This window comes from Pteronotus mesoamericanus, unplaced genomic scaffold, assembly GCF_021234165.1.
Source record: "Pteronotus mesoamericanus isolate MK-2021 breed Mesoamerican mustached bat unplaced genomic scaffold, CSHL_Meso_final contig_116, whole genome shotgun sequence".
Taxonomy (NCBI): Eukaryota; Metazoa; Chordata; class Mammalia; order Chiroptera; family Mormoopidae; genus Pteronotus; species Pteronotus mesoamericanus.
The window spans coordinates 9,694,661-9,825,601 of record NW_026555027.1 but is presented as its reverse complement, the minus strand read 5'-3'; the positions used below and the strand labels follow the sequence as shown (position 1 = coordinate 9,825,601).

General features: G+C 53.5%; 12 protein-coding genes across 13 annotated transcripts; 5 read left to right on the top strand and 7 right to left on the bottom strand.

Moving 5' to 3' along the window:
* The first annotated feature begins 21,560 nt into the window (after window positions 1-21,560).
* TSPEAR (thrombospondin type laminin G domain and EAR repeats) lies at window positions 21,561-126,582 on the top strand. Its single transcript, XM_054578919.1, has 12 exons — window positions 21,561-21,677; window positions 77,428-77,648; window positions 103,380-103,618; window positions 106,145-106,235; window positions 107,507-107,660; window positions 108,702-108,833; window positions 109,464-109,690; window positions 111,236-111,422; window positions 112,564-112,793; window positions 122,733-122,920; window positions 123,528-123,629; window positions 126,429-126,582. Exons 1-12 carry the CDS (start codon window positions 21,593-21,595, stop codon window positions 126,580-126,582), a joined length of 2,010 nt encoding a protein of 669 aa, XP_054434894.1. The 5' UTR covers window positions 21,561-21,592.
* Window positions 29,396-30,236, bottom strand: LOC129075015 (keratin-associated protein 10-7-like). Its single transcript, XM_054578981.1, has 2 exons — window positions 29,832-30,236; window positions 29,396-29,716 (listed from the first exon to the last, which is right to left on the bottom strand). The coding sequence occupies exons 1-2, from the start codon at window positions 30,234-30,236 to the stop codon at window positions 29,396-29,398; spliced, it is 726 nt and encodes a 241-aa protein (XP_054434956.1).
* LOC129074995 (keratin-associated protein 10-7-like) lies at window positions 34,423-35,217 on the bottom strand. The gene has a single exon (XM_054578932.1). It carries the CDS (start codon window positions 35,215-35,217, stop codon window positions 34,423-34,425), a length of 795 nt encoding a protein of 264 aa, XP_054434907.1.
* On the bottom strand, window positions 38,702-39,136 carry LOC129075085 (keratin-associated protein 12-2-like). The gene has a single exon (XM_054579055.1). It carries the CDS (start codon window positions 39,134-39,136, stop codon window positions 38,702-38,704), a length of 435 nt encoding a protein of 144 aa, XP_054435030.1.
* On the bottom strand, window positions 43,541-44,275 carry LOC129075000 (keratin-associated protein 10-12-like). 2 transcript variants are annotated; one of them, XM_054578945.1, is made up of 2 exons: window positions 44,021-44,275; window positions 43,541-43,990 (listed from the first exon to the last, which is right to left on the bottom strand). In XM_054578945.1, the coding sequence occupies exons 1-2, from the start codon at window positions 44,273-44,275 to the stop codon at window positions 43,541-43,543; spliced, it is 705 nt and encodes a 234-aa protein (XP_054434920.1). The 2 variants fall into 2 exon arrangements, with proteins under 2 accessions (XP_054434920.1, XP_054434929.1); XM_054578954.1 differs by having other exon boundaries at window positions 43,541-44,049; window positions 44,125-44,275.
* Window positions 50,501-51,326, bottom strand: LOC129075023 (keratin-associated protein 10-3-like). The gene is made up of 2 exons (XM_054578993.1): window positions 51,095-51,326; window positions 50,501-50,964 (listed from the first exon to the last, which is right to left on the bottom strand). Exons 1-2 carry the CDS (start codon window positions 51,324-51,326, stop codon window positions 50,501-50,503), a joined length of 696 nt encoding a protein of 231 aa, XP_054434968.1.
* Window positions 56,530-57,180, bottom strand: LOC129075054 (keratin-associated protein 10-3-like). The gene has a single exon (XM_054579020.1). The coding sequence runs from the start codon at window positions 57,178-57,180 to the stop codon at window positions 56,530-56,532; it is 651 nt and encodes a 216-aa protein (XP_054434995.1).
* On the top strand, window positions 61,132-61,797 carry LOC129075045 (keratin-associated protein 4-12-like). Its single transcript, XM_054579010.1, has one exon. The coding sequence runs from the start codon at window positions 61,132-61,134 to the stop codon at window positions 61,795-61,797; it is 666 nt and encodes a 221-aa protein (XP_054434985.1).
* Window positions 68,276-68,986, bottom strand: LOC129075009 (keratin-associated protein 10-7-like). Its single transcript, XM_054578969.1, has one exon. It carries the CDS (start codon window positions 68,984-68,986, stop codon window positions 68,276-68,278), a length of 711 nt encoding a protein of 236 aa, XP_054434944.1.
* LOC129075033 (keratin-associated protein 10-3-like) lies at window positions 85,353-86,024 on the top strand. Its single transcript, XM_054578999.1, has one exon. It carries the CDS (start codon window positions 85,353-85,355, stop codon window positions 86,022-86,024), a length of 672 nt encoding a protein of 223 aa, XP_054434974.1.
* LOC129075074 (keratin-associated protein 10-6-like) lies at window positions 92,793-93,512 on the top strand. Its single transcript, XM_054579044.1, has 2 exons — window positions 92,793-92,940; window positions 93,046-93,512. The coding sequence occupies exons 1-2, from the start codon at window positions 92,793-92,795 to the stop codon at window positions 93,510-93,512; spliced, it is 615 nt and encodes a 204-aa protein (XP_054435019.1).
* LOC129075064 (keratin-associated protein 10-8-like) lies at window positions 100,399-101,034 on the top strand. Its single transcript, XM_054579032.1, has one exon. The coding sequence runs from the start codon at window positions 100,399-100,401 to the stop codon at window positions 101,032-101,034; it is 636 nt and encodes a 211-aa protein (XP_054435007.1).
* Window positions 126,583-130,941: the final 4,359 nt, after the last annotated feature.

Below are 130,941 nucleotides of genomic sequence, written 5' to 3'. Positions count from 1 at the left end.
ATTTTTTTTAGTTCTGAAGTTGGGTCTTTCTAATGCTTCCTATTTCTCTGCTCAGAACTGTTTTCACTCTGTTCCAGTGTGTTCTCCTCACTTCGTGAGGGGTTCTTGCAAAAACCGCCTTAGAGTCTGGTAATTCTAACATCTGCCTCTTCTTGTGATTGGCATCTATTCGTTGTCTTTTCCCTTGGGAATTGTTGTTTTTTTGTTTTTTTTTTTAATGTATGTTGGGTTTTGTTTTGTTTTTGTTTTTTACTTTGTTAGGACATTTTGATTTTCCTACAGGCCCCGAGTTTGTGTTTATTTCTCTTTATGCTCCTTTTTCTCTCTTCCTCAAGTTTGTTAATATCTATTACTGTTTTTTTCTAGTAAATCCCATTCCGTGAAATATTCACTTCGGCTATTCCAGAACTGAGAAGTATGATTCGCATTTCTTACAGTTTCTCTCTACCTGCTGAGACTCTCTCCTCCTATCAGCCCTCTGCTTTCCCTGGAGCCTGTTTGCCACACCTGCTTTGCAGTGCCGAGTCCCATGTGTGTGCTGTCCCGGGCTGTTCCTTTGACTCCCTTGTTCCCACGGGTCCTTTTCTCCTCCTCCCTACATCTCCACTGAACTTGGCTGCTGAGGGGCCACAAACTCTGGGTTCCTCTCTGCCTCTGAGAAGCGCTGAGTTTCGATCTAATTGGCCCTGAGTTTGTGTCAGTTCCGTTTGACGCTTTGTGGGGCTGGCTCTGAGGCGTGTCCTAGGTGTTACCCAGGCTCTGCCACTCCGCCAACTCTGCAGGCAGCCCTGTCCCCGGGCTGCTGTCAGGGCTTTACGTTGGGCTTTGTGCGGGGTGGGTGTCTTGCACGGGCCTTACTTAAGGATGTTGCCGCCACTATAAGGCGTGGCCTTCCCGATGTCCCATGCACGGTCTTCCTGGCGTCTCGGTGGATGCCAGGAGGCTGAGCGAGGGCTGAGGTGCTCCCTCCATGCTACTGGGCTGGCGCCACCCAACTTCACAGCATCTGCGCCCACAGCATCTGCGCCCACAGCAGCTCCTCTGGCAATGCCCACATGCTCACACGGGTACGCGCCAGACAGTCCTCAGCCCAGGACTTGGGGGCCATGGACCTGGGGGCCCTGTCTCCGTACAGCGTCTCTCCGGTGCCGCCCCTGCGCAGTCGGCCCTGCGCTCTACTGGCCACGCTCTACCTGGAGCCCGGCTCGGCACCGTGGGGGAAACCGTGCTCGGGGAGGCGTCTGTGGCTCCCGCAGCCTGCTGCCCGCTTCCCCGGGGTCGCAGTGTCGCACGAGTCCTCCCCCGCCGCCCGGAGGCAGGCCTGTGTGTTCTGTCCAGGGTGTTGTTGGTCTGGGGCAAAAGTGCTGCTCAGGGCCAGTTGCCGTGGTGGCTGCGGTGGGACTGAGGGGACCAGCACCTGTGCTTCACATTGGTCCTCCTGTTACAGCCAACACGTGCTGCTTTTATAATTGGAATAACATAAAGATAAAACGTCGGCGAAGCGGGCACTCGCCCCTGCAGGTAGGTGCTGTCTGACTGGGTTTACAAAGGCTATTCGCTGGTCCTCCGAGGAGGTAATGAGGTGAAGCGAAGAAATTCGGTCATTCATCCTCCAGGCCACTGCAGTGACAAGTCCTGTTTGGGGAGGGGACATGGAAACAAGAGCAGTTTGTTTGATGCCAGGGCTTCACCCTCCACAGACAACCTTTGCGGTGGCTTCCTCCCACCTTTGGCTTTAGACCCGCCTCTATGAATCGCTCCCTGTGTGGGCTTCACACAGGCTTGTCAGGCCCAGCCCAAGCCGCGTGAGCTGGAGCCCTGACACGCGTGGCCGCCGTGCGGGGGTGCCTGGCCGGACCGGACCAGGGCTTGTGGTCAGTGGACTTTGGGCAAGAGAGTGTCTGCTGTCTATGGGGCAAGCCCTGCTGGGAGGCACAGTTCCTCGGGAGCGGGGCAGGGTTTCCGGCTGCACCTCTGACATGGTGTTTGAGGGAGAGAACAGAGTTCACAGGGCCGCCACAGGAGGTGAGGCACGGAAGAGCTTAGAGGGAGTGCCAGCGTGGCCGGTGCTCTCTGACAGTGGCTGTGCTAGCCACGCGCCCCTTGGAGCTCCTCTCTGGGGGCCAGGCCCCTCAAGTCTGTGGCCAGTGGGGAGCCAGACAGTTCTGCGGCACCTGTGAGCCGAGTGATGGCTGAGCCGTGGGTGGCCCGGAGGGCTCCGGCTGAGGCAGGGGATGGCGGGGCTGGAGTCTCAGTTGGGGGAGCCAGTGAGGGTGCCGGGGCGGCCAGGGACGCAGCAGCTGCTCTGGGATGAGGGTGGAGCTCAGGGAAAAGCAGGGGCTTCAGAGCCCAGACCAGTGGGGCTGGGGCTTGGGGGCCAGGAGGTGCGGTGGGAGGCACTGGCAGGCTTTCCCTTCCCGGGTTTCCAGAGTGGCCTTCTGGAAAGTTCAGTTGTGCTGTTAAGGGACAAGGAGACCAGGCAGAAGGGTCTGGGGTGAGAACCCAGCTGCAGCGACAGGGCACAGGGGCCCCTGGTGACATGTGGGGAGGGCTCCCCAGGTCTCCAGGTCTCCGTGTGCGGGCTCCTCAGGTGAAGGGCTGCAAAGACGCATGGCCAGGGGAGGGGACGGGGCTGCAGGGCTAGGCAAGCCGACAAACTGCCCTGTGTACACATTTGTGTCTAAGTGTCCAAAAACCCACGGGGGCCACCAGTTTGCGTGCTGGACAGTGACGCAGGAGGTTCTCTCCAGAGGGAGGCCCCAGGCCCCTCCTGAGCAGGGCAGAGCCCCATGCTGCCAGGCTGGCACGCGGTCCATCAGATAACAGCGGCGGGGCTTGTGGACCGGCTTCAAGTATCTTCATGTACCCTTGGGAGAATGGTTAAAAAGTAATTAACCTAAATTTAGCCCGATTGTCGTTGAGAATTTAGTCACATGAGTCATCGGTGACTGCCAGCCTGCACATGCTTGCTTCCAGGTGAGTGACCCTGGGGCAGACAGCTGCCCACCGCCAGGAGCTCAGGCCTGCGGCTTCAGACAGGGCGACCCGGACCTTTTCACACACCCACTGACTTCTTGTCAAACCCTAGGTGGCAAAGCAGGCCACCAGGCGGCTGTCACACCCAGGCCGCCTTGGCGGATGTGACTGTGTCTCTGTCCTGGGCTTCTGGTGTGCCACCAGAGAGCAGAGCCCCATGGATTTGTCTGGGCGCTGGTCCCCTCTGTGCAGCTGATGGCCGAGGGGGTCACACTCCAGGAGGGCGTCCTCTGGCACAGGGCCCCAGCATCTCAGGATCCAGCCCGGTGGCCCCCCGGGCTGCCACAGATGTCTCGGACACGCACGTGGCGCTGTGGGGATCCCGGATGGGACACGCTTCTCCTGGCCAGGATGGGCCTGGCTCACACTGCACAGATGCCTCCAGAACTCAGGGCTGAGGGAGGCCGACTCCCTGCTTTTCTACCGTCCAGGTGGTCTGCAGGGTCTGCCCCGCACTGAACCGCTCCTCCCTCCACATGCTCCCTGCCAGCCCATCCCCCGCCACCACCCAGCCACAGAGGCTCAGAGCAACCATACGAGGGGGGACACTGCTCATGGAAACAGCAAGACCCAAGCTAACAACCTGTGAAGTAAAGCAGGTTCTGTCTCCATCTGCTCAAAGACGTATAAAGCTGGTGTTTCCATCATCAACAAAGTACAAACACATCCTGAGTTCAGCTGCTGTTGCGCGGGTCAGGCGCTCTGTGGATGGGCTGGCACACTGCGTGGGTAATAAAATATGGACACATCATTCGCACATGTGACATGCATATCCCATTAAATTTATATTCTTGATTTTATTTTAACAAAATCACTAATTAAGATGCTCAAGATTTTCAATAAATTAGTACTTATAACAGTGTTGGTCTAAAATATTTTTTAAGACTGTACTTTTATTTAAAGTGTACAAAATTTGAATGCATTTCCATAAAGTATATACATTAAAGTTAAATGTGAAAATAATAAGCTGAAAGTATTTTTCAGTGTTCTCAAAAAGTTATTTGCTTCTAAAGTATTCAAAGGTATATATTAAAATGCAAAGTATAATTGATAACTAATAATGTGCCAAGTAAAAATAATGAATATACAATGTAAATCCAAGATATTAAAATTAGGCTCTTTAAAAATTAATTCTTTTGAAAACGCAATTAAATCTTATTGAAGAGGCTTTAAAGAAATGATCTGCGATCTGAATGTTCATGTGAAGTCATGTGTCAGGCATGCCTGCCCAGACCTCTATCTATAGGGTGATTCATTGTGTGGAATATTCCTGGGTGACAATAGCAACCTGCAAATCTTGCACTAGCACCTGAGGACCCGAGGCCACCAATTAGGACATGAAGAGGAGCAGGACAGCCTTGGTTGTGCACGGCTTTGCTGCCAGGAGCTGACAAGTTAGTTCACTAGTGTCTTCTCTCACCTACTCCCTTCCTCCTCCCATCTCAGGACACGGCTGAGATCCCAGCTGGGCCGAGTTGGTGCCAAGAACCCCCGCCTTCATGCTTCAGTAAGTACGTCGTTCGGTGTTTGTGACCTGCAGGCACCTGAAAAGTGGCCCCGGGCAGGCAGCCTGGCCTGGACGGGCTGCGCGGAGCTCCCACGTCTGCTCTTCCGCGATGCAAGCCACTTCGCTCACGCAGCCCACTGGCCAGAAGCAGTCACTCACAGGGCCTGGGGAGGAGGTAGGGTGCCCTCCCCAGGCCTGGAGGGATCAGGGAACGGTGGTGTCCACACAGCTTCCCTGCACACATCTCAGATCAGGGTCTACCTCTCCGCCTCCCCTCACCTGGCCCACCTCCCTCCTCCTGGGAACTGTGGGCTCACCTGAGAGTTGTGCTATCCTCTGGGTAGGGACCAGCAGCCAAGGTTTCGCTCAGTTATATTTTTTAAATTTATTGTTTCCTTTTAAATTTTGCAAACACGCATAATAAATATGGCTGTGCAAACCACCTCCACGTCCTCGTCTCCTGCCCAGAATTTGAATGTGGGTATTGGGTCGAAGGGCCCATGAAGAGCATGCCTGCCCCTGAGGATGCAGCCAGGGGTCCTGCTGGGACTGGAGTGTCTTGCTTCCTTGGTGCCCTCTCTGGTGGGCCCCCGTCCCTGAGGGGACCCTGCCGGTGCATGGGAGTGGCTTCTTCTGTGTCTGGGACTTTCAGAAAATAAAAACGATTTCGCACCATTTCAAACGCAGTGAGCATGGGTGTGTACAGTGTGTGTCTGAAGTCTGCTAGTCTGCCGCTGACATCTGCTGTTTCTGCTGCCTCTTGTTCTCATTCCTCCCTGGGCCCAGTTCATTTTGACCTTGAGCCCATCGTTGGCTGGAGGTGTGTTCCTCCAGGGGGAGTCTGCCTTTGCTTCTGCCGGGTGCAGGGACACCACTTGTCACAGACCTCTTCAAACTGCCTGCACAGCCCGAGGTCTGGGTTGGTTTGTTTCGGTTCTGATCACCCAATGATGGGATGAGGCTGCACACCTGCTGGGCTTGCTATGCCTCCAGGGTGGGTCTCCAGCTCTGCTCAGAGCCAGCGCCACTTTCCTGGACACCCCTCAGGTGTAGCCCTTTGGGGGCCCCAGCTTAAGATCTGTGAGACGCCCCATCTCAGGAGCCCTGGGACCCACCTTCTGTCCCATGAGCCGCGTCTGGCGGGAAACTGAAGCCCAAATGCACAGGTGCAGCCGGTGCCCTTAGCAATAGGCTGGTTTCGCCGTGGGGTTCTTGCCTCCTCCCCACCCGAACCTTGGCTGCCCTGGGTAGGTGTTTTTCATACCTCACCCAGTGTGGCTCTCGTTTCAGTGTTTAGGGGCTTCGCGCTGCGGTGGCGGCACCCAGCCGGCCGGGTTCCCATGACAGTCCGCGTGCGACCCCACTCCTTCGAGTCTCTGACTGACACCTTACTGTCTCACGGGTTCCTCTCTCTGTTGTCTTCATGTGCTGGGCGTTTTATTTGATACTTTATTTGTAAAAATGATTTGAGGCCCAGGATGATGCTATTTTCTTCTAGATAGGATTGTAAATTGCATCTGCTGGCCACGTACCAGAAGTAGCCTTTGGGGACTGTAATTTCTGAGCCGCTGTGGCCCAGAGAAGGCTGGAAGGCTGGCCATGGGCTTTGTGGGCCGCCCTGTTTCTAAGGCCGGCCCTTCTGGGGTAGACCCAGCCTCCTGTCTTCAGAGCTTTCAGGGTCTCCCAGCTGCCTCCCCCAGGCTGACCAGTGCCCCCAGAGCAGAGTGGCTCCAAGTGCCAGGCCCCTCTCTCTGCTCTGTCCCCTCTCAATCTGGGCCTTGTTCGCGCTGAATGGCTCATCCCCTCTTGGTTGCCATTGATGAGGCGTAAAGAACACTTTCCTGGCCCTGTGAGGGGTCCTCAGCCCCGGGGGCTGGTCTGCACTGTACAGGGCCTGACGGGGCATCTTCACATCGGCTCCTCCTGGGCACAGTGTCCTCACGGGTTCGCTCCTGCCCGAGGGCTCTCCGAACAGCTGCCCTGTGGCTGTGAGCTGACCTCTGAGAAGCTGCAGCGATGAAAACTCGCCCTAAGCCAACTCGTCCTGAGGTCGGACCGCAGTGTCCCCATCATGGGCCTTGCTAGGCAGCCTGGGAGCCGGTTAAGAGCTTGGCTTGGGAACTGGATAGACTTGGGTTTGGTCCTGGATCTGTCTCAAAAGAGCCTGGTGCTTAGGGGGCGCGTGATTCAATAGAACCCACTATTGTTATTATTATTGTTATCGTTGTGGCTGCTTTTACCATTGCTGCCCACGGCGTCCTCGAGGAGTCCTCAAGGGCTCAGGGGCTTTGACGGTAAAAGACCCTGTCTGCGAAGCTGTCTTCCAAGCGCTGTTTTCCCCCAGATGACTACATGGTGACAGGCCTGCCTGACCAGAGACAGTGGCCCAGGGGCCGAGGCCTCTGGGCAGCACCGACGGTGAAGGGTGCGCGCTCCACGGGGAGCTCTTCTTTCCTCTTTTATGGGCACAGACACGTGTTGAGACGAGTCGTGAGCCGACTCATTAGTGATGGTGCCGACGACGTCGCTCCCGGTGCTTTACCCTCCAAACTGGGAGTCATGGTCGGAATGCGTCCAGCTTCCTCCCCTTCAGCCACCTGGAGATGCGATCACTCACTGTCTGCTAGATCCTATCTTCCCATTCAAACCCACGGGTCTGCCCCCAGCGCTCAGTCCCTGACTCACAGCCTCGGATTTCGCGAGGCTGTTGTCCTTACTGGTTAAATGGCCACACACACATACATGCACACACACATCCACACATACATGTGCGTGCATGCATGCACCCATGCACACGGGGAGGCCTATGAACGGGGGCCTCCCCGCGGGAGGCTGGACAGGGAGCAGCCCAGCCATAGGCCTCACGGGCAGCGTGTAGAGCTTGGCTGTTACTCCACAGGTAGCAGGGCCATTGGAGATCTAAGGAGCCTCGTGTCTGGAGTGGCATTTTTAAACAGCCCCTCCTGCTGGTGGGGGACAACATGGGGAGGCGGGTGTGGGAACCGGGGGTCATTTGGAGGTTGTGGCAGGTGGCTGGGGCGCCCTAGGGAGACGGAAAAAGTGGATGCACTTGAGATCAGACTCAGAGCAGGGTGGGCAGGGAGTGTCCATGGGTCAGAGGACAGAGGAACGGGGGCTAAGGCTGGCTGGCTGGAGCCACCAGGTGGGCAGTGGGGTGGTCGGGAGGACTTTGGGGACAGGGGACAGACTGCACAGTGTGATCTGTGTGATGTTGGGAGGACACACTTATGTGGGCCCCGTGACCCCGCCCTCATTTTGGCCCCCAACTACCTCCCCAACTACCCCGCCCCCAGCTACCTTCTGGGAATTGTCTCTTCATAGCAGGCAGTTGGTTAGGACATGGAGGGTGTAAACCAGGCCGTCGGCCATCGGGGCTGTACCTCCTGGGATTTGAGCCCTGACCCGAGGTCCCGGGGACGACACCCAGAGCACGTCGCCCTCTTGGGATGGATGTCCTGGTGGCTCTGTGACTGGAGCCTCCCACCCAACTCAGTCCACCAGCGGCTGGTTTTGTTCTTTGCGACCCGAGGAGCCCAGTGCTGGCGCCTCTAAAACGTTCACCCCAACAGGTGCATGACACACGTGTCCTGAGCTCCAAGGATGACGTCAGGTTAGGGGAGCAAATCCAGGTGAGGGAACGCACGGAATGTGTGAAGTCAGGGCGGGAAATGGTTGGAGCTTAAATGGGATATTCCTGTGTTTAATGCTCACCTGTAAGCGGCTCTGAAGTGTTTTAAGTTCTGTGGGTATGTTCTCTGCACCGTGCGTCCTTCCCTGTCCCCAAGGCCTGACACCAGTGGGAAGAATGGCCCCAACCTGGTTGTTTTCCCGCGGGGAAGAGCATTTGGTCACCCCTGTTTGCTCCTCACACTCCCACACTCAAGGTCCTCGCCCCAACGTGCTCTACGGTCTCCTTTGTCTGGCGAGCGTGCACGTGGCGTTTCATGCGCCTTTTACACCACGCCACCCAGCCATGGTGGGGTGAGGACCTAGCCTCCTCTACAAACCCCCTCAGCATTGGAGCAGGAAGCCAGCCGGCCAGCATGGCGCACGCTGCCTCCTGAGCCGCAGGATCCAAGCAGAGGCTCAGCATTGCGCAGATCGAGCACAGAGCACGGAGGACACATGGCTCTGAGTCATGGCTGATTCACGGTCACATCCTGGGTGGAAACAGAATGGGCTAAAGCTGGGCCAGGCAGTTTGATGCTCGGAGCCACACAGGCTCCCGGTGAGGCCTCTGGGTTGTGTAGTTGGGAAGTGCTGCCCCGGCCCTGCCGCGCCAGACAGGGCTCTGGCACCAGGGGGCTGCTGGGGTCCGGCGGGGCTGTAGCAAGGCCTCGGGGCTCTCAGGGAGCCCCGGATCCACAGCAGGCTGGCTGTCCTCCCCAGGCATCACCAGCCCATCCGGAAGGCCTCGGCGGGGTCAGTGCAGACGAGGTCAGGCTGGAGCAGGTGCAGATGCAGGCGCAGAGAGCCGTCGCGTGACAACGGAGGCAGAGGTTGGGGCGATGCCAGCACAGGCCAGGGAACACCAAGGATGCCGGCAGCCCCGGGAGCTGGAAGAGGCGGGGGGGATCTTCCCCAGGCCCGGGGGGCAGGGGCCATGGCTTCGGCCACACCTGCATCTCTAGCTTCTGTCTTCTAGACTGTGAGAGGGTGGATTTATCTTCTTTTAGGCCCTCACGTTTGTGTTCAATTTTTCTGGCCGCCCCAGGAAACGAATACACCTGTCATCTCAGGTCTGGTCCCAGGCTATCTGGCCAGCACCTCTCCCCCCGTGGTGCCCATCCTGAAGGTGGTGCCCCCAGGGGCCTGTAGGGGATGAGGACGCTGTGATTTCTGAGAGCACACAACACATGATACATCCGGCTGTGAGACGACAGTCAAGTCACCCCTCTCATCACGGCCCATGATCCCGACTTCAGCTTTGCAGGCGCTGAACCAGCTAACGGCCGAGCGGAGGTGTCTCAAGTGGGGAAGTCCTCTCTCCAGGTTCTGCGGTGCTGTCGGTCCTGGCTCAGAGCCAAAAGGCACAGCCCAGTTTTCCTGCCTCCAGCGTCCGCTTGCCATCAGAGGGCAGGGCCTCCCCTCAGTAAATGCGCCAGGGGCAGTGGGGGCCCGGCGTGGGCGTGTCTCAGCCGGGCTGGCTGGGCAGGAGGTGCGGGGCCCCCGATGCCCTGAGCAGCAGGCCAGGGCCCCGACTTGGAGTCCTCTGACCCAGAGCACCCTGTCAGGCTGTACCCTAAGGCCCCATCTTACAGATTACATCAGCGGCGGTCGCCAGTGGGCCTCACTCGGGGCTCACTGTGTCCTACTGAGAGTTCCTGGGCCCTATTTCCACGAGCACTTCTCTGCCGTCCTGGAGTGTTAAGTCTTCCTTGCTGAGGAGTCAGAGAAGGAACCACAGCTCTGGCCCCTCTGGGACCAGGAAGCCCGCACTGCGCCCTGCACGGGGTGGCCGAGATAGTGAAGCCCCTGCCTGTTCCTTCCCTGTCCCTCTGCTGTCCCTGCTGCCCCTGCTGCTCCAAGGTGGCGGTCCCCTCCACCCCCTGCAGCCTTTCTGCTTAGGAGGGGCCTCTTTGGCCCGATGGTGACCTAGTTGGCTCCTGAGTGCCAGCTTCTGGGGTTGGAGCCTCAAGACTCCAGGACCCTCTCCCAGCACTGCGCAGACAGGCCGGGAGCAGGTGAGAGAGGCCGGACCTGCAGGGAGGCCTCCGACTTTGGATACAGAGGAGGCTCAGGGGGAAGCCGGAAAAGGGAGAGAAATTGGAGGGATGGGTGGGAGAGGGTGGGGCTGGGGGCGTGAGGCTCAAAAGTCCGCAGGGTTGTGTGGCCACTGTCCACACTCCGGCCACCTTCCTTGCCACTCCACCACGCCTGGGGAAGTCCTAGGTTAAACCTGTGTCCAAGAGGCCTGGACTGTGTCCTGCCCCTGACGTGTGGGTTGGAAACTATCACAGGAGACAAGAAATCCACATGGAGAGAGGCCTCCCAGTGCCAGGCAGAGAGAAACAGACTACACCCTGCCCAGGGGAGGGGTGGATGGTGTACCGCTTTCTGCTTCTGGGTCTCCAGGATGAAAGGTGTGAGTTTCCAGGAGCTGCGTGCATCTGAAAGTATCCGCTACCCTTTGTACTGATGGAATCAGCCCGTTCCGTTTTGGTGATTACTGTCTCCAGGCCCCTGGACAGGGTTGGGCAAAGACCCTCCCATAGGGTGCCCAGGTGACCTGCTTTGTACCAACTCAGGGAGGCAGGGAGACAGATGCCACTGGTGTTCCCATCATAGGACCAGGAAACGGAATCTCAGCAAAGGGACTTGCCCTCCCACCCCTGGACAGTGTTCCCCAGTCCAGAGGCCTGGCCTCAGGCAGAGAGCCGCAGGGCACAGCAAGGAGGCCAGTTTTAGGCCGAGTGGGCACTGCCCCTTGCATGCAATGCCCAGTCTCCCTCAGTGGAGGTGGAAGCGGGGGATCTGGGCTGCAGGGAGCATCTGCTTGACTCTGACCAGGGAGAGGGACACATGGGGGCCCTGGGTGGCTCAAGCTGCTGCGCCAGCTCTGCTTGGCCACACGGGAGGCACTGGGCCTCTCCCGCCCTGGCGGGCTTCCCCTTCCCCAATTCCCCGAGGAAAGGGGCACATTCTGGTCCTGCATGGGGGCCGGAGCTGTTTACAAGGCAGCCTCAGTGCTCATGTTGACGTGTGTTATCAGATGTACCGTCAGCGAAGAAGACATGGCAGAGCGGAGTGTGTGCCTCTGTTCTGACCACGTGTATATCATATAACATAGGATTCTTGCTGCAATACACCAAGATGCTAAGCGACTGCCCCTGAGAGTAAGATTACAGATAATTTTCATTTCCTTCTTTTTGTCATCAGTACCTGACTAGGTTTCAACAATGAACCTCTTTCAACTTGTGTAATAAGAAAAATAAAGTTATTTTTAAAAGCCCGTGTATGTCTAGGTGAGGTCATTTATTTGCAGGCTGTAATAGAGCAGGACCGTCCTAGACTCCTGCGAAGGCTTCCCAGCTGACAGCGCCCTTTACATCTGTCAGCGGGGACTGAAGCTGTTAATGCTCAATGGCCTTTCTGTCATTGTTGTTTTAACAAATTACACAAATGAGACATGAGCACATTCTGGTTGAACCACACAGAAGTTGTATCACTGGCACGGGCAGAGCCTGTGCTTTGAACTCACTGTGATTCCGGGGTTCTAGCTGACAAAATAGCAGCCATTCCCCCCACAACACATTTCTCGGACTGGACTCAGCCTCCTGCGATGGGGGAGGGGTGTGCTTAACGCGGGGTCCCCGTGCTCACGCCTCCGCACCCCCGACCAAGGACCTCACTCAGCGAAGACAGCTGTTTAGTTATCATGTTGCCTTTTTATTCCTGACTCCGAGGAAAGGGCTAATACCACGATATGCTTTTATGTATTTACTTTTGTCTTAAGCTAATAATGACGTAACCTCTCTCTGCTACGATGATGGCTTTTATGGGCTGAGTTGTGTCCCCAGAATTCATACGTTGAAGCCCTGACCCCCAGTACCTCAGAGTGTGACTGTATTTGGAGAGGGCGTCTTCAGGGAGGCGATTAAGGTAAAAGGGGGTCTTTTGGGTAGGCCCTGCTCCACCGTGACTGGCGTCCTTATAAGAAGATATTAGGACACAGACACAAGGAGGGACAGCCCCGGGAGGACCCGGAGAGGATGGCTGTTTGCCAGAGACACTGTTTTACGTGTGCCCCCGAGCCCTCCTTGCTACTGTGGCTTCTGGTGGCACGTCGTCTTCGCCAAGGCCCCTGGCCCTCCGGGCCTCTCTGTCCTCCACTGTCTCCTGCTTCTCTCCTCCCTCCTCTGCCAGGGGTTCGGCTCTTTCCGTCCCAAGGCTTTCTACTCTGCCCGCACCGCCTGAGAAAGGCACAGGGCAGTTCCCCCGCCCACAGGCCGCAGACGAGCGAGCCGGGGGCTGGCTCTAGGCTCTCCTGACACCATCTCCACATCTGACCTCTCTCCCTGCTGGGCTTGCGCGTCACAGCGCCGCGCTGGTGCCCCTCCCCCAGCCCCCACCGTCACCCGCAAGCAGCCCAGGGCCTAGTGTACAGCTCGCATGGAGTGAGCGCCCACGAATGGTTATTGAGTACAGAAACGACCTGGGATTTCAGAAGTTAGCAGCAGCGACTTGAATTCCCATGAGGCATCTCTTTCTTTTGGGAAACCCATGGAGCCTTGTGACAGGAAGGCCTCCGTCACCTGTCAACTCCTGCGGCCTAAGTGCTGTGCTTTGGCTCCACTGAGCATCCAGGCACCGGCATCGTGTTCACTGAAACCCTCCTGGACGCCAGGGGCTGAGGAACCAAGGCTTGGGGACAGGAGCTCGCAGTCTGTGTCAGGGTGGCTGGCGAGGCTGGAGGGGAAGGTGTGGAAAGGCTCAGGGCAAAGTCTCCCCGGGGTGGGGGGAGCCCAGGGGGCAGCTGCCCTTCCCGTAGGACATGGAGCTGGAGCATTTCTCCACATGCGATCAGGGCGGCCCTGGTCCCAGCTGGAACCCCGGGGGGGTTCTTGTGCGCCGGCCTTTGATTACCACTCTCCTAGAGCAGTCTTTGAGAAGATGGCATAAATGGTCCTTAGAGGGAAGGCGCTGCAGGGCTGAGGAGGGAGGGGGCACCCTAGGATGAGGGCCATGGAGAGGAGGAGGGGACAGACCACTCAAACGGCTGCAGTGGCCATGGAATGGAACAGGGACATGGCCTCATCCACGGCGCCAGGGGGTGGTACAGCACCGGGCAGGTACGTGGGCCTGGCGGGGAAGGAGCAGGTGGGGCAGTCGGTGGGTCTCCCACTTCCCATGGAAGTGAGGCGCCTCCACTGTGGGAGGAGTGAGAACAAAGTCATCGGGGAGGGAGCGTGAGCCTCTGATCATGGGTGTCCCACCAGTCCGCTGGTGGGCGTGTAGCAGGCGGGGCTGCGAGGTCTGCAGGTGAGTCCAGGAAAGAGGCCGCTGGGGGATGGAGTTGGGGTAACAACAGCGAGACTGTGCATTCACTCTGACCCTGACGGCCCCCGAGGCCGGCTCTGTCCTGGCCTCCTATCTCACTGCTCCAGCCATTAGGTCACCCAAGCCCAGGAAGAAGATGCCACCACAGGAAATCATCACGCAGGACTAAGGAAGTCCACAAGTGCCCCCAAACGACATCTCTGGTGAAGCTAAGAGCTTGTGCGGACTGACTGAAGGGCTTTGCTGTCACTGGCTGCCACCTAACTTTTTAAATTGAACACACGGGTGCCTTGGTTACAGCATTCGAACATCTTGTGTCCTTGGAAAATGTGGTTTAAAAAAATGTCTTAAGCCCTGGCTGGTGTGGCTCAGTGGATTGAGCGCCTGCGAGCAGAAGGGTCACCGGTTTAATTCTCACTCAGAGCACATGCCTAGTTTGCGCACCAGGTCCCCAGTAGGGGGCATGCGAGAGGCAACCATACATTGATGTTTCCCTCTCTTTCTCCCTCCCTTCTCCTATCCCTAAAAATATATAAATAAAATCTTAAAAAGAACAAAAATGCCTTAAGATAACAAGGATAGACACCAACGCTGGGACCAAAACACTCTGATTTGGGGCTAGTCTTGGGGGCCAACTGGCCGGTACGCAAGTGGCCGGTGGGGGTGGCCACCGTCACTCCCACGCTTCCTTCTCCCCCTGCGCCGCCGTGTCAGAAGGCATTCGAAGCCAGTGTGTCCCCCTTCCGGGTCTCAAGGTCCCTGTGGCAGGGAGGGTGTGGCCTCTGCTCCTCAGGACCCTTCCTCCGCAGGCGCCCAGGATGCGCCTGAGCGGTGAGGCCGTGCGTTCTGCCTGCGACGCACGACTGGGGAGCAAACCCACCCTGGCCCCGCCTGTGAGGGAGGGCAGGCCACGCGTGTCTCTGACCTGCTTTAGGGTGCTCCAGGGAGCGCCGGCAAGGAGCAGACGTGTCTGGTCCATCCCCCCAAAGCCTGGCCTCCTCCTGGTATCCCCAAGTCTGCAGGGACCAGGCGGAGGGCGGGCGGCCTGCGGGGGTCCCAGGTGCAGGGCGGAGGTTCGCCCCGCTCCCGCTCCCGGACACTGGGTGATTCACATCAAACACTGGGCACCTTTGTTCCTGCCGGCTGTGCGTGCGCACGCGGGGCTTTGTTGCTCCTCGGCAGCGCAGGCCCTGTGGTGCCCGGCGGCCTCCCTAATTACAGCCCTGCCCGCACCCGCCCCCCGCGCCTTTGAAGTGGGTGCCGCTGCCCGCCGGCCTCGCACCCTGGTAATTGCAGCTTCCCTCCAGGCCGCCTGCCGGTTGCTAAGTTCCCCTGGGTCTTTTCAGCAGGTTGTTGGGGAAATTACAATGCAGCTCCGAGCACAAGGTAAAACCTATGCTTTTATCGGCGTTAGATTAATGTAGGTTAAGCTGTAAAGAATTTTAAGAACATGCTTTGTGTGGTAAGGATAGGTTTTGCCTGGAGGTGCCCCACGCACGCTGAAAATGACAGGCTAGGTAAGCCAGGGACAGGAAGCAGCCTGGTGGCCTCAGTGCGAGGTTGAGGCAGTGCCATTTGTCCCCACAGAGCAGGCGAGCCTGGGAGCCCTCTTCCTGCCTTCGGAGCACAGGGGCCGGGTGAAGAGCGCAAGGTAGAGCCTCTCCGCTTCGCCGCTTGTGCAGCTGCTCCCTTTCAATAACCAGCGAATAAGACAGCTTGAGTGACGAAACTGTGGTTTTTGGTATTTGAAGTAACCTAAAAGCCAGTTACGGGAGAAAATGCAGGTAACATTTCCTCCGAGCCCCTTACCCCCACCCCTGCCATTTAGCACTCTTTGAGAGAACCCCAGGAGTGCGCCCTCAGAGACGACTCCTCCAGCAATAAACGCGCTTTTAGAAGCGATTAGTTGGGGTTGGGGCAGAGGGTTTTGGTGTTCAGAAAAGTAACACTCAGAAATGCAGCGTGCCTTCCTCTGGTCATGCCTCTGGCGCCGAGTTGCCAGCCTTGATTGTGGAAGGGACGCTTCCTTCAGCCTGTTCCACACCAGCTCCTGGCGCACCTGAGACCCACGGTGAGCAAACCTGGCTGAGCCCAGAGCGTTCAGAGGAAAACTCCCAGGACGACCTCGCATCTCAAACGTGACACAGCTCACTGAGCCCTCGCACAGGGCTGGCCGGGGTGGAGTCCGAACGAAGGTCCCTTAGCCGCTGTGGGAGGCTATTACAGGGCAGAGTGGTGCAGAAAACAGTAAACAAAGCCTCATGCCTGTCATCACCGCCTCGGGGAAAGAGGGGCCTATTTAAAAGTGATCCCACTGTCGGGACCTGCGTACAAGAGCCACGTTGAAATTCCCAGAACAGTGGTTTCCAGACTTCAGTTTTTAATCTAGGGGAATCTTTCCCCCCTTAAAGTGACATGAGTAGGACTCCAATTTACAGGGACTATAAAACTGGCAGAGAGGCCAGCATCCCCTGCCGAAGAGCTTCTGCTCTCGGCCCAGCTTCCTCCTCCTCTTCCTCCTCCTCTGCTGCCCTCTGTACTTCCCTCCCTGCCCTGCGGTGTGCCCTGGTAGGTAACTTACGAAGAACTGCCTTTGCTATAGTAGTCAGGGCTCTACAGAGACATAGAACCAATAGGAGTTACAGCTATATATGGATGAATCTATATATTTCTTATCTATCTATCAATCAGTCATCTGTCTGTATCAGGAGAGATGGATGAAGGAATTGATTGGCCCACGTGACTGTGCGGGCTAGCAAGCCCATGGCGTCCAAAGTCTGCAGGGTAGGCTGGCAGGCTGGAGACCCAGGGCGGAGGTGGTACGGCAGTTCAGTGTGAATGCAGGCTTCCTCCCTCCTGGAAGGAAGCTTTCTTTTTCTGAAGGCCTTCACCTGATGGGCTGCAGCGCACTCACATTATAGGCAAAGGCAAGGAAACCCTGGAATTGATCCCACCTCATGAACACTTGAATTCTAGGTCAGCACTGGGATCTCTACTCCGTTCCTACCAGTCCTTCTGTGAAGTTCCTCTTCCAAAGCCGAAGGATTCAGGTTATTTTCTTAGTTTCCCAAACTGAACGTCATTTTCTTCATTTTGCTGCTCCCGATGCAGCAAATAGGGTTCCTTGTGAATCACCGTCTCTGGCAGCCCGAGCGCCCTAACAATGCCAGCGCTCCCCGGACCGCTGTGCGGAGGCCTCTTCCTCTTTTCCTGTAGCATGTGTACGGCTCAGGCTTTGTCCGTCTTTATCTTTTACCACCATGTTTACTTCAGGGAGCAAGTCAGTTTTTGCAACTTTGAGTGCTTCGCCCTGGTTAGAGAAAGCACTGACGTTGAGCTATGAGACAGAGATGCATTTTTTGTAATGATGTGAAAGAAAAAGGCACCACTGCTGAAGTAGCAAAACACATTCAACATACGTCTAGAAATAAAAGAACTTTTGGAAAAGGGGAATGTTCCATACCAACCAGGAAAACAATAACTCAGGAGCATGTAGGGATCACAAACATGCACCCAACACAGGGCATCAGGATTTATGGTGCAGCACTAGGTAGGAATACGGAAAAACGGAACAGCACAAAGCGCGCAGGAACCCCCGCATTCACACACTGAGAATGTAATATATCAGTAAACATATACGATATTTACAGGAATAGCTTTCCAGAAAACGTGAAGAACCTCCATAGTCAAAGCTCTAAAATTTTTTGATGAACTTAATTCAAGATTGGAATAAACAGAGAGAGATTCATATCTCCTGAGTGGGAAGATGTCATATCATAAAAATGTCCATTATTCTGAAATTGACCTACAAATTTATGCCATTCCAATCAGCATTCCTGTATCTTTTTTTATTGTTTGTTTTATTTTGGTTTTGTACATGAAGGTGAGAACCAGTCATTTTTTAAAGTTCATATGGAACAGAAAATATGTGAGCACTGCTAATGCACTTGTGAAAGGGAACCCTAATGCATATAAACACTCCCCATAATGAGCATTCGCGAGGTAGCATGCTGGCCAAGGAAGGAGACAGGGTTTTAAAACGGAGGTTAATGGACTGGATCCCAGTGTATGCAGGAGCCTAATCTACCATGAACGTGACATTCCGAGGTGGCGGCAAAGGAGAGGAATTTAATAAATGGTGCATAACAGCTTCTGGACACAGAGTTCCACTTACTGCATTGCCAGTATCACACTCACACTCCAGATGGAACAAAGAGCTAAACACAAACATACAACATGACAGCAGGGACATTTTAAAATTGTGTTTTAAGATGCATAAATCTTAAGGAAAATGTTACAGACTAAATAAAAGGTTAAAACACCTGGCAAAAGACAAAAAATCTAAAAGCATTCTTTAAAAACAAACAAACAAACCAAAGCATCAAAAGAGAAGTGATAGGAGATATTTGCGGCAACCGTTCAGCAGACAAAGGATTAACCATCCGACCATCCAAAGAAGAACTCTTCTGGTGATAACAGAAACGAACTCTTACTCTCGTTCTATGACCTCGCCAGACCTCTCTCATTAGATTGCAACCGGTGTCTCCTGGAGACTCTGGGCCTCACGTGTGCCCGCCAGGTGTCAGTGACTGACGGACAACACTGGGCGCCCGCGGGGAGCCCACCCGGGAGCAGGCCCAGGAGCAGCGAGCCCAGGGAGGTGGCCACTGAGCGCTGTCCAAGCCTGCCCACTAATCCCGTCTGCCTAAACCCGTGGTCACATGCCACGTGCATTCTTTATTCCCCAGTATTTCACATAAGTGACAGATTAGCTTAATAGAACTCCAAACTGGGAGGTTGCGTGGTGTTCGCATCTTATTTCTGTAACACGGAGTTGACATTTCAAGTTTCTCCTTTACCTGTCTACCTCATTTTCCTGGGGAGAGCTTTGTTCCCTGGTTGGGATATATTGAACAGCCCCCGAGGGGATGGGGACACACCGCGGGCAGCCTTTGGCTGCACAGCGATGCTCTCGGGGTTACTGTTGCAATGCAAGGAAGGCTGCCTGTGGTGCACGGCCGTCCAACCTGCGTGAATGACCGCGTCTCAGCAGAGTGACTGTAGCCCCCTCTCTCGGAGAGCAGACAGAGGGGAGTGACAAAGGTCTGCAGCAGAGGCAAACGGGCTGTGTTGGGGGGAAATACTTGGGTGGTTCTCTATTTACTCATTTGGAGGCAACTGGTGGACCAGGATGGGCTGGCCTTCTGGCCTGGTTTCCAGGGCTGGTTGAGGCTGTGTCTGGTTCCCAATAGGACATTAAGCCAGCCTGCTTCCTGCAAGTGACACCCAATGACAGAAGGTCTGGGCAGGTTCTGAACAGTCATGGAAGTAGCTCTGGTCTGTGACACTGTGGCAGGGCCACCCTCTGCCCTTTACATCTGGGCTGGTCTAGTGGGTTCCTGGGACACTTCTCCATGACCTTAGTGTGTGTGACTTGGGGAAAGTGATTTCAGCGTGGAGAAAATGGGGCAGAAAATGTGAAGCAGGTTTTTTGTTGCTGGTGCCTCAGAACCCTCCTCGCGTGGGTGTGCTGGCATGTCCCCAGGGAGGGGACCTGGAGGAATCCCACACCCCAGGCTCCTGTTCTCACTGCACATTGCAGAGCGCACATGCTGGGGACGTGTCTGCAGAAATGCTGCTTTATGTAAATTTACTTATGTAAATTGCATCACTTAATTTGCAGGCCCTTCCTCCATGCGGGTCCCCACCGGCCATGTTTCACATGTAGGAAATCAGCATTCAGAGCATTTCTGTGACTTGTCTGGGATGATGAGGGGCCCAGTCTAGAGAAAGCAATTCTGAGTTTTTCTCTGCGTTCAGGCACGTATTTTTGTGGTTTTAAATATGAACAAGATCCCACTAATTACCCCGATTGTCATCAAGAGCATTACCAGCATTACTGGGTCGGATGTAACAGAAGGAAACCTTTCCTGGAAGGGTTCAAGGCAACAAAATTCTGCTGCTTCAGATCTGGTTGTTAAAAGATGGCACATGATCTCATTTTTGATCAACCAATTCAAGGACAGTGAGAGGCTTGGGATCAGAGGTAAGGGGTCATATGGCCAGGTTAACAGGAGTCACAGTGACACAGCCTGGGGTTGTGGTTTGCAGAAGTGACATCTACCATCCTGTGGGAAGTCCCCTGCCCCCTCCCCACCACCTGCTTCTGCCTCACCCGGGGCTACCGTGACCCACAGAGTTCTCATTAATTGGGAAAGAAAAGAGGAAAGCTCGATTTATCCAATTTAAACGGCTGTCTTTGCCCCAGATAACGGGTCTTTCGCGATGTGGGGGGCTGTGTCTTTCCTTTTATCAGGTAATGATTACGATAAATTACACTGGGTGTGTGACGTTTCACAGCTCCTATGATCCCGTGTGGTCAGAAAGCCTCTGTCCCACATGGAGTGCCGAGCTGGGCATGGGCTGGCAGGGGGCCTGCGGCGGAGGGGAGGAAGGCCCAGCACAGGGGCGCACCTGGTGCTGGAATTGGGGTCCTGTGTAATACGAGCCACTTCCAGGGTTTCTTCATATGACCCCAAATAAGTGAGACTGCATGCCCAGGACAAAACCGTCTCTTAGTATCTGTTGGGGATACACACACACACACACACACACACACACCTATCATTTATCTATTTCTCTATCATCTATCTATTGAGAGAGAGACAGACAGACAGAGCCAGAGCCAGAGAATCTTTCCAGGCACAGAGGTAGTTTTACGGAAAGAGCCTCTGACACACTCCCTCCCTCCTTGTCTCTGTCTGTGTCTCTGTCTCTGTCTCTGTCTCCCTCCCTGTCTCTGTCTGTCTCAGTCTCCACCTCCCGCCAGCTGCAGCCCCAGGGCGTATGCTCCTCACAAACACCTGTGTCCCGCGCAGCCTCTGCCGAGACCCGGAGCTGGGCTGCCCCAGGAGAGCTTGGGGCTCACAGCTACAACACTGTCCTTTGGAGATGGGCAGCTTAGGGGTTGCAGACAGGGGTCCTGCCACCCCAGGTCGGGGTGGGATGCCAGGGGTCTCCTACAAGGGCACAACCCCCTGGCCGACTGCTGGGAGCTCTCTCGCAGCCTGTCCCTGGGCGCCGTTAGGCGGGGCGGGCAGGCAGGGGATTTAAACAGAATAGTCACACTTAATGGCTGTCTGCCTGGAGCAGCACTTCACGTCAACTGCGGTTTCGAGATGTCAAACTGGAGTGACCTTGGGCCTTGAAGATGTGAACCACCCGCTGCACACGCACGTGCTCACTCCCCTCCCCCGGGCGACTCTTCCCTCTGCTCATTAGCTGTTCCCTTGAAGGACTGACTTCCCTCCGGAGGGAAATTCCTGAAACCCAACAGTTGACAAACCCACACACCCTCCGGAGGGCCAGGCACCAGATAAAAGTGGGACGTCCACTGCCTAGAGCAGGACCTGCCGCTGCCACCAGGGGACCCAGCAGAGCGTGGGGACCTGCCGCTGGGACCCCAGGAGAGCGTGGGGACCTGTCACCTGGACCCCAGCAGGGGGAACCTGCAGCCCGGAGTCCAGCTAGCACCCTCGGGGACCTGCTCCCAAGCCCTCCCCAGCTGGTGGCCGAGCTCAGTCCTAAAAGGTTTCCAGCGTAGAGTCTACACGCGAGGAAAACAGGTTCTCTGAGTTTTTCTGGTTTGCTCTCAGCTCTCCGCTGGACGATCTATTTCTGTCTTTCCTTTGGGAAAAACGCGCTTTGCCAATGACTAATCGAGGCCCATGCAGAGATGTTATCAGCTGTCACCTGCACAGCAGGACCCGAGCCCATGCGGAAATGAGGAGATAGACAGGCAGGCGGCTGCAGCCTCGACCTGCCAGCACCACCTGCCTCCCCGGCAGAGCTGCTAGGAGCTGGCTGCCGCTAGGGCCACCTCTGTCCCTGCCGCGGGCCCTGGGCATGTGGCCATCCCAGTGACTGCCGGGGCTCCCCCCTGGACGGCTGACCCAGGTGTCTGAGGAGCAGCTGCCTCCCCTCGGGCCAAGTGTGAGCCCTGGATGGAGCTTGGGACCCAGACCCCTCATGTCTGTCCTGCTGACGCTGTGTGTCGTGCTCCTGCCCCTGGCGACTCCAGGCCGCGGTGGCCGGCGGTGGGAGCCGTGCACAGGTAAGGGGCTGCTGCCCTGGGAGCCGGAAGGGGTGTTGCTGTGTACTAAATGCTGCTTTCCAGTGCGAGTCCTCGGTGCCCTGGGACAGCTAGGGGTGGGACAGGCAGGAGTGGAGAAGATGAAAGGGAACAGGGAGGCGATCGCAATAGAAACCTGGTCTTTAAATGCTAACAGGGTGGGGACTCCGTTCAAAGAGTTAAGCAGCTGCCATCTGAGGCCCTTCGCATGTATTTACCTGCTTGGCCTCCTGGGGATAAAGGCCGTACACCTGCTTTAGGAATGAAGTCCGTGCAGGAGGCAGAGGACCCCAGGTCTGCACTCAGCAAAGCGCGGGGCCACCCCGCAGCCTGGCAGCTGTGTCCCAGGAGAAGTGACAAAGATGGAAACAGCCCCAAACACACCTTTTGGGGTGGCCTGCAGCGGCGGGGCGGGGGGGGGAGCTCCACGGGCCGGCTCACCGGGGCGACGGGTGCAGGGTGTGTGAAGCAGGAGGGCGGACTACGTACCCTCCTTTGCAGAAAGGCTGAGTGGACTCGCTAATGCCCGTGACCTCGCCACACCGTTCCGCATTTCTTACCAAGAGATTTTATTTACCAAACCCTACATTAAAAAGCAGAGTAACAGGGAAATGAGGCCTGGTAGCTAGAAACCCGGTTGCTGGACGGGGAGAGCATGGTATGGGCACATGTGGCCTCAGTGACCGTGGCAGTGTGGGCGCCACAGGGAGGCAGGGGGACGGTTTGCCATGCGCTTCTGGCTTTATTTACAAATTACTCATCCTTGGTTTCCTGGAACCAGCTGAATCCCCTCTATGTCATGGCTCTTTGCTCTGATGGCACTTGGTGCCCAATGATGTGACCAGGAGATGCCCGATGATGAGCCAAGTTGGCACACTGATGGCAGGGGCAGGGGTGTCCGTTAGAGTCCCCAGCCCCCGCCCCTGATCAGCCAGGGCCCCTCGGGTGGGAGGTGAGCAGCCCATGGGTGCCGGGGAGGCCGCGCTGTGGGGTGTGGGGAAGGTCTGAGCCCCTCCCGGGCTCCTGGGTCGCCTGCCCCTGTCCCTGTGGCTGTCTTGGGACACGAGATTTGCAAACCACCCAGGAGCCAGGCCAACCTGTCAGAAATCCCCTGGCTTCAGGTGACTGAAGGCTGCACGCCCTCCCCGGCACAGAGACCAGCCCTTGGGGACCCCGGGCAGCCCGGGAGCCCGTGCCGTCCCGAGTTCGCAGCAGTGTCCCTGCCGGTGGGGGATGAGTCACTGACATGTATCTTCACGTTCCCTTCAGCGCTGGGAACAGAATCAACCTGCATAATAATAATAAAGGTTATTTATAAAGCCGCCCCCTCTCCCCTGAAGGTACATTGCAAATAGTTAAAAGATGACCCAGTTCTAAATACCACAAACGAGGGAGGAAAGATAAAAGTCACATAAATAATATTGAACTACATTTGGAATACTCCCAAGACACTTGCATAAGGGCCAGCCAGGATTTCGGAGAGTTAAAAACACGACTTTGATTGCATTCAGTTTTGCAAAATGCCGTAGGGTTGTGTGTGTGTGTGTGTGTGTGTGTAGAAGCTGGACTTCACTTTCCTTTGGGCCTTGTTCAGGTTCTGTCGTTGCGTGCGTGCGTGTGTGTGTGTGTGTGTGTGTGTGTGTGAGAAACGCTGGGGCCTCGTCCGTGACACCTGATAGTTGAAGTCCCGGCTCCCAAACATGTGTCCACGTTGGAGCAGTGGCTGGTGGCTGACGTGCAGGTCACAGGGCAGCGGTGAAGGCTTCAGGTGTGCCCCTGTCTCAGGAGGGCACTGTGCTGGGGACAAGGCTGCTTTGCTCGCCACCACCGTGCTATCCCTCTGCCCTGGGTCAGGTTGCAGTTAAGTTCGCTGTAAGGCTGCGGGGGGCTTTTGGGCTAGGATTTTCAGGGATCCCTACCCAGGGGGCAGCAGAGGGGAGAGAAACTGCGCCCTAGAAAGCCTGGGTGGAGGCCGGAGGCTGGAGTGGCCTGGGAGCTGGGAGAACAGGGGACACTGGGTCAGTGGGACTTGGCATCGGTGTGGTTTCAGGTTCAGCGTCCAGGGGGCATAGGAAGGAGCAGTCCAGGAGGCCCGGGGAGCAGGGAGGGAGGGCCTTGCCTGGACAGGAAGCCGGCCACTTCAGCTGGCTTTCATAAGGAAGCAGGAGCGGTGTCCTGGACAGCTAAAGCGGCGTGGCGTCTGGGCGGGGGACAGGCGGGGGTCTTTGGGAAACCATGGCCAGGACCACGCAGGTGTGCGGACTGACCAGCTGCTCCCCAGCTGATGGACACACTGTCCAGCAGCAGGTCCCCAAGGCCCTTCTCAGGTGAGCTCATGGCTACAGGACACCTCCTACAGGAAGATGATGTGGCTGGGACCCTCTGCTGAGCGATGGGGCCTGGGGACTGGCTGGCTCCTCTGCCCCGTGCATGCGTCTCATGATCCAGTGTGAGTCTCAGCCAAGCTGGAGGTGGCCCAGCAGGGGGTCAGCCTGCGGAGGCTACCAGGGGGCCGGCGGGCAGTGCAGCCCCTGGGCCAGTCCCAGGGCCGGAGGGTGGAAGGGGCTCAGGGTGTGCGTGGGGCGTGTGCTGTGCATGTGTAGAGGCTGGACTTCACGTTCCTTTGGGTCTGCTAAGATCCCCGTGGCTCCTATAAGAAGCCCTTGATTCCAGCTGCATGATGTGTGTGCGGTGTCCTGCGGGGAGACACCTGGGTGGGGTGTTCTAGAGAGGGGCTCTCCATCAGGGAATGAACAGCGGCTGTGGGCGGGGGCAGGGTGGCGCTGGTGGAAGGTCCCTGTTGTCCGGACTGGGCAGAGTCAAGGCAGAGAATACTGTGGGAGTCACAGTGGAGACAGCTGGACACAATGCGCTGGGATCACTGACGGGCTCAGGGCGTCGGGGCAGAGGGAAGGGGTGAAGTGGGGGCTTGGAGGGGGTAGGATGTCAGGAGAACCGTGTCCGGCCGTCTGCATGGTGTCTACGAGTGTCATCTGTCACCTGGAAATAGTCAGAGGTGGGTCCTCACCCAGGACTCAGAGCCTAATCCACATGACACCCCCCACTCACCCTCCTTCCCTTCTCTGTTGGCTCAGTACCCTGGCAAGGAAGGCGCTGTGCCCGCTTGGGATGCCGCAGCCCGTAGTGCGTCCCTGCGCTGGGAGTCTGCACCTCCGTCTGGTCAGATCGTATCTCTGCAGAGCAAGGAGCTGTGAGAATCTCCGGTGGGGACGGGGGGAATCTTCAGTGGGAGCAGGAGCTCCACGGGCCAAGGCTTTCAGCAGGTGCGGGGGACCCCAGGGTGGGCCTAGTGCAGAAGTCCGCGAAGTGGTGAGACCTGGGGTCCCCTGCATCCCTTTGCTGGAGAAAGTACCCAGGAAATGCTGGGGAACAGCTTTGCACTTTAAAGCCAGCTGGGGTGTGGAGGCCCCAGAGGCGGACCAAGGGGAGGCAGGGGGCATCTGGCCTCCATTGCACCTGGGGCAGTAAGGGGTGAAGTCGAATTCTTTCACGGACTTTGTCCCTGGACTTCTTTAATGCGAGTGCTGCGGTCGGTCATTGGTGCTTCGGTGCTTCTGCGCGCAATTGGCATAATAACCGGTGTGAGTTCTGGGGAATCCCGGCGCTAAACCCAGGCCCCAGAGACCGGTTCCTGGGAGACGCCCCCTGCTGGTGGTTCACGCTTTTGCTTTTAAGGAGCCCATTGCTTCTGTTCCCTGGTCAGCAGCCCTTTGTTCACTCTGAGCGGGAGCGCGCTAGCCCGGGGAATCCGGGTAGCCAGCCCTGGGCCGGGCTGGGCCGGGCCGCGCCGGGCCGCGCCGTTCCACACCAGCCCCAGGCCGGCACTGGGAAGTCCCGTAGGCCGTGGGGAAGACGGGGCTGCCGCTTTACCTGCTTGACACTTCGGCACAGCTGGGGAGTGGTCGGCAATTGGGCACAGACGGTCCCAACGCTTGTAGTGCTGAGACTTTTCACTTATGTCACTTTTAGCAAAAGATCACACGAGACATCAAATGAATGACACCCCCCCCCCCCATCAGTACAGGCTCAGCGACCTGCTACTCTGGAGCACTCTGGAGGAGACCCCTGCACACCCCTCACCCTTGTCTCTGCAAATACAAGTCTGAGGGACCACCCATCCCGATCACCCCCTCCCCAGCACAGAAAAGGCCACGCCCTAAACCAGGGCACACTATCACCCTGACACCTGTTTTCCTTTAAAAAAGTTCTCAGCTTATAGGACAGGTTTTATTATTTTGCCTCCCTCTCCGCATAGAAATCAGGAAACAAAGAATATTCATTTTTATAATGGAAGCTTGAATACTTTGCTCTTTGAGTAAATCATGATTTCCAGGTAGCCTTTTTCCGCAGTAAAGGCGCATGATTCCAGGTCGGGACTGCTTTCCTGCTGGACACCCCCCACCCCGCAACCCTGCCCCAGTTCCGGGTCCCCCCACCCGCTGCCCCATCCTCCCAGGTGGATTCTGAGCCCGCGGCTTAGAGAGCTCCGCGTTGAGGCGGGAGGCACCCACCTCTCCTCCCCTCCTGGGAGTCTGGGGGCGGGGAAAAGGGGCGGAGGTCCTCGGCTATCGCCCTCTGCGTCCCAACCACGCCTCTGCGCTTGCAGGAGCACCCTGAACGCAGACTCAGGCCCGGGGCTGGGGGCTCACTGAACCTCTGCGCGACACCCTTCACCCCGCAGCCGAGTCCACGCGGACGCCACGTGCCCCGCGCCCAGCTCCGCTTGGGAAGCGGGGAGAGGGGCATCGGACGTTAAAGACACTCCCTTCCCTCGCAGCTACTGGGGTTGGGACCCCGTCTGTTCACGCTTCATTTTTCATCCCACCCCCAGGTCCGGGCTTGGTGCTGCCGGGGCCCAGGTACCTCTGCCCCGGGGTGAAGATCTTGCCGGGTCTCAGGCGAATCCAATCTAACGAGCATCTCCGGTACTTACCTGCCAATGGGGTGGGGCGAGGGAGAAGAAATGCCAACCTTGCTGCCAAGGTGACTCCAGGGTCGGCTTGCAGCCCGGGAGTCCCCTCCACCCCCGCTCAGGCCGCAGGCGAAGGGAGGGGGCCGGGAGGGGCCGCCTGGGAGGCGACTGCTGCCATTTCTGGGCGGGAGAGGGGTGGGGTGGGGTGGGGTGGTGGCGGCCCGGCCCGGCCCCGCCTTAGGGTCTGCTGGCTGGGCCGGGTCGGCGCGGAGCCCTGGGGACGCGGAGGCGTCCTGCTACGTGGAGGGAAAGGCGTCGTGTGCGCGCGTGCATGTGCACGCACGAGCGCCGCAGAGAAAATCCCGGAGGTATCCGCCCAGGTGATAAAATTTGTGCCGTGTTCTTCCTTCCACGGTTTGCATGGAACCCTGCCGCAGGTCTCGCGCGTGGAGGTGGTCGCCGCTCCACAGACCCACCTGGCACGGTGTGCGCGCTGGCAGCCAGGCTCAGGCGCAGCCTGCGGAGACGCTCTCGCTGCTCAGGGGGGCGCTCGGGAACCGTGCGCTGGGTAACGAGCTTTCCCGGGAAGCCTGCGGGTCACACCCCGCGCCCCGGGGGTTGAGGCTGGGGTTAGGGCAACCCAGGGGCGAGTCATCAGTGTTGGTGACAGGCCGCTGAGGTGTCCCAGCAGCACAGCACTGTCTGGTGGCTCGCCTGGCTGCTTCTGGTTAAACCAGGGCGCTCTTGGCCAGGGTGACTTGCCCGACGCCACTGGGCTCCATCCGAGGTCGGAGGGATGGAATTCGGGGCCTTGAACTTATTTGGGAAACACTGAGTCTTTGTGCCCTGACGCTAACCCAGAGGTAGCAGCCCTGCAGCCATGTCCGGGGTGCGGTGTGTTGGCAACACCTGGGACTGTGGCCAGCATCCTTGAGCCTCATGGCAGATTTGCGGGGACATCTGTCCCCCACCCAAGCGAGGCCGCCTTTCCTTCTGTTGGTTAATACCTACATGAAAAGGGCACCTCACAACATCATTTGTTTAAAAAAAAAATTGGTAACTATTTTCTCACAATTGTCTCCCCTGGAAATCTAGAGTATTACATTTTATGCATTTAAATAAATACTGTCTTCGAGGAGGGGCCTATGGGTTCACCATCCACCCAGACCCATAAACGTTTGGGGTCCCCAGTTCACTGGTCTTTGGGGGGTGCAGGTGAAGTTGTCCAGAGGGAGACCACTAAAGGCTTAGGGGAGGCTACAGGGGACAGATATCCAGGGGATTTTCTGGCTCTGTAACATCTGGGAGAATTGATTTCTCACACACCCTTTCATAGTGGGGTCCCCAGAAAGAGGGACAGGGTACCCCAGGAGAATTGTGGGGGAGGGGCAGGGTCCCCAGGGGAAGGAGCCCCAGGATGTGGAAGGACTGTGGGTGCTAATCTGTAGGAATTCACACCACCCAAATCTAGTTCCACGGACAGTTTCCCTGAGGACCCCCCTTTAGTGAGGGCAGTTCTGGAAGAGCCAGGCTAGTCCGGGTGGTCTGGACCAGGTTTTCTGGGGGACATTTCATGAGGGTCAGGTGATCTCTTAAACCTGCTCCAAGGGTGGGTCACTCATGGTCGATCCACCTCCCTTTGAAGAGTGTCTTGCTGGATTTCATGGCTTCCTGGGGGGAGGGGGTGTCATGGCAATAGCAGGGAAGGATCAAGAGCGAGGAGGTGGCACTAGATGGAGTATGGAGTAGGGGGACTTCTGTCCAGGAGTGGGGGATGGGCTTGGGAAGTCTGGAAAATGCGGAGGCTCCATCCAGGCTGGCAATAAAGGGAAACCCTCCAAAGGCAGCAAGCCTGGGTCCCCGAGCGTGGGCGCTTGAAGTCACCTACCCCCTGCCCTTTGCCCTCTGCCCTCTGCCCTCTGCTCTCTGCCCCACCCAGGCGAGAACTGGAGCCAGGGTTCTGCCCGCCCTCAGCCTGTGCAGGCCCAGACGCGACACTGGAATAAAGTGAGGAGGTTCAAAGGGGAGATGGAGGGACACACTCCATCTGTAGAAACCCTCTGTGCCAGCTGTGCCCCAGGAATGCCCTGCTCCAGCTGCCTCCTGGCCCAGAAGCCAGCACAGGCCCAGCCCCCAGTGTCCTCGGACTGACCCCGGAGAGCCGGGCCCGGGACAACAGAACCCTTTCTTTCACCAAGCGCCTGCTGGCCAGGTGGCTGTTGGCCACTTGAATCCCAGATGTGCAGCACAACCGCCCCAGAGCTGCCCAGAGGCGCAGACACAGGAGCGGGGGTCAAGGACTGCCCTGGGCGGGCCTCAAGTCAGCACTGGGAAAGTTGCCAACATGTGACTTGTGTAAAGATGCAAGAGCCAGGGTGATGTTGGCCCAGAGGGCTGGAGAAAACCTACAGCTAGGCTCAGAGAGAGGACATCAGGGCCAGGACAGCCAGTTTATTCAATCAGCTCAAGACGCGTGTATGAGGAGGGGAGGGCAAACAGCACGTCGTCATGGGGGTCGAGACAGGCTATGAGAGAAGGGCCAGGGGCCATGTCTGTCAGAAACAACCTGGAGACCCCCCAGTAATAAGGGAGGGCTGTCTAGGCTTTATCTGGGCCTGATGTGGGGGCTGCAGATAGGCTCAGTCTGGTTGTTGGGGTCCGAGGTCAGTGAGTGTTCATGCTAGGACTTGTACCAAGGTACGTGCTGGGTAAAATACTGAAGGCCGTGTGAGGAGGGTGGGGGCTGGCCCTGGCGGGACGTGCCTTGTCAGCAGCAGGCCTTCTGGGCTGAGGCGGGGACGCAGCAGGCCGGGCGGGAGCACGCACGGCGGCAGAGCAGGGACACGCAGGAGGCCGGGCGGCAGCAGCTGGGCTGGCAGCAGGAGGGGCCACAGCAGGAGGAGACGGGCACGCAGCAGGCGGGTCTGCACACGGGGCGGCAGATGAGGGACACGCAGGAGGAGGGCCTGCAGCAGGCCGAGGGGCAGGGGGTGGGCTGGCAGCACGAGGAGGCGGCCCCAGAGCAGACGGGCACACAGCACGCGGGCCTGCAGCAGACGGGCGTGCAGCACATGGGCGTGCAGCAGGCCTGCTGGCAGGGGGAGGAGGTGCAGCAGGAGGGCAGGCAGGAGCTGGCGCAGGCTGACTGGCAGGGGCTGGGCCCACAGGCCACCTGACAGCAGGGGTCTGGACACGCAGCTCACTGGGGTGCAGACCAAGGTCTGGCAGGAGGCTGGTGCGCAGCAGCTGGGGACACAGCAGGTGAACGGGCAGCAGCTGGGGGCACAGCAGGTGGACGGGCAGCAGCTGGGGACACAGCAGGTGGACGGGCAGCAGCTGGGAGCACAGCAGGTGGACGGGCAGCAGCTGGGGACACAGCAGGAGGACGGGCAGCAGCTGGGGACACAGCAGGTGGACGGGCAGCAGCTGGGAGCACAGCAGGTGGGCGGGCAGCAGCTGGGAGCACAGCAGGAGGGCTCACAGCAGCTCTCTGGACAGTCGTCCACCTGCCAAGGGGTGTCAGTGCAAGAGTCACTGGAGCGGGGCAGGCAGACGCGGCTGCCGTAGCTCAGGTCGCTGGAACAGACGGACAGGGTGGAGGTGGCCATGGCGGGGCAGTGGATTTTGAAGAGGGTGTGAGTGTGTGTGAGTGTGAGTGTGAGTGTGTGAGGTTCTGGGGCTGTCAGCCTTTATACCCCTCCTCTGTGTTGTGCGTTGCCCCAGCAGGCGGCCCACACGCCCTCCCTTCCTTGTTGGTGTTTGGAGTCCGTTTCTGCGGAACCCTCATTAGAGCTGGTTTATTTTCCCAGGAGGTGCTGCCCAGCTCGTAAATGTCTTGCCTGCATGTTGGGGCTGGGTGGCCAGTCCTGACCAAGTCTACTGAGTGGGCAGAGAGACGGGCTTGGGGCAGAGCTGAGGCAGGGGGACAGAGGGTGGGCCGCTGGGTGCTCGTTGCAGGGACCTGGCAATGGGGGAAGGTAACTTGGATTTTGGGTTCCAGGAAAGGGTCCTCACGTGGGTCTCTGTCTCTGGGGCCTGTGGTCCCCTTTCTTTTGCATTGTCACCAAGTTCCTGCAGATGATGGGGGACAGAGGTCAAAATACCGGGCCGTTCTGCCTGTGGTTGGGGCTCCTGTCGCTGCCCCAGTCTGTGGCCTGACGGACGGGCGCAGCCTGGGGATGAGCGGCTCAGTGCTGCCCTTTCTCCCGATGGCGTCCCTGGGTGGCGGGGCTGTGCCATGGGCAGGGGCAGGGCAGTCCTGTGCCCAGCTGAACAGCAGCCACCAAGCTGCGGCACGACTCCTCTGAAACCTCTGGCTCGCAAGGCGCCTGTGGTGCGCGTCAGGAAGGCAGGCGCAGGGCAGCCTGCGCAGGGGAGCGGGTTAGCGCAGCTCCTGAGAAGGCTGAGGGTTCATTATTTTATTACTATTGTTATTATTCTGTTGTTTTTGTCTCAATGACATTTTAAACCAGAACACTCATACTTAGAAAGTATGAGAGCCATATTTATCATACGAAGTTTATCATATACAGCAGGTCCTCGAATAACGATCTCTCTCATTATAACGCTGATGAGAGGTTGTAGGGCCTTACCTCTTGCTTGTATCAGAGCCTGCGGTCAAGCTGCCTTTGTTATCTGTCCTGTCACTTGAGGGTGCAGAATCTTTCGACAGCACTAAGTGAAGACTGACCGTACATTTGACTTTGTGTCTCAGGGCGGCTGTAACAATTGATCATACACGTGATGGTTTAAAACAACCGAAATTAACCCTCCCGGGCTCTGGAGGCCACAAGACTAAGAGCAGTTTCCTGAGCTGTGACCCAGGTGTGGCAGGGCCCCCAGGAGGCTCCGGGGTGACCTTCCCACCTCTTCCTGCTTCTGGGGCTCCAGGTTCTGACCCTCGGCCGTGACCCCGGCCTTGGAAGCTCTGCGTCTGTGGCGAGGTGTCTGTGTCCTGTCCGTGTGAGAAAGTGGAGTCTCAGCCTCCCCGCAAAGGCCACTCGTGGGGCCACTCAGGGCCCACCTGGCTGACCCACAGCCGTCTCCCGTCTTGAGGTTCTTGATTGATTTAGTTATTTATTTATTAAAGGTTTTATTTATTTTTAGAGAGAGGGGAAGGGAGTGAGAAAAGGAGGGAGGAAAACATCATTGTGTGGTTGCCTCTTGCGCACCCCACACTGGGGACCTGGCCTGCACCTCAGGCGTGTGCCCTGACTGGGAATTGAACCGTCAACCCTTTGATTCGTAGGCCGGCACTCGATCCACTGAGCCATACCAGCCAGGGTTCGAGATTCTTGATTTAATCAGCAGCCTGCAGTCAGTCTGCAGGGTCCTTTCCCTCACACAGGTTTGGGGTTGGGACAAGGCTGTCTTGGGGACATTATTTGGCCCCCTGCATCATCCCTGGCAAACACGCCGTGTTTTACCTGCCCCACATGGTCTCTCTCCTACTCCACTCAGCCCCGACTCTCACTGCCTGATTAGATGTGTTCGGCAGGTCACTGTGGGCCCTTGTTTCCTCTTCGACAAGATGGGGGTGGGTCATAGTGGACTCAGGCCATTGTGTGATTTAAACATGTTCCGTGCCTGAAATTTACTAGGTCGTTCACAAAGCCACTGGTTTCACCAAGATTTCATTGGCCACATGGCAGCATCGTGCTTAGCAAGGCCACCTGGATTTATACTAAGCCTAGGAGAGCCACGATGTGTTTAGCCGGATGGTTACCTGCTGCCGGTTCGGCACGTGGGTCTGGCCAGAACACGCGCAGCAGGGAGCTGAGGCTTCAGACCCAATGGCGAGTTCGCACTGCCTAGCTCTCTGGTAAGATTTAAAGCACTGATTTCCTGGATTTCTAGAGTGTTCTGGTGAAACGGGAGGCCTTGTCCAGTGCGTGCCAGCGCTTCTTTCACAAGCGGCCACTTACTGGGGTAACCTTATAAGCTGTTGCCTGCGAGATGGCTTTGGGCAAAAGGAGAGCTTCAGGCAGCCTGTTCTCTCAGCTGCTCTCACGCACTTAACCTCCACCCTAGCACTTCACGCTCAGAACTTCAGGTGAGGACAGGGCCACGAGGACAGGCAAATGGCTCTGCCCGGTCAAGAGCGTCCAATGCCCCCAGGGCCGCTCATCTCCGCCGCCGGCAGCTCCCCTTCTGCTCAGGCTGTGGCTGTGACAATGCAGAACCCTAGATGGCAGTTTCTCCCAAACCTATCGGATTCCCCATCATCTTCCTCCCCAATCAGCATCTTCTACTGGACAAAAGGCACAGTTTCTTTCCAAAATGCATTCTGTAAAAGGACGTGCACGTGCCACTGGGAGCTCTCAGAACAGCGACCTCTGCTAGGAAGGTCTCACCCCATGAACTTGCCTTGGGCTCTCGGGGCTGGGACCCAGGGCCCTGTCCTAGGCTGCCCGGAGTCATTTAGCGGGCAGGGAAACAGTGATGAGTGGCAGGGACAGACCCCAGAGACTGACTGGAAGTACCACGGGCTCAGCGGCAGGACCGGGGGGCTGGGAGGTGGGGGCGGAGTCCAGGGGGCCCGGGCAGGAGAGGCAAGTTTGGAGGAAGGTCCTGTCTGGAGGGGTAAATGGCCTGAATCCAGGAGAAACTCTGGGGACATATCAGGAGAGAGAGCCAAAGTCCCCACACCATAGTGACGCAGAAGGCAACGGGTGCTGGCAAGTCAGAGAGTGAAGGAGCAGGAGAGGCACGTCCTGGAGCTGAGAGCCAAGCTCTGTGGAGACAGACAGGTGACAGGAGAAGGGATGGGAGTGCAACTGATCTCCGCTGCGATCCGGGAAGGTCAGCAGCATGGCGGGGGGCGGGGGGGGGGAAGGATGTCGTGGTGGAGGGGTGAGCAGGGGAGAAATGGGGCCGCCCAGAGCTATTAGGCAGCTCCCCTCTGGAGGGGTGCAGGCAGAGCTGAGAGGGAGGACAGCTGGGTTTCATTTGTCACTGTTACATGAGAGAAGACTTCGGGACACATGTGACCCCAGCGGAATGCTCCCGAGAGAGGGCTTAGGAGCCAGAGGAAGCAGGTGGCCAGGAGGGCTTGGCAGCCAAGTGCAGGTGCTTGTCCAACCCCAGTGCCCTGGGCGTGGGCAGAGGGGCTGCTGCATCTGCCCGTCCCCTCTCCTTGGGGGAGATGCTGAACCCCATGTCCTCCCAGCCCCCTTTGCCAGGAGGCCTTCCTCCAAGGGGACCTCTCAGGGGGATGTCCTGGGCAGCGTGGTAACTGTGCCCGGGACTGGCCATGGCTAGGTCCCTGAGGATCCACCACCGGGCAGGCTCCTGGGAAGGGGGCTGCCCATACTGAGGCCCCCACTCCTGGGACTGGCCCAGATCCTGCGGGATGGGAGCCAGGGGCTGTTCAGCATCGGCAGGGACCCTGAGGGAGGGCCCGCGCAGCAGGGGGTCAGCAGGGCAGCCAGGGCACTGGGCCCGGCCTCTGTGAGGACTGGCTGGCAATCCAACTAGAAATGGCCGAAAGAGAACCAATCCCATTGAGGTTAAATGCAGGTGACTTTATTAGTTTTCCAAGTAGCCTCTGAGGAGGTGAGACCACTGAGACTTGCCTTGTGGACATGGTCCCCAACCTGACCACTGGGCCGCCAGGCAGAGTGCACCATGGGCTTGGGCAGGACCATCCTGAGTTTGATGGAACTTCCTCCTGGGCTGAGAGCAGGAGGGGTTGTCAGGGCATCTCAGGACTTCCTAAGAGTAAAACCCTAAAGGCGGCTGTGAAGCCAGCAGTGCCCCATGGTGTCTGGCTGGCCCTGGGGAGGGCACGCCCAGTCAGCAGCAGGACTTCTGGGCTGAGGCAGGGACGCAGCAGGTTGGGCGGGAGCACACACGGCGGCAGAGCAGGGACATGCAGGAGGCCGGGCGGCAGCAGCTGGGCTGGCAGCAGGAGGGGCCACAGCAGGAGGAGACGGGCACGCAGCAGGCGGGTCTGCACACGGGGCGGCAGATGAGGGACACGCAGGAGGAGGGCCTGCAGCAGGCCGAGGGGCAGGGGGTGGGCTGGCAGCACGAGGAGGCGGCCCCAGAGCAGACGGGCACACAGCACGCGGGCCTGCAGCAGACGGGCGTGCAGCACATGGGCGTGCAGCAGGCCTGCTGGCAGGGGGAGGAGGTGCAGCAGGAGGGCTGGCAGCAGGAGGGCAGGCAGGAGCTGGCGCAGGCTGACTGGCAGGGGCTGGGCCCACAGGCCACCTGGCAGCAGGGGCTGGACACGCAGCTCACTGGGGTGCAGACGAGGGTCTGGCAGGAGGCTGGTGCACAGCAGCTGGGGACACAGCAGGTGGACGGGCAGCAGCTAGGGACACAGCAGGAGGGCTGACAGCAGCTGGGGGCACAGCAGGTGGAGGGGCAGCAGCTGGGAACACAGCAGGAGGGCTGGCAGCAGCTGGGGACACAGCAGGAGGGCTGGCAGCAGCTGGGGGCGCAGCAGGAGGGCTCACAGCAGCTCTCTGGACAGTCGTCCACCTGCCAGGGGGCGTCGGTGCAAGAGTCACTGGAACCGGGCAGGCAGACGCGGCTGCCGTAGCTCAGGTTACTGGAGCAGACGGACAGGGTGGAGGCGGCCATGGCGGGGCGGTGGGGCTGGAGGTGAGCTGGGAGGAGAGTATGGGTGTGTGAGTGTGGATGTGAGGTTGTGAGAGCTGCTGAGGGTGGCTGGGCTTATATACAGCTCAGGGGCGTGTGTTTCCCATCATCACGAGGGCACGGGAGAGCCTGTTTCCTTGTTGTTGTTGGAGCAGGCCCCTGAGGACGCTTGCCATGGACCCACGGAAGGCAGCTCAACTTACTAAAGCCCTGAGAGGTCGGAGCTCAGGGCCCACGGAACTGGGGAGCAGGGAGGCATCAATAGCTGGGCCAGACCTGGTCACGGACACAGGAGGGCCAGCCATCCTGACAGCCCCACTCTGAGCACCTTTCTGGGGCTTCTTACTCTTATTTCTCCTATTTCTCAATACTCAGTTGAATCATAAGCATATTTTGTCCTTCTTTTTTATATCCTCTTTTTTAGGATGTAATTCTCTCCAGAATCCATAAACCAATGAATAGTTTGGGAGCTATGTTTATTTTTATTGTATTAGCAAACACTTAAATAATAGCTCTTGCTATGCCAGCAACTGTTCTGAGCAACTTAATGTATATTAACTCTGCAACCGTCACAATAGCCTTGTGAAGTAGGAGTTGTTGTTATTCCCACTTTATAGATGGGGAGACTGAGCCACAGCTAAGAACTTGCACCAAAACCACACCAGCAAGCAGAAGAGCCCAGATCGGAGCCCAGGTGGGCCTGTGTTCTTACCCAGAGAGCAGAGAGGAAAGACACGAGAAGTCTGAATTCCGTGGGAGAGGGGGGATAAATTGAAGTTGGGTTAGAAACTATGGAATGAGGGACATGCGGAAGTGTACAGTGGGTGCTCTGAGAAAGGAGCGTCTATGGAAAGTGAGAAAACGAACGTTCATTTACCTGCAGGAAGGAAAGGGGATGATGTGAGGGTGAAGGGAAGCCACCGTCCACAAGGGTTGTCTAGGAGGCTGGGAGGTTTCTTTTGGGAGGCAAGTTTTTAAAGGCATGAACAAAGACAAGTCTATCAACAGTAATTGAAAAATAAAAATTAAAAAAAAGAACAAAGACATTCTACACACAGGGGTGTCCAACCCTCGGTCCTCAGGCCACGTGCGGCTCAACACAAGATTGTAAATTTACTTAACATATTATGATTTTTTTGGTGTGTGATTACATGTCACAATGTATTTAATGTGTGGCCCAAGACAACGCTGCTTCTTCCCATGTGGCCCAGGGGCACCGAAAGGCTGGACACCCCTGTCACAGCCTTCTTTATTGAGAACTCTGTGGACCTCGGCCAGAAGGGGACTAAAGTAAAGGGGGGCTGCTTGGCTAGACCCAAAGAGTCAGAGGGAACCTGACGCTCCCAGGTGATGGGAGAGGCGAGGGCGGGCGGGGTGAGATGGCTCTCTGAAGCAGGAAGCCCAGATCCACAGGTTTGCCAATGATGGCGGTGTGAACATCCCCATCGTGGCTGATTCCAAGCTGTCAGCAGTAACAGCTGGCTTGCAGAAGTCCTGGCTGCGGCACAGCTGGCTTTCATAAGCTGCATGAGCTGGCACGCCCAGGGGCCAGGGACGTGGAGAAGAAAGGGGTCTCAGGTGATGAGGGTCCTGGCCACCCTGAGGGCGTCTGAGCCAAGTTGGGGCCTGGCACATGGGAGGCCCCTGGTATGTGGCCTTAGCATAATGTCCTCAAGGCTCATGAATCAGAACTTCTTGTATTTTCATGATTGTGTAATAGTCCATTGTATGGATGTACCCATTGTGTTTATCCATTCATCCGGTTATTTACACCTCTTGGGTACTGTGAATAAGGCTGCAAACAAGATTTGAGCCTCCCTTTTAGTTCTATTGGATATATTCTTAGGAGAGGAATTTCTGGGTCATGCGGTAATTCTATGTTTAACTTTTTGAGGAACTACCAACAACGTTTCCACAGTGGCTGCACCATTTTATTTTCCCACTGGAAATTTTTGAGGGTTTCAGTCCCTCTTCAACACTTGTTAGTGTCTTTCTTTTTTTTAAAAAAAAATTGTAGCCATTCTAAGAAGTATGAAATGGTATCTCATTGTGGTTTTGATTTGCATTTTCTTAGTGACTAACGTTGTCGAGCTCTTTTTCACACACTTTTTGGCCATTTGTGTATCTTTGTTGGAGAAATGTCTATTTGAGCCCTTTGCCCATTTTCCAGTTCAGGCGTTTGTCTTTTTGATGTTGAGTTGTAGGGGTTCTTTATATATTCTGGATATTAAACTCTTATAATACACATGATTTGCAAATATTTTCTCCTGTTCTCTATATTGTCTTTTCCCTTTTTTTTTGATAATGTCCTTTGAGTCACAAAAGTTTTAAATTTTGAGGAAGTCCATTTTTTTCTTTTGCTGTTCTTGCTTTTAGTGTCAAATCAAAGAATCCGAGGTTATGAAGCATTTCCCCTATGTTTTCTTCTAAGACGTCTTTGGTTTATCTCTTACATTCTAGCTGTTGATCCATCCTGAGTTCATTCTTACGTATGAGATGAGGCAGGCGATCCAACTACATTCTTTTTGCCCGTGGAAATCTCGCTTTCCAAGTATCTCTTGTTGAAAAGATGATTTTTAGCCCATTAAATGGTCTTGAAACCCTTGTCAAAAATCAATTGACCATAAACATATAGGTTTATTTCTGGTATCTCAATTCTATTCCATTAGTCTCATAGAAACTTTTGTTTTTCATCTAGTTAAAATTTTTCCTTGACAGAAGTAAAGATTTAAATGTACATATACCATGAGCATAACTTTTTTTAGGCAATGAATTGACGTTTCCTCATAAATTTAGAAATCCTTTGCCAGCACCTTGTTTAGGGCAAGAACTGAGGAGGGGCCGTGATCTCGCCCTGCCCTCAGTTTCCAGCTGCCCCTGGGGCCTGGCACATGGAGGGGTCCCCTGTGCACGTCCGCCTTTCCCCAGTGGAGAGGGGTGTTGTGCACGTAGCGGTGGTGCTGGCCGGGCTGAGTCGGGGGCAGGAGGGCTCGCTGTCATCCTGGCCCGGTGTCGTCAGCCTGGAGCAGCCCTGGGCCCCGGGGCTCGGAGGGCGAGGCTTTCTCACACTCCCTGCCAGTCCCACCGGGGCAGCCCGACTCCGCTTTGCGTGTGTGGGGGTCACTGTGAGTCTCCAGCCGCCCTGTTGTCAGGATCCCTCAGGGTACCAGGGACCCTGGGGCCAGGCCTGTTTTCCGTCCTCCACTCAGCCGAAGGGTGGGAAAGGTCGCATGGGATCCAGGTCACCCTGCCACACTCCCGTCCCGGAGTTCAGGGGCTTCATTGAACACGTTTTTCATCTGCTACGCGTACAAACTGGAGGCCCGCTGAGGACTCAGGGTGGGAGAGGGGCAGGTGTGGCCCCTTCCGCAGGGGGAGCAGCTGGGTAGGAGGCTCGCGATCAGCAGCAGGAAGGGGTGCCCTGGGAGACGGGTCTGCAGACCAGGGTGGGGCAGGAGGGCTGGACTCACCCAGAGGGCTGGCCGGAGGAGGCCACGCACACGGCGGGCTTGCAGTTCACAGGCGGGCACACGGAAGAATGGCAAGAGGGCGCCATGCACACAGTGGGTTTGCAGCTCACGGGCACGCAGCAGGTGATCTGGCCGCTCACAGGCACATACACAGCTGGCTTGCAGTTCACGGGCGGGCACGCGGAGGACTGGCAGGAGGGGGCCGTGCACATGATGGGCTTGCAGCTCACAGTCAGGCACACGGAGGACTGGCAAGAGGGCGCCATGCACACAGTGGGTTTGCAGCTCACGGGCACGCAGCAGGTGATCTGGCCGCTCACAGGCACATACACAGCTGGCTTGCAGCTCACGGGCAGGCACACGGAGGACTGGCAGGGGCTGGGCGAGCAGCAGCCAGCCTGGCAGCCAGCGGAGCAGCTGGTGTGGCACATGCTGCCGTGGGCCTGGCCGGTGTGGGAGTGGAGGGCGGCGGTGACTGCACGGCCCTTCCCTGGCGGCCTTTCTCCCCGGGCCGCGGCCGTCCCGGCACGACTGTTGCTCCCCACGGCTGTGTGCGCGTTTCCCCAGCATCCGCCTTCCTGGGACGCGCTGCCCTGTGTTAGGCCCCCGTGTGTAAGCTTGGCTTTGAGGCCCGGCTCCCCTTCTGTAAACAGGGTGATCTGGTTTGACGACATGGGCCTCGCAGGGTTTCCCCAGGCCACTGTCGCACACAGAGCACCTCTGGCTCGTCTCAGGGTGCTGCTATGTCCTCTCAGTCGTTTCTGTCTCGTGCCATCAACGAAGACCTGAGGCAATAATGTAGGCTGGACTTGTATTCAGCGCGGGAAACGTTAAAGCAGGAGCCTGCAAACCGAAGTCTGCCGTAGGGATCTGGCCTGCGGCCCATTTGTTAATGGATATCTCACCGGCAGCAGCCTCGCCTGTCTCTGCAGATGCCTAGGGCTGCATGTACACGAGCTCGCTGAGAACTTGTGGGAGGGACAGTGTGACAGCGAAACCTGAAGTGCTTGTTTATGCAACAAATGGTATATTCCGTGTGCCGGCCCTGGAGACGTGCTGGCCCCGTGAGCCTTCCAGGGAGATGAATAAATGAGTGACTGGAAGAATTAATGCACGACATCATTCCAGGGAGGGCTGGGTCCCAGGTAGAGAGTGAGGGGGTGCTGGGGGGTGGCTGGGGGCCTCCAGGGAGCAGCTGCCGAGCTGCACTGGGTGATGTGCAGGGTCAGGGCCGGTGTCCCAGGCAGGGGCTCCACAGGGTGTGGGGACCCTGCTGCAGAAGCGGGGGGCAATCCCACCACCTGGGGTGCTGGGGCACAGGCGCAGATGGGCAGATCCAGGCCATGCCACCCGAGCTGGTAGAACACAAGAGAGTTGGGGCACTTGACACGTCAGTAGGAATTATCCAATCTGAAGGAGAGGGGAAAGGAACTGAGAAGAATAAAGAGGGCCCCTGAGACAACATCAAAAAGACGGACATCCAAGTACCTTTAACCCAAGAAGAGGAAGAGAATCACATTGAAACATAAGATTATCTTGGAGAAATATGGACGAAATTCCCAAATTTGATTGAACTAATTCTAACTTACGGGGGGAAGACCCTCCGAACCCCAAGGCCCCAGCATAGTTGGGCATAATGGTAAAGACCACGGATTCCAGAGGGAAACCGAGCAGCTGCGTTCACCTGCCTTCCTCCTGCTGTGGCAGGACGTGCACATGTCACCCGTCCCGGAATGGGGGCAGGATCGATAAGCAATCAATTGTGAGACAGTCCATGCAAAACACTTAGCACAGCCCCTGGCACCAAGCTAGATCTGTTACTGTTTTGCAGTGTCGTGGCCCTTGCACACCCCACAAGGAGCCCCATAGCATGGCTTTTGTAGTTTGGGAAGATCTTCTGGATCATTGAGTTTCCAAATCAAAATGGGGGACCCCCAGTGCAGTGAGCATGAGTGTGCTGTGGGGACAGAGGACAGGGTGTTTAATACTGGGGAGGACCTTGAAAATCATGATGGATCCATCCCTTGTCCCCAGCTGATAGCTCTTCACCATTCGACTTGGGCTTTGGTTCCAGAAATCACAAGACCACTGGGTCACAGTGATCTCCAACCAAAAAGGAGCTTCCTGCACTGAGTCACTTCAACCAGGAGGAGACCCATGGAAAGGGAAGAGGAGGAAAACCCAGCCAGGTGGCCACAAGGAGGGCGCATGTGGCTCGTTTGCTGGGACGCTGTGGCCTGGTGAAAAGGCAGCCTGCGCACAGAGCCCGCAGACCAGCCCGTTCGCTGCACTGGCCCCACTCCAGGCCCACACCGCCATGTGCCGCACTAGCTGCTCCATGGGCCCCAAGGGCTGTGCCCCGCCCGCTGGCCTCCCGGGGCAATGGGAGGTGGTGCCGGCCTGTGCACAGCTCAGCCGCCTCTTGCCAGCCAGCCTGCAGCTGCCCGTTCCTATGTTGCCCAGCAGCCTATAGCCAGGCCTCGCCCTGCAGCCTAGTCTGCTGCGTGCCCAGCCCCTGCTGGGCGCCCGGGCGGCCTGTTGCATGCCTGCAAGCTGCAGTCCCATTGCGTGCGCGGCTCCCTCCTGCCAGCCTTCTGGACGCCGCAGGCATTTCTGCCTCGCCCTCATCTGCGGACCAGTCCCCTGCAGCACACCTTCCTGATGCTGAGCTGGTGACATCCAGGACCCCTCCTCGTAGGGTCAGGAGCAGCTGGTTTGTATGGTCTCCTATGAGGCCGCCCAGACGTCAATGTCAGACCTCTGGATCTGACTAGACCACCTTGCGGCAAGGCCGTTTGATCCCAGCCAGCCAGGCTGAGGGGCTTGTCTCCAGTGCCCCTGGCTGGGCCTGGTTTGTCCCATACTGTCAGGTGCCAACATCCAGGCCCTGCAGCCACCAGCATCCAGGCCTAATAAATATCAGCGTACGATGCTTCCCCAACTGCAGCAACCTCTCTACTTCAGAATCTTTCTCTAAATGGCTCCTCTGGAAGTGGTTTCCTGAGGATTCTGGAAAGTTCCTTCTACAGAGAGGGCCCAGGTTACCATAGCTGTGCCCAGGACTGACGACTGAAAGGCCACCTCTGAGGTGACAGGCATGCTCCTAGTGCCCAGCCACATGGGACTTCCTTCGTCCCATGTCATTCCTTGAATTTACAAGGTCAGTTCTTAGCCTGCTGTGGGTGGGGCAGAGGGTTAATCACTACCTTTCTGATGGTCTCCAGCTCCCACTCTAACGAAAGTCAAAACTGCACGCGCCATTGGGAAGTGTGGCTCCTCCTTCTCCCAGTTGGCGGGAGAGAGCTTGGGGGCAGCTTCTGTCTCCCCCAATGCCCTACTCCCACAACCTCTGGACATGTTCCTTACAGGCAAAGAGGCTTTGAGGGTGGGGGTGAATTAAGGATTTTGCAGTGGGAGATGATCCTGGGTCAACCAGAGTCCCGATGTCATCCCAGGGACCTATGAGGGGCACAGCGGGGACTGGGCTGCAGAAGAAAAGGCCCCAGGAAGACGGGAGCAAGACACTAGGCTGCCGGTGTGGAGCATGCAAATGTGGAATGAGGTGGGGACTTCTAGAAGCTGAAAGGGACAAGGGGCAGATCCTGTCCCAGAGCCTCCCGAAGGGTCCAACCCTGCCCACACCTCGATTTCAGCCCATGGAGACCCAGGCCACGTTCTGGCCTCCGCAGCTGTGAGACAATACATTTGTGTTGTTTTAGCCACTGCATTCGTGGGCATTTGTGCTGGCCACAGGACAGATCCAACCTTTCTGTTGCACAGTTTCCGACGTCCACTCTTCCTCCATGATGCTGCTGACCACAGCGTGACCGTCAGGGACGGGAGAGGCGCAGGGGAGGAGGAGGCAGCGTCCGCAGCAGGTTGCAGCTGGTTCCCCGCTCTGCTGCGGGGGCTTTGAGCCCCTGCTTCCTCTGCGGGGCCCTCTTGCGGGGCCCTCTGCCCCATGCCCACTAGCCAGGGGAGGAGGTCCCGTTCCAGGTGGCCCACTCCCTTCTCAGGTGCTGGGCAGCAGGGCTCCTTTGCCTGGGTCTGTCCTGCTTGGCCTGAGCCCACCTCATCCCCGTCCCCAAGGGTCCCTCTGGAGAGTGGTGGCTCTCAGGCAGCACTGCCCTTAGTCCTCTGACCCACGGAGCATCCAGCACAGACTCTGGCCCTGTTGGTCCTCCCTGCAGGGGACACTGTCACACGCATCCTGACCAACAGAGCTTCTGCTGCTCCTCGACTCACCCCGAACCTGGATGGGCAAGGGGCCGGGTGTGGGCAAGACCCACGTCCCCTTGGGGTCCCTGCCTCCGGCACCTGCGCCCGCTTCCTTGGAGGGCTGTCCACTGCGGGGAGGGTGGGCCACTGGGGTCGGGAAGGGAGACGAGTATGCAGATGGCATCGCTCTCAGATCTTGTTGCTCGGCTGCTCTGACCTCGGATTTGAGAACACGTCTTTATGGTCTGGCTTCCGCCACATGGAGCACCCACAGCCCAGGTTGGAGTCTCAGGAGCTCAGGGGAAGAAGGGAAACCAAACACACATTTCCTGGCACAAGCATTTTATTGATTATAGCAATTAGCCATCATCACATAGAAAGCAAGCAGCCAGCCCTGGAGAGGAGGGTCCAGGGGTCTGCACTCCACCCCAGTGAGGGATTTGTGGGTCCTCTTTTCTCAAAAAGGTGCAGGTGGCATGTTTAATCTGCACTAGGCAGCACCTGTGTGTCCGCCGATGGGAGAGGGGAGGTCCAGGCATGAGCAGAGGGGCCGCAGGGGCTCCGGGGAGAGGAGGACTGTGCTCAGGAGCGGGGGCAGCAGCTCAGGGTCAAGCTGGTCAGCAGCAGGATGTCTGGGCCGAGGCTGGGACGCAGCAGGCCGGGCGGGAGCAGGTGGGGCGGCAGATGAGGGACACGCAGGAGGCCGGGCGGCAGCAGCTGGGCTGGCAGCAGGAGGGGCCACAGCAGGAGGAGACGGGCACGCAGCAGGCGGGTCTGCACACGGGGCGGCAGATGAGGGACACGCAGGAGGAGGGCCTGCAGCAGGCCGAGGGGCAGGGGGTGGGCTGGCAGCACGAGGAGGCGGCCCCAGAGCAGACGGGCACACAGCACGCGGGCCTGCAGCAGACGGGCGTGCAGCACACGGGCCTGCAGCAGATGGGCGTGCAGCAAGCGGGCACACAGCAGGCCTGCTGGCAGGGGGAGGAGGTGCAGCAGGAGGGCTGGCAGCAGGAGGGCAGGCAGGAGCTGGCGCAGGCTGACTGGCAGGGGCTGGGCCCACAGGCCACCTGGCAGCAGGGGCTGGACACGCAGCTCACTGGGGTGCAGACCAGGGTCTGGCAGGAGGCTGGTGCGCAGCAGCTGGGGACACAGCAGGAGGGCTGGCAGCAGCTGGGGGCGCAGCAGGTGGAGGGGCAGCAGCTGGGGGCGCAGCAGGAGGGCTCACAGCAGCTCTCTGGACAGTCGTCCACCTGCCAGGGGGCGTCGGTGCAAGAGTCACTGGAACCGGGCAGGCAGACGCGGCTGCCGTAGCTCATGCCGCTGGAGCGGACGGACAGGGTGGAGGCGGCCATGGCGGGCAGCGGGGCTGGAGGAGGGTGTGAGGGTGTGAGTGTGTGTGAGTGTGTGTGTGAGGTGCCTGGGCTGTCTGTCGCCTTTTATACCCTCCCTGGCTCGTGTTGTCCCACTGAGCGGCTCCCCACGCCTTCCCTTCCTTGTTGGTGCTGGAGCCTCTTGCAGGAGAGGCCTCATTAGTGCCGGTTTATTTCCTGCAATTAGTTTTACTCAGTGCACTTGTGAGTATGTTGCAGGATGTTTCCCATCTCTCCTTGTTTGGCTCCAGAAAACTTATGGAAAATATCTGAGGCAAGTTTTTGCTGAGTTGATATTAAGCTGTGACTACTCCCCAGCGATGAATTCTCATTCCATCTCTCCTGCGTTTGTAGGGGTTTAATGTTTTTTATGCATGTAAGCATTTTAAAATATAAGTATCCAATGAAACTTGCTCATCTTATAAAATATATTTGTAAACAGGATTGGGTCACAGAAAGCTTCTGTTCCGGCCTTTGTAAGGGGTGTCAGCGTCCTGGGAACTAGTTCTTCCTCTTTTCTCTTCTTTTCCCCCATAACACACTCAGATGCCTCCCTTTGCCAGACTGCAAGCTGTACTCTGTTGTTGTTTTTTCCCCCATTTTCATTTTGCCATGGTAAAAGATCAAAGGCTTTTTCATACATGTTGGTGGGTTTTACATTCGAAGATTCCTTCTATGTCTGGAAATACATTGAGTTACCTTCACACTCATTATGATAGTTTGACCGGGTAGAGAATTCAGGTTTGTTTGTTTGTTTGTTTTTAATCCTCATCCGAGGACTTTTTATTTTTTTTCCATTTCTTTTAGAGAGTGGGAAGGGAGGAAGGGAGGGAGAGAAACATCAATTGGTTGCCTTCTCATACACGCCCAACTGGGGATCAAACATGCAACCTGAGTATGTGCCCTGATCAGAAATCAAACCTGGGACCCTTTGGTTTATGGGAGGATGCTCCAACCAACTGAGCCACTCTAGCCAGCGTGAGAATTCAGGTTTTAAGTAACAGTTTCCTCAAAACAGCAAAGACATATTTGCATTTTCTCATGGTGTCCAGTGTTCCTGTTGAGAGTGAAGATGTCATTTGTTATTTCTTTATAGTTTGTTTGCCTACTTATTTATTTATTTAACTCTCCAAGAGCATTTGCCCCTCTTTCCTTCCTTCTTCTACAACGTTGTGTTTTGGTTTCTAGGCTTGTGTGTTGCTTTATGTTCTGCAGTTAGAGCTCGTTGAGCCTTTCGATGTGAGGGCCCATCCCAGGTCCTGCTTACACTTTCATACTATTTAAAAATGAGTCCGTCTTTCCAGGTCTCTGCTTTTGTGACTCCTATTAGACATCAGATCTTCTGGAACTTGTCTACATAGGTCTCAGTTTTTCTCTCATTTTCCTTTCGATTATCATTTGCTTTCCTCTCTAGGAGATTTTTTCTTGATTTTATCTTTCAGACTACAGTTCGGTCTTTCATTTCTTGCCTTTCATTGGGCTTTTGCATTGACTTTCCTCTTAATTTTTAAAAATCTTTTAAAAAATTTTTCAATTAAAGTCAACAGACATTACTATATTAGTTTCAGGTGTACACCCCAGTAATTAGACATTACGTAACTTACTAAGTGGTCATCCTGATAAATCTTGTTCCCCTAACTTTTATTTTTCAAACATGGATTATTTACTTTTCGAAAGCAGCTTGGTTTCGTCCCATGGTGTGAATGAGGTACCTCCCCGTAACTCTGACGGTGTCAGCGTGCGTTCATACAAGCTTTCCATCATTTCCTAAGCGATCTGTCTCACTGGACGTCAGATAAGGCTGTTCCTTGGTGTCAGGCACCTGATTTTCGGCATAAAAGACCAAGCAATTTTATTCTCATGCACTGGGGTCAGTTCCATTTACACTAACCTGTTTCCCTCTGCTTCTCTTTTTCACAAACATATAAAGAGTCCTGGTGAACCCTCTCCTTGTCGTTATGCTGTTTTGATCTTGTCTTTCTCATAACCTTGGAATATCCTTCAAGGGGTTCTGAGGGGCTGTGTGAGAACCACTTGCCACCTCCACTTTGCAGAGCAGAAGGAGCTCGTGCTGCTTTAGGGAAATGATGGAAATGTTAACGACAACTGCAGGGCTCTGTGGCTTCAGGGGGCTTTACTCTTAGACATGAGCCCCAACAGCCCGAGTGCTTTCCAAAGGCAACCGACGTGTATGTGACAACCCACTTTTATAGACACAAAAATGCTGCCAGAAGGAAAGTGTCCTGTGAAAGAGGGCCATGATCAGCAGGAAACCTGAGACCCCAGGGTCTGACGTTTCTCTCTTGGCCACAGGGGGCTCTGCTTCGTCACTCCCCCCACGCCCTTGCTCCTACCCTGGGCAGCCTTGGGTTGTGTGGGTGGGAGTGGGGAGGGAATGTGGGCTCGAGCCTAGGGGCATGTGGGAAGGCTGACGCTGGCTTCTGGGATGAGTATAATGGTTTCCTCTACTATGCCCCCAGCTGTCCCAGGGTCCAGCTTAATCACATGGGTGTTAGCACTCTCTGCATCTTCCGTTTCTCGCCTGTGACCCATGCCTTTCATGTAGCTCCCTTTTCTGTGGCTGTGGACCCCCTGTGTCATTGGCCAAGGTGTCTTCCCACTGCCACTGCTCGAAGCGCAGCTCTTCAAGGGGCCGAGCTGACCTGGGGTCAGTCCCGGTGGCCCTCACGGGGTCGGCTTTCTAGATCAGGCAGCCTTTGGTAGGGGCTGGCAGGGCAGGTTCAGCAAAAGAGCAAATGATCAATTGATTTTTGAAAACAGAAAAAAGTCTCTGGGCATCTGAATGAGAGCTGCAGCGTTGGTTCACTGGCCCTGGCTGGGCCGTGGCTGGGGAGGCGCTAGAGGGGAGAGAGTGGAGGACTGCGGGGCAGAAGCCGCCCCCACGCACGTTTCCTTGCCCCCACCCAAGTGCGTGCTTCCCTTTCCTCCCGCTCCTGTATCAGTGAGGGCGGACCACGAAGGCCCTTGTGTCTTGCTCCTGGAGCTGGTGGCAGCGCCACCCGGGGCTCACGGCTCAGCGGGTGTTTCTGTTGCTGCAGAGTTCTCACTGTGTTCTCGAAGCTTCTCTGTGTTCCTGGTTTTCCCAGAGTTTTGCTTTGGGCTTTTATGCAAAGACTGAGGTGAATCCTCTGTGTGTGTGTGTGTGTGTGTGTGTGTGGTGTGTTAACGTATAATGAGTTCTGATGGCTTTCCTGCTTCCATTTATTTATATCATTTCTAACTTGCATTCTGGGATATACTCTACTTGATAATGACTTATTATTCTTTTCATGTAGTTTCCTGTTGAATCTGTTAACATTTTAGTTAGAATCTCCTACTTTATATTCTTAAATGAGTTTGGTCCACAGTCAGGTTCTCTTTTTTCCCCCCGTCTTTCTCTCGTTGCTGGTTTGGTATGTCAACTGATGGTCGTTGGTGCCAATTCAGTGCCAATAAGAATCCCCAGTCTGGGGTACAGTGAAGACGGAGACTTTCTTCAGGGCAAACAGCTCAGTTGTGACACAGCGGGGCTGTGGGCGGCCCCGGGGCCAGGCCTGTGTCCAGCTGGACAGCTCTGCTCTGGTCCTCGGTGGCCCGCTCCACTCTGCTCCTGTGAGAGGCATCAGGGTTTTGCCAGCCTTACGAGGTGAACCCAGAACACTTCTGGCTCATTTTAAGCTCTGGAATGTTGTAAATATCACAAGAAAAAACTGTGTTGAAGGCGGATGGTCTACACCTTTAAAACTTTCCAAGTCTGTGCCTTTGAAATTTAGATCTTTACACTTAGTTTCAACATTTTCTTCAGATACCCTTGCATTAAAAATTTTATTTTGTTAATGTAGGTAATTTACATTTTTTTTAGAACATGGTATATTTTGCTTATATTTTCAAATTGGAAATGGAACAAGGTTTTGATTTTTTAAAAAACAGATTTACTAAGACAGAACCTGCATGCCATAAAGTTCACCCACTTAATGTGCACAACCCATGGCTTTTAGTGTATTTAGGGAGCTGTGCAACCATCACCGTTATTTAATTTTAGAGCTTCCCCCACAGCCCCCAGACCTAGTAGCCATCATTCCCCTTTTTCTCCTCCACTCAGCTTCTGGCAACGGCTAATCCAGTTTCTACCTCTGTGGATTCTCCTACTCTGGACATTCCTCATAAACGGAATCAGCACGTGGCCTTTCCTGCCTGGCTTCTGTCGCTCAGCACGATGTCCTCAGGGTTCACCCCCGGTGTAGTGTGTCCGAACGACACTCCTTTTCACGGCCGAGTAATATTCCAGCATGTGGCCAGACCACGTTCGAGTTGTTCCCACTTTGTGGTTATCGTGAACAGTGCGGCTATGAACATTGGCGTATGAGTTTTTGGTTGGCACTGGTTTTCGATTCTAACTACTAGATGCCTAGAAGTGGACTAGTTGGGTCATATTGTGACTCTGAGTCTAGCATTTTGAGGAACTTTCCCAAAGTGGCTGCATCTAGAATTGAGGTTCTGAGGAAGCAGAAGAAGACCCCTGCTGGGGCATTCACCGAGGACACAGCTGAGACGTCTTGTGAGAAGTGGTCCCAGGAAACCAAGGCAGGCTGGGTCCTGTCTGTACCTGTGACGACAGTGCACAGAGGTGGCAAGACCAAGTGCAGGGGGTCAGGGAGTGAGCCCTGGGCCCCGCACCACTGTCCGCTCCGACCCCAGGTGGCAGAGGGCGCAGAGAGCAGGCGACCAGGACCACTGTGTGCTGAAGCCCCAGGACGAAGATTTCGGCCCCAGCAGCCTCCCTAGAACCACAGCAAGAAGACCCACATTTCTGTCCTGGGTGCCCTCATTTTGTCCCTTTGCAGGGACCTGGCTTTGCTTCCAGGAAGGTGGACAAGTCTGTGTCGGTTTGGTATCTGCCCCTGCTGCCTATCCTGGGGATTCTGCTTCAGGGGGAGGTGGCCGTTGTGGCCTCAGCAAGCACAGTGGGCGGGGACCGGGGCCAGAGGGGCTGGATGCGGGTCTCCCCTGCTGTCCCTGCCTGGTGACGCGGCTCATTGCATGGGCCGGTTTACAGGGGCAGGGCGAGGCTGAGGATCTTGGATGGGCACAGCTGCCTGGCAGAGGGAGTGTCTGAGCACAGACCAGAGGCAGAGGCAGATGCCAAGGGGCTGCCCAGAAGAGGCCTGGGGACCCTGGGAGTGTGGGACGGATGGGTGAGCGCACCGGCGTGAGGCACAGACACCGGGGGGCCACGTACAGTAAGAGTGGGATGGGGCTTGGGGAGCAAGGGGGCGTGAGGGTGACAGACAGGGATGCGAGCCCAGGAACGGGGTTTGGGAGGCAGCTGGGAGCTCCGCAAATCTCTAGGGGAGGCTGCACGGGGCTGGCTCCTCAGTCAGTGGGTACTGTTAACCTTGCTGCATCTTTATCGCCACCAGCCATGCCTGAGAAAAGGCCAGGAAGAGCCCAAGGCTGCTGGGTGTCATTCCTGGACGGGGCTCTCCTCTCATGTCTCACTGGGGTGGGGGCGCGGGGTGAGCTGGAGGAAGGCCGCCTTGCCAGGCCGCCCAGGCGTGCGCTGCAGGCCTCGGGCCGGCCTAGGGGCGGGGGGGGGGGGACCAGGTGGGTGAGGCCCCCCGGGGGTGGGGCCTGGCACAGACACGGTGCCTGCATCTGGGGACGGCCACTGCTGTGAAGGCAAGGGTGGCTCAGGGGCCCATGGCTGCTGCCATGGGGTGGCAGAGGTGACCACAGTGTCCCACAGCCCCTGGCCTTGGTTCCAGAGACAGCTTTACAGACAGAGACCTGGGGGCTGTGTGCTGGGATTGGGGTCCCACATAACTGTAGAGGGGGCTGGCTTGTAGGGTTCACAGAGGCCAGCGCCTGGTGCACCTCATCACTGTCCCCATTGTCCACAAACAGAAAGTCAGAGTGAAACAGATGGCTTTATTAGGACTCAAAGGTGACATTACTGCCTGGGGTGGGACCAGGCCTGCTGGGGCAAGAGGACTCACACAGGGGCCCACAGGGCAGGGGTGGAGCTAGGGTGGGGCATCTGGTCGCCAGCAAGAGGAAGGATTTGGTGGGTATCGAGGGGCCCTGAAGGAGGGGCCAGGTGAGAAGAAGCCTGTCCTGTCCGTTGATGTTGTGAAAGCCAGAGGGGTGCATCAGGCTGGGAAGTCAGCCTACTACTGGGAAAGGGTCCTGGAGGAGGCTTAGAAAGAGTCAGCAGCAGGACTTCTGGGCTGAGGCAGGGACGCAGCAGGCCGGGCGGGAGCACGCACGGCGGCAGAGCAGGGACACGCAGGAGGCCGGGCGGCAGCAGCTGGGCTGGCAGCAGGAGGGGCCACAGCAGGAGGAGACGGGCACACAGCAGGCGGGTCTGCACACGGGGCGGCAGATGAGGGACACGCAGGAGGAGGGCCTGCAGCAGGCCGAGGGGCAGGCGGTGGGCTGGCAGCACGAGGAGGCGGCCCCAGAGCAGACGGGCACACAGCACGCGGGCCTGCAGCAGACGGGCGTGCAGCACACGGGCGTGCAGCAGGCCTGCTGGCAGGGGGAGGAGGTGCAGCAGGAGGGCAGGCAGGAGCTGGCGCAGGCTGACTGGCAGGGGCTGGGCCCACAGGCCACCTGGCAGCAGGGGCTGGACACGCAGCTCACTGGGGTGCAGACGAGGGTTTGGCAGGAGGCTGGTGCACAGCAGCTGGGGACACAGCAGGAGGGCTGGCAGCAGCTGGGGAAGGGGGTGACAGCAGCTGGGGGCACAGAGGTGGATGGGGAGAGGGGCGCAGCAGGTGGATGGGCAGCAGCTGGGGACACAGCAGGAGGGCTGGCAGCAGCTGGGGGCGCAGCAGGTGGATGGGCAGCAGCTGGGGACACAGCAGGAGGGCTGGCAGCAGCTGGGGGCGCAGCAGGAGGGCTCACAGCAGCTCTCTGGACAGTCATCCACCTGCCAGGAGGAGCTGGTACAAGAGTCACTGGAACCAGGCAGGCAGACGCGGCTGCCATAGCTCAGGTCGCTGGAGCAGACGGACAGGGTGGAGGCGGCCATGGCGGGGCGGTGGGGCTGGAGGTGAGCTGGGAGGAGTGTGTGAGTGTGTGAGTGTGTGTGCGTGTGTGTGTGAGATGCTGGGGCTGCGCAGCTTTTATACCCTCCCGTGTGTGCATGTTGCCCAAGCAGAGGCCCACACGCCCTCCCTTCCTTGTTGGTGTTTGCACTGTGAACACCTTTATTATGGCCAGCCCTGTTGTCATGAGACGTTCTTGGTCATCTCATAAATTTTAGGTTGTCCTGGGCAGGGCTGGCTGTCCCTGGCCTGAGTCTGACACCTGCAGGGACACCTGGAAGGAAGCCGCTGCTTCTCTTTGGCTGACCCTGTAGCTCCCACCTGGCGAGTCGTGTGCCAGGGCACCAGGTGACATCTTGTCCTATGAGGACACACACTGTGTGGGCCAGCTTCTTTGTGCAGGCCCTCACCTGGGCTGGCAGCCTGGCCTGAGATTGTTAAAGAAGTAGATGGAGGCATCTGTTCTGGAGAAAGTCAACATGAGGACAGGCCCTTCCTGGGTGGGCTCTGTGACCTTCTATGACATTGGCTGAGGCCTGCGAGGGCAATGAGGCTGAGGACAGGCCAGGGCCTCCCCTCCCCAGGAAGGAGAGGAAGGCTTGCAGCTCATCTGGCTCCCTGGAGTGTTGGGAGGACCAGATTCAGGGCCTGACTTTTGGGTCCTAAAGCACATTCCTGAAGCCCTTGCATGCATGGTCGGTTGTCCTGGGAGAGCAAGTCTGGGTCAGGACCTGGGGGCGTGGTGGGGCGGGGTGAACATGGAGGAGGGGGCATTGATGAGGCTGGAGCAGAGAGGCTGGGGGACAACTGGTTATTGATGTAACTTCAGCCACAACTCAAAGGGAACCTTTATTGGATACAAATTGAGGATACTGAGCTTCTGGAAAATATTTGCCACATGCACGATACATGGAAGTTTAGTATGAACATTAAAAAGTTCTTACAACTAAAACAGAGTACAATACAAAAGAATCAAAGAAAAAATTCAAATCATTCGAATGTTCAATAACCATGGGCATATCTATTCGATCTCGATAACAATTGAAGTCTCTCAGATGAAAGCGCAGGTGTCCCACCTGTAAGATCGGCCGTGATTGACAGCGCGGACCTCGGCCAGGGCTGCTGAGTGTGGGGGCCTCGCTCTCGGCCGCCCTTAGAGGCAGCTGCCGTGCGTGTGTGGCGACACACGATATGGTAGTTACCATTCCCACCGCTTTGAAGTGTGTCCTCCGTGGCATTTAGTACAGTCACAGTGGGGTGCCATGTTGACCCCTCTCTAGTTCCAGAACATTCTCACCACTACAGAGGAAATCCTGTACCAGTAAGCAGTCCCTTCCTGTGCCTGTCAGTCGCCGCTCTGCTTTCTGTCTCTATGGATTTGCCCATTCTGCATACTTCCTCTTAAAGAAATCACACCATATGTGTCCTTTGGTGCCTGGCTCATTTCAGTGAGCATAAAGTATTCAAGGTTCATCGCATTGTAGCTCGTGTCAGCACTTTGTTCCTTTTTATGGGTCAGTAATACTCCATTGTGTGGATGGACCACATTTTGTTTATCCCTTCATCCAACAGTTGATGGAGATTTGAGTTGTTTCTACCTTTTGGCTGATATGAATAATGCTGCTATGAACATTTTTTGCATAGGTTTTTGTTTGAATACCTCTTTTCAATTCTCTTGGGTATACACATAGTAGTGGAATTGCTGAGTCATAGGGTAACTCTGTGTTTAACTTTTGAGGAACTGCAAGTTCTGCAGTGGCTGTACAATTTAATGTTATCAACAGCAATGTATGATGGTTCCATTTCTTCATATGCTTGCCAATGTTTGTTATTTACTTATTTTTTTAATTATAGCCACCTTAGTGGGTATGAAGTGACATCACGTTGAAATTTTGATACGTAGTTTCCAAACAACCAATGATATTGGTTCAACCAATGATCTTTTCATGTACTGGTGGCCATTTGTATATTTTCTTTGAAGAAATAGCCATTTTAATTACTTGTTTTTTGTTGTTGATTTGTGGGAGTCATTTATGTATGATGTATACTAGACCATTATCAGAATTATAATTTGCAAGTATTTCTTCCATTCTGTGGGTTGTCTTTTCACTTTCTAGATACTGTCCCTTAATACACAAAACTTTAAAATCTTGATGAAGTCCAACTTACTTATTTTTTAAATTATATTTTATTGATTATGCTATCACTGTTGTTCTGATTTTCCCCCTTTGCCTCCCTCCACCCAGCACCCCCGACTCCCTCAGGCAGTCCCCTGACCATTGTTCGACGTCCTTGGGCCATGCGTTTAAGTTCTTTGGCTCCATTTCCTACACGGTATTTTACATCCCCATGGCTATTCTGCAGCTACCTATTTGTATGTCTTCATTCCCTCACCTCTTCATGCATTCCTCCCACTCCCCCTCCCATCTGGAACCATCAAAACACTCTATGTATATCCATGATTCTGTTCTTACTGTTTGCTTAGTTTGTTTTTTAAATTCAATTGTTGATAGATAAGTACTTTTGCCATTTTATTGTTTATAGTTTTATCTTCTTTTTCTTAAATAAGTCCATTTAAATTTTCATATAATAATGATTAGGTGATGATGAACTCCTTTAGTTTTTTTTCTTGTCTGAGATGCTCTCTATCTGCCCTTCCATTATAAATGATAGCTTTGCTGGGTAGAGCAATCTTGGCTGTAGGTCCCTGCTTTTCATGGCTTTGAATATTTCCTGCCAATCCCTTCTAGCCTGCAAAGTGTCTTTTGAGAAATCAGCTGATCATCTTATGGGAACTCCCCTGTAGGTAACTAACTTCTTTTTTCTCTCTGCTTTTAAGATTCTCTCTTATCTTTAAACTTTGGCATTTTAATTATGTGTCTTGGTGTGGTCCTCTCTGCATCCATCTTGTTTGGGACTCTCTGTGCTTCCTGGACTTACATGTCTATTTCCTTCACCAACTTAGGGAAGTTTTCTTTCATTATTTTTGGCAATATCATCACCAAACTTTTTTATAGACAGGCCCAGGGGGCCGACCTTGGGGGCCAGGGAAGATGTAGCACTGCCTTCCCCACCAGTGCAGCTCAGGGGTACAGCTTTGATTTTTTGGGGTGCAAACTTTGGCAGCATGGAAGAGGGGGATAGTGTCTGACAAACCCAGATTCAGGGTGAGCAAAGAATGTTGCCACTAAGCCTCCTTCCAAGCCAAAAGCTGAAAGTGTGTTAGTTTTTATATATGGTATAAAGTAGGGTTTGTCTTCATTCTTTTGCTCATAAATATGAAGTACCATTTGTTGAAGAAACTACTCTTTCTTCATTAAATGGTCTTTATACTCCTGTTAAAAATCAATTGACGATATACTTATGGGTTTATTTCTGGACTCTCAATTTTATTCCATTGATCTATATGTCTATCCTTATGCCAGTAGCTCTGTTTTGATTACTGTAGCTTTGTTGTAAGTTTTACTTCTTTCTAACTTGAATATCTTGTCTTTTCTTGCTCATCCTGTCGAGAACTTCCAGTGCAGCGTTGAGTAGAAGCAGTAAAAGGGGCCATCCTTGTTTTGTTCTTTGCCTTCCCGGATGAGTAAAGCTGCTCACTGAACATTTGAACATCTTTTCCATTTGCTTGTTTTTGTAAAATAGCATTATTTGTATTTCTTCTGGATTTGTAGAAAATTATTATGTATTATGAGCACGAGTTTTTTGTTGTATATGTGCAATGGCATGCTGGTAAATGTTTAATAACTGGACGCCTGTGAAACAAAGCAAAAAGCCCTGATTTGTGGTGTTTGCCAGTTCCCACGGTGCAACTACTCTCCCATGAGTTCAGGTGCAGCATGATGTACCTCAACACCAGCCTGGGAAGTGAGGGGCCCAGTCAGCTCTCAGGAGCTCAGCACAGCACTGGGGGTATGTGCATTGCAAATCTCTCATTTAAGTCTGGGGCTTGTGTTTTTCATCCTCTTGTTTGTTTTCCTTTAAAAAGTCAACGTTATTTAGGTGTGGTTTACATACTGTGAAATGTACCTGTTCACACTCTAGGCCCTGTTTATTATGATCAGACTTGACATTTTTGGGGAGGAGTCAGGGACACCAGGCGCAGCCAGCATTCAGAGCCCGACCTAGTGGATCACGCAGGACGCGCTTAACTGCTCAGCGAAGAGCGTGACAGCATGTGTCAGATGGCTTCCTGGGAGCTTGTCAGAGGCCGAGCCCAGAGTTCTTATTGGGGCTGGTCACGTGGCATCTCTGCCCGGCATGTCCTCGAATTCCAGACTCCCAGAGGGAGAGCAGGGGACAGCACAGCCACCGTGGCTGAACCGCGGTTTAGCCCAGCGAGGTACTCGCTTCACACGGGCCGGGAGGCCTCCCGAAGTCCACGTTCCCCGGGGCCGGCCCAGGCCCAGGCTTGCAAGCAGGCCTAAAGATGTCCCCCCAGGCCTGCTGTGCTAACTCCTCCCTGAACGGGCCCTTTTGATCCAGGGACACCAAAGAGAGTCTGAGTCACCCCCGAAGGGTGGCCCCTTCCCAGGGCAGGCACTGCTGTCAGATTATTCAGCCTTTGTGTCCAGAAAGTGTGTCCATCTCTTGGACATACTTATGGCCAGAGTGATGGGGGACTTCCTGGCCACCACTGAAGGGGCAGGAACATGGTGGCCCAGGGGAATGACCCGGGACCAGCCTTACCTGGGGGATGTCAGGTAGGGGTCATTGTTGTAAATAACAGAAATGAATGCTGGTTAAATGCATCAGGAAAGGAATTTATTGGCAGGGATGGACAGCACGCAGCTGGGAGCGGGGCTGGGGGCCGGATAAAGACACCAGCAGAAGATGCAGTGCCGGCGCCGGGGCCGCACAAGGCCGAGGGGGTGAGGAGAGACCAGCTTCTCTCCCTTCACTCCACCCAAGGCTCCAAGGCCTGGGAGAGTCCAGCTGGCCTCCCTGGGGTCACTGCCAGCCTGGGCTGGGTGGCAGGGCACGTGGATTGGGGGCAAGTCCGTACATGGAGAAATGGGAGAGCTGTTCCCAGAGGGAGAAATGCACAGCAGTGGCCAGATGACCATAGACGCACAGTGCAGGGACCTATGAAGGGCACTTGACAGCTGCCTTGGCTCTCAGTAGAGAATCCTGAGGGTGCAGATGGCAGTGAGCTTTTGAGGTCTGGGGCGCCTCTAAGAAGATCACTCAGCAGCAGGACTTCTGGGCCGAGGCAGGGACACAGCAGGAAGGGCGGGGGCACGCGGGGCGGCATATGAGGGACACGCAGGAGGCCGGGCGGCAGCAGCTGGGCTGGCAGCAGGAGGGGCCACAGCAGGAGGAGATGGGCACGCAGCAGGCGGGTCTGCACACGGGGCGGCAGATGAGGGACACGCAGGAGGAGGGCCTGCAACAGGCCGAGGAGCAGGGGGTGGGCAGGCAGCACGAGGAGGCGGCCCCAGAGCAGACGGGCACACAGCACGCGGGCCTGCAGCAGACGGGCGTGCAGCACATGGGCCTGCAGCAGACGGGCGTGCAGCACATGGGCCTATAGCAGACGGGCGTGCAGCAGGCCGGCTGGCAGGGGGAGGAGGTGCAGCAGGAGGGCTGGCAGCAGCTGGGGACACAGCAGGTGGACAGGCAGCAGCTGGGGGCGCAGCAGGAGGGCTGGCAGCAGCTGGGGACACAGCAGGTGGACAGGCAGCAGCTGGGGGCGCAGCAGGAGGGCTCACAGCAGCTCTCTGGACAGTCGTCCACCTGCCAGGAGGAGCTGGTACAAGAGTCACTGGAACCAGGCAGGCAGGTGCAGCTGTCATAGCTCAGGTCGCTGGAGCAGACAGACAGGGTGGAGGCGGCCATGGTGGGGCGGCGGGGCTGAGGCGAGCTGGGAGCGGGGTGTGAGTGTGTGTGAGTGAGTGAGTGTGTGAGGTGCCCAGGCTGTCAGCTTTTATACCCTGTGTGGCTTGTGCTTCTCCACAGGATGCTCATACACCTTCTTCCTTGTTTATGTTTGGGCCACAGAGAACTCTCATTAGTGCCGGTTTTGTGTTTTTGTTCTGAGATGTTGCTGAGCTATGAAGCTCTTGTGTGTCGTGTGGTCTGTTGATTCGTCCATTCTAAGCTGCCTTTGGGTCATAATGCTGAGGTAGAAAGTCATGTGTGTCAGCAAATAGCCTGACCCGGGGTCTGAGTTGGCTCCGCGAGAGAACCATCTCTCCAAATCCAACCGCCCTTTTGTTGACACCCAGGAAGGGTCCTGTGAACACCTGGGGACTCTGTTGTTGGGGGTGCCATGGCTTCCCAAGTGCCTGGCTGGAGAAGCCCGGGCCAAAGAGGGCATGGGGCTGGAACATTTCTGACTGTGGTTCCCCAACGCGCCCTCTGGTGCAGGGACTCCCCTGGCGCAGGTGCTGAATGGGTAAAGGCGGATGGTCTGGCAGTGGCGCTGCCATGTCCCTGGGTGAGCAGTGCACACCCCGGTGACCCACCCGACCACTCAGTGAGGCGCAGACCCTGCGCCTGTCCGCAACCTTCCCACGCTTTCCTCATTTATCCAACACTGAAATCCATGCATATGACCCAGAGGTCCCTGTCCACCCCCTGCAGAAAGCACAGCCACCACAGCGAGGCCTCTGCATGGAAAATGAGGACTGCTTGTGGTTCCTGGTTTGGTTTGGTTTTGTTTTTTTATTGTTAACAGAAAAATAAAATGCACAACAATGTTAACAGTAAGGATGAGAAGGGTAGATGGAGTTCAAGTTTTCTGGGTCTTAGTGTTGCTCTGAAAGGGGTAAGAATACCGATCTACGCCTGAGTGACAGAGAGGGCGCGCCGTAGTCCCGAGGCCACCACAGAAAGTTTCGTACATACGATGGATAATTAATCATGAAGAGAAAAGGGAAAGGAATCATAAAAATACTAGATTAACCCAAAGTAGTCAGGAAATAATTAAAAAGAACATTCTGGGACACATAGAAAACATATAGCCAGAGAATAGATATAATATTGTAGGTATGTGTGATGCTCACAAAAGGCTGGAAGTAAAACCGTGGACAAGAACACACCATGCAAGCACCAAGTTTGAAAGGCTGGTGTGGCTTGTTACTACCAAGTAAAGTAGATCCTAAAGCACGAAGCGGTACTTGAGATCAAGACATTTTATAAACCAAAAAGGGTCAATCCACCAGGAGGCTATAACCATTTCACATGTGTATGTACCTAATTATATAGCCTAAAGCAGAGAAATCAAAAACTGACAGAACTAGAAGTAGAAATAGAGAAAGATAAAATCAGAGTTGGGGACATTAATACACCTCTCTCAATAACTGAAGGAAAAGGAGACAAAAATAATCTTGAAGAGTGGGAAGGGCTATTTTAAGTTTGGAATAAAACATGGGCGCCCCATGTGTTGTGTGGCCCTTGCCGCCCAAGTGTGGCCAGGACCCGTGACATGCTTTAGGCACCAAGAATACAGCAAAGGCGATGGGATGTGTGTGTTTACATTACAAGATTGCAGCGCTGGTCTTGGGAGGAGACTCTGTCCTTGCTGGCTGTGAAGAAGCCAGCCATTGCAGGTGCGCTGCCCATGGAGAGGGCCACCGGGCAAGGCATGAGAGTGGCCCTCAGCTAGACCACCTGCAAGGAACTGAATTCTGCTGAGAACCATGTGGGAAGTGGCTCCTTCCACAGTCAAGCTCCCAGATGAGACCCCATGGTGCAGCCCCATAGTGAACTCAGTACAGCTCAACCCCCAGAGACTATGAGTGACACATGCATTGTTTTAAGCCACTGAGCTTGTGGTGGGTCATTACACAGCTAAAGAAAACAAACACATGCACTTGCCCCAGCTCTGAGGACCAAGGCTGGGACCTGGCTATCCACTCCTGTTCCCCTGGGGACACATGTGGAATTCTATGCCCTCATCAACAAGGAAGAGAAATCTTCACATATTCAGAGGAGAGGAGCTCCATGTTAGGATAGGAAAAAAACATACTGGGTAAAATATGGTACAATTTGTATTTTAAAAATGTGTATACAAAGACATTATCTGTATGTGTCTATACCTCGACGGATAGCTCTTCATTATTCAGGGACTCCTTACCTGTGAACTCACCTACTCACTGCAGTTCATTTGGAGCCCCCGCCAGCCCTCGCAGGGCCTGTGTGGTCGCTGGTGGACTTGTGCAGGGCGGCTGAAACTCCGAATCCCCCAAGACGCATGTCCTGGTTGAGGCGGCAGAGGCAACACAGCCTCTTGCTTCAGCTCTCGCTCTGAAATCCTGTCCTTCCCAGGCTCTCTTCAGGGCTGTGTTTTCCACATCTTGGGGCTTTATGCTTGTGACTTTGCTTATGAGAATGGCCCAAAGTGTGGGGCTGGAGTGCTGTCCGGTGCTGGGAGTGCAGGAAGGCTGCAGCGCGCCTCACAGAGAAAATACCCGGCCGACGGCACGTTCGGGTGGGAGTTACAGCGCAGGGGGCTGTAATACGACATTAAATGAGATGCATATTAAATACATGTATTAAATAAAGTGCCTCTAAACAGAAACACACATGAAACAAGGCTACATCTTGATTGGTTATGAAAATACTGTGCCCGGAGGCTCACAGGCACCCTACCTTGCACGTTCCCAGGAGCCCTGGTTCAGTGTTTGCTATTTCAGGGTTTGCGGCAACTTTATAGAACATGATTACTGCAACTAATGAGAAGGGACAGCATGTAAGTGTGTGTATGCGTGCAAGCAGAGAGAGACACACAGAGAGAGATGGAGGGAGAGAGAGAAAATAAAGGGGTAAACTTGCAGCTTCCCGAGCAGGGTGCAGGCGGGGGCAGACGGAGTGAGGGAGGCACTCTGCTCGGTCATGTTTTGTATCTTTTTGTTGTGCACTGTGGCCCTCTGCTACTTAGCGACCCTGTAGGCTGCCTGGGTACGCAGGCTGGGTATCCAGCCAGCAGAGGGCTGGGGAGAGGCTATGGGGGAGCTGCCTTGAAGGAAAAGCCAGGCGTCCCCATAGAGAAGGCCACCTGAGAGGGCAGCAAGGGCTGTGATGCCTCCGCGGTCCAGCCCAGGTACTCTATTTGGGTCACACATGGGAACCAGGCACCCAGGAAGCTGTCATTTTTCTGCAGGGAAGGGGGCCACATGATTTGCACTAGAATACAAAGTCCTATGGTTGTCCAAGCTCAAGGACAGGTGGAAAGTGGATGCACAGACAGCTGGCCTTGGAGAGAGTCTCTGGTGATGGGAAATCCTCCTGAGCTCCAGCCAAGTGGTCCAGGTCCTGTCATACCCATGTGACCCTCGGAAGTCACCGAACGCCCCTGGCTCTAGATTCCTCCTATATAAAGAGGCAACAGTTCTGTATCCCCATGGGTTGAGGTGTTTGAACCATGGGGGAGCACTTCCCAATGCCCAGTGCCTGCAAAGTGAGCCAGGCACTGGGGCTGCGCTGGCCACTGAAGGGGTGATGCCCTGGCACACCCAGCATGGCTTGAGGCAGGACCCCAACCCCACTCCACATGCACTTGCCTCAGCTCTGAGGACCAAGGCTGGGACCTGGCCATCCACTCCTGTTCCCCTGGGGACACAATGGGACTGGCTGCTCAGCTAGACAATCTAGGTTTACAAGCTGCACAGCATCACGGGCAAACAAACATCTCTGATGCTGCTGGGAGGCGGAAATGGTGGCTGTAGGGCTTGGGATACAGAGCAGGAGGGTATAAAAGCCAACAGCCCCAGGCACCACACACACACACACACACACACACACCCACACTCCCCTCCCAGCTCACCTCCAGCCCCACTGCCCGCCATGGCCGCCTCCACCCGGTCCGTCCGCTCCAGCGACCTGAGCTATGGCAGCCGCGTCTGCCTGCCCGGTTCCAGTGACTCTTGCACCGATGCCCCCTGGCAGGTGGACGACTGTCCAGAGAGCTGCTGTGAGCCCTCCTGCTGCGCCCCCAGCTGCTGCCAGCCCTCCTGCTGTGCCCCCAGCTGCTGCCTCTCCACCTGCTGTGTCCCCAGCTGCTGCCAACCCTCCTGTTGCGCCCCCAGCTGCTGCTCCTCCACCTGCTGTGTCCCCAGCTGCTGCCAGCCCTCCTGCTGCGTCCCCAGCTGCTGCCAGCCCTCCTGCTGTGTCCCCAGCTGCTGCCAGCCGGCCTGCTGCACACCCCTCTGCTGCAGGCCCGTCTGCTGCACGCCTGTCTGCTGCACGCCCGTCTGCTGCACGCCCGTCTGCTGCAGGCCCGCGTGCTGTGTGCCCGTCTGCTCTGGGGCCGCCTCCTCGTGCTGCCTGCCCACCCCCTGCCCCTCGGCCTGCTGCAGGCCCTCCTCCTGCGTGTCCCTCATCTGCCGCCCCGTGTGCAGACCCGCCTGCTGCGTGCCCGTCTCCTCCTGCTGTGGCCCCTCCTGCTGCCAGCCCAGCTGCTGCCGCCCGGCCTGCTGCGTCCCCGCCTCGGCCCAGAAGTCCTGCTGCTGACTGAGCACATCTCCCCAGAGCCAGCTGGGCTCAGGTCTCCCAGCCACCCCTCAGTCCCGTCCTGACCCGTGTTAGATGGCTTACCCCACCCAGGATGGGGTCCCCCAGGTCTCCACTGTCCTCACCTGACCGCTGTTCCTGGAACCCCTGATCTTGCTGCTTCCCCGGCCTCTTGCCTCCCAGGAGGCACCTCCACCTGCCCCTGGGTCACCTGTCCTTCCCTCCCCGTTTCTCTGTGGGGTCACTTGACCGCCACTCTCATCTTGTCAGCATCTCCTTGGGCGCCCCAATAAACTCTCTTCATCACCTGATCGCTTCTGGCACCTGATTCCATGGGGAGGGGGACGGGAGGGGAGGAACACGTGATTTTCACCAGACATTGGTCTCCAGGCCCAGGTGTTTCTAGGAATGAGCGACCAAGAAATCCCAAAGGGCAGTGGCCCAACTCCTCTGGGCGAGGTGACTAGGTAGGACTCTTGTCCTTGCAAGGAAGGTCAAGCGCCTGCTGGGCCCGGGCCCCGGCCTTCCCTGAGGCTGGTCACCTGCAGACTCATCACAGTCTAGGGATTCTCAGTCCCCCTGGACCGTTCCCATCCACTGCCCCATCTGGGAAAAACCACCCCCCAGAGTCACTCAACAGGACGCTGGCGTGGGGGCTCCATGCCCACAGCCTGGAGTGCCTCCATCACCTACCTGCGCGTCTACAGCGTTAGCAGAGGCCCAGTGCAGTGAGGGCGGGAGGGGCTGCTCCCAGCCTACAGGAGTAAGCAACAAACATGCAAATAACACAAGAAGGAGTGGGTGCAGGACCTACAGGGTCCCATGTCTGCATGCCCTTGGGGCCCTCCTCTGGCAGCTCTGGGCTCAGTCTGGGGGTATGAGAGACGGCGGGTCATGATGCAGGGCCTCCCCAGTGAGCTGAGCGAGCATCCCTGCCAGGCCTCAATGTACCAAGGAGCCGTGGACAACAGCTTACTCCAATGTTAGGGTGACATGAGCACCACGCAAGGACACATGTTGACAAAGGCGCAAGTACCCAGCAAGACCACCCTCTCGGGGCAATGGCCAGAACTGTTGCAGGAAGTGGACCATTGTCCCCAAGCCATAAAGGACGAGACAACGGTCAGCCCCTTCGGGCCCGCCGTCTGGATGAGGTGTTGCTCGTGAGCCCCTCATTCTTCATGTGGCCAGTGTCCGTGGCAGAACCGCCACAGGAAGCCCCTGCTCTCCCCTGAGGGTCTCAGCCTCCTTCCCTGAAGTGCTGGCCACCTCCCACCCCACCCACATGCCCCACCTGTTGCGCATTCCTTGCCCGAACTTCCCTCTTCTCCCTCTGGCCACTCCTGCTTAAAATCGGCTTTGTTGCGATAGAATTTACATGTAATCAAAAGCACCCAATTTAATTGTGCAGTTTGATGAGTTTGTTTTTAAAGGCTGCCGTCCTGTCACCTCCACTTTTGTCGAGATGTAGAATATTTCCTTCAGGCCAAAGGTTCCTTGCCTCCCTTCCCAATGGCCACCCTCTGCTGGAGCCGGGCCACCCCTGCCCACTGTCTCATTAAAAACAGGTCACATGAAAGAAATTGTACAGCTTGTGCCCTCAGCCTCCGGCTCCTCTGACTTGTCTCTGTTGTTGTATGTATCTGCAGTTAATTCCTTTTCAGCGGCTGAGTTGTGCTTTGTGAAAAGGCTAGCCCGTCCTTTACCCGTGCACCTGTCGAAGTAGGTCTGGGCTGTCTCCAGGTTTTGGTGATTCCAAATCAAGCCACCGTAAACACTCGTGCACAATGTGTGTTCATTTCTCTTGGGTAAATACCTTGGGGCAGCGTGGCTGGTCCCACGGTGGGTGTAGCGTGTGCAGTGATATGTTGGTTTCCCTGGCAGCTTATGAAGGCAGTCATCTCCTCTGCTCGTTTGCCATTCGTATGTCTTCCTCAGTGCAGTGTCTTCCTTAGTTCCAAGCCTCTGCCCATTTGTACAGAATCAGCTGGCTTGTCCTTATTATTATATCGTAAGTGTTCTTTATATACTCTGGGTACAAGTCATGTGTCATATATGTAAGTGGAAAATCTCTCTATCTGTAGCTGGCCTTTTTATATTTTTTTCAGAGCTGACATCTTTAATTTTGATTAAATTCCATTGATCTGTTTTTCTTCTATGGTTCTATCTAAGAAATCTTTGCCTAGGCCCAAGGTCACACAGATGTAGTCCTATGCTTATTTATTAGTATTTTATGGTTTTAACTTTTATGTTTAGTTCTATGATCCATTTCAAGTTAGTGTTTGAGTATACTGTGAATTGTTCCAGCATCATTTGTTAAGATTATCCTTTCTCCATTGAGTTACCCTTGCCAAAAAAACTCTATTGATCACATATGTGAAGATCTATTTGTGCACTTTCTCACCTATGCTATCCTTCTATGTTTATTATTATGCAAGTAATAAATATGTTTATTATTGCACCAATAACACACTGTCTTGATCTATGTAGCTTTAAGTACTGAAATCAAGCAATGCAACTCCTCCAATTGTGGTTTTCTTTTTCCAGATTGGTTGGCTAATCTAAATCCTTTATATTTTCATACAGCTTTTAGAATATATTTTAGAATTAGCTCATTAGTTCCTACAGAAAAGCATGCTGGAATTTTTATTGTAATTGCATTAAACTTGTAGATAAATTTGGGAAGAATTGACATTTTTAACAATATTGGGTCTTTTAATTTGTAAACATAAGCCCTGGCTAGTGTGGCTCAGTGGATTGAGTACCAACCTGCAAACCAAAGGGACGCCAGTTCGATTCCCAGTCAGGGCGCAAGCCTGGGATGTGGGCCAGGTCCCCAGCTGGGGGCGTGCAAGAGGCAACCACACTTCCTCTCCCTCTCTTCCCCTTTCTCTAAAAATAAGTAAATAAAATCTTTAAAATAAATAAACAATATGTCTCTTCAGTCATTTAGGATTACTTTTTTCCAACAATATTTTGTCATTTTTCACACATAGACCACGTATGTATGCTATTAACTTTATATACTATTTCACTTTTAATGTTTTAGTTAATGGTATATTTATTTTATTTTTGAATATTTAGTGCTACTGAGTAGAGATACAATTGGTTTGTTTATATTGAGTTTATATCCTGTAACCTTGCTAAATTCACTTGAATTTAATAGCTTTTTTATGTATATTACTCCCTTAGGATTTTCAGCGGCCCAGGCATTTGGCCTCCATGTCTTCTTTGTGGAAAAGGTTTTAACTATGAATTCAATTTCTTCAATTGGCAGAGGGATATACAGATTTTCTATTTCATCTTGTATTAGTTTTAATAATTTTTGTCTTTCCACTTATTGGAAAAAACTTCATCTAAGTTGTTAAATGTATCAGCACAAAGTTGCTTGTTTTCATCCTTTTTAATTCTTTTAGTCCGTAGATCTGTGCTCATAACCCTTCTTTCATTCATGATATTAGTAATTCAGTTCTTTTTTTTCTTGACTGAGAAAGCTAAAAATGTATCGGTTTTATTGATCTTTTCATAAAAACAAATTTGGTCTATTGATTTTCTCTCCAGTCTGTCCATTTTCTATTCAACAGATTTCTATACTTCTTGATTATTTCCTTTCTTTAAATTATTTTTGGGTTCAATCTGTGTTCCTTTTTATAGCTTCTTAGGGTAGAAACTTAGATAATTGATTTTATTCCTGCCTTCTTTACAGTTCCCCAGTACACGGTGTTAGCTGTAGCTCACAAAGTTTATTTTCATTTTATTCAAAAAATTTCCTAATTTCCCTTGTGATTTTTTCTTTGACTCAAGATTATTTTGAAGTGTGGTGTTTAATTTCCTGATATTGGATGATTTTCCAGATATCCTTCAGTTAATGACTGCTGATTCTGTTGTGGTCAAACAACATTCTCTGTCTGATTTCAATCCTATTTAGTACATTGAGACTTACTTGATGGCCTACCATATGATTTAGTTTGGTGAATGTTCCATATGCACTTAAAAATGTGAATTCTACTGTTTTGGGGATGACATATTATATAAAATGTCAATTAGCTCAGGTTAGTTCATAGCATTTTTCCAGTTTTCTATGTACTTATCAATTTCATTAAATTACAAAAATATTTGGTTGTTATCTCTTAAGATATTTTTTGCCCTCTCCCTCTTCTGTTTTGTTTTGTTTTGTGTGTGTGTTTTTTTAAATACTCCACTTGTATTTATGTTAGACCACTTAACTCTTTCCCAGGTCACTGAGGCTCTGTAAAGTTTTGACTTTTAATTTTTTCCTCACTGTCCTCTGGTTTGGGTAATTTCTATGGCTATGTCTTCAGGATCACTGCAGTGTCTAAACTACTTATAAGCTCATCCTTCTAATTGTTTATTGTTGATGTTATATTTTTTCAGCTTTTGGAGTTCCATTTTATTTTATTTTGTATCTTCCATTTCTCTCCTCATTATGTTCATAGTTTCCTTTAAACTCCGGAACATATTTGTAGTGGTTGTTTTAACTGCCTTGTCTGCGAGTTCTATCAACTCTATCTGTGGGTTTGTTTCTATAAATTGTTTTATCTCATGGTTATAGGGGACATTTTCCTCTTTTTCAGGTGTCTACTAATATTTTATTGAATCTGCACTTCAAATAAAATAAACCCATGATACTATTGAACGCTGTACTTTGTTTCCTTTTCTTTAAAGAGTTCTGAACTTTGTTCTGTCTGGCAGTTACTGATTGTGGATCAGCTGATGCTCTGGATGCTTTCATGCTTGTTTTCAAGTTTTGTTAGGACAGATTAGAGAAGTCTTTACTCTTGGACAGGTTTAGCACTACTATTAAGATGTGACTCTTCTGGGATCTGTACTGAATGCCTCTGGTATTCAGCGAGGTCTCCCCTCTCTGATTGTTTGGGACTCGAACGTCTCTTACACTCATGTATGCTCTGGCAACTGCTCACTTTCACAGCTCTGCAATTGCTCTTGTCCAGCTTCATGGGGTTTTGAGCTCTGAATGAATGGATTAGAGTTCAGCAGTGGACTCATGGGAGGTGTTCTCTGTCTATTTCTCCCCTCTCCCGTGCCAGCCCCATGCATCCCAGCTGCCTCACTCTCCACGAACTCTGATTCCTACCCATTTAGCTCAGCAAACCCTCCTGCTGTTTGTAATTGCTCCCCGTGCTGTGGCCCAGAAACTCTCTCAGTCAGCAAACCAGGGCAATTAAACAAGTCTCAATATATTTAATAGGCATGCTATCACACAGAGAATGTTGTTTGACCGCACCAGAATCACAAATCATTCAGAGAAAGTTATCTGGAAAATTGCCCAGTGTTAGGAAATTAAATGACAGGACTTGCCTCCTTTGCTTCCCTTCCCTAAGGGATCCAAGTACTGAACTCTCAGGTGTCCAGGGTCTGAAACCTGGCTTTTTATATTTTTCATCCCATTTTCTATTTACGTAGGGTGGGAGGAAGATTTAGGTCCACCATGCGTCAAAGTAAAGCCTGGCTCCTTGTTTTTGAAAACTCTTTCTCTTCCAGCCCAATCCCTTGCTCCCCTCTTTGACTCCACAAGTTCTTTCCTGACTCTGAAGCCGTGTCCCTGCTCCCACCCTGGGACATGCTCTAGCTAAACTGAAGCTCCAGCTGAGACATGCCGACTTCCCCGAGGGCTGCCCTGGGCCGCCCACACTCCCCCCGGAGCAACGGACCCTGCACAGCCTAACAGTGGGTCTTGTAAAGATAAGAGAAACCTCAGCCCCTTTTGGGGGCTCTGGGCTCCATGTGAAACATCACCAATGTCCATTCCTCCCAGGGTTCAGTGGTGTCCTGTTCACACAGACCCCGTGGTAAAGATGTCTGTGGGAAAGGTACAGAGTCAAATCAAAAAAGGAACTGTTCAATGAGTAATAGTACAGGAGGGTGAAGGATCAATTCAGGATGGCCCCAAATGGCCAAGGAGCTGTGAAGCCCGTCCCTGGGAAACCTGGGAGCCACAGGAAGCCACACTGGGCAGAGTGGCACAGTGGCAGAGTGTCATGTACAAAGGAGAAAGGTAGATGGGTAGTCAAGCTGAGAAACGGCAATAAAGACACATGGCCACGAGTGCAGTGCTCTATTCAGGGGTGTTTATTGGCCAGTTTGCTCAAGTGCATCCAGACAAGGTGCAGGGTCAGAGGCTGCCGGAGGCTGAGCTGGTCCTCAAGAGGGGCAGGAGATAAGGAGGGGACCATTGCCATGAGGACTTCCTAGGAGCCCCTCAAGAGTTGTAGCATTGAGTATGATCATTTGGTTCTTCTACATTGTCCAACTCAGGAAATGGTCAAAGTGCTGGAGCATCGCAGGGCATGGCAGTCAGCTTCCGAGTGGGACCTGACCCTGCCCTGCGTGAGGGCTACCTCCTGACATGGCGCAGGCCCAGACTGAGGGGCAGCTGGGAGAACCACAGTCACGGGGTGGGACCTGAGCCTGGCTGGCCCTGGGGGGATGTGTTCGGTCAGCAGCAGGACTTCTGGGCTGAGGCAGGGATGCAGCAGGCTGGGCGGGGGCACACGGGGCGGCAGATGAGGGACACGCAGGAGGCCGGGCGGCAGCAGCTGGGCTGGCAGCAGGAGGGGCCACAGCAGGAGGAGACGGGCACGCAGCAGGCGGGTCTGCACACGGGGCGGCAGATGAGGGACATGCAGGAGGAGGGTCCGCAGCAGGCCGAGGGGCAGGCGGTGGGCTGGCAGCACAAGGAGGCGGCCCCAGAGCAGATGGGCACACAGCACGCGGGCCTGCAGCAGACGGGCGTGCAGCAGACGGGCGTGCAGCACACGGGCCTGCAGCACACAGGCCTGCAGCAGATGGTCGTGCAGCAGGCCGGCTGGCAGCAGCTGGGGACACAGCAGGAGGGCTGGCAGCAGCTGGGGACACAGCAGGAGGGCTGGCAACAGCTGGAGACACAGCAGGTGGAGGGGCAGCAGCTGGGGACGCAGCAGGAGGGCTGGCAGCAGCTGGGGACACAGCAGGTGGACAGGCAGCAGCTGGGGGCACAGCAGGTGGATGGGCAGCAGCTGGGGGCGCAGCAGGAGGGCTCACAGCAGCTCTCTGGACAGTCGTCCACCTGCCAGGGGGCGTCGGTGCAAGAGTCACTGGAACCGGGCAGGCAGACGCGGCTGCCATAGCTCAGGTCGCTGGAGCGGACGGACAGGGTGGAGGCGGCCATGGCGGGGCGGCGGGGCTGAGGTGAGCTGGGAGGAGAGTGTGGGTGTGTGAGTGTGTGAATGTGAGTGAGTGTGTGAGGTGCTGGGGCTGCACAGCTTTTATACCCTCCCAGGGTGAGTGTTGCCCCAGCAGGCGGCCCACACTGCTCTTCCTTGTTTTGCTGAGAGCGGGTCCTGGAGAATAAATAGCAGATGTCTTAGTCCCAGGAGTCATTGCTCAGCTCACAAAATTCTTAGAATTGGATGGTGTGTGTGTGCCTGTTTTTAGTCCTAGAAAGAAAGGTGGGGCAGAGTGCAGTTTGCCTTGTTGTCTTAGTGGGATCACTGGGGGCTGCGGCAGAGCCCAGGCGAGTGTGATGCTCAATCGCAGCCCCGGCGCAGCCCTGCCAGCGGTAGCAGGTCATGTGCCTTGTGGTTGGAAGCTTATTTGGTTTCTAAATAAAGACAATGTGAGTCATATCGTGTAGCCTGGGGCTGCCATAACAAAGCACCACAGCCAGTTGGGCTCCTGCAACACAAGTGTGCTCTGTCGCAGTCTGGAGGCCAGAGGTCAGAGGTCAAGGGGTCCACAGGGTTGGTTCTGAGGCTGAGAGGAGAATCTGCCCCCGGCTCTCCCCCAGCTTCCAGTGGTTTGCTGGCCATCTTGGGGTTCCTTGGCTTGTAGAAGCATCACCCCAATCTCAGCCCCCATGTTTACAAGGCCTTCTCCCTGTGTCCAAATGTCCCCTTTTTACAAGGACATAAGTCACATTGGATTAGAACCCACCCTAATGACCTCAATTTAACTTGATTGCACCTACAGAGACTCTATTTCCAAAAAAGGTCCTGTTCATAGGTCCTGGGAGGAGGGCCACAGCAACATTTTGGGGGCACAATTCAGCCCATCACAAGCACTTGCTCTGAAGCAAACGCAATGCCAGCCTCAGGGATGGAGGAGGGGTTGAGCGGGGCTCCTTTCTTGGGGCTTTGGGTCTGTAGCAGGTGTCATATGGGGCGCAGGCAGCATGTGGCATGATGGTTTTGGCAGCATGCACGTCACTTCTGCGTGTCCAGGAATGGCTTGATTTTTTTTTTTAAGTTTATTTTATCAAATAATCATAAAAAAGTACAGAGAACTTACATATACCCCTTGCCTTCTTACCTAACCGTAGATCAATTACCAAATTTTAGAAACCACATTGGTACCTTACGAGTCACTAAAGAACAGACTGCTTTGGACCCACCAGCTCCCCGCGAATGTGCTCCCCCTGTTCCCTAACCCCACATGGCCCTTTTCAGGTCTGCTTCTCCTGCCTGGGACAATTGCTCAGCTTCCTTGTGCTTTATGACCTTGACACCCCCGAGGAGCACTGCTCGGGCGTGTTGAAGAGCGTCCCTCAGTTTGGGTTTGTCTGAAGTTTTCTCACGGTAACTGGGGTTGCTACACAGGGGGCAGAACCCCACAGAAGTCATGTGTCCAGGGAGGCTGGGGCACAGGCTGTCCGTGGGTCTCGTCTCTGGGAATGTGACCATTTTCCTCTTTTCAATTAATAAAACATTTGGGGGAGATTGTTTAAGACTTCGCAAACACCCCGTTTCTACTGAAACCTCCGCTCCATGGCTTCAGTGCCATCTGGGGACAGTGCCTGCAGCCACCGTCCCTGCAGTTTTTAATGGTGATTGCTTTCCTTCCTCAGGCCATCACTGGTTACCAGTTACAATTCTTCTGTGAGGAAGACTTGTCCTTTCTCTTCCGTTTGTTTATTTGTTCTGTTATTGATTTCAATATGGACTGAAGAGTATCTATTTTATTGAGTTGTATGACAATATTATCATTTTCAAGTTTTGTTATTCAAGTCGTCTCAACTTTGACCAACAAGAGCGCCTTCATTTGGCTCTTGGACGCTTTCAGCGTGCCACGTCTTCTTGACTTCTCTCTTTCTGGTGCAAGCTCACCTTGAACTTTCCCTGTCCCCTCCCTGGAATGAACCGCTTCTACATGGAGCGCTGGTCCCTGTTAGCGGGCGATGGCATTCAGAGGCTAAGATCTGGAGCTGTGTGTGCTCATTGCTTCTAGGATGTCACTTCCCCCAGTCCCTCCCCGTGGATAGAGCGAGGGGGCACATGTACGAGTACTCACCCTTCCCAGAACTTGGGAACACGCTCAGTCTTTCCGTTATGGATCGTGTTAGTGGCAGTGTTTTCCAGTGGAGCTTTCTCAGGTGGGAAGTTCCCTTGTCCTGCTGAGAGATTCTATCAGTGGATGTTGACTTTCATGAACTGCTTTTTATGCATCATAGAATGTTCTTTTTTAAGTCCGCTAATATGATGAATTACATTCACTGATTTTTTTTTAACTTTCATTTTGAAATAGTTGTAGATTTATGCGAAATTTGGAAGCTGGAACAGAGGTGCTGCGTATACACGTTCACTGATTTCTGAATGTGGAAGCAGTCCTGGGTCCCCTAGTAAGACCTCCGGGCTGTGATGTATTGTCCTTGTGGTATGTTGCTGGATTTGATTTGCTAGTATTTTACTCAAGATTTTCATGCCTGTATTCCTGAGGATGTTGGCCTGTAGTTTTCCTTCCTGTGATGTCATTGGCTGTGAAAAGGCTGTCCTCATGAAAGCAGTTGGCAAGGGGAGCCTCCTTTTCTCTTTGCTGTAAGAAACTGTGTAGAGTTGGCCTTTTGCCTTCTTTAAATGTTTGGTAAAATTTTCTAAGAAACTGGAGTTTTCTTCCGTAGATATCAGACACCCCACATATCTGTTTCATATTTAATAAGTTTCAATAGTTTGTGTCAATTGAGGAGTAGATTCATTTCCTTTAAGGGTTTGAATAATAAGCCTAATGTTGTGTGTAGGCTTCCCTCATTATCCTTTTAATTTCTAAAAATGTTTAGTAATAATTTAGTAAAATATATAGGAAGAGTAAAAAACTTTTTTTGTTGGTGTTGATAAATTCATTCTTCTAATATTTTCCCTGGTCAGCCTGGCTAGAAGTTTATCAATTATATCGATCTTCTCAGAGAGCCAGCTTTGATTTCATTGACTTTTCTCTTGTTCTCTGTGGCCTTGACCTTGACTTCTGCCCTCGTCCTTCTTCTCCTCCCCCGGGTTTTCATTTGCTCTTCTTTTCCAAGTGTCTTTAGTCAAAGCTTAAGATGGTTGATTTGAGACCTTCCTTTTCTGACAGAAGCACTTAGTACAATAAATTGCCCTCTCCTTCAACATGTCCCCAAGGCCTCCTGTGCCCACAGTCCTGGTCTGGAACCTGGAGTTTAGAGCAAGCTAATCTCCGGGCCCCTCCTGGCTCTGATTCCATAATTCCTGGATTCATACCATGTTTTAAGGGTAATAGAGTTGATGAGTAGCGAGTTCCCACACAATGGGATTGAAGGCAGGTGAAGCTCTAGGTGCTGAGCCTGTGGACTTCTACACCCCACAATGAAGTCCTTGCAGCGGGATTCACCCTCTGTTTACGTTCTCACTTGCCAGGAGGACGGCAGATAAGGAAACACGGAGAGCTGGCTGCATGGCAGGTGATCATGCCCGGCAGGAGGGAGCAGTGTTTTTATTGCAAATGTACCAGGGGTTGGGACTGCTGTTCATCTTGGCCTCTCCCACCTCTCGGCTCCTGGCAGAGGCAGGTCCTGGAGGAGGCATTTTGGATCAATGGAGACAGGTTCTGTGGGTGGGACCCTGAGGGCCAGGAAGCATCCTGTCCTGGAAGAGTTCCCATCAACCCCCTGCCCTGAAGCCTGCACACTGCACTCTATCTCTTGTCTCCTGAACGTCCATGTGCCCCCGAGGCCAGGTGGCTAATGGACAACATTTGACAAGGGCGGAAGGGAGGGTTCAGGTTTTGAGCTGTGAAGTGTGGGGCCAGCAGATGGACTCGTTCCCTGTGCTCTGTGTAGTTTCCTGCTTCACTGATCAAGGCACCCCGATGCCCTGTTGCCTATTTACATAATGTGAAAGTAACATCAGCTGTGTACCAGCCACATGGCTCTTACTCAAGAGACCTGCTTAGCCAGCCTGGCAGCCTGTCTTCCTGCAGGCAAACACAGGTCCTTCCGTGAACAAACTCAGAGGGGAAGTTAAAAATTTCCTCAAAAGCGGCCCAGCACAGGGGTGGCCGCGTCGTTAGGGATGGGTAATCCCTTTCTAATCCAGTCCTGGTGCGGCAATGCGTGTTTGGGGAGCAACTTCTGCCTCTCAGATAAGCTTTCCAATCCCTCCCACAGGCCTGCACGAAAAGGGGACACCATCTTCTGCATCTGTTGAGGAGACCGAGCCTCTGAGAGGCCAACGAGAGGCTGCGGGACACAGGGGGGCCCAGGGGAGCTGAGTGCAAATGCCACCGCCCTTGCTCTGCCTGACCCTGTGGACAAGGCCGTGCATTCTGGGAGCCTTTGACTCCAAGGCGCTGAGGCAGGCTTGGGGCCGACTGAAGGAGCAGGTGTTTTGTATTTAAAATGATCACTGTGTGTTCAGGACTTCACCTGTGCTGGTCCAGGGGGCGCTCCGGGCCACGTTTGCTGGGCTATCGCTGGTGTCGTTGTCATTCTGGGGCCTCGCTGCAGCTTTAGTGGTCTGGCCACCACACTGCCTTTGGCTTTCCAGGCGGCAGACATATCCGCGCTGCAGCCCCAGGGAGCCCAGGAGTCCCATTCAGGGCCAAGGGCCAGCTTTATCCCACACCTTCGGCTTCCTTGAAAACAAGAAAAGCAGGTTTGAGCCCTCAGATGGGACACGATTCATTTTCCAGTTTGTTTTCTGTCTTTACATGTTTTTCCTCTTTGCTTTTTTAACCAGGATACTAACAGGAGAAAAGTAGTATCTTCCTACTGTTGTGATTTGCAGCTCTCTGACTCACATGACTTGAGCGTTCTGTCATGTGTGTGAGCCTTTGGGCTCCTTCTTTTGTAAGTTGCCTGTTTTTTCTTTCTCTTTTGAGGATTGATCGCTCTTATGTTTTCCTCATGGGTTCTCGGGTTCATCGTTCCTTTTGTACTCTCATCAGCTTTAGGCACGACAAACGCTCTCCCCGTCTGTCCTGTGGCCACTGGCACTGCTACGGTGTCTCTCCTGAGCAGAGATTCTTGTTTTGACGTGAGCACATGTACCAACTTCTTCCTGATTGTGTTTGTTGAGTTTGTTTGGGGCCTCCCTAACCCAAGGTTGCAAAGGCAGACCCCGCTGCTCCCTCTGACTCGGGAGCGTCACCGTCTGTCCCCACTCCTCGGGAGGTGGCAGTGGTGTTCCCAGCTCAGGCAGGAATTCGGCTTGACTTTCCCCGTCACCGAGCCCAGCTTTCCCATCATGCCCACCGGGGCATCCCTCCCTCCCGTTGACCTGCATGGTGCCTGGACGGCTTCCCTGTGGGCCCTTCTGGCCTCTTCTCCTCATTGCTGAACCTGCCTCTTCTTGGGCCCGCACTGGACTGTTTTATTACTCTGGCGCTGCAGGCAGTCTGACAGTCCCATAGGACAATGCTTCTAATACCCTAACTTAAATTCTTGGGACGAAACTCCTCCTGGTCCTCAGACACACCATTCAAATCAACAGTATCCACAGAGTGAAGAGGATTTTATTGACCATTTAGTTCTTTCTCTCCGCCAGCCCCCAGCAGGGGGACCCTTCCCAGGGGCCGTCTAAAGTACGTCCAGGTGTCTGCCTGGCTCAGGGCCTCACACCTGTGCTTCCCGTGAAGGCAGCTGGCCCCTCCCGAAAACCTCAGTCCTCACGGGCACCGGTACAGAAAGCCTGCCCGGGATACGAATCTGGGGCGTGAGGAGCCTAGCTCCTGACCAGACTCCTAGGCGGGATGTGTCAGGCCCGGCCATCGCGATCACAAAGGCTTCACCCTCCTGCCACACGCCAGGCGTGGGCGCGGCCGGGACCCTCCCTCCCCACTGGCCATCGCTGCCTTCTCCGCCTGGCGCCTACGTTCGGAGGCCTCCTTCTGGCACCTCGAAGGTACTTACTTCTCTGACTCTGACTCGGCGCCCAGCACTTTGCACTCCCAGCCCTTCCTCCCCCTCCTCCCTGCAGGAGGCTTTTGTCCTGGGCTCCTTCACATGCTCATCACCTCGTCCTTCCACGGGGGTGACCGGAGGGGAGGTCAGGGCCTGCTCGGGTTCTGCCTCCTGCTCAGGCTACTGCAGTCGGCACAGCCCCTTCTGGTCCTCCTACAGCTGGGAGCTCAGCCCTTTCCCCCACCTCCGGACCAGGGGCAGGTGGGGGGGGAGGGGGGCAGGTGGGGAGTTGCCACCGCCCATTTCTTTAAAATTAATTAATTAATTGATTTTTTTTTGATGATACTATTACAGTTGTCCCAGTTTTTCCCCCTTTGCCCCCCCTTCACCCAGCACCCCCTACTCCCTCTGACGATCCCCACTCCTTTGTTCATGTCCATGGGTCATGCATATAAGTTCTTTGGCTACTCCATTTCCTATACTTGCTCTTAACATCCCGCTGCCTATTCTGTACCTATCAATTTGTGCTTCGTAATCCCTGCACCTTTTCCTTCATTCCCCCAGGTCTCAGAATAGACTGAGTTGGTGATGATGAACTCCTTTAGCCTAACCTTGTCTGGGAAACATTTTTATCTGCCCTTCAATTCTAAATGAGAGCTTTGCTGGTAACCTACTTGAAAAATAATAAAATAAAACTTCCCTAATTTGGTAAAGAAAATCGACATGTAAGTCCAGAAAAAAAAAACAGAGTCCCAGACAAGATAGATACAAAGAGGACCACACCAAGACACATCATAATTAAAATGTTAATTGTTAAAAATAAAAAAGAGACAATCTGAAAAACAGCAGGAGAAAAGCCGGTAATGACCTACAAAGGAGTCCCCATAAAACAGTCAGCTGGTTTCTCAAAAGAAACTTTGCAGCCAGAAGGGACTGGCAAGAAGTATTCAAAGTGATGAAAAGCAAGGACCTACAACCTAGATTCCTCTAACCACTCGCCATTTTAAAGGTGAGGAAACTGAGGCTCAAAGAGCTTTAGTGAGTGGTGGATCGTAAGACCTTGAGGTTGAGGACCTTAGGTATAGTCAGCTTTGAGTCAATGTGTCCGCGGCCACCACATCCTCTGCTAAACTAGGTGCCTGAGGGCAACGACTATTTCTGAAACTCCCGTTTCAGGAAGTTCACCCAAAGAGAAATAAGCCAAGGCTGCTTCTCCGGAGCTGGCTGTAGCAGGTCAGTCACCACACCTCTTGGGTTTGGTGGAGGCTCAGCCAGGCAGGGGAAGGGGGCGTTTATAGTGAAAAGGGACGCTTCGCGTGCTTGAGGGAGGCTGAGGTGCAGGGAGGCTGCAGGAATCAGCACCGGAACCAGGGCTCCTGTGTGAGTGCTTGGTCAGGGGAGCAGATCTGGCTTTTCTGGTTGATCCTGGGTTGGAGTGGGAACAAAATTTAGAGGAATTGGCCGTCACTGGTCACTCACATCCTGGATGTTCTGGGCTGATGGCTGCAGAGGCCATGGGTCAGTTCTCTTGCCCTGCGTGTGTGGCTTAGCTATTGTCTCCTTGTACGCTCAGGCTGTCAGCATGGGCACAGGAGGTGCTAACAAACGTATGAATCGATTAGAATTAATTTTTGCGGAGCTTCATCATCTGTGCATGTCTGACTCTCCTGAGACAGCTCTGACTTCCATAAGCACAGCCCCTCACTGGTTCCTGCATCCGGTGGGAGAGTTTCTGGGAAAGGTACAAGACTTAGCATCCCTGTTAACCTTGCAAACCATCCCACGTGCTTGTGGACAAGGCAGAGACAGACACAAGTGCATGTGGACTGAGTATCTGTCCGAGCAAAGACTGCGTGTGGGCATGGATTGGAGTGGGGTGGGAGCAGGAAGAGGCTATTTTAATTAAACAACACAGGGAGAGGCTCCTTCTGGGATTAGCTGAATTTGGGGTCCCCTTGCTGTTCATGGGCCCTAATTGCTTGTGCCCGGTCATTGCCAGCAAAGAATGGTGTCGATCCCAGTACAGACAGGAAAACAGTGTCCATGAGGACAGGACCTGCCAATGTCCTTAAACTGCCATGGCTATGACTCCTCGCTCTGTCAGTCTTAGCTGCAGTGACAACTGTTGTGTCCATGTGTCTGTTTGGAGATGGTGACACTGCTGAGCCCACCGGGGATGCCATGCTTGACCTCCCAGTCCCCGGATGCTTTATGTGTGTGAGCCTGTCTTGCGCGGGGACTGGGCGCTTCCTGGGGCCAGGGCCGGCTGGGACTTGCTCTTCTTTGTCCCCCAATGCAGCCAGCAGAGCACCAGGTTGTGGGGGTGGGTAGGAGAGGTCACAGGTAGGCCCAGGTGGGTGGTGACCCTGGGACAACCAGCCCTCGGGGCTTTGTGAGGATTCTGTACCAAGCTGGGGCCTGGTCTGCCACGGGGTGCCCCATAAACGCCCTGGCATAACCCGCCTGTGACTTCCTTGGCACAGATCTGCGCCCCCTGGACATCCTGGCAGAGGCGGTCCCTCCAAATGGCGCTGCGAGCGGAGTCAGCGTGACGCGGGTTCATGGAGCACTGGGACTCCAGCTTTCGGCCGCTGCCCTTCACACCATGAGCTTCCCTGCCTCAAGGATCTTTGTCAGATGTGACTTCTTCCCTGAAGAATTTTCCATCGTTGTGACCTTGAAAGCTCCCAGTCTCCCCCCAAAGGTCAGTGCCACTTCTCATCTGCATCATAGATGACCTGATGTCCTCCAGGCCAGGGCGCGCAAAGGGCAGAACTGGCTCAGGTTGCAGAGAGGCACCAGTCATGGTCTTCTAGATCTTTGGGGACAGAAGTGTGGGCCTTGGTGGGTAGTGAGGTCCCTGTCACTGCCAGTGTGCAGGCAGAGCCTGTGTGGACATTTGCTTTGGGGTCTGTACTGGTGAGTCTTGCAATGATAATGTTTCTGGTGTGCTAACCTGTCAAAGACTAGGGATACTGCTTCAAGTTTTTACTTTGATATTCTTTAGCAGGAAAGGTCAACAGTAAAATAACAAAACTTAGCGGTCTGGGGCCTCATTACCTGCACCTTGCTGTCCCATCCACCCCAGACCTAGCTAATGTTGCGTCTTCCTTGCTGGGTTGGGAGAGAGGAGAGACGGCATCTACCACTGTTCCCTGTGGCTTCCAAGATGATGCACTTCCTAGGTGTGTGACAAGCCCTTTCTGTTTACAAGTCTGGGTCCTTGGTCTCCAGACCCATGATCCTCCTTGTGGGTTTTGGCTGCAGATTGTGATTCTATCTGATCTTTCTTGAGGAGCTTCTGCCTACTAGTCCCCTCTCCTTTTGCTCCATCACATCATCTATCATATCCAACTGCTGAGTTTTCTATCCCAGCCATTGTGGTTTTCAGTCCGATAACTTCCATTTTCCTTTCTTTGACATGAATTCCAGTTCCCAGGTTAAAGTCTTTGTCTTGTCAGCAACTGTCTTGAGTGTGACTCCAATAGTTGGAAGCAAGGACTCCACGCTGCGGACGACTCCAGCATGCGGATCCCCCAGAGCACTTCCTGTTGTACACTGATGTTTTTAACAGCCTCACTGAGATACACTAAACACACCACACAATTTACCCACTTCCAGTTGCAATTCAGCGATGTTTAGTACAAGCTGCCATGAGCAGCCCCCTCCACAGTCGCTTTAGAACCCCCCGAACAAGCCCTGCATATTTTTGCTCTCACCTGGCCCCGGCACTGAGCACCAACTACAAATGTACTTTCTGTATCCATAGCTTTGCCCAGTCTGGACATAGCTTATCAATGAAATCAATAATATATGGCTTCCTCTATGGAATCTGCGTTCAAGGTCCATCCATGTTGCAGCGCATATCACCGTGCCATTCCTTTTTATGGCCAAATCATATTCAGCTATACAGATACACTACAATGTGTTTATCCATTCATTGGTTGATGGATATTTGGGTTACTTCTACCTGTTGACTGTTGTGAGTAAAGCTGCTATGAACATTCATGTATACTTTTTTGGGTATGAACCAATATTTTCATTCTGTGGGGGGTACATACCTAGGAGTGGAATTGCTGGGTCATGGCGACTCTGTGATTAACTTTTGAAGAAAAAGTTTTCTGCCAGACTGTTTTCCAAGGTAGCTGCACCATCTTACATTCCCACCAGCTGGGGTTGAGCGGGGTGGTTTCTCCTCATCAACACTTGTTATTAATCTGTTTTTCATTCTAGCCATCCCCTTGGGCTTGGAATGGTATCACACAGAGGCCTTGATTTGCATTTCCCTGATGAATAATTTTTCCAGGGAAAAATTATGTATGTATTTGTGTATTTTTTGAGAAATATATTTTCAAGTCATTTGCTTAGTTTTTAATTGAATTACTTTTTTATTATTGAGTCTATGAGTTCTTTATATATTCTAGATAAAGTCACATCACATTTATGATTCGCACATATTTCTCCTGTTCTATTGGTTTTCTTTTCACTTTCTTGACAGTTCCCTTAGAAATACAAAACATGTTGATTTTGATTAAGTCAGGTTTATCTTATTTTTCCTTTTCTGCTTAGATTTTTAGTGTTATATCTTAGAATCTTGTGCCAAATCTGAGGTCATAAAAATTTACCCCAATATTTTCCTCTAGAGTTCTATAGCTTTCACTTTAAAATTATGTCTTTGATCAATTTACTTTTTGTATATGGTATTGTATAAGGTAGGGGGTCCAATTGCATTCTTTTGCATGTGGATTTCCAGTTGTCCCAGCCCCATTTGTTGGAGAGACTATTCTTTCCCCCATTGAATGGTCTTAGCACCTTGTTGAAATCAGTTGACCATACATGTATGGGTTTGTTTCTCGACTCTCAGTTCCAGTCCACTGACAAATCAGTATTTTCTATCCTTATGTCAGTACCACACTGTCTTGATTACTATAGCTTTATAGTAAATCTTGATATTGGGAAGCATAAGTCTTCCAAATGTGTTCTTTTTCAAGATTGTTTTGGTTATTCTGCACTCCTTGTTATTGCACATGAATTTTAAAATCAACTTGTCAACTTTTACTAAGAAGTCAGCTTGGATTCTGAGAGGGATTGCAAAGTATGTACATAGCCTGGGGGTGGGTGTTGCCTTTTTAACAGCGTTAAGTCTTCTGATCCATGAACATGGGATGTTTCTTACTGATTTAGAACTTCTTTAACATAAAAATGACATTTTGCTGTTCTCATAATAGTAATTTTGCAGTTCTTTTGTTCCTGAGTACTTATTCATTTCATCTAATTTATATAATTTATTGGTATGTTGTTATTCATAGTACTTTTCTATAATTCTTTTTATTTCTGTGGATTGTTAGCAATGTTCCCTCTTTCATTTCTGATTCTAGTAAATTAGGTCTTCTCTCTTTCTTTCATGATCAAGGTACCTAAAAGGTTGTCAGTTTTGTTGATTTTTTTCAAAGAACCAGCTTTTGGTTTCATTGATCTTTCTCTGTTGTTTTTGTATTCTCTATTTCATTTCTTTCTGCTCTAATCTTTACGATTTCCTTTACTCTGCTTGCTTCAGGCTTAGTTTGCCCATCTTTTTCCTTGTCTTAAAGTGGAAGCTTCAGTTATTGAGTTGAGACCTATAGGTACTTACAGCTATAAATGTCTAAGGAGTGCTTTAGCCACATCTCGTATGTTCTGCTCTTTTGGTCTGCATTTTCATTCATCTCAAAGTATTTTATAATTTCCCCTTGAGTTTCTTCTCTGACACTTTGGTTATTTAGGAGTGTGCTGTTTAATTTCTACATATTTGTGAGTTTCTCAATTTTTTTCCTGTTATTAATTTCTAATTTCATTCCATTGTGTTCGGGGAACATACATTGTGTTATTTTTATTCTTTTTAACTTATAGGGGTTTGCTGTATGTCCTGGCATATTTCTGTCCTAAGAATGTCTTGTGTGCATTTCTGAGGCAGTTGTTGGGTGGATATCTGTCAGGTCCTATTGGTTTATAACATTGTTCACATCCTCTGTCTCCTTGTTGGTCTTTGGTCTATTTGTTATGTCCATTATTGAAATTTGGATATTGAAGTCTTCAACTAATATGGTTGGATTATTTTTCTTTTTTTCTATCAGTTTCAGCTTCATGTATTTTGGTGCTTTGTTAGTATTTACATATATATGTTTATACTTGTATATTCTTGATGGATTGACCTTTTATCATTATAAAGTGTCCTTCCTTACCTCTGGGAACAATTTTTGTTTTAAAGTCTATTCTATATGCTATTGGTATCATAGCTCCAGCTTTCTTGTGATAATTGTTTGCATAATCCATCCCTTTCTATCCTTTAACTTTCAACCTATTTGTATATTTGAATCTAAACTGTGTCTCCTGCAGAGAGCATAAGGTTGAATCTCATTTTTTCCAGTCTAACAATCTCTGCCTTATGATTGGATTTATTCACACTTAAATTATTATTGACATATCATCAACCTTCATTATTTAGGTATTTTGTATTTGCAAATTCAGCTACTTGTTAAAATTGATTTGTAACCTGAAAATCAATACTTATGACGCTTTCATAGCCATTCACAGGCATGCATGGAACCGCAGAACATTTGATGATCCGATGTGCCTTCTTGTTGCAGCTCGGACTACAGACAACAGTCCTTTATCTATATATTTAGTGCCACATTTTTCACATTTCTGTGCTTTTCTTGGCGATTTTGCTGTTTCAAATGGACTGCTAAATGCAAGGAGGCTGTGATGTGCCTCACAGAGAGAACACGTGTTAGATAAGCTTCACTCAGGCATGTTACTTTGCTGTAGGAAGTGAGTTCAGTGTTAATGAATCAACAATAAGTATTAAACACATGCTGTGAGATTATGTATATGCCTCTGCCCCCAGTTCTTGCTAATATTTGTCTTTGACCCTGATTCCTGGAACAGAGCTCTGAAAACCTTGTAATTCCCTAAGTGGTAAGCACACTAAAGGCATCTTTTGTTCTAATGTTTGTTCTTTGACTCTGGTTCCTGACACGGAGCTCTTAAATTCACTGGGATTTCATGAGTGACAGGAGTGTCTTTTATGCTAATGAAGGGACTCTGGGTGGCTCCTGGATGGGAGTGCTGGTCACGAGATAGGCCATGCCATTATGAGAACCTTGGAACTCTCAGCCCCACCCCTTTCTCCACAGAGGGGAAAAGGGCTGGAAATTGAGTTATTAATTGATCAAGCCTACATGGTAAAGCCTCCATAAAATCCCAACAGTTTGGGGTTTGGAGAGCTTCCAGGTTCGTGAACACACCTATACATGGGAGGCTGTGCACCCCAACTCCATGGAGACAGAAGCTCCTGTGCTCAGGATTCTTCCAGACCTTGCTCTTTGTATTTCTTCATCTGGCTGTTTATCTGTGTCCTTTAAAATATCCTTTGTAATAAATCAGCAATAGTGAGTAAACTATTCCCTGGGTTCTGTGAGCCATGCTAGCAAATTAATGAACCAAGGAGGGGGTTGTGGAAACCTCTGATTGGTAACCACATCAGACAGATTTGTGGGTGACTCCAACACCCACTATTTTCAATTGACATCTGAAGTGAGGGGCCATCTTGTGGGACTGAGCCCTTCACTTGTGGGGTCTGTGCTAACTCTGGGTGGTTTTGGAATTGAATTAAATTGAATTGCAGGACACCAGCTTGTGTCAGTGAATTGGTCAGTGTGGGAAAAGCCCCACACATCCGGTGTCAGAAGCATTATGTGTGAGAATAAAGGGAAACACAGTGCATTGTCCCTAGACACACTTCAAGCAAGGTTATGTATTGAGCAGCTGATAGAAACAAGACCAGAGACTTACAGGCACAAACCCTGCATTTTTCCAGGGTCAATGGTTCAGTGTTTGCTAATACAGTGTGTGCAGTGACCTTACAGAACACAATTACCACTAACAAGAAGAATCAGTGGTGGCTACATTTCTACCTGCTCTGTTACTTGTTATTTCCTCTGTGTCCTGTGTCTATTTTGGTATGGTCCTCTCATCCTCTTACTGCTTTCTTTGCATGTAGTGAATACTTTCTAATGTGGCATTTTGATTTCTTTAATGATTTTTTACTGTAGTTTATAGTTTTTCCTTAGTGGTTGCTCTAGGGCTGACTGTATACTTACTGTAACTTACCAGAATGAACTTCTGATTAATACTAACTCAACTCCATATAAAACTGTTTTTCATTTTTATATATAACTGTGTTCATTCCTGTCCTTTTTGTGGGCTTGCTGTTTTACATATTGCATCTATAAATGTTAAACCCAAAAGTATATTTTTATAATTATTACTTAATATACTCATGACTTTTAAGAAGCTTGAGAATAAAGAAAAACAGTACATATTTATAGCTTTTGTTACCCTAAACTTCTTTTTATCATTTATGATTCTCCTCACTTTTTTCTGTAGATTTCAGTTACAATCTGGAGTAAATTCCTTTGCCCAGTACAGCTTTTCTCCCATGTACCTCCTTTGTGCTGATATTTCAAATACGTTACACTGTTATATACTATAGGCCCAACAGTATTTTACATAGATATTGTTTTATATAATTACTTTAAAGTCAGTTAATAGAAGAAAAGATAAAGTATGCATTTGTACTGTCTTTTGTAACTATGTAATTACCTTTATTGGTGCTCTTTGCTTTTTCCTGTGGATTAGAATTTCTGTCTGGGGTCACTTGCTTTCATCCTGAAAAACTCCCTGTAGTACATCTCAAGTAGTGTAAGTCTGCTAACACTAAATACTCCCAGTTTTTATTTTTGGGGGAATATGCTTTGCCTTCTTTTTTGGAAAATAGCTTTGTTGGATATAGAATTTTTGGTTGACAATTCTTTTGAACACTTGAAATATATCATCCCATTGCCTCTGATCTTCATTGTTTCTGATGGGAAGTCAGTTGTTAGTCTTGCTGGACTCCCTTGTGAATGACTTGTTGTTTCTTTCTTGCTGCTTTCAAGACTTTTGTCTTCACTCTGACTTTCAGAATTTTTACTATGACGTTTGTAGACTTTTTGTGTGTATCATATTTGGAGTTTATTGAGTTTCCTAGGTGCATAAAGTTTTTCAATAAATTTGTAAAGTTTTCAGCCATTTTTTCTTTGAGATAATGATATTTCTCCATTGTGGCCTGATTTTCATGAAGTCCTTTAGCAGAGCCCTAGCCCCACGCATCAGAGATCAGTGAGGCTTCAAACCCTGAAGCTCACTGGTTCCCCAGCAAGCCCTCGAGGGAGCTCTGGGATAATTTTGTACAGCCCTGCAACCCAGAGCATACCTAAGACCCCAGTCCTTTGTCCTTTCTGAGACTTGGCAGAGTACAGTGACCACAGAATGAGGGCGTGAGGAGCCATGACCAGACATTGCTCAATAGGTCACAGGGGTAGAACTGAGGTTTGGGCTGCTACAGGCTGTGCAGGGCTCTATGGGACAAGACTCCATGAACAACCAGGCCCTGACACTGTACATTCTTTATGACTATGTCCAGGAGCTGACAACAGAAGGATGGCTCCCAGGTCACCACATCCTTATGACCTTCTGCCTGTGGAGGGCGGTTCTTGAGGGAGGAGACCTTGCTCTGATTTTCACACAGGGGCTGCAGGAGTCTCCGAGGACCCTGAGCAGGTGCTATCACCTGAGCTCTGAGGAGAGGAGGAAGAAGTGAGCATTACATACTTTATTGGGGAGGGTTCTATGAAAGTTCAAGGTGCAATAAACCAAGACACTTGCCCCTCATGGTCATTCTTACTGTGTTAGCCTGGGCTAGCATCCCTGTTCCTCTCTGTGAGCTAGTCTGTGCCCCCAGAGGAAAATTTTTCTTCATATCTGCCCGCCTACTGGGAGGGCTCACTCCCGGTAGACACATGTCCCCCCAACTCCCACTACAAGTGGATTCATCAGGCCACAAAGTGCACCCCTCTGTGTCCAGGCTGGCTGAGCATCACCAGACCATCCACAGCTGACCACATTTCCCTTTTTTCAAAGATTCTGGGATTATCCCATCACCTTCCCTCTGTGGGAGAAGTTATGTTGATAAGAGCAAACCTCCCACAGGATGGAGAAGAGGGATGTCACTTTCAGAACTGCATGATTGCTACTGTTCCTGCCGAAGCACCAACAGCACTTCCACTGCCTTTCCTCTGGGGACAGACACTGGTCAGGATAGTCCCAATGCTACTCAGGAGCCTCCCAGGCAGTGGCACTCACAGTGAACCTGCAATGCTGAGTCACAACACAACACTCAACACTAACAAGGAAGGGAGGGCTTCACCAAGCCTGATGCTGGGGCAACACACACACACCCAGGAGGGTATAAAAGGTGGCAGTCCAGGCATCATGCGCACACTCACACTCACACACACACGCCCTCTTCAAAATCTACCACCCCACCATGGCCGCCTCCACCCTGTCCGTCTGCTCCAGCAACCTGAGCTACGGCAGCCGCGTCTGCCTGCCCGGTTCTAGTGACTCTTGCACTGACCCCTCCTGGCAGGTGGACGACTGTCCAGAGAGCTGCTGTGAGCCCTCCTGTTGTGCCCCTACCTGCTGCCCAACCACCTGCTGCGCCCCCAGCTGCTGCCAGTCCAGCTGCTGCGCCCCCAGCTGCTGCACCCCAGCCCCCTGCCTGACCCTCATCTGCACCCCAGTGAGCTGTGTGTCCAGCCCCTGCTGCCAAGTTGCCTGCCAGTCAGCCTGCGCCAGCTCCTGCCTGCCCTCCTGCTGCCAGCCCTCCTGCTGCACCTCCTCCCCCTGCCAGCAGGCCTGCTGTGTGCCCGTCTGCTGCACGCCCGTCTGCTGCACGCCCGTCTGCTGCAGGCCCGCGTGCTGTGTGCCCGTCTGCTCTGGGGCTGCCTCCTCGTGCTGCCTGCCCACCCCCTGCCCCTCGGCCTGCTGCAGGCCCTCCTCCTGCGTGTCCCTCATCTGCCGCCCCGTGTGTAGACCCGCCTGCTGTGTGCCTGTCTCCTCCTGCTGTGGCCCCTCCTGCTGCCAGCCCAGCTGCTGCCGCCCAGCCTCCTGCGTGTCCCTGCTCTGCCGCCGTGCGTGCTCCCGCCCGGCCCGCTGAGTCCCCGCCTTGGCCCCGAAGGCCTGCTGCTCCTAGGGCCAACTCTAACTTCTACCTGAAGTCTTTGAAGCCTCGAGACCAACCTGAGGCCTCCTTCTGCTCCTGACGCGCCCACCTGTCAGACTGGGCTCAGCCCTCACTGCCCTCCGAGTTTCCTCCAGGCCCTGCACCTTACCCAGTGCCCTCCTCTGTGGCCTGGTTGATGTCAGTTACTTTGTCCTGTCTTATGTGAGTGACCTGCCTTTTAACAATAAAGTCATCCTGAGTCCCTCTTTGAGGTCTGAGTGCGTATCTGTGAGACCATGGCGAAGAGCTTAAAAAGCTTGGTGTGGCATGTGGGCTGAGCCACTTTGAGAGCTGGTCTTGAGCTGTGTCCAGGGTGACAGCATCAACGGGCAGGGCTGGCCAGGCCCTCCCACCCTCTGCCTAGGTTTCCTGTGGGACTAGTCCCCTGTAGCATCCACTGCAGGGAATCTGCTCACCTAGGAGACCCCCAAGTCCCTCCCAGCCACCTCCACCAGTGAGGGACAGAGAAGCCACCCTTTCCGGCTCTGGACTTTGCACATCAGGGCTTTGGGGCTTTGCTAGGGATGAAAAAGGTCCCATTTAATACGTTATCTGCTTTGAAGGCATGAAGCCTATCCAGGCTCAGCTTTAGGTGGGCTGGCTCCAGGCACGCTCCAGTGACCCCAGGCACTGGGCGGCGCTTCCATCTGTGTGAAGACACTAAGGAGGTAAAGCCACGGGTGGTGACAATGGAGCTTGTGTTAGGATTCTTAGGGAATAGTCAATAGGACATGTGTGTGCCTCTGTGTGTGTGTATGTGTGTGTGTGCAGAGAAATTTATTTTGAGCAATTGGCTTACATGACTGTGGGGCCTGGGAAGCCCAAAATCGGAGGGCGGGCCAGAGACCCAGGGGAGAGTTGCTGTTGCAGCCTGAGTCTGGAGTTGACCTGGAAGGAGATTCCTTCCTGCTCTGGGACCTCTGTCGCTTCTCTTAAGGCCTTCAGCTGGTTGTGTGAGGCCCACTCACACTCTGGAGGGCAATCTGCTTTACTCCAAGTCCACTGATTTAACGTTCATCTCATCTAAGAAACACCTTCTCAGCAACATCCAGACGCGCCTGACCACACACCTGCTGGACACCATGGCCTGGCCAGGTAGACACATCACAGGGACCACTAGCCAAGAGGAGCGGGATATTGGAAGTGGCTCACTGGGTGCTCCCCTCAGGAACTTAAGTGTCAAGGCAGGTCACTCTCTTGGGAAATACAGAGAAGACCATTCACACCGGCCCTGCAGGGACGGAGCTGGGCAGGCACATCACCTAGAGGTCACAGGCCTGGCCTGGGCCATGGTGGCCCCCCCTGAGGAAGGGCCTTGGCTGGGGGGCCTCAAATGCTCTCTGGCTCCATTTGAGGGGAGTCTGGTTAAAATGTTTGGTGAGGTCATGACGTACAGACCCCAAGTCAGAAGGAAGCAAGTGTTCCACGGACGGTGCTTCCTAGGCCCCAGCGCTGTTCCCACAGGCAGGATGGTGGGCTGACTGCTTGCCTGAGATCCCTGTGGATCGAACGCAGCACCTCCGGACACGGTGCAGGGAGTGTCCCTCCTTCCTCCCCTGCCCCTGTGTCGGCTCGCCTCTGAGAATGGCCACACCACCGGCCCAGCCTCTGCCTGGCTCCTGCCCCTCCCCTCCGCTGCCCGGCCTGACTCTGCTCTCCGTCTCCAACCCTCTGCTTCCCTACAGGGTCCCCCAGGTGCCCTCGCTCCCTCCCAGTTCTGCCTCTGCTCGCTCCAGCCAGTTCCTGCTCTGTGCTCACCCAGGCTGAGCCTTCTAGGGAGCCACCTCGGCCCTCGTGACAGACCCTTTGTTTGGCAGCGAGCCCCAGCAGGTGTCCCGCCCTCCGGCCCACCCTCCTCTCCTCTCCTGGCTGCCCACTCCCAAATTTTTTTGAGTTTCTTATTCCTGAAGACATTTTGAAGCCAGCGTTTTATCTTCTAAATTTTCTATATAGGTTTTATGGTCTGTGAATGGAACAACACTATTTTTTTTCCTTTGTTAACCCTTTATTACAAGCTGTGCTTTGATAAAGGTATATGTGAACTCAGGTGAATGAACTGCACTATTTGAAGTCACTGTGGGTCCAATGGGTTTTCTGTCACGTCCGCCCATTCTTGCTCATGGTGGCTTCTTTGCTGGTGTGCTTGGTTACTTTGGCTTGGCAATGCCCTTGTCCTTGGAGAGGTGTTTGCAGGCCCTTGATAAAGGCATCTTCCCACAGAGACAATGTTCACTCTTGTGCAGTTTGGGGAACTCAGAGTCCAGGAGCATTGTCACTGTGTCCAAGGCTTCTGTTTGGTCTCCCCGCAACCCCGTTCCTACGACAGATATGACTTGGGCTGCAAAGCAGGGAGGGGGCAGGCTTGCGTGGACAGGGTGTTCCCGCCCTGGTCTGCTAGGCTGTTCGCAGGGAGGCTGAGCACCTCTTCCTGGCTCACCTTCCCCAAAGGTACAGCCCGCAGCCTATCGGAGGACTTGTCTCCTATCGGACCCCAGCATGAGGGGCGGCAGCTGGCTGGGGTGTCTGTCGCCCACATCCCACAAAACCGTGAAATCCCTAGTTCAAGTTTGCAGATTAGCATGAGCCCTACAGAACGAAGGGACTCCTGGGCCCTGTTCAGTGCTGTGGGTTAGAGCAGGGGTCCTACCCTGCAGTCTGAGAACCGTGATGAAGGAGAAGAGTGACATCTTTATTTTCATTAACCTCAGACTGAAATTTAGCACACCAGTCAATTACAGACGTAGTCAGCACACCCTGGCGGTATCAACGGTGCCTGAGCCTGTCACCAACAGAAGTCAGGTATGCAGGTGACACAAGGGCTGCCACAGGCCTCAAACCTCATGGCGGCTCGAGGGCAGCCGTCGGCCCAGCCCTTCCGTGTACTACGTATGTGTTTATTAGAAAAGCACGTACCAGATCACTCATTTGTTTTTTCATGTTTTAGGAACTGCTTTCATATCATTGGTTTCCTTTGTAATCTATTAGGCCTTTACTTTATTCATTTCAAAACAGCCAAAAGCTTCTCACACTTGGCCTGGGGTCTGCGGCACAGACCCCGAGGGCCATCCTGGCCTGAGACTCGTGATCCTGTTCTCAGCTTTCCCCTGGCGGTTCCCATTATTTTTGGCAGGAAGATCAATCAAATAAGTTGCCCACAGGTTCCCAGAAGCAGAACCCTTCTGAACTGATGTCTTGATTCTCATTAAGTATAATTAGAATTCTCCGCAGTATTCCCCTGTTGTTTGCAGTGACCCCTTAATTCTTAAGGGGTCCTTTTCTTTCAGCTGTGTATCTTTAATACGTCTATTTATTCTTCACACTTTTCTTGGGAGGTCTGTGCAAACCCAAAGAGAGTTGGAAAGTCCCTGTTTGAATACCGCAAACCCGAGAAGGGAGATCACATGCTTCTTGACAAGGGCACTTTAAGGCAGCGGTGCTGCCCCCGCCCCCTGTGCCCAGTGAGCCTGCCCTGCACCAAGCTCACCTGACCACGCGGGTGGAGGCCCACCCTGCCCAGGTGCCCGTGACTGCGGGCCGTGCCAGTGCACCACGTGGGAACGGGGAGGAGGCATTGCCACACCTGTAGTCCCTGCAGGTGGCTCCTGCCTTCCTGCGGAGCCTCCTCTGCCCACAGCAAGCACTGCCTCGTCAGGTGGCCACACCTCCCACTGTCTGGGATGCCGGGAATGAAATCGGCTTCCCAAGTGCAGGGTCATGGGCCAGCCTCCTCTCTGCTCTGCTCTCCTACTGTCCACAGGCTTGGGGGCGGGGTGGCCCTCATGTCCACATCCTGTCCTTCACCGCGATGGGAAGAAGGGAGAGGAGGTTCTGAGCGGGGGTTTAAGTAGATGCTTACCCATGTGTGTCTCTCAGTTTTCACAACTGTTTGTTGGTTGGTTTCATTGTAAAAGTAGCTACCATCTTTTTGGTTTTTGTTTTATGAACCACTTTGAGAGACTTTGTTTCATTTAATAAGAAATATCAGATAAAATTTTCTTTATATCTGACAACTAAATGCTGGGTCCTGACATGTTAACTAAGTTCTGTACTTTATACATTTTCTTCTTGTTTCTGTTGCTTTTTTGTCTTTAAAATACCTACTGTGGATTTTTCTTCTATCTTTTCTACTGTTTCAAAAGATATATATTTGGTTTTTAATTATACTAATAAATATTTGTTTTCCTTTATATTCATGCTTTAATTATTAAAGTCAAGAATGAAACCAGGCAATGTGCAAAATTTCTGTTTCGGACAGAATTGATATCCTGCCCCTGGCCTGCGCTTATCAATCTTTTGAGTTTAATCTAAAGCAGCACGCTCCAGCGGGAACCCGGTGCAAGCCACACACGTGCAATTGTAACTGTTATAATAGCCACAGTAACAATGGAAAAGAAATGGATAAAATTATTTTAATAACACATTTTATTTAACCCAACACATCCAAAATATTATCATTTCAAAGTGTGGTACTGTCTCTCGCATTAGACAGCACAGAACAAAGCATAGGAATCGCATCAGCATGACCACGATGGGCTGCGCCCCCGAGGGTCCCACCAGGGGGACCAATCACAGAAGGACGCGTCACACCCCCCCGCCCCCCCACCCCCGAGGATCCCACCAGGGGGACCAATCGCAGAAGGATCCATCACACCACATATTTTGTTGTAATAAATGGGAGATTTGCATTTGTATTAGGACCGATGGCACTGGTTACTTAGAATTACCTCCATGTTCCCCTTTCTTTGCTCCCAAGCCAGCCCAACCTCCATGTTCTTGAATTTTCCTGTTTGTGACAGCATGGGGTCGTTTGTTATATTTCTCTCTCTTTTTTTGAGAGGGGAAAATAAATACAGCACTTTGGAAGCTCTTGCTTACGTGAAAACACGTTGATGTGGTCTTTACTTGGAAAGACGTAATGAGCGGGGGAAAAATCCACTGTGACACCCAACGTTCCCCTGGAAGTGCTGCACCCTCACTGGCAGGCGGGAGAGGCATCGGGACCACAGTGGCATCGGGCCTTCTGCAGGTGGCATGCCATTCCCTCCTGCCTAGAGCAGGGACTGTGTCTATTGCTATTTATTTAAAAACTTGCATTCTATGTCTAGGGGAGGCTCTAAAGACACGATTTTCTTGAAATTCGTGACATCCTTCCAGTCCAAAAGCACCCCCTTGGTCCATCCAGCTCAAAGCGGTTCACCCTCCTTTATTTCTTTGGTGGCTGCTTTGGTCCTCATCGCCCATTCGCCCTTCCTAGCAACTGTTATTGCGTGGGTCCCAGCTAAACACACTGTTCACTGCATTTCCTCTCATTGCATTTGCGGGTTTCCTGCTTTATTACCTCTGTGTTTTGAAGGAACCAGCTCTGTGTGTCCTTAAAACCACTGAATGGCTTCTCTGTGGTGGTAATTTTGCTCCTTCCTGCCTCTATGAATTTTTAATCCAGCGACTGGGTGTTAACTTTCCTTGGACACTTGCTGCCTCCTTTTTGGAAAGAGAGGGCCTGGCTTCCAGTCCCAGTCCTGCCACCTTGGGCTGTATGACCTTAAACAGGTTGCTGAACCTCTCTATGCCCAGGCTTCTCATCTGTTTACAGTGAGTTGATGTAAAAATTGAGCAAACAGATGTGACGCGCTCAGAACACCACCAGACATAGAACACGTGCTCTGAAAATGTTATCTAACATCGCCGACAGCATCATCAAGGGCGTTACAAGGATCTTTCTAAGATATGGAGGTTTTCACCAGGATCTGCCCATGATGGCTTTCTGTTTCAGGTTCACTGGGACCATATATTGTATTCCGTGAGAATATTCCTTCTCTTCTGTCTTTCCTCTGTCTCTGAACTAACTCTTCAGACATCCCTCTCAAATGAGGCAAATTCTGCCCAGGCAGGCGGTGTGCTCACCGTAGATCGAGGAGGGGACAGAATGTGCTGAAGGCCACGTGGGTTTGGGTGTAACACTTGTGGGAATCAAATGACTGCAGAGAGTGCAGACCATGTGCTCTGATTGCCCCCATGACATCGTCATGGCCCCTCATGTACCCAGACATGTAGCGTGTGCTCTTTGGTGGGTTTCATAATAGAGTCCACATTTATCGACTATCCATTAACGTTCCTCTCAGGCGCTTTGTGTGCAGGGTGTGTGGCCCTGGGCATCTTTCTCCGTTGTGTTTAAGGGGGCAGGTGGGAGGGAGGCTGGGGGCTGTGTGTGGATTTCAAGTCCTGAGGCTGCATTAACATGACTTAGAACCTGTTTGCACTGGTTGTGTTCCATAAGATGTACAAATGCCATTTTAGACTAAATTTAAAAATGCTTCAAAGTAACACAAACATCAAAAGCACCCCAAACACAGGAGAAAGAAACCAGGATTCATGACTGTGGAAATGTGTTAAAATCTGAAGTTCAACTTGGCATGATCTTGCCTGAAGTATTTTCCAGTTTCGTAGAGCCAGACAAGGAGAGATGGGAAACATCCTGCAACATACTCACAAGTGCACTGAGTAAAACTAATTGCAGGAAATAAACCAGCACTAATGAGGCCTCTCCTGCAAGAGGCTCCAGCACTAACAAGGAAGGGAAGGCGTGGGGAGCCGCTCAGTGGGACAACACGAGCCAGGAAGGGTATAAAAGGCGACAGACAGCCCAGGCACCTCACACACACACTCACACCCTCACACCCTCCTCCAGCCCCGCTGCCCGCCATGGCCGCCTCCACCCTGTCCGTCCGCTCCAGCGGCATGAGCTACGGCAGCCGCGTCTGCCTGCCCGGTTCCAGTGACTCTTGCACCGACGCCCCCTGGCAGGTGGACGACTGTCCAGAGAGCTGCTGTGAGCCCTCCTGCTGCGCCCCCAGCTGCTGCCCCTCCACCTGCTGTGTCCCCAGCTGCTGCCAGCCCTCCTGCTGCGCCCCCAGCTGCTGCCAACCCTCCTGCTGTGCCCCCAGCTGCTGCCCGTCCACCTGCTGTGTCCCCAGCTGCTGCGCACCAGCCTCCTGCCAGACCTTGGTCTGCACCCCAGTGAGCTGCGTGTCCAGCCCCTGCTGCCAGGTGACCTGTGGGCCCAGCCCCTGCCAGTCAGCCTGCGCCAGCTCCTGCCTGCCCTCCTGCTGCACCTCCTCCCCCTGCCAGCAGGCCTGCTGCACACCCGTCTGCTGCACGCCCATCTGCTGCACGCCCGCGTGCTGTGTGCCCGTCTGCTCTGGGGCCGCCTCCTCGTGCTGCCAGCCCACCTCCTGCGTGTCCCTCATCTGCCGCCCCGTGTGCAGACCCGCCTGCTGCGTGCCCGTCTCCTCCTGCTGTGGCCCCTCCTGCTGCCAGCCCAGCTGCTGCCGCCCAGCCTCCTGTGTGTCCCTCATCTGCCGCCCCGCGTGCTCCCGCCCTGCCTGCTGTGTCCCTGCCTCAGCCCAGAAGTCCTGCTGCTGACCAAACATGTCCCAAAGGGCCAGCCTGGCTCAGATTCCACCCCATGACTGTGGTCCTCCCAACCACCCCTCTGTCTGTTCCTGAGTTGTGTTAAGTAGCTGTCCCCACCCAGTGGGGACCTCCCAGGTCTCCACTATCCTGGCCTGACCTCTACTGCTCCCAGTAACTGCGGACCTCGCTGCTTCCACCAGCTTTTGCCTTCACATACCTCTTGGTCACTTGTTCTTCCCTCCTAGTTTCTCTTTTGAGTCACTTGACCTCAACTCTTAGCCTGTTGACACCTCCTTGGGAGGCACCCCAATAAACTTACTCCATCATCTGATGCTTCCTTCATCTGACTTTGTGAGGTGGGCGCTGGGGGCACATGATTTTCACCGGACGTTGGTCTCCTCCAGCCACGTGTATTTCTAAGAGTGAGTGACTGAGAAATCCCAAAGGGCAGTGGCCAACGCCTCCTGGTGGGGCATCAGGTGGGACTCTCTCCCGGGCCTGGAAGGTCAGTGCTTGGGGCTTTCTTGAGGGTGGTCACCTGCAGAAAATTCATGGTCTAGGGAGCTCTCAGGCCCTATGGGCCATGTCCACCCACTGTCCCATCTGGACAAATTCATGCCCCCGGATTTGCCCCTCAGGAAACACCTGCGGGGGAAGGAGTCCCTGCCGCACAGACTGTCCACACCGTTAGCAGAGACCTGGTGGAGCGAGGGCGGGAGGAGCTGCCCCAGCCCCAAAGGAGTCAGAGGGACTGGATGACCTTCCCACCAGGGCTGAACCAAAAAATTAGCAGAACTGCGAAGCAGTGGTATTCAGATATTAGATTTGGGGATCACAGAGCAGGAACCCCTGAGAGAGGGAAACAAAGTGGGCCTCACAACTGGTCCCACCCACCACCTCACGAGCATTTCCCAGCCCTAGTGCAAAAACGGAGAGCCCAAGTAGAGCTCCATGTCCCCCTGAGCCAGGGACAACCTTGGGAGCTGGGGGAGCCCCAGGCAGACAGTGTTTGCAGCCAGAAGAGGGGAGCACTGTCCTGAGAAACGCTTGGTCCTTAAAGGGTCCCCCTCAAGTGTCAGGCAGCAAACCCATGTGAGACTGTGCCTGGGGAAAGCAACAAAGTTAGATGGCGTAATCCCAGAAATCAAACATGCCTAAAGTAGCGCCTATTCCCGCCTGGCAGTTGAAGTGTGATCTTAATTCTCAGGACCTCAGGTAGACCACTCAGAGGACATTGCCTCCATTGTGGGTAAAATTAGCCCCAGCGTAACCGCTGGTTCAGTCCTACCTGACAACGCTGATATGCAAACTTTAAAGAGGGAGCCATTTCCAAGGAACTTAACTACATCTAGATCAAAGGTCAGGAATATTCATTTGAATACTAATTGGCCAACGCTTAATAAGGTAAAATTCACAATTTTAGACATTCTTTCAAAATTTTCAGGCATACAAAGAGGTAGAACAACATAGCCCATAATAGGAATAAACTCAACCCATCAAAAGCAAATCAGAAATGTCACAGATGATAAAATTAGTAAGACTTATGATTATGTTCCATATGTTCTAGAGAAAAGGCTAAGCAAACATCGTAAGGAAAATTGAGGAAGATTTAAAAGGACACAGAAGACCTAGAGAGGAAAACTACTGGGTGGTCTGAGTGAATATTACATTAAATAAGGTTAACAGCAGAATAAATTCTATAGAAGAAAAGTGAACTGAAAGGCAAAACAATAGCAAGTAAATAAAACACAGAGAGGAAAAGAAATGGACGAAGCATTAGTGACCTGGAGGATGACTTCAAGTGACCTAATACATTATGTGTAATTGGAGTCCCCAAAGAAGAGAGAGGAGGAAGAGAAAAGAGACTGTAAGGTTGGATAAAAAGACAAACTCCACTCTGCTGCCTATAGGATATGCACTTATAGGAAATGAGTTGTAAAGAAACAAAGAAGTTAAATTTTTTTTATCATAAAATATAAGAGTTAAACCTCAAGCAAGCCTAAAGTATGAGATGATAAAAATTAAAGCATAAATCAATGAAAGTGAAAACAGTAAAAAAAAATAATGATAATCAGTGAAATGAAAGCTTATTTTTCGAAATGGTAAATAAACTGAAAAACTCTAACTACACTGACTAAGGAAAAGATAAAGAAGACACGAATCACCAAAATCAGGGATAAATAGGAGGAATTACTAGAGACCCCACAGATATTAAAGCATTAAAAGGACTACAGCAAACAATTCTATTCTCCAAAATTAGAAAATTCAGATGAAATGGACTCATTCTTTAAAGACAAATAACCAAAACTCAGGAGAAAGCAGGTAACCTTAATTGTCCTATGTGAACTTAATAGACTTTGTTTCTTAGAACAAAGAAACAAAGGTTCCCACATGACTTGCATCCTCACACATCCACAGCTTCTCCCACAATGAACGCCTTGCAATGTCAAAACCTATATTGACACATCAATGCTACCCAAAGTCCATAGTTTCCATTAGGGCTTACTCTCGAGGTATGTTCTATGGGTTTTGATACAGGTATAGTGACATATATGGGCCATTAGATTTCCTACAGAATAGTTGCCCTGCTCCCCACCCCCAAATCCTCTGTGCTCCATCTACTCCTCCCTTCTTCCCTGCTAACTCCTGGCAATCACTGATCTTTTTACTGTCTCTGTAGCTTTGGCTTTTCCAGAATGTTATATACTTAGAATCAAACAGTATGAATACTTTCAGACTGGTTCTTTCACTTAGTAATGAGCATTGTGCATTTAAAGTTTTTCCATGTCTTTTCACAGGTTGATGGTTCATTTCTTTTTTTTCCCCTAGATTTTTTTTACTGAGGTAGAATAAAAATAATATGAAATTTACTATCCTAACACTTTTTAAGTGCACAGTTTGGTGGTGGTAAGAACATTCATAATGTTGTACAGCCATCACTACCATCCATATCCAGGACTCTTTCATCTTGGAAAGACTGAAACTCTACACACATTAAATAACACCTTCCCATTCTCTTCTCCCTCCAGCCCCTGGGAAACACCATCCTACTTTCTGTTTCTAAATACATACAGAATTTGTTTTTTGTGCCTGGCTTATTTCACTTACCATAATGTCCCCATAGCTCATCCTTTTGTGTTTCCTTTTAAAGGGTGAATAATATTCCATCGTGCATATGTAAATTTAGCTTATCCACCCATTCATACCTCAGGGGACACCGGGTTGCTTTCACACTTTAGCTATTGTGAATAATGCTGCTATAAACCCATTAATACCCATCCCTACAAGAACCCTGCTCTTCATTCTTTTGAACATATATCCAGTAGAATTACTAGATCATATGGTAATTCTAGTTTTAGTTTTGGGGGGAATCATCATGCTGAGTTCCACAGTAGCTGTGCCATATCATGTTCACGGCGCCAGTGCACTAGGGTTCCAATTTCTCCGCATTCTCACCAACACTCGTTATTTTCCCTTCGTTTCTTTTTACATATAGTAGTTATTCTAATGGATGTAAGGCGGGATCTCATAATTTTGATTTGCATTTCTCTGATGACTCGTGATGTTGAGCCTCTTTTCATGTGCTTACTGTCCATTTGTATATCTTCTTTGGAAAAATGTCTACTCAAGTCCTTTACCCATTTTTGGATTGCGTTGTTAGGAGGTTTTTTGTTATTCATTTTTGGGAGTTCTCTATACATTCTATATAGTAATCCTTTATCAGATACATGATTTCCAAATGTTTTCCCCATTTCTGTAGGTTACCTTTTATCTCTGTTTATATTGTCTTCTGATGCAAAAATATTTAAAATTTTTAAAGTCTAATTTGTGCATGTTTCTTATGTTGCCTGTGTCTTTGGTGTCATATGTGGGAAATTACTGCCAAAGTCAAAGCTGTGAAGGTTTTGTCCTGTTTTCTTCTAAGAGTTTTATAGCTTTAGGTCTTGGATTTAGCTTGTAGATCCATTTTGAGTTAATTCTTGCTTGTGATGTTAATTATGGGTTAACTTCATTCTTTTCCCTGTGGATATCCAGTTTACCCAGAATCATTTGTTGAAAAGACTGTCTTTTCTCCATTAGGTGGACTGGGTGCCCTTGTCAAAAATGTTTTGACTTATTGAGTGAGGGTCTATTTCTGGACTCTGTATTCTATTCCATTGGCCTACATGCCTTTATGCCAGTACCGCCCTCTTTTGATTACTGTAGCTTTGTACTAAGTTTTGAAATCAGGAAGTGTGAGCCCTCCACCTATGTTGTTTTTAAGGATTGTTTTGGCTATTCAGGGCTCCTTAAGATTCCATATGAATTTTAGGATGGATTTTTATATTTCTGAAAAAACCCCTGAGAATTTGATAATGATTGCATTTAAACTGTTGGTTACTTTGGGTAGTATTAAAATCTTAATATTAAGTCTTCCAATCCATGAACATGGCTGTCATTCCATTTATTTATGTCTTCTTTAATTTCTCTCAACAACATTTTGTAGTTTACACTACAAACAGTGTAGTTTACACTGTTCAGGTTTCTTACCTCCCTATTTAAGTAAATTCCTAAGTACATTATTTTTTTTTGATACTATTGTGAATGGAATTATTTTCCTAATTTTCTTGTTGGGCTGTTCACTATTAGTGTAAAAAAATGAGTTTTGTGCATTGACTTTGTTTCCTGCTATTTGCTGAATTCATTTATTAATTCTAACAGGTGTTTTGTGGAATCTGTAGGCTTTTCTACATTTAATAGCATAACATCGGTAAACAGAGAAGATTTTACATCTTTTCAGTCTAGATGCCTTTTATTTCTTTCCTTGTCTATCGGCTCTCCTAGAGCTTCCAATACTATGGGGCCAAGAAGTGGCAAAAGTGGGTGTCCTTTCCTTGTTCCTGATCTTAGAGGGAAAGCCTTCGGTCTTTCAAAATTGAGTAAGATGTTTGCTGTGGGTTTTTCATATTCATTCATATATATATTTATATATATATATATATATATATATATATACACACACACTCATATATATTCATATATATGTTGTTTTCTTCTAATCCTAGTTTGTTGAGTGTTTTTTTTTTTGTTTTATGTGTTTTAGTCATGAAAGGGTGTTGAATTTGGTCAAATGCTTTCTTGCATCAGTTGAGATGATGGTGTATTTTTTCCTTCAGTCTATTAATGTGGTGCATTACATTAATTGATTTTCAAATGTAGAACCATGCTTGTATTTTGGCAATAGAGCCCGTAGGGCCATGGTGTATACATCTTTGAGTATCTGCTGAATTTGCTTTGCTAGTAATTTGTTGAGAGTTTTTATATCAATGTTCATAAATGGTATTGGTCTGTAGTTTCCTCTTCTTGTAGTGTCTTTGTCTGCCTATGGTGTGAGGGTAATGCTGGCCTCCTAAAATGAGTTGGGGAGTGCTTCTCTCTTCCTTAATTTTAAAAAGAAGTTTACAGTGACCATTGAATAAACAACAACAACAAAAATCCTTAACCTGATAGAAGGCTTCTATGAAAACCTCACAGCCAACACCATATTCAATTGTCAAAGACAACACTTTTCCCTGACACCTGGAACAAGACACAGATGTCCTCTCCCACCTCGCCTATTCAACGTCATACTGAGGGTTTTACCCACCACAGTGAGACAAGAAAAAAAAAAAAAGCATATGTATTGGAAATGAAGAAATAAAATCATCTCTATCCCCAGCAGGCACGACCATCCACATAGAAAACCCTGAAGGATCTATAAAAAGGCTCCAAGAAATATAAGAGAGTTTAGCAAGGTTGAAGAATGCAAGCTTAAAATAATAAAAATTAATTGCAGTTCTATACAGGAGTCGGCAAAAGTAGCTTAAGAGTTGTGAGTACACAAAGCAGAGTTTATTCTTGTGTTATTATTTATTTATTAATTATTGTATTATTTGTCTATTTATAGTTATTATTTTGTATCCTTACTTACAATTTATATGTTAGGTAACGATGGCTGGTAATTTAACCTACTCTTGCCCCCCTCTGTACAAGAACAATGAACAATAAACAATTGGATCTCAAAATTTTTTGTTTAAAAGTATGACTGACAACAAAATAAAAAAGAAAACCAGTATAAATCTAACAGAATGCTACCCTAAGGAGAACTATAAAAACGCTAATGGAATAAATCAAAAACCACGCGAACAAATGGAGAATCAGACCACGTTCATAGGTTGAGATACTATGAAGCCAGTCACCCCCAAATCGACCTATAAATTCAAGGCAATCTCCATCAAAATTCCAGCAGGCCTTGTTGTTGTTGTTATCAACAAGCTGATTCTAAAATTAGTTGGAAAGGAATAGAAGCTCAAATAGCCCCAGCTCTTGTCTTTCTGCATTGCGGCGGACCCCCTCTTTGTCTTTTCCTCCCATCCACCGCTTCTCTCCCTGGCTGGTCTGTCTGCTCCTCAGCCCTTCTGTTTGTGGGGATGTCCTACAGCAGATGGTCAGCAGTGTCCCAGTGTCAGACCCCTGTTGCCCTGTCACCGACCCTGTCACCGGCAATGTCATGGAGAGCACCTGGGGAGAGGAGCACAGCAGGGCAGGCGCAGGCTGCCACGACTCCAGGTCTTTGCAGTGGTGTTTGTTCAGGAAGCCAAACACAAGTCAGGGCATCAAGCCAGTCTTCAGCCATGACAGGCAGTTTACAAGCTGCAAACTCTTTCCTGTAAATAAACCAGAAGTCATAGGGGCTCCCAGGACTTAGCTCAAAACATCAACACGGAAAGGAAGACGTGGGGAGACACCTGCTTGGACGACAAACACCAAACACCGAGGAGGGTATAAAAGCCAACAGCCCCAGGCACCACACACGCACACACACTCACACACCCACACACTCCTCCCAGCTCACCTCCAGCCCCACTGCCCCGCCATGGCCGCCTCCACCCGGTCCGTCCGCTCCAGCGACCTGAGCTACGGCAGCCGCGTCTGCCTGCCCGGTTCCAGTGACTCTTGCACCGATGCCCCCTGGCAGGTGGATGACTGTCCAGAGAGCTGCTGTGAGCCCTCCTGCTGCGCCCCCAGCTGCTGCCAGCCCTCCTGCTGTGTCCCCAGCTGCTGCCCCTCCACCTGCTGTGTCCCCAGCTGCTGCCAGCCCTCCTGCTGCGCCCCCAGCTGCTGCCCCTCCACCTGCTGTGTCCCCAGCTGCTTCCAGCCCTCCTGCTGTGGCCCCAGCTGCTGCCAGCCGGCCTGCTGCACGCCCATCTGCTGCAGGCCCGTATGCTGCACGCCCGTCTGCTCCACACCCCTCTGCTGCACGCCCGTCTGCTGCAGGCCCGCGTGCTGTGTGTCCGTCTGCTCTGGGGCCGCCTCCTCGTGCTGCCTGCCCACCCCCTGCTCCTCGGCCTGCTGCAGGCCCTCCTCCTGCGTGTCCCTCATCTGCCGCCCCGTGTGCAGACCCGCCTGCTGCGTGCCCGTCTCCTCCTGCTGTGGCCCCTCCTGCTGCCAGCCCAGCTGCTGCCGCCCGGCCTGCTGCGTCCCCGCCTCGGCCCAGAAGTCCTGCTGCTGACTGAGCACATCTCCCCAGAGCCAGCTGGGCTCAGGTCTCCCAGCCACCCCTCAGTCCCGTCCTGACCCGTGTTAGATGGCTTACCCCACCCAGGATGGGGTCCCCCAGGTCTCCACTGTCCTCACCTGACCGCTGTTCCTGGAATCCCTGATCTTGCTGCTTCCCCGGCCTCTTGCCTCTCAGGAGGCACCTCCACCTGCCCCTGGGTCACCTGTCCTTCCCTCCCCGTTTCTCTGTGGGGTCACTTGACCGCCACTCTCATCTTGTCAGCATCTCCTTGGGCGCCCCAATAAACTCTCTTCATCACCTGATCGCTTCTGGCACCTGATTCCACGGGGAGGGGGACGGGAGGGGAGGAACACGTGATTTTCACCAGACATTGGTCTCCAGGCCCAGGTGTTTCCAGGAATGAGCGACCAAGAAATCCCAAAGGGCAGTGGCCTAGGTCCTTTGGGTGGGGCACCTGGTGGGACTCACCCCCAAAACAGGAAGCTCAGTGAAGGAGTGGCCAGAGGCCATGTGACCCACTGTGAGGCAAGTGGATTTTGCTGAATTAGTCATTAAATTAAACAGGAGGAACATGGAGGCTTTTAACTTCTTTAGAATAATAGTTGCATGGAATTTGGGTCGCAGTGTAACATGGGCAAAGACTTGCTAAAAATAAAATGATACTCGGTAATTCTGTTATAGATCTCCTTTAGCATTAGGTTTCATCACTTTCAATTCTTTATTCTTTTAATTAATTGTGTTAGGCTAGGGATTAATAGACTCTACATTGCAATTGCTTATAATGAAATATACATTGTTTCTACAGTTGATGTGGCAGGGGCTGCTGGTGTTTGGAGGTCACGTTGTGTGTGAGGCCACCATCGTGGTGGGAGGTGTGTGGTTTTTAAATTGTGGTAAAATACACATCACATGAAGTTTACCATTTTAATCATTTTAAAAAGATTTTACTTATTTATTTATTTTTAGGGGAGAGGAAGGGAGGGAGAAAGAGAGGGAGAGAAACATCGGTGTGCAAGAGAAACATCGATCAATTGCCTCTCACACGCCCCCCAATATGGGACCTGCCCACAACCCAGTCACGTGCCCGGACTCGGAATTGAACGGGCCACCTTTCACTTTGCAGGACGAAGCTCAACCAACTGAGCCACGCCGGCAGGCGTGCACAGCTCAGTGGCGTTAAGCACATTCACACTGCGGGCAGCCGCCGCCACCGTCCAACTCCAGAACGTTTTCATTTTCTGAGAATGAAACCCCGCCCCCTTCCAACACTCCTCATCCTGCCCACCCCAGCCCCTGGCCCCCACCCTGCTCCACTCTGTCCCTGTGAATGTGGCTCATCCAGCAGCCTCCTGCTAGTGGAATCACACAGCATTTGTCCTTTCGTGACGGCTTATTTCACTCAGCATAATGTCCTCCAGGTTCGCCCACGTTGATGTAGGAACTTCCCTTTGAAGACCGAAAATAGTCCTTGGATAGACCACGTTATTTACGCTTATCCCTTCATCCATCAATGGGCAGCTGGTTTGCGTGTGTTTTAAGCTCTTGTGAATAATGTTGCAGTGAACATGGATGTACAAATAATCTCTTCGAGCCCCTGCTGTAAATCTACTTGGATTTATGACAAATGGTGGAGTTGCTGGACCACATGGTAGTTCCGTTTTCAGTCTTTTGAGGAGACGCCACACTGTTTGTCACAGCGGCTGCCTCATTTTGCATTCCCACCCGCAGTGAACGAGCGTTCACGGTCCACCACGTCCTCTCCGGCACTTGCTGTTTTCTGTTTTCCTGGTACCAGCCACGGTCGCGGGTGTGAGCAGTGCTCTTGGTTTTATCACAGGCAGGGTCACGACAGCAGGCCCTGCGCTGGGAGCTGGGCCCTCACTGCCCACACTCGCCTGCCCCACGCTCGCCTGCCCCACCCTCACCTGCCCACCCTCACCTGCCCACCCTCGCCTGCCCCACGCTCACCTGCCCACGCTCACCTGCCCCACCCTCGCCTGCCCCACCCTCGCCTGCCCCACGCTCACCTGCCCACCCTCGCCTGCCCCACCCTCGCCTGCCCCACGCTCACCTCCCCACCCTCACCTGCCCCACCCTCGCCTGCCCCACGCTCACCTGCCCACCCTCACCTGCCCCACCCTCACCTGCCCACCCTCGCCTGCCCCACCCTCGCCTGCCCACCCTCACCTGCCCCACCCTCGCCTGCCCACCCTCACCTGCCCACCCTCACCTGCCCCACCCTCGCCTGCCCACCCTCACCTGCCCACCCTCACCTGCCCCACCCTCGCCTGCCCACCATCACCTGCCCACCCTCACCTGCCCACGGTCTCTTGCAGAAGAATGAGTACCTGTTCACGGTGGTGGCGGAGGGGCCGGATGCGCTGCTGCTGGGCCTGCGCTACTCCCCCACCCGGCTGCACTTCCTTTTCCTCAGCGAGGACACAGCCGGCACCTGGCAGACCCGTGTGTCCTTCCGCAGCCCAGCCCTGACGGACAGCCAGTGGCACACGCTGGTCTTGGCGGTGTCTGAAGACTCCTTTTCCCTCACCACGGACTGCGGCGTCCCCGTGGACATGTAGGTACCAGGATGCCGGGGAGGGTCGTGTGATGCTGTGTGCTGCCTGGCAGCCCGAGTCCAGTGTGGACACCCAGCGGCAGCTCCAGGTGTGCAGTGTGCGCCCTGGCGGGGCCAGGCTTGTGGAGAGACCACCGTTAGAAACATGCATTGTGGCAGGGCTGCCCGGGCCACCGGCAGGTGGGTGGCAAACCTGTCCCCAAGAAAGGCCATGGTGGTGTAATGGAAAGCAGATCCAGCAGGTGCCACTATGAAAGCCGACTCTCAAGAGGCGGGTGCTGATGTGAAGGAAAGCGGTTTGTTTGCAGATGCCGGGCACCTGGAGGACGGGGGACTCAGGTCTCAAAGCCCATCTCCAACTCTTAGTGGAAACAGAGACTTTTATAAAGAAGGAGAAGGGACCAGAACAAAGAGACCAAGGGAGGGGATTGCAAAGTCGTCTACATGCAGACGAGCACAGTCCTTTCCCATGGGCAAGTGATGGACCGGAGTGCGTCATCCTGGTTTTATATCCTCCTGGCTCCACGATCCACGGTCAGCAAACCTCCCAGAGCCGGGATGCCTGAAGCCTAGGGTCTGCATCTTCTGAAGTTAGTGCCTAGGATTCTTATACAAACATTTTCTTCATCACAAGCCACGTGTCAGTCAGAGTCAGCACTTACAGAAACAATGTCAAGAGAATGGTGGGCGGGTTACAATTCCCTACCGTTAAAATTTTCTGCTCTTACAGCAGGGCTGGGACAAGGGCAGGCACCAGCCTGAGAGCAGCGGGCGGCGGGCCGGGGAGCCGACACCTGGCTGGGGGTTTGGGCTGGGCGATGAGTCCAGGCTGGGCGATGAGTCCAGGCTGGGCTCGACCGGGGGATGCGCCCTGTGGAGCGCTGCGACCATGACACGGGGCCGCGTAGCAGAGCCACGCGGGAGCTGTGGCCCGGCTTGAGGCCCGGGTCTTGCTGTGTGACTTTCAACCTATCATTTAACCTCTCTGACTCAGTTTTCTCATCTGAGATGAGGGGGTAAATAGTCACTAAAACTTCAGATACACATGCAGGGTAAACCTTAGAGACTTTGACACAGCCCTGGGCACATGGAAGCCTGGGTTTGTTTCTTCTCCTTGCCGTCGCCTGGTTTCTGTCATCTGTAAGTCAGAAAACTGGGCCAGGGAACTGTGAGTCCCTGCGGCCTGGCCTGCCGACGGGCCACACGGCCCCTCGGCAGCCGTCCTTGCCGAGAGGGGCCGGGGAATGGTCCGGTACTTCGTACCAAATATTGCTCTCAAAGGCAGAATCTCACTCTGCTTCGTTGTTATGAAACGTATTCCATTATAAAAAGGAACCGTAACATTTATACACTTTGTTTAAACATGTCTCACTCACCCCTGCTCCCCCACCATGCCCCCCAACACCAGGGCCTTTATTGGACCATGACTCCCCAGGGGCCGAGAGCCAGCAGTGGGGCGGCTCCGTGAGGGGCGGGGGCAGGAGGCCTGGCCAGGGGCGGGGCAACCGGGGCTGAAGGGGTGGTGACCAAGGATGAATTCAGGCGCTGGGCCAGAACTCGGGGGGCCCAGGAACTGTGCAGACACGGGGCGTCTGACAGTGGTAGGGAGCTGATCTTGCAGCGGCCAGCTGCAGCCAGATGGCAAAGACTGGCAGGAGCAGCTGCTTTTACAAGAGGACGTGGCATCGTGACGACAGACGCTGGACCGGGAGGAGAAAGCACGTGCCTGGTTTTTCTGCGCCGGGAGCTCAAGCCACGCAATCCTGTCCCACAGGATGCCCACCTTCTCACCCGCCCCTGAGTTTGGCCCCCACTTATACATTAAGATCCAGCTCCAGCCACATTTTCCAACACCCTCAAGTCACCAGGAGAGACCCCCCTCCTGCCCTGACACCCTCTGTCCCCCAAGGTCTGGGAGCCCAATGCTGGGAGAAGCCACGGGAGGTTCCTGTGTAGCGGCAAAGAGCCACCTTAGCCCCCGGAAGCACACGCTTTTGCAGAAGACCCTTGTTCTGGGGCAAAGGATGCCCCTCAAATTCACGTCCCCTGGACCCAGGAATGGGACCTGATGAGAGAGAGCACCTTTGCGGGTGTGATTTTGCTAAGTTGAGGTCACAGTGGAGAGGGTGGGCCCTGACCCAGTAGTGACTGGTGTCCTTTTAAAAAGAGGAGAAGCTAAGAGGAGAAGCCATGGGATGGTGGGGGCAGAAAGTGGAGCGATGCAGCCACATGCCGGGAGCCCCCAGGAGCCCCCAGGGGCCCCCGGGAGCAGAAGAGGCGGAGGGCCCTCCCCTAGGGCCTCCAGCAGGAGTACGGCCCTGTCAACACCTCAGGGTTGGACTTCTGGCCCCCAGGACTGAGGGGGAATGACTGTCTGTGGTTTAAGCCCCCAGCCTGTGGTACTTTGCTGCAGCTGCCCCAGGACACTGACGCGTCCCACGTGTGGCACTGCCCTGTCCTTTTCTACACAAATGGCCCATGCTGCTGCTCTCCCACGGCCCTAAAACCCTCATCCACTGTTTTCAGACTGTCTGACGTGCCCTTTCCGGCCACCCTGTCTGTGCAAGGAGCCCGGTTCTTCGTCGGCAGCCGGAGGAGGACCAAAGGCCTGTTCACGGTAGGCTCGGTGGGGCTGCCGGCTCAGCCCTCCCACTTGTGCTCACAGAGGGGCTGCCACCAGGGATCTGCTGTCCCGAAGCTCTGGCTCCACAGGTTGTCAAGTGTGTCACATGGGAAGGAGGAACATGAGGCTCAGTGGAGCGCCTCCTGTGCCAGGCACACCTGACACAGGGCCTCTACCCTTGCTGTTCCCTCCTCCCGGCATGTATGTCACTGTTACAGCCACAGCTCATGCCCTACACCCCCAGGGCCCTGCCCTATGTCCTCTTCCCATGGGGAGGGGCTTTTGTTCCCTTGGTGCCAGCAACTAGAACCGTGCTTGATGTATGGCAGAGGTGCTCTGTGAATATTTACTGATGGCGTGCTTGGATGGATGGGTGGATGGATGATGGATGCATGGATGGACGATGGATGGATGGGTGGATGGATGGATGGGTGGATGCATGGATGCATGGATGGATGGATGGATAGGTGGATGGATGATGTATGCATGGATGGACGGTGGATGGATGGGTGGAAGGATGGATGGATGGGTGGATGCATGGATGCATGGATGGACGATGGATGGATGGGTGGATGGATGGATGGGTGGATGCATGGATGCATGGATGGATGGATGGATGGGTGGATGGATGATGGATGGATGGGTGGATGGATGGTGGGTGGATGCATGGATGCATGGATGGATGGATGGATGGGTGGATGGATGATGGATGCATGGATGGACGATGGATGGATGGATGGGTGGATGGATGGATGATGGATGCATGGATGGACGGTGGATGGATGCATGGATGGGTTGATGGATGGGTGGATGGATGATGGATGGATGGATGTATGGGTGGATGCATGGATGCATGGATGGATGGATGGATGGGTGGATGGATGCATGGATGGATGATGGATGGATGGACGATGGATGGATGGATGAACACATGAAGAGATGGGTGAATGGATGGACAGATGAATGGATGGGTAGATGGATGGTGGATGGATGGACAGATGAACGATGGATGGATGGATAAGTGGGTGGGCAAATGGATGCATAAGCAACATTGACCAGTCACCCCAGGTTAGTCCACAGGAAAGTCCCTTCGTGGTGAAATGGCCTTAGGAGGCTGTGCAGCTCTCCACTGAAACTCCCTGTGCTCCCCCTATAGCCAACATGCAGACTCTTCTCTCCTAGCTCTAGAGATGGTTAGAGCTACACGTCCCGCCACACCTCCTCCCATCCCCCAGGGTCTCAACATGCTCGCCCTCTCTCTGCAGGGCCTGGTAAGGCAGCTGGTCCTGCTGCCCGGCTCGGACGCCACCCCGAGGCTGTGTCCCTGCAGGAACGCTGACATCGTGCTGTCCATCCCCCCTATCCTGCAGGGCCTCACGGGGAAGCCAGAAGACAACGAGGTGCTAAAATACCCCTACGGTGAGTAAGCCCTCTGCCCCCCCACAAGGCTTCTTCCTCCAGAGCCGCCAACTTCCGCCTGCGGCCTGTGTTGCCCCCAGAGCAGCGTTTGGGGCCTTTTCTCCTCTTCCCTCCCCAACATACATCTGAACCTCAGCCCCTGCCCCAGTGGGGACCCCACCTTTGCAAGGCACATTTTCATTTTCCATGAGCCCCCTGCCCAGGTTTGCTTTTTTGGTTTCCGTTTTTACCTTCCTGATATAAAAGTACGAAGTTGACTATTTAAAACACAGCCCCTGCCAGGAAGACTCCAAGTCCTGCCGCCCTCCTCCCCCCCGCACCTTAACCCCCCACTCAGCAAGGTGGGGAGACAACCTGGCCCTTTCCCCAGCTTCACAAGTCCAGGTAGCACCCCCAACCGTGAGCAGGGTGACACTGATATCCAGTCCCAGCACTGTGTTTCCAAGTCCCTGAGCAAGAGGCCTCGGGGGCGTCTTCCTCAGGCGACCGAGGCCACTGTAACCAGAAGGAGCCTCAGGAGCAGGATTCGGCCCCCAGGTTTCCGCCTGGCACTGCGAGGAGTCAAGGACACGCTGTGTCGCAGCCTGGCCTTCAGGCCTGGCTATTGTGCAGACATCGCTCTGAAGGGGCCACGGAGCATCATTAGGACATGTGTGCTGGACCTGGGATGGCGGTGTAATTCTGAAACGTGATGGGATCAAAATGCCACAGAACGAACCAAAGTGGAAGTTCAGATAAACTCACGCCAACGGATCACAGACCTGGGAGGCGAGCGAGGCGCGCCGTCATCGCTGAAGGTTTTCAGAAGAGCTGGAGACCCGAGGGAGGGTGGAGGCACGGCCTCCTGGAGCCGCTGCAGGGAGCTTTGTGACATCCTGCTGCGCGGACCCTCCTGAGGCGCTCTCAGGTCTCACCTGCCCCCGGAGGCCGGTGGAAGGCCCTGAGCAGGTCCTCGAAGCCCAGCTTCCAAGGCAGAGGCAGGAGCACTTCTTCCAGGGAGCGCGTTTCCACCGGACACTCATCCTCCCTGTCTCCTCCCAGAAACCGACATGAAGGTGACGCTGGGACCCCGGCCTCCATGCACCAAAGAGGAGGATGCCCAGTTCTGGTTTGACGCCGGGCGGAAGGGGCTGTACCTGTGCGTGGGCAGTGAGTGGGTCTCCGTGCTCGCAGGTGAGGTGGAGAGGAAAGCCGTGGCTCGGGGGCTCTCTGGGGCTAGCGTCACATAAGAGCAGGAAATGCCCCCCTGAGAGCAGCCAGCCCTCATGTTTAGTCTGGACCACACATGGGCAGATGGAGCTTGTCTCCTCCCCTCGACCCTATCCATAGAAGAGCATGGGGTGCCTCCCTTGTGGGGACCCCGCCCACTCCCCTCACACTCTGCCTGTCCTCAGAGCGTAGATTCAATGGGACGATACCGGAAGGGTAGTCCTGGGCGTCTGCAGCAAAAGGGAACCGGCTCCAGCTGGGCTGCTCGCCAGCTCCTGACTCCACCCTGTAGTTCCTGCCGGGGCACAGCCTTTTGTAACATCAGTGAGCATGGGAAATGGCTCATAAGGATGTGATACATCGATTCCACCCCACGAGTACCCCTGGGGGTCTATGGACCCTGAAACCCACGCAGCCCAAGCGGGCTGTTTGATGGGCCTCTGAGGGTGAACAGGCACTCCAGGAAAATTGCCCTTGCCCCACGCTAATGCCCCAGGGTCACGGCTCAGGGTCCGGGGGTCATGCTCCCAAGACAGTCCCTCCAGGCTTCCCTTCTGGGAAGCGTTAACCAGGTCTTGATATCTCTCTCACAAGCCAAAGAGAAGCTGGACTATGTGGAGGAACACCAGAGCCTATTCACGAACTCAGAGACGCTGGGCATTGAGGTCTTCGTCATCCCTGAGGCCGGGCTCTTCATAGCAACCGCCAACCGTAAGACCATGTCTGCTATCTACAAATGGACCGACGGGAAGTTCGCCTCGTACCAGAACATCCGCACACACCAAGCACAGTCCTGGAGGCATTTCACCATCGGGAAAAAGGCAAGTTGGCATGCATCTTTTTAAGTTGCAAAACCCCACGGCATCCAAAGTTGGGCTGTTTACATAGCTTCTACAGGGAAAGCATGTCTCATGGTTCCAAAGCCTTTTTCCGGTTCTAAACGGCTTTCGCAGTCAGACTTAGCTGCATCTCTAAGGCCAGACTGTGACATTGGGCAAATCTGACTTCTGATGCAATAGAGCCAAGGTCATTTCTAAGATGCCACCCAGGTCTGTGTAAACCCATCAAGGCTAACTTAAAAACAAGTTGCTGGACTTCGGTCATTGGACTGAGACCCGTTAATAATGCAGAAATTATTTCAGAATAGCAACTAATCTACCCAACTGATCCTGCCTTTTCTTCACAAATACCTAGGACACATGATGTCCAAACAGAGGGGAACAGGCCCCAGGAGGCCTGGAGTGTGTGACCTCGCTGACCGCCCCTCTTTCCAGCCAGGGCTACACTGAGCCAAGCTCCTGTGAGTGGAGGGTCCGAGAGGGATGTCCTTTCCCCATAGTGGTCAATTTCCTCCCCCAGCTCCTTCTACGCCCTCACCTTCCCATGCCTCTCCCCAGGTCGTTCACTCACCTACGCACATGTGCCGGGTGCAGCCCTGCCCCCACCCCTACCCACCTGTTGGGATAGAACAGTGAGCAAACAGGCGAACTCCTGTCCTGCAGTCGCTGGCGGCCCACCACAGTTCTTGTGTCAGATCCAATGTGGTGAATGAATGGCTTGCTCTCTAGTTATTTGGCTGATGATGTTTTAAAGGTGCTTGCCCTGGCTGGTGTGGCTCAGTTGGTTGGAGTATCATCTCATAGACCAAAAAGTTGCGGGTTCGATTCCCAGTCAGGACACATTCCTGGGTTGCAGGTTCGATTCCCAATCAGAGCACATACAAAAAGGCAACCAATCGATGTTTCTCCCTCTCTCTCCCTCTCTCCCTTCCATTCCCTCTTTAAAAGCAATGAAAAGTGTCCTCAGGTGAGGATTCAAAAAATAAAAATAAAATTTTAAAAATGGTAACTTTACATCAATGAAAAATTGGGAAATTCAGAGAAATGGGAGAAAATCTGTCCGGCCACCCGAGCAGATGCAGGGCTTACTTGGGCATCCTTGCCTCCTGCCCCAGAGCACATGTCCGGCACACCGAGCTTCTGGCTCCTGCTACAGCCGCATACGCGAGCCATCGTGCCCGCTGGTCATGTGACACGTAGGAGTTTCTGTGTCGTACGTGGCTGTTTGTCGTACGTGACAAACATGTTTACTGTAGGACTGGCATTGAGACTTTCCCTACTCAAACAGGAGATGAAGAACATTTTTGCACATGAAGCGTCTCCTGGCTTGGGAAATAGAAATGGCAGTAATGACTGGCGGATATGGACACATTTAAGGGTTTTAAACGTAGTGAACAAATCTGCAGATGGCCAGGGCTCCCAGGCTGTTCTGCGCTGTTTGGACAGAGCCGCTGGTGCTCAGAAACCTCTCGCTCCAGGCCCTGGCTGTGAGCACGGGAACCGAGTGTCCTGGGCCCTCTCTTCCAGATCTTCCTGGCTGTGGCCAACTTTGACCCCAACGAAAAGGGCCAGGAGTTCTCCGTCATTTACAAATGGAGCCAGAGAAAGCTGCGGTTCACGCCCTACCAGAGGGTGGCCACCCACAGCGCCCGAGACTGGGAGGCCTTCGAGGTGGCTGGGGAGCACTTCCTGGCCGTGGCCAACCACAGGGAAGGTAGGGGCTGTGACCTTCACCCGGAAGGGAACCATCCCAGGGGCAGGCGTGACTCACCTGCAAGGCTCATTTTCATCTCATTGGAAATGATCATAAATCACACCAGCCCGATTCCTCAGGATCTGTAGTCTGATGGTGGCCTCTAAGGGTGATCACAGCTGAGCACCTCCTTACCTGTCCAGGTAGGCAGACAGGTGGTCTGTGCCTGCCCTGAGGAGAATCACCACAGAACTGTGGGTCACCTGGCTGCACAGACTGCCTCATTTAAAACTAATTAGCCAAGTAATTAACTTGCTAACTAGGTCACCTGCCCTTGAGATGCTCTGGCTGACACAGGTTGGAAGGTGAGCTCTCTGACCAGCCGGCCCAGGGCCGGGCAGGGGGCGCCGGCAGGGACAGGCTGAGGGAGTCGGGGAAAAGATGTGGACTTGTTTCCGAGAACAGGTTGTCCTTCTGTACACAAATTCCATGTGACATGTGGAAAGACAGGCGGGGGGGCGGCTAGTAAACCAGTGCCTGCCCCTAGTGACCTCAGTGAGCCCTTCTCCATCCTGCAACTAGAGGGATGGACAGGGTCAAGGTGGCGGCCAGCCCTACAGAGTGTCTCTAGCTCAGGCCTCAGTGGGCTCCATAGCTCTGTGCTTATCCGAGTCCGAGACCTGCCAGGGGTCTCTGTGGGGGCCTGAGGAAGAGTCCCCACCACCAGGGCTCCCTGTAGAAGCAAGTGTCCCAGGAGAGACTGGCCCGGAAGGGGTCCAGGAGCATGATGCCTGACCTGTGGGAGAGAGCAGGAGCCAAGGGGACACTGGGCAGTGTGAGAGGTGAGGCTGGGGAGAGGCGTTCGGGGTCCACCTCCAAGACCTTGGAAGGCCATAGTGGGGGCCTGGAGCCACCCAAAGGGGGGGGCCCACTGAGGGTTTTCAGCTGCGCAGAGGCTGAGGTGTCATCATGTCAAGAGTGTCATCTCTGGGGAGTGAGCAGGTGCAGGAGAGTGTCGGATGAGCAGGGTCACCTGCAGAGTGGCCCCAGGCCTGGCTGGACTGGACAGGCCGCAGGGGCCCTGGGGTAGAGTCCCAGCCAAGGCCGCATCAGGCCACGGAAGTCTGTCTTCCCTCCCTCAACACAGCTGCTTGGGTTCCAGGTGACAACCACAACATCGACAGTGTCATCTACAAGTGGAACCCGAGGACACGCCTGTTCGAGGCCAACCAGACCATCGCCACTTCTGGAGCCTACGACTGGGAGTTTTTCACTGTAGGGCCCTACTCATTCTTGGTGGTAGCCAACGCCTTCAACGGCACGTCTACGAAGGTGCACTCCCACCTGTACATCTGGCTGGTCGGCTCCTTCCAGCTCTTCCAGTCTTTCCTGGTAAGAAACTGCCCGTGTGCCCCGTGCTCCCCACCGCACCTCACCTCGGATCCCACGCCAGCGCCCGGGGATGCAGGACTGGGGAACCCCAGCCAGGATCAGCTCCCCGGGCCTGGGCCTTCACCCTTGAGCGTCCACCCCAGGCGCCTCCCCCCGTATAAGGCTCAGGCTGAGCCACATTGCCCACAGCTGCCTCTGTGTCCCCCCAAAAGAGTCTGGGGAGCCCTAACATGAGAGGGGTGGGGAGATGCTTTAGGGGAAGCGGGACTGGGGTGAGGCCTCATTCTTGGATCACGGTGACAAGCGGCTCAGGTTTGCTGAGCAGGGACCTCGTGAAGCTCCCCCGCCAGGATCTTAACCTGCTTCTTCTCACTCCATTCTCACAGCCACCCTGTAAAGTAACTTCTGCCACTAGTCCCCTCTTAGGCATGGGAATCTGAGGCATGGAGGTGATGGGGCTGCCCCCCAACAGAGCTGGGACTGGAGCCCAGGCGGCGTGGTGCCACGGCTTTATTCAGCATGGGAAAGGTTCTTTCTGAAACGCGAGCTCCTCACATGATGTTGGTCGTTTGCTGGTCATGGCTGTGGCATCTGACAAATGCCAGGACTCCCAGAAATGGCACCAATGTCTTGGGTTAGAGGAGAACGTGCTTGGGTGTGTGGGTGCCAACGTGAATGTGTTCGGCAACGGCTACCATGGGGTATGCCCGGGGCGACAGGTTCTCTGACTTGGAATTAGAGCCCAGGACCATGAGAATGGAGGTGCAAAAGCATCTGGGTCTGGGGTGGGCCGGGGCTACACTGCGGGTGATAAACGGGTTCCCAGGGATGCCTGGACTAGCGGGGACTGAATGAGAACATGGCCTCGAGCAGCAGGGAAGGGGCCACGCAGGGGCCTGGGAAGCCGAAGGGTTGGCGAGCGGCCCCACAGGGAGCGTGCACAGGCAGCCCAAGGAGGGGCTGAGGGAGCTCACGCGCCTGCAGCTCAGCACGCCCGGGGGCTTCAGGGAGATGGGCCAGGATCTGAAAGGGACGGAATCATATCGAAGGAGGGACTATGGTAGGAACTGAAGCCTTTGTTCCAAAAGAAGACTCAGGTCATTGTCTCCAAGTCTTTAACGGATGAGCCAGCGCAGGGAGCAGAGCTCCAGGGGGTTCTCAGAGCAGCGTCTGGCAGCCCGGCACAGAAGGGCAACCAAGCCGGGTCCCCAGCAGGGCCGTCAGAGCGTGCGTGTGGTGTGAGGAGGGTCCCTGCAGCGGGTGGGGAGTGCCCTTTGGAGATTATCATACTACAGCTCCCAACACCGTGGCCCTCAATTGCCTGCATTTGAACAAAAAGGTGCAATACAACAAAAGGCCCACTTAGGAAGGTCTTTATGGCAGCACATCACCGAGGGCCACAACTGGCAGGCGGGGCCCCAGGTCCCCAGAGCATGGCCTGCCAGGGACAAATCCAGCCACCGCCATCCTCACCACTAAATAGACTAAAATAGACAACTGAGGGTCTCCAGATATTAGACAGGAGGCCTGAAACATGGAGGCTAAAACCTATACATATATTCACACTGGGAGAAACTGAGCTAGTTCTAGAAACAGAGGAGAATTTTTAAAAATTACAATTGTCTTCAGAAGTATTCAAGAAGATATTCCATTTATGAGGTAAATACGGAACGCCACTAACAGGAAGAAGTCCTTCGAGATTAAAATATGACTGCTGGCACAAGAAGACACTCATCAACACAATTGGAAAAGAAAGGTAAGGAAATCTTCCAGAACATAGAATAAAAAGAAAAAATAGAATCAACCAGGAATCTGAGAGCCGGCTACCCAGAGTGCTGGAAAGAGTGAAGCAGGAAAAGGAGCAATGGAATTAGCAAAGAAAACTCTGAGGTTCTTCCCAAACCAGGAACGTGAGCCTTCAGGTTGCAAGGGCCCTGAGACCGAGGGGATGAGAGCCACACGAAACTCGCTCCAAAGCAGCCTGTGGATGTTGTAACTGGAGACCTGCTTTCACACCCTAGCCCAGGAATGGGTGTGGGCAAACTGCTGACACCCATTGGCTGGCACTGGTCACATGACCCAGCCTAGCTGCATGGGATGCTAGGAAATGTGGGGGAGCACCCAGAAGGTGGTGTCCTTGCGCACCTGCAGACACGGCCATCAACCCGACACAGGAAATCAGAATCAGAGGCAGTGGATCCCACCGGGGTTGTTGGGAATTCAGAATGAGAACTGGTGTCCATTCTAGAGACCGTCAGCCTGGATCCCACAGCGGGAGGGTCCAGGAGGGAGGATTATGGCAGGAGAGGAGGACCGCGTGGACGCACACGGGCTGAGCACCTTAAAGACATGAAGGCAGCACAGGCAGCAAGTGGGAAGACCCGCAGGAAGAAACCCCAGGAGGAGACGTTCACCGGGGGGGTTGGCTTCACGGGGCAGGAGAGCATGGCTCCCAGGGAGAGGAGGGGCCCGTGAGGCGCTGGGAGACACGATCACATGCAGAGATGGTCCTTTTGCCCCCAAAAAGGAGAGGGAAGGAGGAAGAGAGGGTTTTAGGAAGAAGCAGTTAGGAACTTGTTGAAAAGCAGCAACGTGCAGCACGCAGGGTCCACGTGTGACTGTAGCACACGTGGAGAGTCTGTTTGACCCACATGCAGGGACCATCCCCAGGGTTGGCACAGAGGTCGTCTGCCATGGACGTGATCACAGCTGCGCCCTTGGCTCTGGACAGTATAAATGCAATAGTGTCATCTCAACTTTAGAATCATTAGTGGATGAAGCCTAGGGTTCGGTCTGGGGTGTCACACTGATTGTATAGGTAGAGGGACAGCCCAGGCAGCTTGGAGGGAGGACACAGGAGATGGAGGGAGACTCGGGGCCTCATGTCTTCGTCCTGGAGGCCACAGCAGGGCATGAAGAGAGGATGCCAATGCCGCCCACCAGGAATCAGAGGGCCTCCCCAACACCGGCTGAGAGGGAGGGTACCCCAGGCCCTAGGCAGGGGCACCTAGGCCAGGCAGGAACAGGCGGGAGCACCCAATTCAGCAAGACCCCATGGTGCCGGGCCCCACCCTGTACCCTGGCACAGTGTTCTCCATTCCCGACAGCCTCATCCTGAACCCCTGGAATTTCCCCCAATGGCCTGCTTTTTGTTCCCCTTTTTGAAAAGCCTTTCTGCCACTCACAGAGATTTTCAGAGGGAGGTCTGCGGCTACACGTGCTCAGCCAGCACGTGATTCCACCTCAGACCCATTTAACAGATGAGAAAAACCAAGGCTGGGAAGTGAGGGGACCTGGCCAGGGACCTAACACTGGTGAGTGGCAGAGGCAGCTGTCCACACATGTCCCTGTGTCCACACAAGTTCCCCTCTCCAGGCCTGCACTGTCCAGGTGAAGTCTGGCACGCAGTTTATGCACAGAGCTGTCTCCTTTCCTCCCATGCATGTGCCTCAACCTACCAGCTCGTCATCAAAAAGGGCGAGGACAAGACACTGGGTCTTGCTGAGCAGACTCACCAGGGTCTTTACCTGCTCTGGGAAGCAGGGAGAAGGGAGTCCCCGAAGGTGGTTACAGGATCCATCCTGAGTGATGTCGGTGAGGGTTGATAACGGCACTCGCAAGGACGGAAATCTTCCAGGAGCCAGGACCCTGGGGCTTCCTGGGTGCTCGGGGCACTGCGGTTGCCCAAGCTCTGCAGGCATCCATGGGAGCCCCGGGCAGGTGGCAACGCTGCACCCTGCCTGAAGGCTGCCTTCTCTTACAAGCCGCAACTGTTCACACCTCGATAATTCCTCAAAACCCACAAAATTCCACTTTCATGTTTTGCCAGCATTTTTCGTACTGTGTTTAAGTCCTTTCAGGCCTTGAAGATGCCTCGATGTGTTTACTGTTTGGTTTGGAGTTTTGCAACATCTTTCACGACCATAAGCTTTGAAGCAGGAGAGGCTGGATGCTTGGAGAGCACGCATGCAGGGAGAGGCACCGAGGGTTCGGGATGCAGTGTGGGCGGTGTTTGCAAAGCTGTGCACACTGTCCTTGCTGGGAGGGGCACCAGGTGGGTCTGGGCAGCGTGGAGCTTCTGCTCCCGAGGAATCTGGGCCGTGCAGGGCTTTCGCCCACGTGTGAGTGGAGGCTGGCTGCCCGCCCTCCCACCAGGGATTCTCGGACCTTCCTCTGGGTGGCAGCGACCCAGGCTCCAACCACTAGCTCTCGCCATCTCGGATCAACAGAGGGCTGAGCTGGGCATATCCAGGAGGGAATGGCTCTGCGCCTGGAAACCTAGCCTCCCACTGCCTGCTGGGGTTTCTGCTCCCTAAGTGATTGACTGTGGGGCTGTGCTCACATTTGATAATGTGACCGCAGATGGAAGGGGCGGGGGTGAGGATCAGAAATGGTGAGGAAGGCAGAGGGGTGAAGCTGATCAAGGTCTTGGGTTCAGAGTTTGCTGCCTGGGAGGTGGAGCTGAAGGACATGCCCGTGGTGGCTGGGCGTGAGGACACAGAACAGAGTGCCGTGGGGAGGCTGGGGGTGGGAGGGCGGCTGAGTGCCCAGGGCCCGGGGAGAGGGTCAGTGACAGAGGGAGCTGTGGGCTGGGCAGGTGGATGGGATGGGGCATCACACAGAGTGGCCAGTGGGTGTGCGGGTGGCGGAAAACTGCGGGCTTCTCAGAAACAGTCTCCACCAGGGATATATGTGTCCAGAAGCAAATGAAAAGAAAGATGCAAGAAAGTTGGGTTAAGAGCCACCTCTGTAAGGAGGGGAGTAAAAGAGCACCCCCTCTGTGGTCAGCATCAGCCAGAATGACCAGTCAGGTGCTCACGAGGAGAGGGTGCTCCCTCCTGTGACTCCCATTGTCCCTGCGAGGCAGGAGCTGGCAGAGGCCCAGGCAGCACGGCTTGGAGGGGCTGCTGGGCCCAGGGGGCAGCTTGGAGGAGCACCCAGAACTTGGCAGGGGAGTGTGCTGCCCTCCACAGCTCCCCGGGACGGGACCCTTGCCCACCTTAGCCACCTGCCTGCAATGAGGATGGCAGCGTCCCCCCAGGACCCTTTGGGGGCCGCCTGTCTTCCCCCGGCAGTGCCCCTGCCTCCTTCACCCTCTCCTCGGGCGCTCCCAGGCCTTGATTCTTGGCTCCATCAAAGCTGGAACCAAGGGCCTGCTTGCCCTCCCTTGTCCGCTGGTCATCGGGATCCCACGCCTCTCTCAAGGGGGGCTGTCAGAGGCTCCAGGGGCTCCCGGCTGCGCCGTCACCCCCAAAAGGTGCTCCAGAGCCCCTGGCACTGTGCCAGGGCTGGCAGGGCAGGGCTCCAGGGGAATTCCATTCAGATGGAGGGAAGGAGGGAAGGAGGGAAGGGGGGGCCCACCCAGCCCAGCAGGTGCCTGGCCACCTGGGGTCTGGTGCCAGGCAGGGTTTGGCAGGGCGATTTGATGTGGGGATTTCTTCTCTGCAATGAGTCCTGATGCGGTTGGAACCCGGGAGTGGCCTGAGAGTGGGCCCCAAACCCCTACACCCCCTGCTCAGGCTGGTGCGGCCCCAGGCAGGCAGACTCACTTCCCAGAGCGGGGAGCCCAGTCTCTGGCTGGGGGTGCACGTGTTGGCTCCACTCGGCGGGGGCTTCAGGCAGCCACAATGTGGGGATGAGGGGTCGCTGACAGTCAGTGACCACGACCCGGCCAGGCCCCATGCGGGTCTCGGCCAGCCTGTGGCCAGGAAAAATACAGAGGGCCTATTCCATTTGAATTCCAGACAAACAGTAAATAATTTTTTAGTAAAAGCATTGTCCTGAGTATTGCATGGAATACATATAGACTCAAAAATAAAACCGTCATTCCGCTGAAACTCACGTGGACTGAGGCACCTCATACCTGCTGTATCGGGCTCCATCCCCGGTGGGCGCACGGGGCAGAGGCAGAATGACGGCCCCACTGAGCCACACTAACCTGGACACTTCTCCCTGCCTCCCTGCCACCAGCCACTCCTTCCTCTTCTCCCTGTGCTGCCGAAGCCCCAGCACCCTCCGGGGCCCCCTCTGCACACCCTCCATGCTGGGGCTCAGGGCAGGTGTGCGGTCTGAGGGTCGAGTAGCTCAGAGCTCAGGAAGCCCTGACAATTGGGGGCGGGGGGGGGGGTAGGAGGGATCCTCTCATGCAGCTCCTGGCTCCCCGTACTGTGTGGGAGTGCCTGTGTGCACCAGGAGTGTGTGCCTACAGGAGTGTGCGTGTGTGTGCACGCATGTGTGCTTTCCCATTGACACTGGTTCCGCTGCACAGGTCACAGGAGCCTGGGGTCTAACAAGCTGACTCCTGGGGTCTCCTATTTGGTTTCTGCCAAGCGTGTGTGCAACCCTCCAGCCCGCGTGGGCCTTTACCAGTCCCTGTCTGTGCAACAGCCCCGGGATGGCTGATGCCAATAGCCCCTCACGGCCTCTCGTGTCCCAGCCCGCTCAGAGGTTGTGGGGCGGCCCTGGGAAGAGAATGGAGCCGCCTCAGACAGGAGCCGAGTTGAGAGAGGATGGGCTACTCTAGAAAGGCCCCAGTTAGCATTCGGTGACCGCCAGGTGTCCTGGTTCCCTGTCCTTGTCCTAGTGAGTCATCCTTTTGGCTTAAACTTACTTGGTTCCGCTTCTCAGGACGGATCCAGACCTGTTTCAAGAGCTTCTGGCTCTGAGCCCAGCTTAGGGGGCCCCCAGGAATGCTCTCAGCAAGCAGCCAGGCCGGCTGGGCCAAGGCGGCAACATTGCCCTCTGCTGGGCATGGAGGAAGCACCGTCCTAGTGGCGGGACGCTTCCAAAGTGCCTGCCAGGCTGGGCCAGCCAGGCACCGGCCCGGCACTGGACCGGCAGGGACAAGAAGACAGGCCAGGCAGCCTGTCCTGAACTTACAAGTAGGAACATGACGACCCAGGAGGTAACTGACGTGCCAGGAGGGGCAGTCAGGGTAGAGAAATGGAGCCGCTCCCCACCTGTGTAGGCCGCTGCGGCTGCCCCGCACATACCGCCCTGGCTGGGCAGGGCGGGACACTGTTGGCCAGTGTGAGCTAAGAAGCCCCCAGGATGACCTGGGTCAGCATGGGGATGACCTGCCCCACTCCCAGTTTCTGCTGGGAGCTCATCCTGTCACTTTTATTAAAAATGAGTTTATTTTGCCTTCATTTTTGAAGGATATTTGCACTGGTTGCAGAATTCTGCTTTCCACTGCTTTGACAATGTTTTTCTATCGAGGCTGAACTTCCATGGTTTCCAGTGAGAAGTCGAGTTTCTCTGTGTTGGAGGTATTCTCTCGGCTGCTGTTAAAATTTTCTCTTTATTGTCAGTTTTCAGCTACTTGAATAGGATGTGTCTACATGTGGTCTTTAATATTTTTTTCATGCTTTATTTTTTCTACTTCTGTCTCTGATCCTCTTGGCTTAGTGTTTTTAATCTAAGTTGGAAAAATTTTAGCCCGTATTTATTCGAATGCTTTTTCTGCCTCATTCCCTTTTCCTTTCCTCTGCGACTGCGCTTGCATGCAGGTGACACTGCGTTCTATCGCCCCACAGGTCACTGAGGTGCTGTTTGCTTTAACTCTAATCTATTTTTGCCTTTGAATGCTTCATTTAGGATCACTTCAGTGGGCTTGTCTTCTGGTTCACTGATGCTTGGGTCTGCACTGGTGGCTCTTAGCCCCATCCAATAAATTAACGAATATAGATATTATGCTTTCAGCTACAGGATTTCTCTTTGGCTCCTTTCAGAGTTTTCCTAGCTCTCCGAATTTTCTCCTCACTCCTCTCTACATTCACACTTCCCTGTGGGTGGCTGTCATCCTGGTGGTCTTTGCCTGCTAACCGCCATGCGTGCAGTGTCAGCCTATTTCTACCTGCCATGCTATCTTCCGATTATACGTCACATGGCTGCCGTGTTCCCCGCTGGTTAATCCTCTGACCAGTCCTTTCAGCCTCTCAGCTGTGGTTTGTCTCAGGGGCCCTGGACTTTTGCTCCAAGTGTGCAACTCAGGAAGCAGGCAGGGACTTGAGAGAAGCTTGTATGGAGACATTGGGCCCTTCCATGCCCCCGTCCTTCCTAGGACCGTCCCCTTGTGTTTCTGGACACTGTGGAGGCCCCACATCTCACCTCGACTCCCCTGCGCAACCAGCCTGCCGCGGCGGCTCAAGCGCCCTGCCCCCATGCCGTGGGACCAGGAGTGCCCTCAGAGGAGGCGTCAGTTAAACCTGTGTTCAGGGGATGCCTCCCTCCAGGTCCTGCCTGTCCGTGGCCTGCCTCCGTCAAAGGGCCGTGCGTTGTTTAAGGGCCGCATCCGGAGCGCACAGCTGTGACTGGCACCAGGGTCAGTCTAACGTAAGTCTCTCCATCTGTGTCAGAAGCTGAGAGTCTGGAGGTGAAACATTTAATTTCAGTGCAGCTTCTCTAACCTGTGCTTCTGTGGTCCTCAACCGCCTTCTGCTCACAGAGGAGCAGAGACCCCAGCAGCCTCCACAGGCTGTGGGTCGGGGCCTCCAAGGCCATTTACACGCTCCTGCATGAGCCACAGGCTCCTGGCCCAGGGCGCTGCTGCATCTCCCCCCCGCCCCGCCCCATCCTATGTGGCCGCCCTCTGGGCCTCTCCCTGCGCCTGTCCCTTATTCTCCAGGAAAATGTCTCCCTTCACTTCCGCCCCTGCTCTCTCTCTTCAGGGCTCAGGCCAGGGCCTGGATCTGGATTTCTCTGGTGCTCTCTTTGCCATCCACTGGCACCACCATTTCCCCAAGATTCTGGCCGCGAACTGGACATAAGCTTCCTCCTCACAGGCCCCACATGCAAATCAGCTTACGGCGCTCGAGGTCTGGGGCAAACACTCCGTAGCTGGCCTCTCATGCAAAACTCCAGACCTGTTGACCCTGCACACCTCAGCCTTGAGAGTGACAGTGATTTATGGAGCAACAGCGAGCACAGGAACGCAGAGACAGGGCTGTGGATAGAACAAAAGGAGACCCCCCTCAGGCAGGGACAGCTTATAGTAAGAAACACAAGAGGTACCTAGAGGCTGCTTCAGAGTTCGGGGCCAGGCTGGAGGAAACAGGAGGACTCCCTGGAAGAGGGGTTACAGCAGCCATGTAAGTGAAAGCAGGTTGAGCTGCCTGCTGCTCTGAAAACCGATAGTCAAGAGCCAAGTGCTGACGTAAAGGGAAGTGGTTTATTTGCAGGTGCCGGCCACCTGGGAGACGGGGGACTCACGTCTGAAAGCCCATCTCCCCCTCTCAGTGGAGGCTGAGATTTTTATAAGGAGGGAGAGGGGGCCAGAACAGAGAAATCAAGGGAGGGAGTTGGAAAGTCCTCTGCGTGCAGACAAGCACAGTCCATTCCGAAAAGGCAAGGGATGGTCTGGCATGTGTCACCCTGGTTTAGTCATTCTGGCTCCACGTCATCCCGGTTTTATATCCTCCTGGCTCCATGGTTGAAGGTCAGCAAACCTCCCGGAGCTGAGATGCCTGAAGGCTGGAGTGTGTATATTTTGAAGTTAGTTCCTAGGATTCTTACACAAACATGCTGCTCATCTCTAAGCCGCAGATTAGTCAGAGAGTCAACACTTACAGAAACAATGTCAAGAGGATGGTGGGTGGGTCACGATTTCCCACTGTTACAGTTAGACCTTCAAGGAAGGGCGGCACGGGGGCTTGGGGGAGTGGGCGGCACAGATGGCTAAGAAGCCATCTCAGGTCCCTCAGGTGGTGCAGTTCAGGCACAAGCACAGTTGTCACTCCTGTTCATAATGGGAGTGACAATTGATGGGCCTGGGAAATCGAGCAAAGCCAGGTTGGGGAGCGGGGACATGCCAGATGTGCTGGGCTGTCTGTGTGCACACGTGGGGTGGGGGTGGGGGTGATGTTGCCTCCTGGTGGCACTTGGCTGTGCCTGCAGCCTCCCTGTTCACAGTGCGCTCTGCCTCCTCTCGCTCCCTCCCAGACCTTCGGTGCAGCGGACTGGGAAGTTTTCCGCATTGGAGACAGGATCTTTCTTGCTGTTGCCAACAGTCACAGCTACGACGTGGAAATGCAAATGCAGAATGACTCCTACGTCATCAACTCGGTCATCTACGAGCTGAATGTCACGGCACAGACATTCGTCAAGTTCCAGGAAATCCCGACCTGCAGGTATGGCTACGCCGGGCTCTGGTTGGAAGCCAGTGCAGTTCATCCACACAGTGGAATAGTACTCAGCCTTAAAAACGCAGGAGACCCTGACGGTGCTACTACATGGAGAAACCTGGGGGACATCACGCCGAGTGAAATAAGCCAGATACGAAAAGACAAAATACTGTGTGTTTCCACTTAGGAGCCACAGCCACAGAGAGAGGAAGCAGGCGGCGGTGCTGGGGCTGGGGAGTGGGGGGCGGCGGGATGGGGTTTAGTGGGGACGGAGTTTCAGCTGGGGAAAGTGAAGTCCTGGAGACAAACGTTGCCGCTGAGTCGTGCACTTAAAAATTGTTAAAATGACAAATGTTATGTTATATATTTTACCACAATTAAATTTTTTTTTTAATTTTAAGGGAATGGCTGCACTCTGATGTGGCTGATAAAGTCCCCTCCCTCACGCCCAGCCCCCGCTCTGTGGATCTGGGGAGGGACCTGGGCCCCGAGCTCTGGGATTAGGAAAATTGACGAGAAACCAGCACCTGAGCTCTGGCAGTGCCTCGAGTCTGTGCCCTAACGTCTGTCCCCTGACATCGGCCCCCTAACGGCTGTCCCCTTGCTCCCGCAGCGCTCTGGACTGGGAGTTCTTCTCGGTGGGAGAAGATTACTTCTTGGTGGTTGCCAACTCCTTTGACGGAAATACCTTCTCGGTAAACAGTATTATTTACAGGTAAAGAGCTGCCGAAGGCCGCGCCCTTCGTCCCCACCTGGTTCACGGGGGGCAGACCCCCCCTTCTCCACCGGTGACCAGGCTCAGAGCAAGGCACAGGTCTCAAGCCCCGTGGGTCGCCTGGCACGGGGCGCACCTGAGTGCCAGCTGAGTCTGGGTCCTGTCCCTGGGGTCTTAAGTTTGGTGACCCAGAGTTAGGCTGATGCTCATGACTTTGGAGTCTGGCCGGGATGGAGCGTGCGGGCACAGTCTTTTGAGAGTTATTGATATTTTATTCCAGTAAATATTCCTGCCCAGGGCTGTGGTAGGTCTCCCCACTGATCATCTGTCCTTCGGTAACAGTTTACGTCCTCACACAGGCACTGCAGTGTCTTTGTTAAGGTCACCTCTGGGTGTTGTTCACATATGGTCAGCTCAGCACCTGGGGCTTGTCCACCTCCAGCCGCTTTTCGTGACAATTTTTGTCTCTATCCACCCAACCAAATGACCAGTTCTCATAGGTTCCTGGAGCAGAGTGTCGTGGGCGTTCTAAGAACACAGCTGCCTTTGTGAATAAAAGCAACTTTGCCTCCTTACTTCTCATGTTTTTACTGTTTACCTAGTTTCCTCATTTAGCTAGAGCTTCCCAAACGATCTTGAACGGTTTCGCCAGCGGCCAGCAGTCCCCTGTTGTGGATTTGACGAGAGTGGGCTCAGACTCACAGGGTGTGGCCAGACGTGAGCCGCGGCTCACAGGGAGGCCCGTTGCCATTCCTCAGCGCACCGCGTGCCTCTTCTCCCTTCATCTGCCGGCAAAATGACTTATGAGAGCTTTCCTCGAATTCCCGGGATGAGTGCCACTAGATAATATGTAATTACTTACTCTGCCACCGGCTACCAACTGTGTGTGAATGATTTAAGAGTTTTGCGTCTTTAACAGGAAATGAAATTGCTCTGTGGTTTTCTTCGGGGGCCGCACCTTTATGCAGTGGGAAGTGGAGCCTCACTCAACAGGTGTGCGCGGCCCGGCCTCTCCGCCTACGCCTCTGCGCCGGTGGTTTCAATGCTAGGACTGAACCGCTTTTCTCGTGGCCGGGCTACGTCAGCGCTCATGCCATCCTGGCCAGGCCCCTTTTGCTGTGTCTCCGAAGCGGCGTTTCCGGTTTCTGCCCTGCTCATTTGTGTAACCGGGGTTTTTTTTGTCTCTTCTTGGGACAACGTTGCCCCTCTATGATTTACTAGAAGAATCAATTTTCTTTAGGCTAATTTATTGCCATAGAGTTTTCAACATGACGGAGTAATTTTAAAATTCATATAAAAGAATAAATTTTCAGAGATGGCCAAGAAAATTTTGAAACATCAAATCAGTGAAGGAGGCCCTGCCGGCATAGCAGAATTCTGTAAATTATGGCTACTTAATGCGATAAATGTTGTATTTCAAGCCAATGAGAAAATAACGCATTACTAAGTAAAATAATTCTTATATACTCTTTTGCCCATCTGGAAGGAAACAAAGCTAAATTCCTGCTTCATATTACATATAACATAATACATATAATATATATTTATATTATATAGAAAAATAAGCATTTTGAGGATTAAGTATCTAACTGTAAAAAATTAAACAACAGAAATATTAGGGGCAAATGCTAAGATGACTTTTTATAACCTCAAAGTTATACAAGAAGACATGGAAATCTCCTTAAAGAAGGCTAGGAATAATTCATAGGCTGACTACCTAAATTTAAAAGTTTTTCATGGAAAAAGACATCCTATTCAAAATCAAAAGACAAACTACTTACCACACACATGACAGTAAAGGAGCCCCTACAAAGCAGTAAAAGATTTTTTAATTCACAAAAATGAGCAAAATATAAGAACAGGAATTTTCAGAAGAAAAAACGAAAGAGAGAGGTGAATAAACACATTAGAAGTTGCTTTTCTCAGAGCACGAGGACGATGCACTTCTCCCGCCTCCGTCCTTTTGGGTGGGGTGGGGGCACCCTGGCCCTATCCCATCAGGACAGGAATTGCCAGCCATTCTGGAAAGTAGTCTGGAAAAACATTAAAATTAAAACCGTTCGTGCCTTTGACCCAGGCGCCCCACTGTGAGAACTTCACCCTGCAGAAGTGGAACCACCTGTCCATAAATCCCCCATGAAGGCAAAACCCAGAGACCACTGACTGTGTGGGCAGCGGGCCATGGGCTGGGTTTGGGATCCAAACTTGGAGGTGGGGGGGCATGGGGCTGCGGAGCAGCATGCTGGGAACACGCTTCTCTCCCATGGGAAGCCATACCCACACGGTGACAGCTGTGTGTCTGAGGGCACGTGCCTCGATGTCAACTGTGACCCCAGGAGTGGGGAGGATTTCAGCTCGGCTCCTACAGTTCGCTCATCGCAACTTCCAGAAAACTTCCCTGCCACCCCCCGCCCACCCCTCCCGCCCTTGGGGCTGGCCTGAGGGTCCTCTGGTTTGCAGACAGGTTCCTGGGTGGATATGAAAAGCTGCAGGGCTGTGGACAGGGCAAGCTCTTTCTGCCAGGCCTCAGTTTCCCTCTTCACAGGTTCCTAGTCCAGCTCTCTGAGAGTACAACCCAGGCAGCTGTGCAGCGCGGGGACACGGGGCCCCTCCTGGCCGTGCCCATGGAAGAGGCAGGCGGAGGCCTGGAGAGGAGCACAGGAGGCCGGGCTGCACCTTGCAGGGGGTGGGAGTCTCGGGGGAGTGAGCAGCCTGGGCGTGCAGGCAGCTGTGCCCCCTCCCCCGCAAGCAGCCTGGCACAGGCTGCCCACCCCCGGGGCTGACGTGTCTCTCCCGCAGGTGGCAGGGGTATGAAGGCTTCGTGGCTGTGCACAGCCTCCCGACCTTCGGCTGCAGGGACTGGGAGACCTTCCGCACCACAGCCGGCTCCTACCTCGTCTACTCCAGCGCCAAGGAGCCCCTCTCCCGGGTGCTGAAGCTCAGGACGGGGTGATGGGCCCAGGGCCCCCAGGAATAGGACCCTCCTCATTGCACCCCAGAGTCCCACCAAAGAAGCCCTGGAACCTCTGGGGGAATGAGCCCAGGCAGCCTCGCTTCCAGCGTGGCCACCTCGCCGTCCCTTCCCCTCCTCCAATCAGGGACATCCGTCACCTCTCTGGCCTGGTAGCCATTGTGGACAGATTCAGGTGACCCGTGGGCATTCAGATGGAAGCCAGAGCTGCCCTGCGAGTCTGGGTTCTTTGCAGGGATTTCACTTTAAAGGAAAAGTTCATACAGTTTTTTTTTTTTTTACCTCATAAGCAAAAGCCTGTCCACCTTCCCTGTGGCATCGACTTGCAGCCCAGCCACTCCGTGCTGGTTAGCAAGCCCAGGCGGGGAACAGGCTTGATGCTATTCTACATATTCATACCAGCTATTTATTGTACTTTGTCTACACCGAAATATATTTATGACATTCTTTACAAAGAGCACGGCTGCATCTCATCTTTCTGGTGGGTCAACTCTCGGTGAGCGTGTCCCAGGGGCCAGACGTATCCTTTGGTCCCTTGTCACCAATGCGGACAGAGGACACCTCTCCTGTGCAGAGAGCTTCTTGCTCTGGCCTCCATTTACCCCTGGCTGCAGTGGGGTGGTGTGAGGCTGCGTCCCGGGGCCCTGCAGCTGGGGGCTGCGCAGTGGGGGCTTGGGTTGCCTCCTTGGGGCTAGTGCTCCCTGAGCTCCTCCCTGTCTAATGCCCCAGACCCTTGCCAGGCGCGGCCTCTCATCTCCCTGGAACTGCTGCCTGGGTAAACGTGCCACCACTCTGGGAGTCTGGGGGGGGCAGAGGGCAGGTTCTGCACCACCGGCAGGCCTCTGCACTGGACGGGAAACGCTCTGTGCCAGGGGCTTTGCTGGGAAGGCCCAGGGGGTCCACGCAGAGCCAGGAAACCGCCGGTGGTGGCTAGGCCAGGCTATGCTGTCGTCCACCCCGGCCTGCTCTGGGGGAGCGAATGCGCCACAGGACAGGAGGTGGGAGCCCAAGCTTAGCAGCAGGATGGCCCCACACTTGGTTGAACTCTGCTGTTTCTACCTTAAAACTCCCGGTGATTTTTGCCCAAGATCACACAGCGAGAGCGCAGGGGCAGCTCCAGCCAGCTAGAGCCCCGGCGCCCTGTGGTCCGTTCCACGTGAGGACAGGGCAGTCTCCCTGCCCAGGAAGGGCCCTCCAGCAAGCCTGCTCCTCCTCGGCCCAATCAGATTTGGGATTTCCAGATTCTGAGCAGGGCCCTCGACTTCCAAAGGTTGAGATTTTTTTTTCCTAGAGCCTCCTTCAGGCCAGTTAGCTCTCCCTGCACCTGGGGGAGGGCTGGGCTGACCTCAGATAGAAATGTCTCCTTCCCAGGGAGCAAAGGGTGGGGGATGGGAGGTCTGGGGCCAGGCCTGGGGACCTGTGAGAGAGAAGTCCCAGGCTCTGGTGTCCCCCTGGGTATTTCCACAGGCGTGAACCACCCCCATCCCACCCTGTACGTACTCAGTATTTTGGAGAATGAAGACATGCCCCTCACTCCAAATCAGGCTCCGCTGCAGGAGCCCAGTGTCCCTGGTAGACCCCACATCCATGCTGTCATTGTCCCTAAGGCCTGGCCATGTCTCTGCCCTGAGCAGCCAGGGGACCCAGAGTGTTCAGGGCCCCAGGCGGTTATGGTGATGCCGGTCCAGGAGGGTGCACTAAAGGTGCCAGATAAAACTCAGGCTCACAGGTAAACTTGAATCACAAACAGAAATGCTTCTAAATGTATATATTCCAACTATTGCATAGAAGATTCCCTGAAGGGATGCTATTGTTTATCTGAAATTTCAGATCCAATTGGGGGTCCAGTGCTTTGGTTGGCTCATCTTCCTACCCTCCCTGAGAGGGGAACAGGGGACAAGCCATGCTTCTTGGGGTCTGCTAGGGGCAGGGGGCTGATTTTAACGCAGATTTGAGGCAGAGGGACAAAAGGAGGATCACGGCCCAGCGGGGCCTGCAGGGTGGGTGGAGGAGAGCAGCTCAACATCTCAGGGCTTATTCCACAGAAGGACCCCCAGAAGTGCCCCCAGAGGCGGGTGCCCACCCAGTCGGCAGCACAGAGGGGCCTCTGAGACCCCAGCCTCCACGCCTGGACGATTCATCTACGGGCCGACTCTGGGGGCGGCTTTGGGTGAGGCAGATGAAATCGGCGAATTCAGGGAAGCAGACAGCCCTCCACAACGTGGGGGCCTCACCTGTGAGGAGGAGGCCTGACTGGAACCACAAACCGGCCTCCAGACAAGGGGACTTCTCCAGCAGACGCCCTCAGGCTCGAGCTGCACCACGGGCTCCCCTGATACCCCCTCCACCTCCACCCCCACCGGCCACTCTGCAGATGCGGGGCCCACCGGTCTCCATAGTCACCTGAGCCCACTCCTTATGTCTCTTCAGCTCTCTACGCTGCTTCCTGGAGAGCTCAAGGCTCGAAAAGGCCAAGGCACTCAAGTGACAAGAGTTTAGTCCGGCCTGCCACTTTCCCATCCCCGAGCCTCAGTTTACCCCCGGGGGAGGGGCGAGCTGGGCACTGTCCATGGCCCCCAGCCACCCGCCCCCCACAGTCTCTCTGTCCCTGGGGTAACCCAGACGTCCAGTTTTCTCTCTGCCCTGAGGATGGCACCACGAGGTCCGGCTCACCAGGGGGAAGCGGGGACTGGCGCCCAGGGAGGAGGGAGACAGACACGCAGGCCGCCAGCACAGCGGCACACGCGTGGCCCCACCGCGTCCCTGCCGAGGACTTCCTCAGCAATCAGACGGTGCCGCCTCACCCTTGGCACAGTGTCCAATCTCTGTTCTACGGGGTGAAGACAAAGCCCGTAAATCAAGACGTGTTTACATTAAGAATGCAAACAAGAGGGGGAAATGCAGAGAACATTAAAATATTTACATCTTTTCAAGCAAGGCCTCCTGGTTTTTGTCCTGTTTGCAAAGCGGCATGTGGTTTTGTGTGAATTTGCATACGGTTTGACGTGCCACATTCTTATCCTTTCGACAAGTGTGTTGTGTTTCTTCATGGCAATAGTCCCAACTCTGCTGAGCTGGCGCCTTTGTTAGACATCCATAGGGATTCTTTCCGATAGTCTCTGCTGTGATAAATAACGCCATAAAAACATCTTTGTACAAATTGCATATTTCTTTGGGGTTGCTTCTTTGAGGTCATGACTCCTGGAGGAATATCATCCACAGCAGTTTTTGCATCTGCTCCTGATTTCCTGACCCCGAACAAAGCCAAGGACGACCAGCTGTGCAGAGTCTCACCTGTTCTGTTGGTCCTGCCGAGACCGGGCTTTACCTGTTTCGCGGTTTGCCAGGTTAGGGAGTGGGGTGTTGCCGATGAGATTACCTTGTTTTCCCCGTGGTCATCATCCTGGCGTCAGGGTCGCTGGACTTTTCCTGTAGGCACCCCTCAACTTGGCCACCGCCAACACGCCCGCCCTCCGCCACACACACCCGTGCGCACACGTGCAGACAATGCCAGTCCAAATCCCAGAGTCTGCCTTTTAAATCAATGAAGTGATCCACAGAGCATCTCACAGAATTAAGAGACACAAATACTTTGAAAAATGAGGAAAATTTTTAATGCCTCCAGGTATTAAATTATACTAAAATTAAACAATTCAACATGGTATTGGAATACTTTGGAAAAGTTAACATTACTGATGTTGGAAAGCAAAAGATTCTAGAATAGATTTTTTTTTCTAATTTGGAGGAAAGCTTTCTAAAGGTAAAAACAATGGACGTGAAAAGGGAAGAAAATCAGAGAAGATATAGAGGATAGACAGTTCTTTATCTGTTGAATATGTGTTATATGAAAGTGTAAATAAGTAAAGATGTGACCCCAGCACAGACAGACGACGCCATTGGCAGAGCCGGGGCTTGACTCATTCCAATGCTCAGTGCTTGTGGTCTGAGGAGCCCTCACGAACCAATGAAACCCGACACCTCACACCTGGATGAAGCGCAAAGGGCATGGGCCAGCGTTCACAAAGGAGGAAATCCCAACGGTGAACACAGGCAAACCCTGATAAGTTACATCCGCGAGTCGAGAGAATGTCGCCACAGCAGGCATCCCCGGCCGCAGTCAGTATGACCAGGGCCTGCCCGCCTGCTTCTCGTGGGCTGCGAGACAGTCAAAACTGAGCCAGGCATTGCCTCTCGATTTGCTACGAGAAGGCAAGCTATTGGTTTGGAAAACGTCTGTCTTGGTGGCCTCATTGTTGTGATGCCCAGCCTGACAGCTCTGATTTGAAGACGACTTCTCAGCCCAGGGCAAGGATAGGAAGTTTGGTGTCTGCCCGGAGCCCT

Bases quoted from the DNA above. Each gene is read 5' to 3' on its own strand.
- TSPEAR (XM_054578919.1), top strand. From the start codon at position 21,593: ATGTCTGTCCTGCTGACGCTGTGTGTCGTGCTCCTGCCCCTGGCGACT. The intron at 103,619-106,144 runs GTAGGTACCAGG...CACTGTTTTCAG, and splicing joins TGCGGCGTCCCCGTGGACAT to ACTGTCTGACGTGCCCTTTC. The intron at 108,834-109,463 runs GTGAGGTGGAGA...CTCTCTCACAAG, and splicing joins GTGGGTCTCCGTGCTCGCAG to CCAAAGAGAAGCTGGACTAT.
- LOC129075015 (XM_054578981.1), bottom strand. From the start codon at position 30,236: ATGGCCACCTCCACCCTGTCCGTCTGTTCCAGCGACCTGAGCTACGGC. The intron at 29,717-29,831 runs GTGAGCTGCGTG...CCCTGCCAGCAG, and splicing joins AGACCTTGGTCTGCACCCCA to GCCTGCTGCACGCCCATGTG.
- LOC129074995 (XM_054578932.1), bottom strand. From the start codon at position 35,217: ATGGCCGCCTCCACCCTGTCCGTCTGCTCCAGTAACCTGAGCTACGGC.
- LOC129075085 (XM_054579055.1), bottom strand. From the start codon at position 39,136: ATGTGCCACACCAGCTGCTCCGCTGGCTGCCAGGCTGGCTGCTGCTCG.
- LOC129075000 (XM_054578945.1), bottom strand. From the start codon at position 44,275: ATGGCCGCCTCCACCCTGTCCGTCCGCTCCAGCGGCATGAGCTACGGC. The intron at 43,991-44,020 runs GTGAGCTGCGTG...CCCTGCTGCCAG, and splicing joins AGACCCTGGTCTGCACCCCA to GTGGCCTGTGGGCCCAGCCC.
- LOC129075023 (XM_054578993.1), bottom strand. From the start codon at position 51,326: ATGGCCGCCTCCACCCTGTCCGTCTGCTCCAGCGACCTGAGCTATGGC. The intron at 50,965-51,094 runs GTGTCCCCAGCT...GCTGTGCACCAG, and splicing joins CTGCTGCCAGCCCTCCTGCT to CCTCCTGCCAAACCCTCGTC.
- LOC129075054 (XM_054579020.1), bottom strand. From the start codon at position 57,180: ATGGCCGCCTCCACCCTGTCTGTCTGCTCCAGCGACCTGAGCTATGAC.
- LOC129075045 (XM_054579010.1), top strand. From the start codon at position 61,132: ATGGCCGCCTCCACCCGGTCCGTCCGCTCCAGCGACCTGAGCTATGGC.
- LOC129075009 (XM_054578969.1), bottom strand. From the start codon at position 68,986: ATGGCCGCCTCCACCCTGTCCGTCCGCTCCAGCGACCTGAGCTATGGC.
- LOC129075033 (XM_054578999.1), top strand. From the start codon at position 85,353: ATGGCCGCCTCCACCCTGTCCGTCTGCTCCAGCAACCTGAGCTACGGC.
- LOC129075074 (XM_054579044.1), top strand. From the start codon at position 92,793: ATGGCCGCCTCCACCCTGTCCGTCCGCTCCAGCGGCATGAGCTACGGC. The intron at 92,941-93,045 runs CCAGCTGCTGCC...GCTGCTGCCCGT, and splicing joins TGAGCCCTCCTGCTGCGCCC to CCACCTGCTGTGTCCCCAGC.
- LOC129075064 (XM_054579032.1), top strand. From the start codon at position 100,399: ATGGCCGCCTCCACCCGGTCCGTCCGCTCCAGCGACCTGAGCTACGGC.